Genomic DNA, 144,179 nt, shown 5'->3' with positions numbered 1-144,179 from the left:
CACTTGGTCTTTAATGAGTGATTTTTTTGTCGGTGTTAGTCCTTTCTTTTGGTAGAAATTACACCGACGTATATTTTGGGGTCGAAATTGTAACGCCAATTTTTTGTGGCCAATATATAAGTAACATTATGTAATTTATATAAATATATGATAATATGACTTTTATGCGGTGAAACTAGTGCATACTTGTTAATGTTTACGCATTTTATGTACATTTTATTGATTATTACGTTTCGTTTAATTACATCTTAATGCTTTTGTGAAGTGAAACATGTCTGAGGTTGCAAAAATTGAAGGCTGTGTTAGGTACTTCACGTTTAAAAAGACGGTTAAGGTTATGATAACACCGACCGACTCTCTTGATGATTTGAAGGCACAACTTAACACTTATTTTGAGCATCTTGGTGAAAATCAATATACACGTCACTTGTTTGGTCAAATGTCATGCATAGACCTAGGAGAAGATAGAGATGAATACACATGAAAAACGACAAGCTATATGCCTTGGCTTATTGAAAGCGATAGCGATGTCGGATTTATGTTTCGGAATATGGTGGAAAATAATATATTATATATGTATGTTCGTTCCATATGCAATTGCGTTGAATGTAAGTAGGGATTTAATTTAATGATATGTAATGAGTTGTAATGTGTTGTTTAATTATAGACACTATTTAACGTTTTGATGAATTTCAAACTTAATCCCAACAACATAATCTTTTAATTCTTGTTTTATCATTTAATTTTCCAAGACCAATCTATGTTTAAATCAAACTCTTACTTTAGTATTCAAAGCAAATTTAGTGGTTGAGTGGTCTTGATATCGTCTTTGTGGGTTGATATTTTATTTTTGATAAAATATATACGAAGATAGACAAAATAAGTAGGAATCGCTTCAATTACCACTTTAGAAAAAGTAATTCTCCCAACAAAAGACAACTATTTTGTTTTCCACGAAGCTAATTTAGACAACCTTCTCGATGATATAGTTATAATCCAACCTCCTTGCAGCTCTCCTAAAAAGAGGAGCACTTAGGTGCTTACCAAAAGTATTAACATATCTGAAGCCGGATAATTGAGCCAAAGAATTTCAAGTAAGATTCATTTAATTAAACGGTCGATCTCTCCGAATAAATATTTTCATATGCACACTGTTTGGGAGGAATCGAATCATGAATCAAAATTGTTAATGGTCTCAGGTATCTACCACTTATGTCACATTGTGTTGGAAGATATGAATGTACTTGAACATTGATCTCACGGTGAGTGGATTTTTGGAGCAAGGATTTTCATATAAAAGAACTCCGAAAATCACGTCATATCAAAATTAAATATTCAATCCTTCAAAAAAAATTAAATATTCAATGTTTTTGGATTTATTTTGGTGAAAATGTCTCATAAGATCAATTCTTTATTCAAAATCAAATCAAACTAAATATAAATTTTAACACTTATTTTATTGTTTATTAATTTGATATATTGCATAGTTTTTTTATTTTTTATTTAATATATTTTTTTTTAGTATTTCACTTTTTTTTTTTTTGAGGTGACAAATTTTTTTTTAAAGGTTTTTGAGGTGACACTTTTTTTTATTCTCCAACAAAAAAGTGGCATCGAAGCCTTCAACACGGCACGCACAATGAAACCATTTGAACGGGTTGACTGCCAAGTCTACGGGTCTGCTATTATTGTATGGACACATATTTAGTTCAATGGGTTTTCTTTATTTAAACGGCCAATTGATCCCATTCATTATCTTACAAAATTAAACGTGAAGAAGAAAAATGAAGAACTTAGTATTAGTATGTGTGTTTCTGTTGGTTTTGGTTTTCGTGGAAGGGTGTTGGAAGCAAGAGAGAGAAACTCTTGTTGCTCTCAATTCCCGTTTGGGATATGATGTGTATTGGGCACCCAACACTAACACTGATTGTTGTGAATGGGAAGGAGTTGAATGTAACACCACCACTGGAAGAGTCACCAAACTCAATCTTCATGGGTCCTCTAATAAATCAATTAACTATTCGGATTTTGCAATCTTCAAAGATTTGAAGACTCTCGACCTGTCATATACTGACATATCCAATTGTACAAGAACTAATCAAGGTTATTTCTCATACAAAGTAAAAATCAATAGATTTTGAACATAATAATCATAATTTTCATTTACATATATATTATTGTGCAGGGTTGAACAATTTGGAAGTTCTTGATTTGAGTGAAAATTATTTCGAGAATGCTATCGGCATTCTGTCTTGCTTGGATGGACTTTCTTCTCTTAAATCTCTGTCGTTGGCTGATATCAGCTATTCGTTTTCATTTCACGGTGAGGCCAGGCCAGTTTTAGTTTTCTTTCTTAAAAAAATATAAATAATTAAAGAAATCAATAATTTTTAATTGCTTTAGCAAATTAATTTCATAACACTAATACATATTTGTACTGTATCATAGATTTTCAGACAGTTTTGGAGACAATTTCATCAAAGTTGCTGCATCTGGAGATCCTTAAAATAGGTAACAATGATTTAACTAATGAAATCCTGCCATCACTTAGGGGATTTACATCTTTGAAGGAACTGTATTTGAATGACATTGGATTGGACTCAGATCTTCATTTTCAAGGTAAGTTATCTGGTTAACACTTTTCATCAGAGAGCTTATTGCCTGCTTGCCTCATATATTACAATTATTGAATACAAGGTAGGCTATCTAGTGCAGTAACATGCTTTACTAATGGCTTGTTCTCAATTATTTTATATCAGAAAATCATGGTTTTGGATTTGCATGGCCGTCCAGTTTACAAGTTCTTTCTTTGAGGGGAAACAGTTTAAGTAACAATATTCTTTCATACCTAAGTGGTCTTCCACGTCTCAGATCTCTTGACTTAGGTGGCAACAACTTGAATGGATCGCTAGATATTAGTGGTGAATATTAATTGCTATTTAGATTACATACTTTGAAACTCATAATTTATTTGATTATACTGCTGTTGTCGCTCGCTTGATAAATCTTTTGTTTGATATATCATCTTCAGTGTTTTTTTTTTTTTTTGAATAAATCTTGACAATGCTTTTGAAAATCATTTATCTGACACACATCTATTTAGATTAATTTATTTACATCAATTTTTTTTTTTTATTGTTCTTTTTTTTTTTTGACAAATCAATTTTTTATTGTTCTCAAAAGGAATATTTTAATACTTTTAATTTATCTGTTGAAATTATTAATTTATTATAATCATTCCTCTATTTACCTGTTGCAGGATTGTTGAATTTAGCCAGCTTGAAGATTCTCATTTTTAGTAATAATCAATTAGTCGATTTAGTTGGTCATAAAGGTATTTAAGCATTTCATTTTAAATATTCTAAATTGAATTACAACTCTGGTACCTTTGAATTTTATTGGGTACTGAAAGCCTGGAGTGTTAAAGAAATAATGGAAAAGATATATCACAATCACAATAATAATAATCCAAATATGTTTTAATTTATGACAATATTAGTTTATCTGCTCTTTTTTAATTTTATCCGATTAAAACAATTGGATTACGTTTTTCAGGGTCAAAAAATTTAAGCAGATTGGATATTCTTGATTTAGATTTCAATATGATAAATGGAAGCTATCTACAAGAGTGGTTACCGGCTTTCCCATCTATTAAGCATCTTACTTTGAGATATAACAAGTTTAAAGGGACAATTCTTGATGGAGGTAATAATTGCATCTTATCTTATCTACTTTATGTGATTGAAATGTCTTTAAACATTGATCCAATTAAAATTACACATTCATCTCTTATAATATTAATATTTAAAATTTTAGATTTGGTTTTGTTAACGAGTGCTCCGAGGACTCTTTAAACATTTTAATTCAAGAAAATATCAATTAAAAGGTCAATTGTTTCAATTTCCAATTAAATAAATACAATAATTTTCAGAAAACTTTACTATTGAAAGGTTTTAAAGATGTTTCGGACACTCGTTAACATTTCTCTTAAAATATCTCTAAAATTATTGATATTGTAATAATTGATTATATATTTATACTATAATGCTTCCTACTAATCAAATAATTACTCTATTTCTCGTAATTCTACTTGCTTTTCATTAATATATCCATCTCTCTTTTTGTGTGTAGGTTTCCGTGGTTTAAGTAATTTGGAATGGGGAATTAGTCACTTTAGTCCCTGAATGGGGAACGATTCGTCAATTTAGTCCCTGAATGCAGATAATATGCAAAACAGTCCCTGCATGGTCAATTTCAGGGACTAAAGTGACTAACAAAGTCTACATTCAGGGACTAAATTGACTAACGGAGTCTGCATTCAGGGACTAAATTGACTAACAAAGTCTACATTCAGGGACTATTTTGCAATTTATCTTCATTCAGGGACTAAATTGACGAATCGTTCCCCATTCAGGGACTAAAGTGACTAATTCCCCAATTTGGAATACTTAGCATTGGATGAAAGTTCTAACCTAAAAAATGAGTTTTTCAAAAGTATTGGGGACTTGCCTTCTTTAAAAGTTTTGTCCGTGTCAAGTTGTATGATAAATGGTACCCTTCCAATTGGAGGTAATTCTTTTAATCATTTCAATTATTAGAACAACTTTTACATTACGAATCACAACCTAAGATTTTTAATTTCCTTTTCTATTTGTTGAAATCTATTTCCATCAATATGCCCTTTTAAGTGAAAATTTTCTCAACTTTTATTTTTCAGATTGGTCTAAGCTTAAGAAGTTGGAAGAGTTAGATTTATCCAACAATGAATTTGTGGGGAAACTCCCCTCATCTTTTGTTAACATGACATCACTTAGGACTTTGACACTCACTAATAATCACTTTATTGGTAATATAGGTCCTAACCTTGCAAGTTTTACTTCACTTGAATATCTCAATTTTGAAGGAAACCAATTCGAATTCCCTATTTCATTCACACAATTTTCCAATCATTCAAACCTTAAGTTCATCTATGGTAATGGGAACAAAGTCATCCTTGATTCACACTCAACTTTGAAAACATGGGTTCCCAAATTTCAATTGCAAGTGCTTCAATTGTCTTCAATAACTCATGCCAAGGCCATTCCATTTCCAAATTTTATTCTTTACCAATACAATCTAACTTCTGTGGATTTGACTGGTTGGAATCTAAGAGGAGAGTTTCCAAATTGGTTATTAGAAAACAACACAAAAATGGAAAATCTTATTCTTCGGAATTGTTCCTTTGTAGGAAATTTCCATCTTCCATCCCATCCTCCTCTGAACTTGGCAACAATTGATGTATCTGACAATGCAATAACAGGTCAAATGTTGAGTAATAATATCAGTTCAATTTTTCCTAATTTGGTTCATCTAAACATGTCTAGAAATGAAATTCACGGTTCAATTCCTCATGAGCTAAGCCACTTGAGCTATATAAGGGTTTTGGATCTGTCTGATAATAAATTGTCTGGAGAACTACCAAATAATTTATCTGGAGATGGGAGTCAACTCATTCATTTGACATATTTGTTGTTGGGTGGAAATAGCCTTTCTGGTAGCATCCCAAGTAACCTTTTTTACTTAAAAAACCTTAAATGTTTGGACATAAGTAATAATAATTTCATTGGTAAAATTCCAAGCCAAATAAAAAATAGTCCAAACTTGATTGAGCTTTCCATGTGCAGTAATCATTTCAAAGGATCTATTCCATCAGAGGTTGCAGAACTTGAATTTATTGCTTTTCTAGATCTTTCACATAACAATTTGTCAGGTTGTGTTCCTTCTTTTGTAAACAGACCTTAGCAACAATGAGATATCAAATGGAATTCATGAACTAATACATGCCCTTCGTAATACCATGTTGAACTTTCTCTTTCTGAAAGGTAATAACTTCACAGGGAATATACCAAAGCAATTATGCCACCTTAAAGATTTAGATATACTAGACCTTTCTTACAATAATTTTGTAGGAGAAATACCCAACTGTTTGGGTAAAATGTCTTTTGAGAATAAGGATCCAGATGCAACAAAATTCAATAATGCCTATGCTGGTATAGATGTACATGCTGATGCTGTATATAATAGAGTTGGGAAAGAGAAAGCAAACTTTACTTCAAAGAGAAGATTAGAAACTTATACAACAAGTATTCTTATTTATATGTCTGGAATTGATTTATCTCATAATAAGTTAAATGGTAGCATCCCATCTGAGTTAGGAAACTTGACAAGAATTCGAGCTTTGAACTTGTCCAACAATTTTTTAACTGGGAAAATACCTACCACATTCTCCAATTTGGTACAAGTTGAGAGTTTAGATCTTTCTTTCAACATGTTGAGTGGCCGAATTCCTCCTCAGCTAACTGAACTGACCTCCCTTGAAGTATTTAGCGTGGCAAACAACAATTTATCTGGTGCAACACCTGAAAGGAAGGGACAATTCATTACATTTGATGAAAGCAGTTATGAGGGTAATCAATTTCTCTGTGGGCCTCCACTGCCAAAAGGATGCAATCCAGGTGGAGAAGCACCTTCTACATTGCCAAATGCCTTGAACGAGGAAGGAGATGATGATAGTTGGGTGGACATGTATGTTTTCCGTGTGAGCTTTGTTGTGACATACACATCAATACTATTGGTAATCCCAACAGTTTTGTACATCAATCCTTATTGGAGGCAAGCATGGTTTTACTATATAGGATTGGTGTGTATGAATTGCTACTACTTCATGGAGGACAACTTGTACAAGTTTTTTTAATAGTGGAAATGTATTACATGTGAGGTTGTATGTCATGAATACCTATTTTGTTTATGCTATTTGTAATTCAATAAAGAAGTTACATTGGTGTGCTTGTATGAAAATGACTTAATATGGTTTTTGTGTGTTGTACAAAATATTATTTCTTTTACTATGTGATTATTTTAGATATTTGTCGAGTATTGGAAATGCATCATCAAGTGAAAGTTTGGAGAGAAAGCACCTCCATGACACTTGAACTATAGACGAATTATAGTAATGAAAGGTTAAACAAGTTCCAATAATAGAGGCACCCAATGGTTCACGATGTATGCTGAAGTCCTGTTATTATCGAGCCTGAACCGACTTGATCGACTCGAAGCTATCAAAACCAGCTATCCCGTTCAAATTCCTGATTTGATGTGGTTGAAAAATTGGTAACTTTTTTAAACCGTCTCGATTCTAGTATTTCTCACACACCGTGTTCCACTTTTGTCTGAAATTTCGCTCCTTTAGATGAATTTGATGGCAAAACCCCCTAAAACACCTGGTTTATCTATTGCCAATAACTATTCTTTAAAATACTTGGAATAATGACATGATTATTGTTTGTAAAGTTTATCTAAACTGATTAAGTGTGAAAACTGGAAAAAGTTTATCGAAGCTATCATTTCTTTTATGTACTTGTCTTTTAGTTCATAAGCTGAGTTTAAGTGTGAAAAGTGGAAAAAGTTTAGCCAATTGCATGGTATCTAGTATCTGCATCAACAAGGAGAGTATTTCTGACTTTTAATTATTACTCTATTGATTCGAAGTGTGATCAATTCCTCTCTTGTTATGGTTTTGTTAGTTTTCCGTCTCATCTTAATTGAACCACAAGAAAGATTTTATAGTGATTTATGCACTGAATGCATTGTAATTTTTCCTAGTTTATTTTTGCGATTTTTGTGCGTTTTCCCTGGTTTTAATCTCTCATGTGGAAGTTTACCTTACAACTATTTGATGGACACAATGGGTATGCTGCTGCTATTTATTCTAAATAATATTTGAAGTGCAATTCCCCTAGATCTTAACAGAGATGATCAGTGAGCAGCTTTGCCTAGAGTTTTGGTTGCATACTTTGTAAAAACTGATGAAGTGCAATTTCTTAGTTTTTTTTAAGGGAATTTATATCTTAGTGATTACTAGTTAATGTTTAAACCATTTTTCCTGAACATTGTTAGCTTTTCTAGCCAACTTTACACCAACTCAGTGGTAAATAATAAGTTGGGATAAATTAAGTACTAAAATGACTCTTTCTTGCTGATATCAACGGTTTGTTCCACAATAGCACCATTGTTAGTGACTTCAAGTTTGTGAGGTATATCCGTTACTTTCACAGAGCTGCACTTTTGTTTCCTAAATATGCTCAAACGGTTCTCACTTTCCTTTCTAGTACATTTTCGAAATCTGACAGATGAAGTACATCAATGGTTACATGTCGTCTATACTGTTCATTATGTTCGGACACACTTTGATTCAGTGAGCTTATGCTGCCAAATTTCACTTCTTCGATATTTGACTCCTTGGCCACTAGTCTAGCAATAGAGTCCCTAGAGGCATTGTTAAGAAGATCAAAATAACATCAACAAAATCCCTCACTGCCTCAACATACAGAACATTGTTACTTTCTATCCACCATAACTCTCAAAGTAATTTTGCCAACTTGTTCGGCAGATTCAGTTGTGCTGTAAGCCATAGTATTACAAGCCATTTTTTTTGCCAACCTGTTTTACTTTGTTACTTTCTATTAACTTGTGCATAATTTTGTTGGCACAAATTTACAAACCAATTTTAGACGGATTACAAATAGTTTTCACACGCCAGAACTAATTTTTGGACGGATTACACCAGAAAAAATACCCCATTGCAAATTTAAACAATCTGTGTCACATTCAGACCTTACATTTTTAAGGCAAATTTAAAACAACCACAGAAACCAAATAGAATCATTTCTGCTTTCTTTTAAGACCCAACAGATTGCAAATGGAAAATCAAAATGGTTTACATAAGACATAACAAGATAGTATTTGAAGAAACAGTGTCGATATATCAACTTTGTAGAGCCCACGATTCATACAAAAGAAAATAACTAGTCAGTTCTCCTCCTTAATGGCTGTTATGAAGTGTTTGAGTCCATTTGTCAAAGGAGATGTTGAGGTCAATGAAGCTTTAAGTACACCGAGACCCTGCAACTTATGTAATCAAAGAACTCATTGTGATAATGTATGGAAGTGCAAATTAATTGCAATCAGTAACGACAGTAGTAGTCTTATACAGTGAATTATTACCTCATTCAGACCAATTCTGACGACCCTTTCCTCCACATCAAACATAGGAAAATTTGAACTATATGTGAAATAGCAGTGAAGGAGGACATTGGAGTCACAACCAAGTCGTCTATAACCCATCTATAGCATTATTGGGAGAGGAAGAGGAATTGAAGGGTATCATGTGTGAAAGAGCCAAACCGCAGGTGCACGGTCTATCGAAGTAATAGTAGTAAAAAAAAGTATCGTTCCGCTAGGGAGTTGTTCAATTTAACTAACTTTAAAAGAATGATTAGAGGAGAAGAAAAGAGATTATAAAATTGGAGGTTCAGCTGTTTGAAAATAAATAATAATAAAAAGAGCCTTGGGATTATTGGTTCATCGTAATAACGAATCCTTCACAAACAAACCTTAAACTTATAATTTTACTTTAGTCCTAATTTCTAAAGACAAGTTTCTCTTTGGCATATCAAAGCTTCTTTCGAAGTCAGTGAGTGTATTCCTCCAACAACCACACCTATTCTCATGGGTGATTGCCTTTGGAATCCTTGAAGATTGAAACTTTATGTGTCTCAAGGTTTGCTAGACTATTCTCATATTTCGCAATCCTTGTCTAAATTCACTTGTTCGAATATCAAAGCTCCGTGTTCGCTTTATGAATTGATATTTGAGATAATGAATTAACAATTATCAAACCCTCCGCGTTCGCTTCCACAGTTTGATAATGGTTAATTCATGTTAAAACGGTGAATTTAGATTAGAAATTAGGGTTACATATAATTAAGGTTTAAGGCTTGGTTTGATCCGGATTACGTCATTAGACTTATCCAACAATCCCAAGACAAAGAAGTCTACACACTCATGTTCATCGTAGACATGGGGAAGAAGAGAGAAAACATAAAATAAATTGCAAGAAAGTAAATAAAAAGATGAACTTTTATTAGAAAGACAATTATCACTTATTGTATTCCAAGAAAAGATGAATATTTGTGATAGAGTGCTACTCTATTTATAGCTTTACAATTGACTTAAAATCTAAGCAACTATAAGGGCTAATCGGTAACACTAAAACAGAGTGACTTGGCCTCGAAGCAAAAGCAGCAAAAGGTGTTATGGGAGGTCGCACGGCCGTGCCACATGTTGGCACGGGCCGTGCCAAGCTTCTGACTTGTGGGAGACATATTTTTGTCTCCGTATCTTCATATTTTTGTCTTGTATTTGCTCCAGACTCCTTTCTTTTGCTCCAAGGCTCCTTCCATTATATATTCATTCCTGAAATAAAATAAAACACAATTTGAAGTAAAAGATTCAAAAAGGAAATAAAATTGCAATAAAATAAATTCAAATCTAAATAAAACTAAACCAAATAATATATAAAAATAGACTAAATAAAGACTCATCAAACTCCCTCACACTTGAATCTTTGCTTATCCTCAAGCAAAAGGCATTAGACATAGTGGCAACAAAAGATTTGTTATATGGCAACACAATTGAAAACTCATGCCTCTCTTAAGGTTTTGTTTCAAGTACACTAATCACAATCTCAAACATTCCTCGTGAACCTATTCAACCCAACATCAAGTCTCAAGTGTGTGTGTGTGTGTGCAGTCCAACCCTTTTCTTGCTCCTGTATTAGACAAATATTATGAGGAACAGGTTCTAGCCTTAACACTAAAGTAACCGAGAAAAGTCCTTTCTTCATTTCATATAAGAGAGATGGGAATTTAGTTAGAATCAACAATTTAAGCACTTTGGGGCTGCAGATTGCTTAGGGGCTATCTATTCTCATAGGAAGTCAGCGAGGGGGTATCCTTTCCTCCTAGATTCAAAATCACCCTAAGTAGTGCTGCAATTTTTAATCATCTTTTGATGAATTTATTTCCTCTTTTGAGGGATTTAGAACTTTAGTTCGATTAGGGAGTCACCACCACAATTAGGAAGTTAGTGAGGGGGTATCCTTTCCTCCACATGTTAGAACTTTAATCATCTTTTGATGAATTTATTTCCTCTTTTGAGGGATTTAGAACTTTAGTTCGATTAGGGAGTCACCACCACAATTAGGAAGTTAGTGAAGTTGGTGCCATTCTCCCGCCCCATTTTAGTTTAACACATTATAGATACAACAATAAAGCACAATTTTTTCCAGACAAACTTATACTACTTTTACTCTGAAGACTTTTAAGGGTCTAAGTTACCATTAAAGCTAGAATGTGTTCCTTAAAATACCTACTCATACACTTACTCAAAGATTGCAACTGAGTGCTTTTCTCATTGGGGAATTGTTCACAATACAAACAAGATGTGGGTATAGCAATAACACAAAAAACACAAGAAATCGCTTTCATGTACAAGAAACAACCTTTAAAGAAGAGACAAAACAAAAAAATTTATGCCATAATTTACATTAAAAACAAGCTACATAATCATGCCTTTCGCTATAAAAACAAAACAAAAGAATAAAGTTCAAGGGAGTTTGGAAACACTACGACTCTAGACACTTTATTATGCTCCCCCCACACTTAGGAGAAGCATTGTCCTCAATGATTCAAAGAAAAGAAAAATTAAAGAGAAGGAGAAGAAGAAGTAGAAGAAGAAGAAGAAGGAGTAGAAGAAAGATTTAAAAGGGATGCGGAAAGCTCACAATTTGCCTAAGAATGCAGAAAAACTGATTTTTTTGAGACTGCAAGCTGGCACGGCTGTGCCACCCTTAGCACGAGCCGTGCCATCATTTTGTAAATTTGTGGAAATTTTGAGGTTTCTGACTGGCACGGCCGTGCCAGCCATGGCACGGGCCGTGCCAACCTTCTGGATGTCGAATTTCAATTCTGCTTCTTTTCTCCAAGTCATAGTTGGATAATTACCTACAAAACAAATGGAAATAACAGGAAAAACAATTAAATGCGTGGGTTGTCTCCCACAAAGCGCTCTTTTACCGTCACTAGCTTGACAAAAGTGAAACTATAATTCCTTAAGGAGGATGTGTGAGAGCCAAGATGGTCTCTTCCTCAACAACTTCACCTGCATTATAAATCTTTAACCTTTGGCCATTAACTTTGAATGATCCAGTCTTTTCAGAAGAAAGTTTAACCGTCCCATAGGGGTAGACATTGCAAACCTTGAACGGACCAGACCACCTTGATCTTAACTTTCCTGGAAAAAGCTTTAATCTAGAGTTAAAGAGCAGCACAAGGTCACCGCTCTTGAAGTTCCTTTTGAGGATATGCTTGTCATGCCAATTTTTAGTTCTTTCCTTGTAAATACGGGCATTCTCATAAGCATCTATCCTAAGTTCTTCTAACTCACTTAATTGAAGTTTTCTTTTTCGACCAGCTAAGTTTGGGTTCAAGTTAAGATTCCTTATTACCCAATAAGCCTTGTGCTCAAGTTCAACCGGAAGGTGACAAGATTTCCCATAAATTAATTTAAAAGGGGTCATACCAATAGGAGATTTGTAGGCCGTCCGATAGGCCCAAAGAGCATCGTCAAGCTTACTTGACCAATCCTTCTTAGAATTAGAAACTGTTTTTTCAAGAATGGCTTTTATTTGTCTATTTGAGACCTCAACTTGTCCACTAGTTTGGGGGTGATAGGGTGTTGCAATTTTGTGTCTCACTCCATATTTTTGTAAAAGTTTTTCAAAATGTTTAGATATGAAGTGAGACCCTCCATCGCTTATTACAACCCTTGGCACTCCAAACCTTGGAAAGATAATTTTTTTGAAAAATTTCATGACTACATGTGCATCATTAGTGGGGGAGGCAATGGCCTCAACCCATTTGGACACATAGTCAACTGCCACCAATATGTATTGATTTCCAAAAGAAGATGGGAAAGGTCCCATGAAGTCAACACCCCAAACATCGAAAATTTCAACTTCAAGAATGTTGTTTAAAGGCATTTCATTTCTTTTAGTAATGTTACCGGTGCGTTGACATTTGTAACGTTTAGAAACGAAGCTATGCACATCTTTGAAAAGTGATGGCCACTAGAAACCAGATTGAAGAATTTTTAAAGAAGTCTTTTGAGTACTGGCGTGGCCACCATAGGAAGAGAAGTGGCAATGGTCTAGAATACTACTTACCTCATTTTCATGAATGCATCTTCTGAAGATCCCATCCGATCCTCTTTTGAAGAGATAAGGTTCATCCCAATAGTAGTGCTTGAGATCATGGAAGAACTTCTTCTTTTGTTGGTAGCTCAATCCAGGTGGTAGTACTCCTGCTGCAAGAAAATTAACAAAATCTGCATACCAAGGTGCGTTAGTTTGTGCCAATAAGAAGAGTTGGTCATCCGGGAAGTAATCATCCAAAGGCAACTCATCCTCATTGGTTTCCCTAAGGCGGGGCAAATGATCAGCTACAACATTTTCAGTACCCTTTTTATCTTTTATTTCAAGGTCAAATTCTTGGAGGAGCAAAATCCATCGGATCAACCTCGGTTTGGCATCTTTTTTGTTCAACAAATATTTTAGTGCAGAGTGATCTGTGTAAATAATGATTTTTGATCCTACCAAGTATGGCCAAAATTTATCAATGGCATAAACTACTGCTAACAGTTCTTTCTCTGTTGTAGCATAATTTACCTGTGCCCCATCAAGGGTCTTACTTGCATAGTATATAGCATGCATCTTTTTGTCTTTTCTTTGACCCAATACCGCCCCAACTGCATAGTCACTTGCATCACACATTATCTCAAAAGGTAAGTTCCAATCCGGTGGTTGTATGATTGGAGCAGTGACCAAAGCTTCCTTTAACCTGCAAAATGCTTTTAGGCATGCATCATCAAACACAAAATCTGCATCTTTAAGGAGCAAGCTTGTTAGTAGTTTAGTAATTGAAGAAAAATCTTTAATGAATCGGCGGTAAAACCCCGCATGTCCTAGGAAACTTCTTACTTCTTTGACCGAGGTAGGAGGTAACATTTTTTCAATAATTTCAATTTTTGCTTTATCTACCTCTATACCCCGTTCAGAGACTAAGTGTCCTAGGACAATTCCTTCTCTTACCATGAAGTGACACTTTTCCCAATTCTACACTAAGTTCACCTGTTCACATCTTTCCAAAACTTTTTCCAGGTTAGTCAAACAATTATCAAAACTAGATCCATGCACAGAAAAATCATCCATAAAAACTTCCATTATATTTTCAACAAAATCACAAAAAATAGACATCATGCATCTTTGAAAAGTAGCGGGAGCATTGCAAAGACCAAAAGGCATTCTCCTATAGGCAAAAGTGCCAAAGGGGCATGTGAAAGTGGTTTTCTCTTGGTCATTACGGTTAATAGGTATTTGGAAGAATCCAGAATAACCATCTAAGTAACAAAAATGTGAATGCTTAGCTAACCTTTCTAACATTTGGTCTATAAAAGGGAGTGGGAAGTGATCCTTACGGGTTGCTTTGTTAAGCTTCCTATAGTCAATACACATCCTCCAACCAGTGACGGTTAACTGTGAGACCACCCTTTTTAGGCACTACTTGAACGGGGCTAACCCATTTAGAATTAGAAATTGGATAAATAACACCTGCATCTAAGAGTTTTAAGACTTCTTTTTTCACAACTTCTTTCATGTTAGGATTTCACCTTCTTCGGTGTTCAACGGAGGGCTTATAGTCCCCCTCAAGTAGTATCTTATGTGAACACAATGAGGGTTTTATTCCTTTAATGTCATCAATGGTATAACCTATAGCCTTAGGGTACTTCTTGAGGACATAAAGCAATTTTTCAGTTTCTACCTCATTTAATCTTGAATTTACAATGACAGGAAAAGCTTAGTTAGGGCCCAAGAATTCATACCTCAAGTTTGGTGGAAGCGGCTTGAGCTCCACCTTAGGTGCCTCTTTCGGTAGAGGGGCTGGTTCCCCCTTCATTAGTTCTTCCACGCCCAAACCTTCCATGGGAGGATCTTCATTCAACAATTCCTCGTAAGCTTTGGCATCTCCTTCTAGCTTTGTACCTGCATCATTAACCAAGCATACCTCCAAACCATCATGAGTAGTTGATGCTAAGGAGCATTCTTTCACACAACGGTCGATTATATCTAACATGCAACAAGAGTCTTTAATGGAGGGACTTTTCATTAGTTTAGCAAGTTCAAATTCAACAGTTTCCTTACCAACATTAAATGCCAACTTACCATGCTTAACATCAATTATGGCTCCTGCGGTTGAAAGGAAGGGAATTCCCAAAAGAATTGGTACTTGCTTGTCTTCCTCCATCTCCATCACAACAAAATCGGTGGGGACATACACCTCTCCTACTTTGACCGGGACATCCTCTATGATTCCAGTTGGGTACTTAACGGAATGGTCTGCTAATTGTAGGGTCATCCTTGTTGACTTAAGTTCCCCTATTCCCAACCTTTCATAAAGATATAACGACATCTGATAGAACAAACCGCAAGTGCACAGTCTATCGAAGTAGTAATAAAAAGAGTATCGTTCCGCTAGGGAGTTATGAATTCAATTAACTTTTAATAATGATTAGATGAAAGTTTGAAAGGTTAAAAAGTTGGGTTTTTAATTACAAAAAAATAACAAAAATAAAATAAAAGAGCCTTGAGATTATTGGTTCATCCTAATGACAAGTCCTTTGCAAACCAAAACCTTAACTTATAATTTCATGTTTTATACCCAATTTCTAAAGACCGATTTCCCTTTAGCCCCTCACCTTTCCGATCGAGTCCGGTGAGAGTTTACCTCTAGCAACCAAGCCTATTTCACTGACTTGATTACTAAAAGAAGTTTATAAGGATTGAAACTACACATGTCTCAAGAATTGCAAAGACTATTTCACTGCCTTTGCAATTCTTGTCTAAATTCACTTGTTCCAATATCAAAGCTCCGCTTTCGCATTATGAATTGATATTTGAGATGATGGATTAACAATTATCAAACCCTACACTTTCGTTTCCACTGTTTGATAATGGTTAATTCATGTTAAAACGGTGAATTTAGATTAGAAATTAGAGTTACATGAAATTAAGGTTAAAGCTTGGTTTGATTAGGATTATGTCATTAGACTTATCCAACAATCCCAAGACAAGAGAAGTCTACTCACTAATGTTCATTGTAGACATAGAGAAGAATGAGAAGAAGAAGAATATAAAATAACAATTAAAGTAAAAGTGAACTTTTATTCCAAGAACAAAAGATGAATTGTTGTGATAGCTAGCTACTCTATTTATAGTTTACATTCGACTTAAAATCTAAGCAACTACAAGGGCTTTTTGGTAAAACTAAAACAGAGTAGCTTAAGTCCTAAGCAAAAGCAGCAAAAGGCAAATTGGGGGTGTGTCAAGCTTCTATTGGTTGGCTTCATATTCTTGTATCAAATCTTCATATTTAGATGAAGGATCTTCAAATTCTTTACACAAGATATTTTTGTATGAGATCTTCATATTTTTGGCATGAATTCTTGCATAATATATTTTTATATGAGATCTTCATATTTTTGGCATGAATCAGCTCCAATTCTCCTTTCTTTTGCTCCAAGACTCCATCTTTCAAATATTTGTTCCTAAAATATAAAAATATGCAATTGAAGTAAAATATTCAAAAAGGAAATAATATTAACATAAAATAAAACTAAATCTAAATAAAACTAAACTAAATAATATATAAAAACTAACTAAATAATGACTCATCAAACTCCCCCACACTTGAATCTTTGCTTTTCCTCAAGCAAAAGTCAATAGACATAGTAGCAACAAAAAGATTTGACATATGCCATCACAATTGAAAACTCGTGTCTCTCTTAAGGTTTTATTTCAAAGTACACTAATCACAATCTCAAGCATTCCTTATGAACCTATTCAACCCGACAACAAGTCTCAAGTGAGTGTGTGTGTGCAGTCCAACCCTTTTCTTGCTCCTGTATAAGACAAATATTATGAGGAACAGGTTCTAGCCTTAATACTAAAGTAACCGAGAAAAGTCCTTTCTTCATTTCATATAAGAGAGATGGGAATTTAGTTAGAATTAAATTAACAAATTAGGCACAAGGGGCTGCAGGATGCTTAGGGGCTATCTATCCTAGTAGGAAGTATTTTTGGAGAGGGTGTCCCTCCCCCCTAGATTCAAAATCACCCTAAGTAGAGCTGCAAAAATTTTAATCATCTCCGCGTAGGAAGTCTTTTTGGAGATGGTGTCCTTTCCCCCTAGCTTTGATGAATTTATTTCCTCATTTGAGGGATTTGGAACTTAAGTTCAATTAGGGAGTCACCACCACAATTAGGAAGTTAGAGAGAGGGTATCCTTTCCTCCATATGTTGGTGCCATTCTCCCGCCCCATTTTAGTTTAACACATTATAAATACAACAATAAAACACAATATTTCCCACACAAACTTATACTACTTTTACTCTAAAGACTTTTAAGGATCTAAGTTACCATTAAAGCTAGAACGTGTTCCTTAAAATACCTACTCATACACTTACTCAAAGATTGCAACTGTGTGCTTTTCTCATTGGAGAATTTTCACAATAAAACAAGATGTGGGTATAGCAAGAACGCAAACAACAAGAAATCACTTTCATGTACAAGAAACATCCTTTTAAGAAGAGACAAAACAAAAAATTTTATGCCATAGTTTCCATTAAAAACAAGCTACTTAATCATGCCATTCGCCATAAAAACAAAACAAAAGAATAAAGTTCAAGGGAGTTTGGAACACTACGACTCTAGACACTTTATTAGGCTGCCCCACACTTAGGAGAAGCATTGTCCTCAATGATTCAAAAAGCAAAATTAAAAGAAAAGAGAAGGAGAAGAAGAAGAAGAAGAAGGAGTAGAAGAAGAAGAGTAGAGGAAGAGGAAATCTCACAATTTTATTGAGGTCCATAGGGTGGACTTTGGAGGTGAAGGTGTTGCATCATATTTTGGAGCATTTGATTGTTTTCTTCATTTATTCGGTTGCCCCTTTGGACATCATTTCTTAGCCCCGATAATTCAACACCTTGCCTTTGTTTCTCGGTGCTTATCCTCTCAACCTCAGTTTGCATCCATGCCCATCTTTCATTGTCATTTAGCTTCTTGGTCGTGGTGCTCTTCCTCATGGTGCAAGTTAGCACCTTCTCCCTCATCTAGATTTTGCTCCTCATGTACCTGGTCATCATCAACATACAACAAATTTGCTTCCATCTCGGTGTTAGTCCGAGATGGGTTAGGAAATAGTAACCAAATATGCACATTGAGTTTGAGTGAATAGTGCATGGGCGGACGATGTTTTATGAAATTCATAGCTATAAGGGTCTCTATGTTAAGCCTATTGTTTCCCTCAATTGGATTTGTCCCCTCATTTGCAAAGCCTAATGCATCACAAAAGTGCTGAAGAGACATGTCATAATCAATATTCATTAGCCGGAAACAAACTCTATGGTTAACATTATCAAAATTCAACATATCCTTAGTAAAAACAATTGAACTTAGAAACTCATAGGTGAAAATTTCATAACCTCTTATAGGTCTCAGCATATCAATCCATATCCTAGGTTTCCTAGCAACCTATACACATCATCTCTAATGCCTAGCACATTCAAACTATGAGAATCAGTATATCTAGAAGGATGCAAGGGTTTAGAGATTAGAACTTTATACCTATCCCTTTGCTTGATGTCCTTGAATTTGATTCCATGATTCTTTTCTTGTGCTTGCCTCTTTGATGGAGGTCCTCCTGAAGAGCTTGCTGATTCTTTTCCACTTCTCCTTGAAGCCATTGACCTTGACCTTTGGTTGACTTTGTGTGGTTTTGATGAAAGTTAGGGTGTGGAAAGATTTTTGGTTGAAAAGGTTGGTTTGGGTGGATTTTTGGAGAGAGTTATAGAGGAAGGATGAAAGAATGTATTTTGTTTGAATAAGGAAAAAAAAATGAAAAAAAGATTTTTTTTTAAGGTAAAATTTTTTTTTTTTTTTGCTGAAAGGTTGGCACGGGCCGTGCCAAGCTTCTGGAAAAGAGAAATTTTTTTTTTCAAATTTTTTTTTCTGGGTGGGTTTGGTTTCTGGTCAACGGTTTTCTTTCACTTTTTCACATCATATTAGGACAAATACCTACAAAACAAATTAAAATAACACAAAACAAAAATAAAAGCAATAAAATTCATGGGTTGCCTCCCACGAAGCGCTCGTTTAGAGTCATTAGCTTGACGGTTAAAAAGTGGTTTATCTATCCTATACCCAATCTTTCAGAAAGAGACAATGACATCAAACTAACATTCTCTCCCAAATCACACATGACTTTTTCTATAGTTTCAGATCCTATGACACAAGGTAGGGAAAAGCTTCCTAGATTCTTAAGTTTAGGTGGCAATTTGTTTGGTAGTATTTCAATAAATTTCCTAAACTGCTCATCTAACTTGGACTCATCAAACCCTTGTGTTAATGGAATTTCATGCTCATGAGATGGTGAAACAAGTGACTTTTCATTCTCTCCTATGGCTTTCTCACTTTGAGGCTCATCACTCCCTATCTCTCCTTCATTGTTCTTAACTTTCACAATGGGGTCCTCTAATTGTTTACCATCCCTAAGGGTAATAACATTTATATGGTTGTTGGGGTTGGTTTCAGTTTGGTCTAGGAGGACTTCGGAGGATTGAGAGGAAGTAGCCACCTGTTGGGGCACTTGAGAAGTCTGAGTCTCAAGCATCTGACTGTGAGTAACTATGGAGTCTACTTTTGATGTAAGTTTGGCAAGAGAGTCCTTCAAAAATTCAGTTTGATTTTTAAGCTCTTGGAGCTGCTCGGATTGATTTATACAATAATTTTCTAAAAAAATTTCAAGCTGGATTTTTGAGGGACTTTTTGGTTGTTTGCATAACTGGGTGGTGTTGTTTGTTGTAAAAAAGATTTTGAGGGTTTTGAAAAAAAATTTGACCTTTCCTAAACCCTTGATTATATTGAGCATAGTTTACATGCTCAGGACTTCTATCAACACTACCTAGTTGGCAATCAATGCCAATATGGCCAAATACACCACAAATTTCACAAGGAGGTGATACAGGGGCAGGTGTGACAACCTTAGCAGCTAGATGATCAAGGGAAGAAATTTCATACATACCTACCTCTTTCTTAGAGGGTGAAGGAGAAACATTAGTGGTGTCCCTTCCGTAGGTCCACTGATAGTGGTTTTGTGCCATGTCCTCGATCAAAGCATATGCTTCTGTGTATGTTTTGTTCATCAAAGCTCCACCTGCAGCTGCATCAACATAAATTTTTGTGGGATACAAAAGACCATTATAAAAAATGTGAATAATAAGTCACTTCTCTAAATCATGATGGGGACAAAGTCTAAGCATTTCTTTGAAACGCTCCCACGCATCGTGAAGAGATTCTCCATCTTTTTGAGTGAATTGTGTGATTCGATTTCTTAATTGAACAGTTTTAGAATACAGAAAGAATCGGGCAAGAAAAGTTTGCTTTAATTGATGCCATGAATTGATAGAACCAAACTCCAATGAATGAAACCAAGCACTAGCTCTACCCCCTAAGGAAAAAGGAAAGAGGTGCAGCCTTACGGCCTCTTAGTTTGCATTCAAGGTTCCACTGAGTCTTAAAAAAGTTGAAATATGAAAATTCGGATCCTCAGTGGGTGATCAGAAAAATTGATTTTGCTGCACTAAGTGAATAAGTGCAGGTTCTATTTCAAAATTGTCCTCAACCGTTGGGTAAACAATAGCATCGAATGGCTCATCTGAAGATGGGATTGCATACTCTTTGAGAGTGCGTTCCTCAGTCATATCTTTATTATTTTATGCTTCCCAAGAAGTTAAAGGCAAAAGAAGAAATAGAAAAAGAAAAAGAAAAAAATAAAATAAAATAAAGAAATTTTTTTTCAGTCTAATCTTTAAAAAAAATTAATCAAATTGCAATAACTCCCCCGCAACGGCACCAAAAACTTGATAGGACAAACCGCAAGTGCACGGTCTATCGAAGTAGTAATAAAAAGAGTATCGTTCCGCTAGGAAGTTATGAATTCAATTAACTTTTAATAATGATTAGATGAAAGTTTGAAAGGTTAAAAAGTTGGGGTTTTAATTACAAGAAAATAACAAAAATAAAATAAAAGAGCCTTGAGATTATTGGTTCATCCTAATGACAAGTCCTTCGCAAACAAAAACCTTAACTTATAATTTCATGTTTTATACCCAATTTCTAAAGACCGGTTTCCCTTTAGCCCCTCACCTTTCCGATCGAGTCCGGTGAGAGTTTACCTCTAGCAACCAAGCTTATTTCGCTGACTTGATTACTAAAAGAAGCTTATAAGGATTGAAACTACACATGTCTCAAGAATTGCAAAGACTATTTCACTGCCTTTGCAATTCTTGTCTAAATTCACTTGTTCCAATATCAAATCTCCGCTTTCGCATTATGAATTGATATTTGAGATGATGGATTAACAATTATCAAACCCTCCACTTTCGTTTCCACAGTTTGATAATGGTTAATTCATGTTAAAACGGTGAATTTAGATTAGAAATCAGAGTTACATGAAATTAAAGTTAAAGCTTGGTTTGATTAGGATTATGTCATTAGACTTATCCAACAATCCCAAGACAAGAGAAGTCTACTCACTAACGTTCATTGTAGGCATAGAGAAGAAGGAGAAGAAGAAGAATATAAAATAACAATTAAAGTAAAAGTGAACTTTTATTCCAAGAACAAAAGATGAATTGTTGTGATAGCTAGCTACTCTATTTATAGTTTACATTCGACTTAAAATGTAAGCAACTACAAGGGCTTTTTGGTAAAACTAAAACAGAGTAGCTTAAGTCCTAAGCAAAAGCAGCAAATGGTAAATTGGGGGTGTGTCAAGCTTCTATTGGTTGACTTCATATTTTGGCATGAATTCTTGCATAATATATTTTTATATGAGATCTTCATATTTTTGGCATGAATCAGCTCCAATTCTCCTTTCTTTTGCTCCAAGACTCCATCTTTCAAATATTTGTTCCTAAAATATAAAAATATGCAATTGAAGTAAAATATTCAAAAAGGAAATAATATTAAAATAAAATAAAACTAAATCTAAATAAAACTAAACTAAATAATTATAAAAACTAACTAAATAATGACTCATCAACATCAAACTCACACTAGCTCCTAAATCGCACATTGCCTTTTTCACTATTTCAGATCCTATTACACAAGGTATAGAAAAGCTTCCTGGATCTTTAAGCTTAGGTGGCAATTTATTTTGGATGATGGCACTACATTCTTCTGTAAGGTTAACTGTCTCACTCTCCTCAATTTTCCTTTTTTTTTATAAAGAATTTCTTTCAAAAATTTAGCATTGGTGGGCATTTGTGTTAGGACTTCGGTGAAGGGCACATCAATGTAGATTTTATTCATCATTTCAATGAACTTCTTAAATTGCTCATCTAGCTTATATTTAGCAAACCTTTGTGGGAAAGGAATTTTTGGTTCAAAAGGAGGTGGTGTAGTTCCCTCACCTCGTGGTTTTTTTGCTCTCTATCCTATTTTCCTCTCCTTGTGGTTTTTCAACCTCTTTCTCAACCCCACTAGGCTTGTCCTTTTTTACGGGGTCCTCTAGTTGCCTACCACTCCTAAGTGTGACAACATTCATTTTATCTGTTTTAGGTTGGCTAACTTTTTGGATAACTTGGGAGAGCTGAATTTCTAAGATTTTGTTGTGAGAGGAGATGGAGTCTACTTTTGATGTAAGCGTGGCAAGAGAGACGTTCAAAAGTCTAGTTTGATCCTTAAGCTCTCGGAGCTGTTCGGATTGATTAAAAAGATAATTTTCCATTAAAAGTTCAAGATTAGACTTTTGAATGACTCTTTGAACATTCGCATAACTAGGTGGGGCTGTTCCTTGATTGTTTTGAATAAAATTTATTCATTCAACACTACCTAGTTTGCATTCACCACATGTTTCACAAGAAGGAGGCGTAGAAGTAGAAGTGATAGCACTAACATTTAGTTTTTCAAAGTTGTGGGTTAGTGCATCGATCTTAGCAGCAAGATAATCATAGTTAGAGACTTCATACATACCTGCCCTCCTTTTGGAGGGTGAAGAATCTGCAATGGCTTCCTCATCGGTCCACTGAAAGAGATTTAGAGCCATGTCTTCAATCAGAGCATAAGTTGTTTTGAAATCTTTGTTCATTAGAGAACCACCTGCAGCTGCATCAACAGAGGTTTTAGTAACACATGATAAACCATTGTAAAAAGTATGGATAATTAACCATTTTTCCAAGCCATGGTGGGGACAAAGTCTAAGCATTTCATTGAAACGCTCCCACGCATCATAAAGAGACTCCCCTTCTTTTTGAGTGAATTGATAAAGCTTTGCCCTTAGTCGGGTGATTTTAGATGGGGGAAAGAAGCGGATGAGGAATTCTCGCTTCATTTGATCCCATGAGGTGATGGAACCAACTCTTAGGGAATGGAACCAAGAGAGAGCTTTATCTTTTAGAGAAAAAGGGAAAAGATGCAGTCTTATGGCTTCTTGGTTTGCCTTATATGTCACAGTGAGTCGCCAGAAAGTTGAGATGTGAAGATTGGGATCCTCGTCGGGGGATCCCGCAAAATAATTTTGCTGCACCAACTTAAGTTAGGCATGCTTGATTTCAAAGTTTTCACCCTCAACCGTTTGATACACAATAATAGCACATGGCTCTTCCGTTGAAGGAATCACATACTCTTTGAGAGCACGTTCTTCAGCCATGTCGTTATTACTTTTGTGCTTTCCAAGAAGTTAACGGTGAAGAAATAAAAGAAAAGATAAAAAAGGAAAAAGAAAAGAAAAGAAAAGAAAAGAAAAGAAAAAGAAAGAAAATTCTAATCAAAAAGAAAAAGTTAATTAAATTAGTTAACTCCCCGGCAACGACGCCAAAAACTTGATAGAGTCAAACCGCAAGTGCACGGTCTATCGAAATAATAGTAGTAAAAAAAGTATCGTTCCTCTAGGGAGTTGTTCAATTTAACTAACTTTATAAGAATGATTAGAGGAGAAGAAAAGAGATTATAAAATTGGAGGTTCAGGTGTTTGAAAATAAATAATAATAAAAAGAGCCTTGGGATTATTGGTTCATCGTAATAACGAATCCTTAACAAACAAACCTTAAACTTATAATTCTACGTTAGTCCTAATTTCTAAAGACAAGTTTCTCTTTGGCATATCAAAGCTTCTTTCGAAGTCAGTGAGTGTATTCCTCCAACAACCACACCTATTCTCATGGGTGATTGCCTTTGGAATCCTTGAAGATCGAAACTTTATGTGTCTCAAGGTTTGCTAGACTATTCTCATGTTTCGCAATGCTTGTCTAAATTCACTTGTTCGAATATCAAAGCTCCGCGTTCGCTTTATGAATTGATATTTGAGATAATGAATTAACAATTATCAAACCCTCCGCGTTCGCTTCCACAGTTTGATAATGGTTAATTCTTGTTAAAACGGTGAATTTAGATTAGAAATTAAGGTTACATATAATTAAGGTTTAAGGATTGGTTTGATCCGGATTACGTCATTAGACTTATCCAACAATCCCAAGACAAAGAAGTCTACTCACTCATGTTCATCGTAGACATGGGGAAGAAGAGAGAAAGCATAAAATAAATTGCAACAAAGTAAATAAAAAGATGAACTTTTATTAGAAAGACAATTGTCACTTATTGTATTCCAAGAAAAGATGAATATTTGTGATGGAGTGCTACTCTATTTATAGCTTTACAATTGACTTAAAACCTAAGCAACTATAAGGGCTAATCGGTAAAACTAAAACAGAGTGACTTGGCCTCTAAGCAAAAGGTGTTCTGGGAGGTGGCACGGCCGTGCCACATGTTGGCACGGGCCGTGCCAAGCTTCTGACTTGTGGGAGACATATTTTTGTCTCCGTATCTTCGTATTTTTGTCCTGTATTTTCTCCAGACTCCTTTCGTTTGCTCCAAGGCTCCTTCCATCATATATTCGTTCCTGAAATAAAATAAAACACAATTTGAAGTAAAAGATTCAAAAAGGAAATAAAATTGCAATAAAATAAATTCAAATCTAAATAAAACTAAACCAAATAATATATAAAAATAGACTAAATAAAGACTCATCAATGTGAAGTTTGCCAAACTGCCAGGCTTCACAAAATGTAAATTGGTCACTAGGGGATGTCTTTACATTGCAATCTTTCAACACCTTTTCTTGTACTCTATTGTTGGGATGTCCAAGTTTCATATGCCAATTTCCTTTGAGACTCATGTAGACACATGGATCTTTATTGTTTAAGGGTTCTTTATTGGTCGAGAGTTGGTATAGGCCATCTGATGAGTCATAGATAGTATTATTTACTGCCTTATTTAGTTTAGTTTTATTTTAGATTTGATTTTATTTTATTGCATTTTATTTTAGTTTAGAATATTTTACTGCAAATTGTCTTTTATTTTATTTTAGGAATAAATATATGGTGGAAGGTGCCTTGGAGCAAAAGAAAGAGGACTGGAACAAATACAGCGCAAGAATACGAAGATACGGGACAAAAATATGTTCCCCCAAAGTCAGAAGCTTGGCACGGCCCGTGCCAACATGTGGCACGGCCGTGCCCGTCCCTAGGATACTCTTTTGCTGCTTTTCTTCAAGCCCAAGTTACCCTGTTGCAGCTTTACCGTTTTATCCTTCTAGTTGCTTAGTTTCCAAGTCAGATGTAAAGCTATAAATAGAGTAGCTCTCCACCATAAACAATCATGCTTTACTTTGTTTATTTCAATTGCTATTTTAATAAAAGTCTTTATTTTCCCTTTTACTTTCTTTGCAATTTATTTTACCGTATTTCTCTCTTCTTCCTCCACGTCTACGATGAACATGAGTGAGTAGACTTCTTAGTCTTAGGATTATTGGGGAGTCTAATGACTCAATCCTAAACAAAACATGTCTAAACCCTAATTTCTATGTAACCCTAATTTCTAATCTAGATTCACCGTCTTAATGTGGATTAACAATTATCAAACTATGGAAGCGAAAACGGAGGGTTTGATAATCGTTAATCCATCATCCCAAACATCAATTCATAAAGCGAGAGCGGAGTCTTGATGTTGGAACTAGTGAATCTAGACAATAATTACAAAACAGTGAAATAGTCTTTGCAATTATTGAGACAAAGAGTAGTTTCAATCCTCTATGCATCTTCTAGTAATCATGTCAGTGAAATAGGCTTGGTTGCTAGAAGTAAACTCTCACCGGACTTTCATCGGAAAGGTGAGGGGCTAAGGGAAACCGGTCTTTAGAAATTAGTGTGTAAATCATGAAATTAGATGTTTAGGTTTTGTCTAGTGAAGGATTAGTTATTAAGATGAACCAATGATCCTAAGGACCTTTATTATTATTGTTTTTACCTTCAGCAATCAAACTCTTTCTTATCAACTTTCTCTCCTCTAATAATTCATTAAAAGTTAATTAAGTTGAACAACTCCCTAGCGGAACGATAACTCTACTTACTACTATTACTTCGATAGGCCGTGCACTTGCGGTTTGGCCTTATCAAGTTTTTGGCGCCGTTGCCGGGGAGTTAACTAATTTAATTAGCTTTTTCTTAGTGATTAGAATTCTCTCTTCTTCTCTTTCTTTTTCTGTTTTTATTTTTATTTTTCTGTTATCACTAACTTCTTGGGTTCTCAATTTTTTATGCGAAAAACCAGAAATCGAGTTGTAATAATCAACGAGATCGAAAGGTATTTGCATAGACGAAAGAGAGACGCACGAAATAACACCGCCATGGCCAATCGCACTCTCAAAGAGTATGCAACGCCGTCTACGGCTGAGCCACAAGCTGTTATTGTGTACCCAACGGTTGAGGATGACAATTTTGAAATTAAGCCTGCCCTACTTAACTTGGTGCAGCAAAACCAATTCTCGGGATCCCTCACTGAGGATCCCAATCTTCACATCTCTGTTTTCCTACGAATTAGTGGAACCATGAAGGAGAACCAAGAGGCCGTAAGACTTCATCTCTTTCCCTTTTCCTTAAGGGATAGAGCTAGCGCTTGGTTCCATTCCCTCGAAGTCGGTTCCATTACTTCATGGGATCAGATGAGGCAAGCATTCCTTGCCCGTTTCTTTCCACCATCTAAAACCGCTAAACTTAGAGACCAAATCACACGGTTCAACCAAAAAGATGGGGAATCTCTCTATGAGGCATGGGAGCGTTTCAAAGAAATGCTAAGACTTTGTCCCCACCATGGCCTAGAGAAGTGGCTTATAGTCCACACTTTTTATAATGGCTTGCCTTATACCACTAAGATGTCTGTTGATGCAGCTGCAGGTGGAGCACTTATGAACAAGAATTACACGGAGGCGTATGCCTTGATCGAAGACATGGCTCAAAATCACTACAAGTGGACCGACGAGAGAGCCATCACTAGTTCTTCACCCTCCAAAAGGGAGGCAGGTATACACGAAGTCTCTAACTATGACCACCTTGCTTCTAAAATTGATACACTAACTGAAAAACTTGAAAAACTCAATGTTAGTGCTATCAATTCTGCTTCTACTCCTTCTTGTGAAATTTGTGGTATAACTGGTCATGCTGGTGTTGATTGCCAACTAGGTAGTGCTATTAACGGTGTTGAGCAAATGAATTATGCTCAATACAACCAAGGGATGAGACAAAATCAAAATTTTTATAAAAACCAAAATCCCTATGGACAAGTAGCACCACCCGGTTATGCAAACAACCAAAGATTCACTCAAAAATCCAATTTGGAAATTTTGTTGGAAAATCCTATTGCCAACCAAAACAAACAACTTCAAGAACTTAAAAACCAAACTGGATTTCTGAATGATTCTCTTTCCAAGCTCAATACCAAGGTTGATTCTATTGCTACTCACTCTAAAATGCTTGAAACACAAATCGCCCAAATAGCCCAACAAGTGGCTACATCTTCCCAAACACCGGGAGTCTTTCCTGGTCAAACCGAAGCCAATCCCAAAGCCCAAGTTAATGTCATATCTTTTGGGGGTAGTAAGTTAGGCGAAACTTTTGCTAAGGTTAAAAACATTGGGAAAGAAAATGTCAAGCCCTTAGGTGATAAAGTCGTGATAGAAGAAGCAAAATCACTTGAAGAAAATAAAACTCCATCCCCCTTAAATCCTGATAAGCTTAAACTAGAGGGTAAGTTTGAAAAATTTGTTAACATACTCAGGAAAATTTGCATTAAACTTCCCTTTGCTAAAGCCTTGTCTAGGATGCCTCTATATGCCAAGTTTTTAAAGGAAATTTTTTCAAAGAAAAGAGCTATAGAGCATAATGAGACAATAGCCTTGGCTAAGGAAACTAGTGCAATCATCCAAGAAGCAGCCCCTAAGCTTAGAGATCCAGGTAGCTTTGCCATACCATGTGAAATCGGGAATGAAACCATAAACAAAGCCTTATGTGACTTAGGAGCTAGTGTTAGTTTGCTGCCTTTGTCTCTTCTTAAAAGGATAGGGATAGGAGAATTGAAACCTACCGAGATGGAATTGAAAATTGCTGATCGTTCTACCATGAAACTTGTAGGATTTGTCGAGGACATACCCGTTAAGATAGAAGGGATATACATCCCCACTGATTTTGTAGTCGTTGACATTGAAGAGGACGATGACGTCCCTATAATCCTAGGTAGACCTTTCCTCGCAACTGCAGGAGCTCTCATTGATGTTAAACTTGGTAGGATAGTCTTTCAAGTGAGTGATAAGATGGTAGGATTTGAGTTGGAAAACGTTATGAAAGGTCCCGCTCTTTACTCTTGTTGCATGCTTAACGATCATGTTGTGAAAGAACGTTTTATAGCGTCATCTACACAATATGATATCTTTGATCCATTCTAAGGACTCTTTCTAACCGTCAAGCTAATGACATTAAAAGAGCGGTTCGTGGGAGGCAACCCACGCATTTAACTGCTTTTGTTTTGTTTTTCTTTGTTTTAAGATGTTTTGTAGGTAATTGTCCAAGTTGATTCGAAAAAACTGAAAAATTTTGAAGCCCCCAGGTCCAGAAGGCTGGCACGGCCCGTGCTGAGATGGCACGGCCGTGCCATGGTTTGTGAATAAAAGTTGAAGTCCAAGGTCAGAATGTTGGCACGGCCCGTGCCAAAGGGTGGCACGGCCGTGCCCGACTTCTAGCATCCCATATACCAATTTTTCTCCTTCTTCTCCATTCATTCTCAAACCACAAACTTCTTTCATCTTCTAACCCTCTCTCTAAACCTCCATAACTCTTAAACTCCAAACCTTCATAGCTTCATCAAAACCCAACCAAATTACTCAATTCTTTCACCAATCAATCACAAATCTCATCCAAAACAAAACCCTCCCATCAAAAACATCTTTCATCCATTCAAAACCATAATTCACCAAAACCCTAATCTTTCAAAACCTAACCCAAACACCACAAAACCTTAACCAATCTCCACATCCAAACCAACAAACCTTCCTTAAACATCAACCCCAACCCTAAACCAATCCTTTCCACCAAAAATTCTCCCAAACCCTAAACCTTCAAAACCAATTCCAACAAGGGTCAATGGCTTCAAGAAGAAGTGGTAAAGAACCAGCAAGCTCTCAAGGAGGACCTCCCCCAAAGAAGCAAGCACAAGTGAAGAATCATGGAATAAACTTCAAGAACAACAAGCAACGGGACAGGTATAAAATTCTAATCTCTAAACACTTGCATCCTTCTCGTTATCCTGATCCCAACACTTTAGATGTGCTAGAGCTGTTTGATGATGTTTCTAGGATGATAGGAAAGTTAGGTTAGACTGATTTGCTGAAACCTATGCGGGGTTATGAAAACTTCACTTATGAATTTTTAAGCTCAATTGTTTTCACTAAAGATAAGTTGAATTTTGATAACCCTAACCATAGAGTTGTTTTTCGGTTGATGAATATTGATTATGACATGTCACTTCAGCACTTTTGTGAGGCCTTAGGTTTTGCAAATGAAGGATATATTCATGATCATTGGGATCCTAGCCTGAAACCGGATAACTATGACCCAGCTGCCTTTTGGACACGTATCACCGGCGTTTCCAACTATGTTCCTAGAGCCAACAAAGCTAGCAACATCCACAATCCCGTACTTAGGTACCTCCAAAGGGTAATGGCTTGCACTATTTGGGGTAGAACCGAGCTAGGAAACACTAGAACCGATGAATTGTTCATGCTATGGGCAATGCTCCACAACCACCCCGTCAATACTTGTTTTTATTTGAATGATTACCTAGACTTTGTCGGTACTAGACCGGCCGGTAGAGGAGACATAGTGGTGGGTGGCATCATTACATATATAGCTAGGTGTTTTGGAGTAGGTGAAGATGAGGGGATCAAACCAATTGAGGGAAATAATAGGCTTAACATAGAAACCCATATTGCTATGAACTTCATCAAACATCGTCCACCGCTCCATTACCAACTTAAGCTAAATGTGCCAATCGTGTTTTTATTGCCTAACCCATCTCGGACTACCATCGAGGTGGAAGAAAATTGGTTGTATGTTAATGATGTGCAGGTTCTTGGTGAGCAAGATGATGAAGAGGGAGAAGGTGCTAACTTGCACCATGATGAGGGAGAAGGTGCTAACTTGCACCAAGAGGGGCACCATGGCCATGAAGCCGGTGAGCTTAATGAAAATCAAAGATGGACATGGATTCATAATGAAATCGAGAGGATGAGCACCGAGCAACAAAGGCAAGGTGTTGAGATCTCCGGCCTTCGCAATGAAGTTCAAAGGGGCAACCGTGTCAATGATGAAAATAATGAGATGCTCCGTCGGATGATGCAACACCTCCAACTTCAAGGTCCTCCTTACGGACCTCAATAAACAAATGTGAGCTTTCCTCTTCCTCTCTTCTTCTTCTTCCTATCTCTCTCATTCTCCTCCTTCTACTTCTTTCTTTCTTCTTCTTCTTCTCTTTTAATTTCTTTTTCTTTGAATCATTGAGGACAATGCTTCCCCTAAGTGTGTGTGTGTGGGGGGGGGGGGGGGGGGGGGGGGGGGCTAATAAAGTGTCTAGAGTCGTAGTGTTCCCAAACTCCCTTGAACTTTATTCTTTTGTTTTGTTTTTATAGCAAGAGGCATAACTAAGTAGCTTGTTTTTAATGTAAATATGGCATGAAAATTTTTGTTTTGTCTCTTCCTTAGGTTGCTTCTTGTACATGAAAGTAGTTTCTAGTGTTTCTTGTGTTCTTGCTATACCCATATCTTGTTTTAATGTGAAAATTCTCCAATGAGAAAAGCACCCGGTTGCAATCCTTGAGTAAATGTATGAATAGGTATTTTAAGGAACACGTTCTATCTTTAGTGTTAACTTAGACCCTTTAAAGTCTTAAGAGTAAAAGTAGTATAAGTTTGTGTGGGAAAATTAACCAAATTGTTCTTAATTGTTATATTCTCTTTAATTTGTTAATGTTAAATGGTGCAGGAGAATGGCACCAACATGTGGGGGAAAGGACAATTACATCCTAACTTCCTAATTGTGGTGGTGACTCCTTAATTTGAACTTAAAGTGAAACTAATTCATCAATGCTAGGGGGAAAGGACAATTACATCCAAAAAGACTTCCTACGCGGAGATGAAACAAATAAATAATTTTGCAGCACTGCTTAGGGTGATTTTGAATCTAGGGGGAAAGGACAATTACATCCGAGAAGACTTCATATGAGGATAGATAGCCCCTAAGCATCTGCAGCCCCTTGTGCTTAATTGTTAAATTAATTCAATCTTAACTTTAATTCCCATCACTCTTATATGAAATGAAGAAAGGACTTTTCTCGGTTACTTTAGCACTAAGGATAGAACCTATTCCTCATAATATCTGTCTTATACAGGAGCAAGAAAAGGGTTGGACTGCACACACACACACTCACTTGAGACTTGATGTTGGTTAGAATAGGTTCATGAGAAGTATTTGAAATTGTAATTAGTGTACTTGAAGCAAAGCCTTTCTTTTGAGACATTTGTTCTTAATATTGCCATAATCAAATCTTTTGTTGCTGCTATGTTTGCTGCCTTTTGCTTGAGGACAAGCAAAGATTCAAGTGTGGGGGAGTTTGATGAGTCATAGATAGTATTATTTACTGCCTTATTTAGTTTAGTTTTATTTTAGATTTGATTTTATTTTATTGCATTTTATTTTAGTTTAGAATATTTTACTGCAAATTGTCTTTTATTTTATTTTAGGAATAAATATATGGTGGAAGGTGCCTTGGAGCAAAAGAAAGAGGACTGGAACAAATACAGCGCAAGAATACGAAGATACGGGACAAAAATATGTTCCCCCAAAGTCAGAAGCTTGGCACGGCCCGTGCCAACATGTGGCACGGCCGTGCCCGTCCCCAGGATACTCTTTTGCTGCTTTTCTTCAAGCCCAAGTTACCCTGTTGCAGCTTTACCGTTTTATCCTTCTAGTTGCTTAGTTTCTAAGTCAGATGTAAAGCTATAAATAGAGTAGCTCTCCACCATAAACAATCATGCTTTACTTTGTTTATTTCAATTGCTATTTTAATAAAAGTCTTTATTTTCCCCTTTACTTTCTTTGCAATTTATTTTACCGTATTTCTCTCTTCTTCCTCCATGTCTACGATGAACATGAGTGAGTAGACTTCTTAGTCTTAGGATTATTGGGGAGTCTAATGACTCAATCCTAAACAAAACATGTCTAAACCCTAATTTCTATGTAACCCTAATTTCTAATCTAGATTCACCGTCTTAACGTGGATTAACAATTATCAAACTGTGGAAGCGAAAGCGGAGGGTTTGATAATCGTTAATCCATCATCCCAAACATCAATTCATAAAGCGAGAGCGGAGTCTTGATGTTGGAACAAGTGAATCTACACAATAATTGCAAAACAGTGAAATAGTCTTTGCAATTATTGAGACAAAGAGTAGTTTCAATCCTCTATGCATCTTCTAGTAATCATGTCAGTGAAATAGGCTTGGTTGCTAGAAGTAAACTCTCACCGGACTTTCATCGGAAAGGTGAGGGGCTAAGGGAAACCGGTCTTTAGAAATTAGTGTGTAAATCATGAAATTAGATGTTTAGGTTTTGTCTAGTGAAGGATTAGTTATTAAGATGAACCAATGATCCTAAGGCCCTTTATTATTATTGTTTTTACCTTCAGCAATCAAACTCTTTCTTATCAACTTTCTCTCCTCTAATCATTCATTAAAAGTTAATTAAGTTGAACAACTCCCTAGCGGAACGATAACTCTACTTACTACTATTACTTCGATAGGCCGTGCACTTGCGGTTTGGCCTTATCACCATCCTTAAGCCTCTTGTTAGAAATGCTTTCCTTGTTAGTTTGTCCTTCACATAACAACAATTATCATCAAATTCAACAATATCATTATTGTCAGCTGTCAGCTTGGATACACTTAACAATTTTTTGGTGATTTAAGGCACATAATTCAGATTGACATCATTTAACGTAGTATATCCATAAGCCAATATTTTTTAGTTTTTCACCATTACTTTGGTGTGTGACATGATTGCTAGCTCCACTATCAAAATATAACACATAGTCTTGACCATAATCAGGTGAAGCTATGAAGGCACTATGTGTTCCTTGTTTTACAATCTCATCATAGTTATTTGAGCGTGTATAGAACTTATCAAATCGATAGAAGCATTGTACAATAGTGTGACCAATTTTATTGCATACTTGGTGTATAGGTTTAGGCATCTTTCCTCTTCCTCTACCTCCTCTCATGGCTCTAAAGTTGGAACCTCTCAGATTGCCTCGTGTTCCATGTTTATTTCCTCTATACTCAGCCTTGCTTGCAAAATTTGCAGAGGGATTGATTGTAAGACCATTCAGGTTGTTAAGTTGATCTATTCTGCTTTCAAAAGCCAGTAGTGGGATTGAAATCCAACCCAACTGAGATCAATTTGATCAGTAAGCTTAACTACAACTGGATTATATTCAACATCTAGTCCATTCAGAATTTGAATCATCAAGTCAGAGTTTGAAATAGGTGACCCTGCAAGTTTCAACTTTTCTGTAAGAGTTTTCATTTTCATGAGATATTGCTCCATTATCATGTCCCCTTTACGAGTATTGCAAAATTCTGATTTGATCTGGTAGATTGTCCTTGACTTTGTATGGGTTCTTGCATGCTTTTGGACTTCATCCCAAATTTCCTTTGATGTTTCACAGTGTAGGAATTGTGTGGCTATGTTTGTTGTCGTTTACCCATCCTATGAGTGCTTTATCTCGAGCATGCTTTTGTCCCCAACATGTAGATATCAAGTTTGCAGCCTATGCTCAATGGAAAGACCAATGACTTCCATAGTGGATAGTTGTCACTGTCTAACTTGACAGAAACTATTGTGGGAAGGTCATTTTTCTGGTTTGTGTTGGCAGCGAATGAAATGGTTGGATCGAAGAGAGCTTTCAAGCTTAAAGTTATGATGTCAAGTTAGAAAATGATGAATAATGTAGTATCAATTGGATAATATTAGTCTTTAAATCAATATGATTATTTTTGTTTGTCTAAAAAGTAAAAATATATCAAAACCTCCCCTTCCTTAAAAAAAATTAAAAATATAAAAACCTCCCCCATTTACTTCCGAGATGCTCTAAGATAAAGATAAATAAAAAAGAGTGGTGTGGGTCGTTTGTTTGTTTCCGCAATGGATGGAAGTCTTCAACACGGTGCATGTACAGTAAAACCAATTGAACTTTCCAATAATAGTCCAAAAAGAAAACAATCGAGTTGACTACAAAGTCTACCCATGCTAGTCAAGTCATTCTATATATTTTAAGGATCCGTTTGGTAAGCATGATATGATAGAGACATGATATGATTTGAAAATGGATAAATATATCATATGATAGTGATATGAAAGACATTTATTTTTGTCATGCATTTGGTGCAAAATTGTTATCGACATGATAAAAAATTAACAACGCTGCATAATAATCATCTATGCCGCCCGTCTCCTTCGTCATTGTCATTGAGCACCATTGCCCAGCCTCCACACGAACCACCTCACCCTAAACTCCCGACTTCACCGTCACCAGTTGTTATACCCTAATTTTGGACCTAAAAATACTAATTCAATTCTCCTTTTCTTGCATTATAAGTCATTTGAACTGCCTCTGATCAATTGCATCTTTCTCTGCATTTTATTTCAATATTATTTGCAAAATTCACATGAAAGGGCATTTTAGTCATTTCCTATGTCAAAATTTCCTTCAGTCTTTAAAAATTTGTTTGGGTTCTCTCAAATAGTTTGAATAAGTCCTTATTGCAATTCTATGTCAAAATCCATTTCAAAAAATTACATTTGAAGTCATTTTGAGTCAGTTTTGCCCCTAGGGGCATTTTAGTCTTTTTCATGTGTCAAAACCCTGTTTAAACTCTTAAAATTGTCTCTGAGTCTTCTAATTCTGTTTGAAATAAGTTCTTGCTTTAATTCTCCGTAAAAATCCATTTTAAAATTTGCATCTGAGTCATTTTTAGTCGTTTTAGCCCCAGGGGCATTTTGGTCATTTCACACGAAATTTCGGCAGAGAGAGGTTACTTTAAAGTACCTCATTAAATCCATTGGTTCGTTTTAGTCCGTTTTGTCAATTTTAATCGTTTCACTTTACGTTGTTTCCAAATTACATTTTTTACCAATTTTATTATTAATTATTTTTTAGTCCTTTGTGTCATTTTGCATTTTAGTCCTCAATTTTTAAATAATTGCAGTTCAGTCCAAAAGCTAGTTACAGTCCAGTACACATGTCAGTTTGTCATTGGTCCAGTCAGTTACAAGTCCTAGTCCACGTGGCAGTGTCCTATTGGTCCAGATATTCTAGTCATCAGCTATAAAAGCCAATTCACCAGTCAAAGTCAGCACCACCATTCACTTGCTGCCAAATCACCACAAACAATTTTCATTTTTCTCTCTCTATTTCTCACGGATCAAACACCAAAAAAAACCCAGAAAGAACTCAAGAACACGATGAACAAGTTCATCACCTTCAAACCCTAACCACTTCTCCAGAATCACAATACACACAAATCCTTTCAAATTCATGCCAATTTCCATCAATTCGGTCATAAACAAACTGAATTCAGCAAGGATTTCACCAAATCAGTCCCAATTCAACAAATATTGAAGGTTCTCAGTGACTCTTTCCAAGAATCATCATCATCGAACCGTTCTCTCGCAATTCAAGCATAACTGCGATCACGAGAGAGAGATTGAGGAAGAGAAGAAGAGGATCGAAGAAACCAGCATAAAATCACAGTGAAATCTGAAACCCTAGGGCTTCAAATCAAGAACCGAAGCATCAACGTAAAGGCACAAAGAAGAGAAGCAGATCAAGAATCGAAAGGTTCACAGAAGTCAAAAGAAGAAGAACCTCCGAAGAGTTCATCCTCTCTTTCGTTCAGGTACCAAATCTTTCTTCCCGTCCTTTCTTCGCTTTTTTCTTCGCGAATCATAGTAGCTTGTTTCGTATACATGCTTTTTCTTCGCAAATCAACGTAGATAGGAGCGTTATAGGAGATCTTTCTTCAAAACGTCGTTTAAAAAGAGTTAAAAGCAAAAGAACATCAACGTCGTGTTTAGTTTTTCTCCGATCTACGTTGATTCGTAAGTCTTTTGGAGAAACTAGCCTCAGAATCGAAGAGAGGAGGGGAAGAGCCTCAAGTGCGTGTAATTAAGTTTCAGTTTGGGGCTCCGACGCGGCGGCGCCACCACCGGCCACCGCGTCGGAGAAATGAAGGAGATGACCGGTGTTAGGTCGGAGAAGAGAGAGTTTGCAGACTCTCTCTCTCTAAAAACATTGTAGAGAGAGAATTGAGTGAGAATTATGAGGGTTCCTTCTAAGTTTTTGCTTATGTATGCCTGGCCAATCACACGCGCGCGCGTGCACCTTGGTAGCGTGGTCCCCTGCGTTCTGAGTCGTTGGATCCAGGGTTTTCCTCCCTGGATCAATCCAACGCTCCAGGATCTCCCCTGTGATCCAAGATCCACCTTTAGTTTGGGCCTGGTTTTTGTTCCTTTGCAGATTTTCGTTTTTACCTGTTTCTTGCCATGTTGTACCTTATTTTTGATAATGACACCTCTGTTGAACTTGAAATTTTTAAAAAAAGGTTCCATTAAAGTTCATAGAGTTTTCTTGATGGTTTTGTGATGTTTTTTGATAGTTTTATACTGGAAAAATTGATAGGGAATATTGATGCTACTTCTTGTTTCATTTCTTGAATTTCATGTTAAAAATTGGTAAAAATTGGCTTAATTTTGTTTCTAATTTTTGATTTACACTTGTGATTCATAATATGTGATTTTGTGAGGAATTTACCACAGCTTGAATGTGTTTTTTTTTTCTGGTCATGTGCATATATTGTTTACTTGCTTGCTTCACAAGCAATGTTGGTAAATAAATAGTGCAAAAAATGTCTAAATTCACTTGAAAATGTAGGGTTCATCATATGGCTTTAATTCTCATTTTAAGAACAGAATATATACCTTTAAAAATGTATAAGATCATGAGAATTGTGAGCTATGTGATGCTTACATCCCATGGGTGAATTTTTAGTTATATTTTGCACTTGTCTTGGTTTATTTTGTGTTAGATTCTATGCCTCTATTATAGTATTTTTCTTGCCTTATTTTTCTTCATATTATCATGTGCTACTAACCATTTTCTTGTGTCTCACGTTTCATACATCATGAGCATTTCATCTCCCATCTCACATCTTCATCCTTTTATTTTTTTCCACACTTTAAAATTCATACCAAGTTTAGAATGTAAAGACCTAGGAATTTTGTAATATTGTTCTTATGCCTTTCAATTTCTTGCAAGACCATAGAATGTATCTAGGATATGATGTAATAAGGACAATGGACTCTAATGATGTACACCGACACAAGCACCGACACATGCACACACCTCACTTTAGATGTATGGCTAGAATATGCATGTTTAGATGTATGTTTAGGATTGTATGTTAAGATGAATGTTTAGGCTTTATAATTAGAAAAATCAATTTTCCAAAAAATATGAACAACTTCACTCAAATCATTTTCTTAAGAAACCTTGGGATCAAAATCCCATTGAATTTTCCTTTTATTTTCTTAATCAAACTTTAATGGATTTTAATCATACTTAGACCATATTTTGCAAATGACTAATTCCACCTCACATTTTTTACAATCTCATGCCCTTGAGGCCTCTCCTTCTCATTCTTCAAAATCCAATTTTCAAACTTAAAATCAACCAACAAAAACAAAAACATTTTTGGAAGAGAACTACGGTGGATTTGATCCCTTAAACGGGTACGTAGGCAAGGAACAAAATTCCTTCAATTCAAATAAAACAAAAATTCAAACACTTTCTTCTCCCTCCAATTCTTCACTTAGAATACTTTTAGGCTTCATATTTTCTTTCAAAATAGCATTTAAAAATAAAGCGCGCGCGTAGAAATTAAAGACGGTTCCTATAGGATACTATAGTCGTTATGGGTGCCTAACACCTTCCCGTAGCGAAAACAACTCCCGGACCTCGATTCTCAAGGGTTTTGCTTACTTTTTCCCTTCCCAAGAAAAAATAAGATATCACCGGTTAAAAAGGCTCAAACGTAATCAATGTTTGACACCCGAAAACCAAGATAAAACACCAGTGGCGGAGCCAGACAAAAAAGTTTGGGGTGGCAGCTATTTCGCTATCAAAATAAACTAAATAATATAATAAAGTCGTTCATTACATACCTAAAGATGCGCTCTACGCTTTCCGAGTGACTTGAAATCATCAATAATAGATTAGGAACTAATACATGCGCTAATGTTAGAAGTCCTATACGCACACGCACACTTACAATCAGCAGAAGTCCTATATTTTTCTCACCAAATGCTAGAATTTAAAATGATTTAAGCCTAATAAAATCTCATTATGAAACACAATTAACATAACGAGCTCCAACATAAGCTGGCCACCACTTTCAATCAAAAGAATATTGCTATAATTAAGTTCACATGTTTTCACAATATATAAACAAATAATGTTAAAACTGATTAAGATTAACCCTGAACTATGATTTCACAATATATAAACAAATAATGTTAAAACTGATATTATAAGTTTAAAGCTCAGCCTCGCTTCTAAAATTTCTGCAGGTTATATGAGTGAAGTCACATTCCTCTTTTTTTTACCTCATCATAGCTCAACAAAATCAACAAAATATTACTGATTATTGATTAACTAGTCTTGTAAAACTACCATCAACAAAATAAAATTCAATTTCACATTACCTTACAATTTACAAGAATTAGGGTTTGTGGAGAGAGATGGAGATAGCTCTTTAAAACAACATAGAAGATGGAGGAGGAGGAGGAGTAGGTGAGTGGTCGCGGCGGCTGACCGACGGTGGTGTGGTGGTTGTCTGTGGATTGGATCGTGATTTGCTTTCGTAGGGGAGAAGAAGAGAACGCGATTTGCTTTGTTAGGGGAGAAGAAGAGAACACGTTTCTCTGTTATCACTTGAGGTAAGAGAAAATTGATGACAAAATGAAATTGAGTTGGAAAATATTAGTTTTAATGAAGGGCAAAATAGTAATTTCCATAAAAGGATGGGGTGGCGGTGGCTCCCCCTTGCCACCCCCCAGTTCCGCCTCTGACCGTCACCAACTTGGAATTGGAATAGGATTCGAATTGGAATATAATTGATTGGGGAAAAAAAAAGTTCAAACTGCTATCGAAGAACTGATTGGGAAGCACCTCACAATTGGAATTGGATGAAGCAGTTGAAATTGGAATAGAATTATATGATTGGAGTTGGAATTGGAGTATAAGAGGAGTGCTAACAACACTCTCTTTTGAACATTCTCTCTAGCACTCACTCTTTTATTGGGTGAAATCAATGTAGGACCTACACTTTGAAAATGGAACCCACATAAAGTGGTGGGACATACATTGATTTCACCCAATAAAGGATTGAGTCCTAGAGAGAGTGCTCAAAAGAGAGTGTTGCTAGCATTCCTCGGAGTATAATTATGCAGTTAGAATTGGACGAAGCATTTTTCTCTCCAATTAGTTGGAATTGGAAAATAATTGAACGACGAGGTCTTGTGAAAATTATCGATTGGAGAAATAATAGTAAAAAAATTGAAAAAGAACAAACAGGTACGCGCGTTAGATAGCTATGCTACCTGGTTGCTAACCCACCAAAAACTAAGGGTAACTATAAGTATAACAAAGGAGAAGTAGGATATGATTAGAAATAAGTTTAAGTTATCCTTTCCTATTGATGCACCAAACAATAAATTGAATCAAGATATGATAGTTTTATCATACCTTGTCTTCCTATCTTGTGCACCAAATGAGTCCTAAGTTCTACTAGTATCTCACACTCCAATTTTAGATAGTTGTTAATTCTAAAGAGAACCCTGTAATTAGTTTTAAATTATACCAAGCTTAAAAATATTCTATCTAACTCCAACGAAATCAAATTGATAACATTATAGGTTTAAATTTGTGAAATGATTCGTCACTTAGTAACAACAAAAGAAATTTTACTCATGGAGCCTCATAGGGGTTTAGCAAAGGACAATATGAATAAGAGTGGCTTGAAAAAAGATCAAGGTCATGTGTAAAATAATACGACTGATAAGTAAGGAACGGCCACAAGTCCGAACAAAAATGACATTCAAACATGGAACACACATATAAAAAGAACTATAATAGAACAGTGAAATATATTTGACTCAGTCTCACCGGTTATGCTATATAGAAAAGAAGTAGTGATTTTTGTGAGTATCTTCTTCAGCAAGCCTCAATAGTTATCGTGTCATTTATCTCCCTTCACTTATGTGTCACGGGCTAATGATCATTGTCATTTTATATATTAAAAAAATAAAAAAATTATATTTAATTTTTCTATTTAAAATAAAAATAAAATTAATGCACAATTTCAAAATCATATTTCGTTATTGAGTTTATTAACATGTGGCTTGCAAAAATGAAAATCCTTTTAACCAAATGTGTGTGGATATGTGATGCTTATCTAAAATATGAGCTATCTTTCCTTTAAAAAGTTAAATATTTAATAAATTAGGAAAACAAAATAGAATGACTTGACTAGAATAATAACAAAGCAATGGATAGAAGTCTTCAACACGGCGCGTACAATAGAAACAGCCGAGTTGACTGCCAAGTCTTCAAGTCAAGTCATTCTATCCTTACTGATCTAATATCAAACAATGAATTATATCCTCAAATTTCAGATAAGCATCCCCTATATGGACGGACATTTGTAAAAGAAAAAATATTTGTAAAAAAATAATAATATATGGACGGACATGTTATTCTTTATTCAATCCCACCGTCTTAGAACAATTTGATCGGAAGAATATCATAATCAAATATTTAGTCACGAAGAAAGAAAACAAATCTTGAACTAGCGGAAAGACGGGCACTATCATGCCTGTCTGTCCGCTCTTTCTACTGCGCTAACGCTTGCGATTATTTTATTATGTTTGTTTGTATAATTTTGATTATTATTTTTAAATTTTAAAATATTAATGGAAATTATTGATATATTGATTTATAAACAAAATATTGTCAAGACATATAACAAAATTATTTTTGAACTCAACATAATTTAGTTTGCCTACATATAAAATTAAGATAAAATAATGATCATTTATTGTTTATTCTAATAGTAATTAGTAACATCATAACATAAATGTATAAATGACATGTTATGTACAAGAAACATTATTATGATTACGATAAAAGAATATCTTTAAAAACTACATTTTTCGTAAAGTCTTCATCTTCTTCTTCTATTTTCCCTTCTTTAATGAGAACTTTTGTTGAAGTTTGAGAAACTCTTCTTGATAAAGCTACATATAATTGACCATGGCTCAAAAAATACCATAGAAAATAGATTCCGGCATTGGGAATGATCTGCCCTTGTGACTTATTTATGGTAATAGCAAAACTTAGTCTAACGGGAAACTGTTTTCTACTAAGCACAAAGGGAAGTCCTGAACTCACATTTAGTTTTAATTTAATTTTGGGCAAGAATGCTCATGGCTGAAAAAATACTGTAGAAGATAGATTCCGACATTGGGAATGGTATGCCCTTGTGACTTATTTATGTTAATAGCAAAACTTAGTCTAACGGAAAACTGTTTTCTACTAAGCACAAAGGGAAGTCCTAAACTCACATTTATTTTTAATTTAATTTTGGGAAAGAATGCTCTTTTTCCAACATTGCTTCCTGTTAGGATTTCCATATCCAACATATTCTTGAATAAACCACGACATAGCAATCGTGTCCCATTACACAGGCCATATCTAGGGTCTATGTTTCGCAACAACATCAAAGGTGCACCTATTTTTACCTTTATAATATGTGGTGGGATACTTCCATGAGCAATTGAGTTTAGGAATTCATGTTGATATAAGTTATGAGTATTCCCTTCAACCTCGTCAAATGACAACAAATTATGTTCTTCTCATTGATAATTAATATTTAGTATAGTCCTAATCTTTTTTTAGAGGATTTAAAGTTCAATCTTTTAACATTATTTTTTGCTCAAATTTGTTACTAATCTTTTTTTTAGAGGATTTAAAGTTCAATCTTTAACATTATATTTTGCTCACGTTTGTTACTGATTTTTTTTCCAGAAGATTTAAAGTCCAATCTTTAACATTATTTTTTGCTCACATTTGCTACTAATTTTTTTTTAGAGTAATATTATTATTTTTTGCTCACGTATGTTACTAATCTTTTTTCAGAGAATTTAAAGTCCAATCTTTAACATTATTTTTTGCTCACGTTTGTTACTAATCTTTTTTTAGAGGATTTAAAGTCCAATCTTTAACATTATTTTTTGCTCACGTTTGTTACTAATATTTTTTTAGAGGATTTAAAATCCAATCTTTAACATTATATTTTGCTCACGTTTGGTACTAAATTTTTTTTCAGAAGATTTAAAGTCTAATCTTTAACATTATTTTTTGCTCACGTTAGTTACTAATCTTTTTTTAGAGTATTTAAAGTCCAATATTTATCATTATTATTTTTTGATTACGTTTGTTACTAACCTTTGAAGGTGAGAAAAACACAAGACGGGGGGTTGAATTGTGTTAGCTTTTTCTTCGTTTGCTCCTAAGCTGAAACTCGCTGGCCAGAAGCAAAAAGCGACTGCTTCTGAAGTGATGTCCAGAACTAACTTGCAGCGGATAAAAACAGATAGAGAGAGAGAGAAGAAAGACACAAAGCAATTATACAGGTTCCTTCCACAAACCGGAAGTAGTCCTGTCCCCCTTGCACTTCCAAGGAGAGTTCACTTTAATGTAATATCTGATTACAATTGCTGACTGCTAAACTTAGCAAGAGACTTCAAATTGCTCAAGCACAACTGCAAGAGACTTCCTATGCTCCTGAACACAATCAAGAGACTTCTATTGCTCAAGCACAACTGCAAGAGACTTCTAATCAAATAGAATTACAAAGAAAAATGTTTGAGGTTTGAACACTTGATATACAATCAGTGGTGTGCACAATACAAATCATATACAAGCTCTTAAGACTCTAGAATTTCTAAGATATGAACTTTAAAACAGAAATTCTAAGTGAACTTTGAATGCAGAACAATTTCAGCAGAGTTTTGGCACTAGTAAATTGTTGTTAAGTCTGATTGTTCTACACACCAAACTCTAAGTCTTCACTCCTTTATATAGAGGTGTGAAAGAAACGTTGTGAAATTGCCAGCACATCAAAAAGAGTTGTTTGAAGCTTGATCAATCACCAATGATCTTTTGCATGATATGGTAGTTGTCCTATGAAGGATCAATTTGAAATGCATTCCCATGATGAAGGAACATCGTTGCAGGCAGAGCTGTTTTTCTTGTCTTGTAGCAGGGACAAAACAGAGTAGTGGTGGTAGTGGTTTTACACTTCGTACAATTGTACTTTTGTCAACTCTTTTTGAAGATAAGCATTTAATGCCTTCAAATCCACTCAAGATGATCGTTGCTTTATATTTACAGTCTTCTGCAATGCTTAGACGAGTTTAAATCCATTGAACAACCCTTGAAGCTTTAAGTCTTGCATCTTCTAATGAACTTCAGCTTCTGGTAATCTTCAGCTTCTGATGAACTTGCTTCTGATAATCTTTAGCTTCTGATGACGTCATCACTTCAGGAGCACTTTGTCTTCAGGAGCACTTTTCTTCAAACGCTTTAAGCTTCCTTTTTGTTGATTCCTTAGCTCTCTTTTGTTCATCCAGAACCAATTTAAGATGTCAAATTTTGTCTATGGTCCTGTACACTTGAACAAATATTAGCTAGTCCAATTGACAATTTTTAATACCTTGTTATCATCAAAACTCTCAAGGTTCATTGTTAAACACATTTTGTTTCAACAATCTCCCCCTTTTTAATGATGACAAACAATAGTATTTAGAATGTGCAATTGTTGTTAATCTAATTAACAAGTTGACTAAGGGTTTGAGGTTTGCAAGCTCCCCCTGAGTGTAATAGTACTTAAGGTGAGTTTTGTAAGCTCCCCCTGAGTTCTATCCATGTTAATTAAATTCATCATTTAAAAACGAAATAACACTCAGAATATTCTCACATTAATAGACTAAGAGATAAGAAGTTGGTCCTATTAATTTAAAATGTTTAAAAATTCAAATTAATGGGGCTCAGAGCCTATAAATACTATACATACTACAGGGCTTGTAACAATTAAAATTTCACATCAAATTCAACCCATCATGGTTGTGTTTGGTAACACGAATAAGCTGGCTTATTGATTGTTGGACTAACTTATAAGTTTGTTTTGATATAATAAGATGTGTTGGGTAAAAAGCTTTTTCCACTAGCTTATAGCGTTTTTTGAGAAGCTATTTCAAGTAGCTTTTGAGCTTATAGCTGGTAGTTTTTTTATATTTTCTTCCAATTTTAACGCTATTAATTCAATTTAATTATTTTTTAATAAAACAACATGTTCGTGGCTTAAAAGATAACTGCCAAGTTCATATCTTATTTTTTAATAAAACAACTGTCATGTTTTCTACTTTGAAAAAAAAAACTCTCATGCTTTATTTTATTTTTTAACTAGTAATAGATCCGTGCGGTTACGCACGGGTCACGTAACATTGTGGTAATCAGATAAAACCTAATTACTTTGTTAGTACTATCAAATGTTTTTTTAATATATAAAAAAATGTTAAAAATTTGAATCGCGTATGTGGTGGATTTTATTATCTTATGTACACGAAAACAAATTTTTATATATGCATATAAGAAAGTCAATAAAATAATTTTTTCAAAACTCATGATTATTTTCAAAATATCAACATCAATGTAGTGTTTCTATTAAATAAATTTTTATTTTATATGAAAAACACCGTTCAATGTTTTCATTGTACTCGTTGTAGATTTTATGTGATTTATTTGCAGGAATAATTTTTTATGTTAATATATGATAAAGTTGATATGATCAAATCGTAGAAACTAACTAATATTGTCAAAATATAAACATTAATATAGTGTTTCTATTGAATATCTTTTTATTTTACATGCAAAACACCGTTCAATATTTGCACCGCACCTGTTGCAGATTTTATGTGTTTATATATGCATAAATAAATTTTTATGTACATCGATGTAATGTTTCTATTAAATAACTTTTTATGTACATCGATGTAATGTTTCTATTAAATAACTTTTTATTTTATATTTAAAACACCGATAAATATTTGCACCGCACTCGTTGAAGATTTTATATACTTATATATGCAGAAGATTTTTTTTTAACAATATGTAATAGTCAATATGATAAAATTTAGAAAACTCGTGACTATTTTTAAAATATCAACATCACTATAATGTTTCTCCAAAATACCGTTAAATATTTACACCGCACTCATTGTAAACTTTATGTGCTTATATCTCCAAAATCAAATTTTATGTATACCGATATGATAAAGTTGATATGCTTAAATTTTGAAAACTAATGATTATTTAAAAAAATTTAACATTATTGTATCATTTCTATTAATTTTTTAAATATGCAAATTATTAAGATTAAGAGATTAAAATAGATGAGAACAAAATGACGATATAGAGAATTAGTTAGGCTAGAAAGATAAACAAAAATATATATAATAATTTTTTCAAAATGAATAAATTTGTATTTTATTTTGTAAAAATGACGATTAAACCCATAAAATTAAGAAAATTGTGAGGATAATTATGAAATTTTACACGAGTAAGATTTTCTAATTTTCTTATTATAGTATTAGTAGTAGTAGTAGATTAGTAGTAAAAGTAAATATTTAAATTTGTTGTGTGGAATTGAAAAAAATATTTGTCTGTAATTATCATGATAATATATTGGCTTTTAAGAAGGACAATTATGAAATTTTGTTGGATTTTGATTTTGATATATATTTTTTTAATAAATATATTGTTTTTTTAATATTTTTTATATACTGTTAGTAGATTAAAAAAAACAAATAATATTTAAAATTTTAAAGTATTCCAAAGACTTATTAATTTTGCAACAAAAATACAAGTATTGGTGGAAATTTGTTATATCAACTTCTCCATGGAAGTACAAATTAGGAACAATTTTTTTTTTGTAGAGAAAAAATTGGCTACACCTTTTTATTTTTAATTAAAAAAAACAAATAGTGTTTTAAAAGTATTCCAAAAACTTATTTATAGGTTGAATTTGATGTGAAATTTTAATTGTTACAAGCCCTATAGTGTAAATTAATTAAGATTGTATACCTAAATATAATTAAATAAAAATTAAAAGTTACCTTATTAAAATTGATTTCTTTTATAGAAAAATTGACTCATTTATTTGACATTTAATGTTACATTTGTATATTACATTCTGATTGGTTGATATCTTGAAAGGGTAAATATCCCCTAAACAAGAGAGGGTAATCTAGGCCTCACCCACAAATTATCGTTATTAAAGTCTTAGTTCTTCACGAACTATATTGCAATTTTTTTTAATAAAGATGGTCTAAGAAAAACACAATTTTTACAATACTTCTGCGGTATTTTAATACTCAATCTCTTTGTAATATAATCTTATGTGATCTTCAAGAAAAAAAATATGGTTTTTAAGTTCTTCAAGAACTATATATATATATATATATATATATATATATATATATATATATATATATATATATAACAAATATAATAAATTATTTTTGCATTTCTACAGGGAAATTATTCTTATGATCCTACAGGGTTGTTGATGACAAATCATCTTACGTTATTCTTAACATATTTTTCATTCATTTTTATTTATTTTTGATAAAAAAAATATAGGTGTTTTAGAACAATTGCCTATGCTTTTCAGGACATTTTATAATGTTTTCATTTGAAGCCAAGTAATTCTAGTTTCCCCGAAACATAGCAATTCTAGGGTGTTTTGATGTAAATCGGCAAAACAAAACATCTTGAAGACTTGTGACGATTTGGGAAGACAATGAATGAAGACTAAAGTGTCCTTGGAAGACATTAACAAGAGATATATTTTGTTCCCAAGTCCCAAAACATCTTATATGGAAGAAAACACCAAAATGACAAAGAAACAAACAATTACGTGCGAGAAAAAAGCATTGATACCCCCCCCCCCCCCCCCGAGCATAGTCCATTCTCCCTGGGCATGCACCATGTGTCCTGGGCATTAACCATGCACCCAGGGCATGAAAAAAAATGCACTTATGCACCCCAGACGCCTAAGCCATGTGCCTCTGGCATGCTGATTGCGGGTAAAACATTTTTTTTTTTACTTTTAAGTGACGAAATCCTAGCCAGACGCCTAAGCCATGTGCCTCTGGCATGCTGATTGCGGGTAAAACATTTTTTTTTTACTTTTAAGTGACGAAATCATAGTTTTTAGGCTCAAACAAACGTGGAAATCAAGCCTATAAATACAACTCCTCTCCATCATAAATTTTTATTCAGAATAAAGCGGTTGAAGATGAAGGCAGTCACTAGGAGCTTCAAGGGAGAAGTCTATCCTCACTCTAAGTCTTTATTACAGTATGGTTCTAAGATGAACCTCTTTTTTATTTGTTGGATTATTTAATTTAAGTTCTTTATTCAAATATTTTACGAATCCTATTTAATTTTATTATTCCAATTATTTATTTCTTCTGAAGCGAACTAAAACTAAAATAACAATACTTAAGAAACTGACATACCTAATATTGGTGAAAACCTACCCGAATTAGGAAGTAACTAAGATAATGAATATGATAATTAGGGAAAAAGTAGTAACAACAGAGAATTAAATTAGCATAATAAGTTTATTCTTCTTTCATCACTGGTAAGGTAGACAAGATAGGGTTTCTCGTTTATAAAAGTACTGAGAGGGAGAATATGTAAGATGAACTTCTAAGATTCATAGATGAGATAACATTTAGGACCATTGAAAATATATGAACTCTAATTTAAGTCTATGCTTTAATTACTTCGGAGAGTAAGATCTCAGACAAATATTCCTTACGAAGGTGTACAAATCTTATATGATTGACAATCCTATACCGTAGCGCATATAACCTTAGTGTGATCAATAGGTGCAACCCGACAATTGGAGGGGAATAAAACCATGACCTCTGAGAGAGTAGGACCCCACACGTACAAACCAGTGTGATCAATAAGTGCAACTCAACATCTGGTAAGATAATAAAACCCCACGAACTCATCACTTTTATGAGAGACATTTAACCCATCCTTGAATAATGTTTGACCATTAATTAATTCAACAAATGAATTGAGGAGATTCGAAGAATCATAACCTCCACTAATCTTCATCAATTAAAACAGGTTACTACTAGACTCTTGATCTAGGCACACAGATTAAATTGCAAAACCCCCATTTATATTTTATTTTGTTGTTTTTATTTATTGTTTTATTACTCTTTATTACTTGGTAAAAAATTTAAAACACTTGTTTATATCCGACCATCAGATGCATCAATATTGAATTATTTATGAATGGTATGGTATGCGGTCGTTTGGTTCAGCAATGGATGGAAGTCTTCAACACGGCACGTACAATAAATGATAAGCTTTTCCCTCTTTAGATATTTTCATTTTTTGGGTTCAAGAAAGCAATGGATGGAAGTCTTCAACACGGCGCGTACAATAGAAACAACCGAGTTGACTGTCGATGAGTACGCCGGTTGGTGTTGCATCTTCTGGTGTCTCTGTAGGTCGGCTGAGACCTTGCAGAGGTCTTTGCTGGAGAGGAACTATTTGAGTTGGTTCCTCCCTGGGTGTATCCACAGGCGAAGGTGAGGATGTCATGCCATCCTGTTGAGGGATGCACACTTCACTTCGTAACTGGGATTTGGCACCGTTGGCAGCCATGGTATATTTTTTGGAAATCTTTGGTTTTTAGGAGTATAAAAACGGGGGAGCTTATGTATTTCCCACGGACGGCGCCACTGATCGTACCTGACTAGAAGGTGACTGTCGGTGCTTTAAATGCGGTGGTAGGATGTGTTGGAATGCTTCTTGGAGCGGATGGGGGGTGTGTACCTGCAGGCACTCCGACGCTCAAGTCAGTAGAGATTCAGAGAGTGAAGGTTTTAGAGGGAGAGAGAGTTCTACCTTGGGGACTGCATTGAGTCCCCTATTTATAGAGGTGGAGGGCTGCAGAGCCGTTGTGGAGGCACTCCTGGCTCTGGCGGTTACGAAATCGTGGGAAGTGTAACCGCCAGAGAGTTTATTGCGGGAACGTGCAGAATATGCAAAGAGACGTTGGGGTTCATTTGAACCGGTCTCGTTTGCTTCGTGCACCCCCTCGCGGAGAGAGGGTATGATGCAAGCAATGATGCCAAATGTGGAGTTTGGGCTTTGGATTGTATTGGGCCTAAGTAATGGGCCAAAGATCCTTTTGGCCGGTCCGGAACAAGAGGTATGTTTAAAAAAATAATAATAAATGCATCTAGTAATTTGAAAAAGAATTTATATTTAGTGATAAATTTTTAGTCAAAAAGGTGCTTAGATATAAAAACGGATGGAGTATCTTTTTAAGAATTTAATTAGGTGTTGCCACCTTATGTTTAACATCACATAATTTTGTTTGATTTGTCCTCGTGAGCTTAACTCAGTTGCTTGGACAATGCAAAAAAATATGCAAAGGTCCGGGTTCAAACCCCGGCCACTACCAAAAAAAGAGAATTTTGTTTGATCCCCCTTCACTTATGTGTGTGATGCTTATCTAAAGTCATATAAAAACCCCACAACTTACTTCGAAGATGCTCTTAGATATTTGCATTTTTTTGTGTAACAAAAAAAAAAAGATATTTGCATTTTTTGGTTCAACAAAGCAATGGTTGGAAGTCTTCGACACGGCGCGTACAATAAATGATAAGTCGAGTTGACTGCCAAGTCTACTCTAGCTAGCCAAGTCAAGTCATTTTATCCTTACTCATCTAATTTATCAAACGAATCAATTATATCCTCAAATTTCATATATGGACGGATAAACATTTAGTTTATTGGAATGACATTCTTTATTTAAACACCCAATTAATCCCATTGTCTTACAACAAAACGTGAAGAAGAAATATGAAGAGCTTAGTAGGTGCCGTGTTTTTGTTACTTTTCGTTTTTTCACTTCAAGTGATGTATTGTGAAGGGTGTTGGAAGCAAGAGAGAGAAGCTCTTATAGCTATGAAGTCCAATTTGATAAATCCTAATGGTGGCACTTTTTTTCATATGGGAAATGCTCCGTTTTGGACAGCCAACACCGATTGTTGTGAATGGGAAGGAGTTGAATGCAACATCACCACTGGAAGAGTCACCAAACTCAAACTTCAATATGCCTATACCACTGGATCACTTAACTATTCAGATTTTGCAATCTTCAAAAATTTGAAAACTCTCGACCTGACACTTAGTACTATATCCAATTGTACAGGAACTGATCAAGGTTATTTCTCATACAAAGTAAAAATCATTAGATTTTGAACATAATAACCATAATTTTCATTTACATATTGTTGTGCAGGGTTGAACAATTTGGAAGTTCTTGTTTTGAGTTACACTCTTTTCAATAATGCTATCGGCATTCTGTCTTGTTTGGATGGACTTTCTTCTCTTAAATCTCTATCGTTAGCTGATACGAGCGTTATGGTTTCATTTCAGGGTGAGGCCAGGCCGGTTTTAGTTTTCTTTCTTAATAAAATATAAATAATTTAAGAAATCAATAATTTTTAAATTTTAATTGCTTCAGCAAATTAATTTCATAACACTGATACATATTTGGACTGTACCATAGATTTTCAGACTCTTTTGGAGACAATTCCATCAAAGCTGCTGCATCTAGAGGTCCTTGACATAAATTACAACAATTTGAGTAATGAAATCCTGCCTTCACTAAGGGGATTCACATCTTTGAAGGAATTGTATTTGAGTCGCAATGGATTGAACTCAGATATTCATATACAAGGTATGCTATATAGAAGTGATTAACAGTTTCCATTTTATTAAGATATGTAGCTAACTGGTGCACTAACACACTCTACTAATTTAACATGTAGGATTATGCGCCTCATTGAAGAACCTCGAAATCCTTGACATCTCCGGGAACAACTTCAATGACACTGATATTGCATCTGCTCTTAGTGGCCTTTCTTCCCTCAAGAGTTTAAGTTTACAAGGGAGTGAACTTACTATGAGATCAATTCATAGTATGTCATACTTTTCATATTAATTACTATTAATTTTTTTCTTTGTTCTTTTTGTTTTAAAAACACATGGACCTCTAATCATGTATGCTTATGTATTGCTAGATATATCAAAACTGAGGTCTTTGGAGATCCTTGACTTGGGTGACAACGGTTTAAGTAACAATAATATTTCTTCCATAAATGGTCCTCCACGTCTCAGATCTCTTGGCTTGAGTTACAACAACTTGGAAGGATCGTTAGATATTAGTGGTGAGTATTGTTACAGTTCTTGCTGTTGCTATTGGCATTATCTTTGGCTTGATATCATCTTGACAAAAAAAAAAAAACATGTGTAACTTTAAATATAGCTAGAAGCACAAAAGATAACTTGTGATTAATTTACTGTAGGATCATTTTAATACTTTTAATTTATTGGGTTAATTAAGTAAATGGTCCTTATAAATATTCAGAATTTTGTTTTTAGTCCCTACAAAAGAAAAATCACACTTTTTAGTCCCTATAAAAAAATTTATCAGCATTTTTAGTCCCTATAAAATTTTTCCATCAGCATTTTAGTCCCTGTCAAAAATTTCCATCAACATATTTGGTCCCTAAAATGCTTAAGGAAAATGTCATAGGAACTAAAAAGTGTGATTTTATTTTGTAGTGACTAAAAACAAAACAGTGAATATTTATAGGGACTAAAAACTTAATTAACCCTAATTTATTTGTTGAAAATATTAATTTATTATTTCTTCAATTTAACCCCTGCAGGATTATCTACTTTAACAAGCTTGAAGATTCTCGATTTTAGTAATAATAAATTAGTCGATTTAGATGTTCATAAAGGTATTTAAGCATTCAATTTTAATACTCTCCCAATTATTATATTTTTCTTAAAACTAATTGTCATTTTACAATATCAATGTACATTTATTATTTTTTTTCACTATTATACCCTTATTTATTAAATTTCATTCAACTTAACTATTCTACTAACTACAATTAATAAGGATATTTTAGTAAATGCTACTGATCGTACCTGATCAGAAGGTTGCTGCTGGTGCTTCTTTAATGCAGTGGTTGAAGGTGGTGGAAATGCGTCTCAATTGAGTGCTGGAACTGCGGGGGTGTGTACCTGCAGACACTCCAGCACTCAAGTCAGTAAAGGTCAAGAATGGGGGTTTAGAAGTGAGAGAGATTTTACCTTGGAGGCTCCGAAAAGCCTCCTTTATATAGAGGTGGGTGAATGCAGAGTCGTTGTAATGGCACACATGTATCCGTCGGTTACGAAATCATAGAAAATGTAACCGCCGGTGAGATATTCGCGGGAACGTGGGTAAAGAGACGTTACAATTCGTTTGAATTGGTCTCTGTTGCTCCGTGCACCCCCTCGCAGGGAAGGGGTGTGTTGCGAGTAAACTGCCAAATATGGTATTTGGGCTTGATTTGTTATTGGGCCTAAGCAATTAGGCCTAGGCCTCTGACCGGTCCAGAACAACTACTAATTTTACCTTTGAAATAAACACAATTAATCATTTCCTTAATAGTCGTGCACAAACCTTAAACGACTAATATTGTGAGACATATGAAGTAAATATTTTAAAGTTACACTCTGGTACCCCTTGAATTGATTGGGCGGAAGTCTATGCCTAGACTGATTAAAAAATAAAAATGAGGTTATGCTAACAAGTACTTTTAAGACAATTGTTTAGGATTTAAAAGAGGAAATTATTTGTAAATCTTACGTATAAAATGTTCATTTTTAAAGTTTCAATACATTAAATTTATACTTTTCAAAAAAAAGTACTCTTTGGACTTCTAAACAAGTGTCACCAAGACACTTATTAGCATTTTTCATAAAAATAACTATGTGTATAACTTATAAGGGTGCCCAAAATTCAACCATAATTCAATCATTTGTATGTATTCATGTTACAATTGTGTACTAGACTATTATGTCGTAATAGATATATCACAATCACAACAACAACAATAATCCAAATGTTTTTAAATTTCTAACAATATCTGTTTATCTTCTTGTGTAACTTAAATTGAGACTTATTTGCTTTTAGTCAAACAAACTTATGTTTTTCAGGGTCAAAAAATTTAAGCAGATTGGAGATTCTTGACTTAGATTGGAATATGATAAATGGAAGCAATCTACAAGAGTGGTTACCGGCTTTCCCATCTATTAGGAATCTTACTTTGAGATATAACGAGTTTAAAGGGACAATTCTTGATGGAGGTAATAATGCATCTTATCTAATTTATGTGATTGATTATTATGCACCAACGATGTAAACTATCTTCAAACATTGATCCAATTAATTTACACATTCATATCCTATAAGGTTAGTTTTTAAAATATCTCCAAATATATCGATATTGTAATATATGATTGGATGCACCTCAAAAAATATTTATACTAATGGTTACAGATCAAATCATTACTCTATTTTTGGTAAGGAAAATGTTAACAAGTGCCTCCGAAATACTCTTTAAGCACTTTAAATGATAAGTTTTTAATGAAAAGTTGTGTATTGAATGCATTGGAAATTGTAATAGTTGACTTTAAAAGGTGTAATTACTAAATTTGGGATGCTTAAAGAGTATCTCGGAGATACTCGTTAACAAGACTATTTAAGTAATTCCATTTTTTTTCATTAATATGTCCATCTCTCTTTTTGTGTAGGTTTTCGTGGTTTAAGAAATTTGGAATACTTAACATTGGATGGAAGTTCTAACATACAAAATGAGTTTTTCAAAAGTATTGGGGATTTGTCTTCTTTAAAAGTTTTGTCAATGTCTGATTGTAGGATAAACGGTACCCTTCCAAATGGAGGTAATTATTATAATAATTTTAATTAGGTTTAAATATGTTTTTAGTCCTTATAAATATATCAACTTTTGTATTAGTCCTTCTAAAATTTTCCTTCAACTTTTAGTCCATATAAAATTTTTAATCACTACTTTTGCTCCTTATCTTTGAGTCAATTTTTGTATTTTTTAGTGAAATTGTGCAAAAATGTGAAGAATATTGTAAAAATCACTAAAAAAAATATAATTTTTTTAACAAAATATAAATTAAATATGAATTTTTAACCCCCAAAAATATAAAAATTCATATTTAATTCATGTTTTGTTAAAAAATTCTAATTTTTTTTTTTGGAAAGATTCTACATATGAGTTTACTTTAAAAGAGAGACCAAAAACGAAGATGAAAAACTTTTGGAGAACTAAAAGTTGAAGAAAATTTTTAGAGGGACTAAAAAAAGTTATATTTATAGAGACCCAAAACATATTTAACCCTTTCAAGTTATGAATCACACCCTAAGGTTTTTAATTTCTTTTTCTTTTTGTTGAAGTGTATTTTCTTCAATATGCCTTGTTTAAGTGAAATTTTTGTCAAACTTTTATTTGTCAGATTGGTCTAAGCTTAAGAAGTTGGAAGAGTTAGATCTATCACACAATGAATTTTTGGGGAAACTCCCATCATCTTTTGTCAACATGACATCACTTAGGACTTTCAACCTTACTAATAATCACTTTATTGGTAATATTGGTCCTATCCTTGCAAGTTTTACTTCACTTGAATATCTAAGTTTTGAAGGAAACCAATTTGAATTCCCTATGTCATTCACACAATTTTCCAATCATTCAAACCTTAAGTTCATCTATGGTAATGGGAACAAAGTCATCCTTGACTCACAAACAACTATGAAAACATGGGTCCCTAAATTTCAATTGCAAGTGCTTCAATTATCTTCAACAACTAAAGCAGATTCCATTCCACTTCCGAACTTTCTTTTTTACCAATACAATTTGACTAATGTAGATTTCACTGGTTGTAAACTGAGAGGAGAGTTCCCAAATTGGTTATTACAAAACAACACAAAAATGGAAGATCTTATTCTTGGGAATTGTTTATTTGTAGGAGATTTCAAGCTTCCTTCTCATCCATATTTGAACATGGTGAGAATTGATGTATCTAACAATGCAATAACAGGTCAAATGTGGAGCAATAATATCAGTTCAATTTTTCCAAATTTGGGTGATCTAGACATGTCAAGAAATGCAATCCATGGTTCAATTCCTTATGAGCTAAGTCAGTTAAGCTCTTTACATACTTTGGATTTGTCTAACAATCATCTGTATGGAGAAATACCATATGGCTTTTTTGGAGATGGGAGTAAACTCGGTTCATTACAACACTTGTTGTTGGACGGAAATAGCCTTTCTGGTAACATCCCAAGTAACCTTTTTAACTTATCAAAGATCCAAAATGTTGACATAAGTAATAATCATTTCATTGGAAAAATTCCAAGCCAAATAATTAGTCCATTGTTTGAGCTTTCAATGTCCAATAATCATTTTGAAGGATCTATCCCATCATGGTTGGCAGAAGTTGGAATTATTTTTCTAGATCTTTCCCAAAATAATTTGACAGGCTGTGTTCCATCTTTTTCTGGTTCTTTTATCAAATCTATGCATTTGAGCAACAACAAATTAAATTGTTTGCCCAAAAACATGTCCAGAGAATCTGCTTTAGTGACACTAGACCTTAGCAACAATGAATTAACCAATGGATTTCTTGATTTTATACATGACCTCAGCTATACAGAATTGGAAATCCTCCTTCTCAAAGGGAATCACTTTATAGGCAATATACCAAAGCAATTATGCCTTCTAACAAAACTAAACATACTAGACCTTTCTTATAACAATTTTGTTGGGGAAATACCTAGTTGTTTGGGTAAAATGCCTTTTGAGAATAAGGATCCAGATGCAACAAAATTCACTGAAACCCATTATGGTGTAGAACATAAGTATAGTAGATTTGGGCAAGAGAGAGCAAACTTTACTTCAAAGAAAAGAACAGAAACTTATACAACAAGTATCCTTGTTTATATGTCTGGAATTGACTTGTCTCACAATAAATTGAATGGGAGTGTTCCAGCTCAGCTTGGAAACTTGACAAGAATTCGAGCATTGAACTTGTCCAACAATTATTTCACTGGAAAAATTCCAGCAACATTCTCCGAGTTGGTACAAGTTGAGAGTTTAGATCTTTCTTTCAACATGTTGAGTGGCCGAATTCCTCCTCAGCTAACTGGACTGCACTCCCTTGAAGTATTCAGTGTGGCACACAACAATTTATCTGGTGCAACACCTGAAAGGAAAGGACAGTTCATTACATTTGATGGAAGCAGCTATGAGGGTAATCAATTTCTCTGTGGGCCTCCACTGCCAAAAAATTGCAATCCAGGCGGACAAACACCAGCTACATTACCAAATGGCTTGAAGAAGGATGGAGAAAATGAAAGATGGGTGGACATGTATGTTTTCCGTGTGAGCTTTGTGGTGGCATACACATCAATACTGCTGGTAATTCCAACAGTTCTGTACATCAATCCTTATTGGAGGCAAGCATGGTTTTACTATATAGGATTGGTGTGTATGAATTGCTACTACTTCATCGTGGATAACTTGTACAAGTTTTTTTATTAGTGGCAATGCATTACAAGTGAGGTTGTATGTGATGAATATCTATTTTGTTTACGCTATATCTAATTCAATAAAGAAGTTACTTTGGTTTAGTGTATGAAAATGATTTAAAGTTTTACTATCAACTCCATTTAAAATAGTTTAAGTGTGAAAACTTGAAAGAGTTTAGCCAATGGCATATGGTATCAACAAGGAGAGTATTTCTGACTTTTATTACTCTATTGATTTGAAGTGTGATCAATTCCTCTCTTGTTATGGTTTTGTTTGTTGCCGTCTCATCTTAATTGAAGCGCAAGAAAGATTTTATAGCGATATATGCACTGAATGCATTGTAATTTTTCCTAGTTTTTGCGATTTTTGTGCGTTTTCCCTGGTTTCAATCTCTCACGTGGAAGTTTTACTTACAGCTATTTGATGGAAACAATAGGCATGCTGTTGCTATTTATTCTAAATAATATTTCAAGTGCAATTCCTCTAGATCTTGACAGAGATGATCAGTGAGGAGCGTTGCCTAGAGCTTTGGTTGCATACTTAGTAAAAACTGATAAGAGCGCAATTTCTCAGCGATTGCTGGTTAATGTTCTAAACCATTTTTCCTGAACATTGTTAGCTTCTTTAGCCAACTTTACACAAACTCGGTGGCATGTAATAAGTAGGGATAGAATTAAGCACTCAAGTTACTAATTATCTTATATATCTTACTGCGGTCGGTTATATACAGAAAACTAATTATGGAGAAACGAAAATATACTGTTGAGAAATTCAAAATAGAGCATTAAAAAGGCTTAAATATGATTTTCGTCCCTGTAATATAGGCGCGTTTTGATTTTCGTCCCTGTCAAAAAAAAAGTGTGAATTACGTCCCTGTAAAAAAAAAATTTGTTTGAAAATGGTCCCGGGGCCCACTGTTCAGCTGAGTTGGCAAGGGTTTGGCCACGTGGCAGTTGCTGACTGTGCAACTTTTGCCACGTGGCGCTGACGTGACGTGCCACATAATTAAAAAATAAAAAATAAAATTAAAATTCTGAAAATTATTTATTTAAATTTAAAAAATCTGAAAATAAATTTAAAAATCATAAAAAATTTCCAAAAAAAATCTGAAAATAATAAAAAATTTCTAAAAAATCCGAAAATAAATTTAAAAATCTGAAAATTATAAAAAATTTCCGAAAAATCTGAAAAAAAATTAAAAATCATAAAAAAATTTCGAAAAATAGATTTTTTAATTTGAAAATTATATATTAAATTTTTTTCGAAAAACATAATTTCAGAAAAATATAATATATATTCTGAAATTAATATATTATATTCAGTTTTTTCGAAAAATTTCAGAATATATATATTAATTTTAGAAAAAATCAGAAAATATATATCATAATTTCAGAAAAAATTTCCGAAAAAAAATTTATTTAAATATTTCGGAAAAAATTTATAATTTTTAAAAAAATTTCGATAATTTATAATTTATTTTTTCGGAATTTTTAATTTTTAAAAATTTTTCGGAATTTTTAAATTTTTGAAATTTTTTAAAATTTTCGAAGTTTTTTAAATTTTCGATTTTTAAATTTTTGAAATCTTTTTATGAGTTTTAAATTTATTTTCAGATTTTTTGGAAATTTTTTATTTTTTTCAGAATTTTTTCGGTAATTTTTTATGATTTTAAAAATTATTTTCATATTTTTTAATTTTAAAAACAATTTTCAGAATTTTTAAAATATTTTTTTAAATTTAATATTATGTGGGACGCCACGTCACTGCCACGTGGCAAAAGTTGCACAGTCAGCAACTGCCACGTGGCGAATGCCATGCCACATCAACGCTACAGTGGGCCCAGGGACCATTTTCAAACAAATTTTTTTTACAGGGACGTAATTCAAACTTTTTTTTTTACAGGGACGAAAATCAAAACACGTCTATATTACAGGGACGAAATTCATATTTAAGCCCATTAAAAAATTACTAGTATTTGATTGAATAGTTTCGATAAGAAACGACAGATCCAGTCTAATATATGTAAAACAATATTTTGCAGAGTTGGTGATTTGTATATAGGAAAATAATTGGTCTATCTCTATCTTAATTAAACAAAGAAGAGGTTGAGGTCAATGTAGCTTAATGTTGAGACCCTGCAACATGTAATTAAACAAACTATTTTAATAAAGAAAAATCAATTGCGATTACTGATCAGTAACACATGTTGAAAGTCTTATGCAATGAATTACCTCGTTTGGACTAATTCTAACGACCCTTTCCTCTACCCCAAACAGAAGAACATTTTGAACTATTTAAATGTGAAATAGCAGTGAAGAACGACATTGGAGTCGCAACCAAATCATCCGTCACCTTGTATATTGATGGTCCTTTGACCTTAAACATCTTTAAAGGGGAAGGTAAAAACAAAGTCAATAAAATATATGCCTTCTTTGCAATACTTTCACAGACATTTGCCTACCCTCTTTGGGTGTTTCTTCTCCACCCTTAAACTCTTGTTGGTTTAACTTGTCTAATTCATTACATAAATGTTTCTTCTTAAAGGTGAACTGTCAAAGGGGTCTTTGAGACCATTGACAACTTGAGAATATCAATTACCTGCAAAAATTAAAAATATTGAAATATTTTGAGAGAAAAAAAAAAGTCAACTGACAAACTTAATATATAGAGGATGCCTCTTTTTATTGCTGAAATACACAGTTTGTTCCACAATAGCACCAATGTTAGTGACTTCAAGTCAGGGGTGGGAACAGGCCAGGCTGTCCGACAGGGGCCTATGGCCTAGCCTATTTAAAGTCTAACTCGGCCCAGCTCGTTTATTAACAAGGTCAGGCTCAAGCTTTTTATAAAGCCTATTTAATTAAATAGGCCAGGCTAAGGCTTACAAAAAAGCCTATTAAGCCCGTCGGGCCGGCCTATTAAGCTTTGTATGCATAATATATCTTCCATTATTGATATCGTTGAAGTTTTTTTCTCATAAACTCAAGCCTTCATATGATTGGTTATTTAGTAGTAGATATATTGGTGTGATTAGACCTTTGTAAGATTTCATTATTTAGTAGCACATATATTCATGTGCTTTAGGCCTTCGTAAATTTTGGCCTATTTAGTAGTAGGCTTACATGTGTTGCTAGACTTTAGTGTAAAATAGGCTTTTAAATAGGCTTTCGGGCTTCATCAGGCCTTTAAATAGGTCAGGCCAGGCCTCGAAATTGAGCCCATGACGGGTAATAGGCCAGGCTCAGGCCTATAATTTTTGAAGTAGGCCAGGCTTGGGCCTTACAAAGCCCGGCCCGGCCTAGCCTATTTCCACCCCTACTTCAAGTTTGTGAAGTAAATTTACAACTATTCCAAAATCACGAGGTATCATAGAAAGTTCACCGTCAGAAATGATAAATGTTGTGGTGGTGGGGAAATACCCTGCCCATTACTTTTCCTATATATGCTCAAACGGTTCTTACATTTCTTTGTAGTACGTTTCAATTCCGACAGATGAAGTGCTGCAAAGCTTCAGTGTTATCTATATTCAGTTTGAGCTTGTTGAAATAAGCTTCTCATAGAGTTTCCTGGCTGCATTAGCATTTTTTTGCAGGTATGTGACCATGTATATTGATTCAGCGAGCTTATGCTGCCAAATTTCACTGCTTCAATATTTGACGTCGTGGCCACAATAGCAATAGTCCCTCACTGCCTCTTTGCCAACTTGTTAACAGATTCAGTTGCGTTGTAAGCCATAGTATTGAAATTGCAGAACTATAATATTCAACCTTTTTCAATTTATACTATTAAAGCATTTTCTATAAAATATGGACGATTTCTTGCTTCTTTAATTATTAGAGGACATAATGGTAATTCAAAGAAAAATGTGTTACTTCAAGGTGTTCTAGTTTCTAGACTAAAGAAACGGAAAAAATCGACACTACATTTAGTGGCCGAATTACAGACTAATTTTAATCATTTGGTAAACCACTGCTCTCTAATATGCAATGACCAATATAGATTAACATTAGATACTGATTTTGTAGCATCTGATACAGAGACTGATTTTTTGACCGAATTCAGATACCAAAAGAGAAAGTGATTTTATTTGATATTTACCTAAATCAATCCCTAACTAATATCTACACTTTGAAAAAAAATGGTTATTCTTTTAGCTGTTAAATTGAACATATAGATTAACATCAATCACAACGAAATGTATTAATACATCAAATTCATTAATTAACTTTCTTTTAAAAAATCAAATCAAGAATGAATACATCATGTTAGAATCTGAGTTCGATTGTTAGGTTGAACAATTTTTTTTGCCACACTTTAGCCTTAGTATCTTTGAAGCTGATATGATACTGCATGATAAAAGGGTGAGGGTGTAACAACAAAATTATGACACTGCAGCCAATCTTATAAATGGCATGTTTAAGATCTGCAGTTGGAAAATTTTCTGCACAAGTTAATGCAATTCAGTTTGTTATAATCTGATTTTAGTGTTTGACTAATTAACCACATTATGCGGTGATTTAGAGCGCTTTCAAGAAAAATGTTTTGCAGCCAAATTCATTTATGTATCAGCAGATCAATCAAATAAATGTAAACAACAGAAGAAATATTTAGTTTTGGTGAGTGACATCCTTGAAAGTTTGAAAGGGAGTTGAAGCCTTGAAGCACAATAGTGTGGCTAAATTGGCTTCCGATACGAGGTGAGGTAACTTTTACATAGAGCATAGTATATAAACACCTTGCTGGAAACTGTGAATTGTACACCAGTAAAAATATCATTTTGGCATAGATTTACAAACCAATTTTGGACGGGTTAAAAATAGATTTCGCACGAACTTCAGATAGAACTGATATTTGGACGGACTACACTGGTAAAATACCCTGATGGAAATTTAAAAATTTTGTTTCAAATTCAGACCCAACGTTTTTAAAAAAAATTTGAAACAAACACACAAACCAAATATCATAAAGTTAATCACGGAGAAATGAAAAACAACATACTGTTGAGAAATTCAAAATTGTTTTCTTAAAACATAACCAAATAGTATTTAAAGGAACAGTGTCGATATATCAACTAGTCATTTCTCCTCATTAATGATTGTTATGAAGTGTTTGAGTCCATTTGTCAAAGCAGATGTTGAGGTCAACGAAGCTTTAAGTATACCGAGACCCTGCAACATATGTAATCAAAGAACTCATTGTGATAATGTATGGAAATGCCAATTAATTGCAATCAATAACGACAATAAAAGACTTATGCAGTGAATTATTACCTCCACATCAAACATAGGAACATTTGAACTATTTAGATGTGAAATAGCAGTGAAGGATGACATTGGAGTCACAACCAAGTCATCTGTTACCATGTAAATCAACAGATCTATGACAAATTCTCCACAACTTGATGATGTTGAAGCATAGTACTTCGGATCAACCAAATTTAAAGTTACACACATTTCACCTGACTAGGAAAAACAATTTGAATGGGTGTAGTACTAAGAGTGGGAGTATACTTAACGAACTGTGAATCCAAGCAAGTATGACAATAATAGACAGGTAAGTTAGCTTTGGCGATGGGTAAAGTCTGATTGCTGAGCTCAAATTGTGCTGCAATGGTCGGCTTACTTAATTTATCTTTGAGTTCATGCGACATTAAATATATATTTGGATTCAACTCAGTCATACTTTTGTATAAATTATCAATGCAGCCTAAAGAAGAGAAACCTTGAAGCATATGTAACATTCCTCCCAAGGGGAAAGTGAGAAAACTAAAAACAAAGTCAATAAAACCAAATCCTGATTCAATGAACAAAATCTCTTCAGTTGATTTTCTTCTCATTCCTATGGATCTTTCCGATTGGTATATTTTTTGATTTTCACAGTCATCTGGCTGCTCCCGTCCCAAGCAACCTCTCCAATCTTAAACTCGAATTGGTCTCTTTTGTCGAATTCGTCAAGGAAATGTTTCTTCTCAAAGATGAAGTCTGTCAAAGGGGTCTTTGAGACCAATGACAACTTTAGAATATCAATTACCTACAAGAATAAAATAAATAAAAAATTAAATATTTAAAGACAGAAAATAATCAATAGCATATATGCTATACAAGATGAGAATTCTATATATATATATATATATATATAGAGAGAGAGAGAGAGAGAGAGAGAGAGAGAGAGAGAGAGAGAGAGAATGCCTCTTTCTTCAAAAACAAATGTCAATGATTTCATGCTTTTGAAATAGATGTACAATTGTTTCAAAAATATTAGGCATCATACAAAGATCGTCAGAAATGATAATTACAGCAGTTTCCTTAGCAAAGCTGTTTTTTAAACTCAAACATTCTGGTAATTTATCCACCATAACTCACAAGGTAATTTTGCCAACTTGTTCAGCAGATTCAGTTGCACTACCATATTGCAATTGCAGAACTATAATATTACAAACGTTGACTTTTTGGATTCATTATAGTTCATAATATGGATGATTCCTTGCTTCTTTAATTTTATTTTTTAAAAGATTTCTTGGTTCTGTAATTTATTATTAGTGGACATAATGACAATTAAGAATTTTTTTGCTAGACTATGACTATGGAAAGGAAAATAAATTCCCACAACGGAAAGAATGCAACAGTTTTTTTTTTCTTTTCTTTGTTAGCAGAGAGAGTGTAACAGTTAGCCAAACAAAAGTCTTGGTCATTGTAATGCTTCATTAAACATCTCTGTCTCTCTATATACATTATTGTGGTTTGTCTAAATTGTTCAAATTTGAACATGATAAAAAAATTCATATTATTATTCTTTTATTTTATTTTTATTGTACATGTATTCTAAGGTGCAATTTACCGGTATGTTACTTCACCAATGTCCCTAATTTCTAACTAATCTAGGTGGCTCTTTCTCTTCTTTTTTACTTCGTATAAATTGTTAATTATTTGGTTTTAGGACTGCATTATGTGCTTTTCTTTGTGTTTATTTTATTTTATTTTGTTTCAGTTATTTTCAGTCAATCAGTGGTTCTTACGTTATAGGAGCAAGTAGTTGTTATTTGTTGAAGTGTTGACAACGTGTAGTGTTCAGTTTTATTTTTTTTTAAATTACTTAAGAGTGTGTTTGTATGGGGTAATGTTTTGAGGGAATTGAAATACTTTGAGGTGAATTCCATTGGTTGGATAATAATTTGAAGAATGTTCAAAATGATAGAAATTTATAAAGTATTTTGCTTTAAAGAAATTTCAAATGACACCTAAAAGTTAAGAATTTCAAATTTCTTCATTATTATAATTTTTCAAATTTTGCATTTTGGACCTCAAATTTTCCAAAATTTTGAAATTGACCCTAATTAATTTTCAAAAAATTGCAAATTGACCCCTCAAATTTTCAAAAAATTATAATTTGACCCATCAAAATTTTTGAAATTTACAAATTGACCTCGAATTTCAAATTTCAAATTTGACCCAAAAAAATATATTTAAAAGTTGCCCAAAAATGATGACAATGAATTTTTTTATTACTCCATCCAAACAAAAGTATTGAGAAATGAAAGTAATTTAATTGAATCATTTAAATTGCCTAGAATTCTAAATTCTTCAAAATTTCTCAATTACCTCATCCAAACACACTCTAAGTGTATTGCTTCTGCTATAATGAAAAACTGAATTCCTATTCCTACTCAACCTGCAACTTCCTTTCCTATTCTTCTATGTTTTTCATCTTTCTATCATAAAACCAACAAATTTGTATCCGAGCTATCATCAAGGGACCTGTGAATATGGAAACTGAAACAAGTTTCTCTCAAGTTGCTCCTCCTATCATCCATGGGGACAACTATGACCTTTGGGTTGTAAGGATGGAGTCTTACCTGGAGGCTATGGATCTTTGTGAGGCCGTGGAAGAGGATTACGAAGAATATGTAGGGGATGAATGGATTTCGAGGCATGCAAGTGCTGAACTTAATGAGGGAATTTGTATTAATTGTAGAAAATGAAATAGTTTGAGACAATCAAAGATTACTCTAACAGATTGCTTTCCATTGCAAACAAGGTTAGGTTACTTGCACTCAATTCGCTGATTCAAGAATCGTTGAAAATATTCTGGTTACAGTTCCTGAGAGATATGAAGCATCAACAACCACCTTGACTTTATTCTTTGAAACTATCAAAGGTTGTTGGCTCTAATATGTGGTTGCTTTCAATTTTTGTTTGCCTCACCTTGGACGCCAATTGTTTTGAATTCGGACAAAATCACACCAATGAAACAGAGATGTGTGGATCAAATAAGGAAGTGGTAATCAATGGACAAAATAGTCTCAAGCAACAACAACAAAATAGGCCTAAGTCCTAGTGTAGAACAACACCACAAGCATAATCAAAGCAATAAAGATAAGCAATGAAAGAAAGGAACAAACACACTAAAGATTGTTAACCCAATTCGGTCAATATGACATACTCTGGGGAGATAACAGCTCTCCAATCCACTAAGATGAAAGTGTTTCAACGGGGTTACAAGATATTAGCTTGCAAGCTCACAAAGAACAAAACTTAAACTATACTCATTTCTCAAGTCACCCACACTCTTAATGAATCCCATGAGAAAACAGAATAGGAAACTTTTTGATCCTTCCAATGGTAAAATCTCACTACCCAAGGTGTTTATAATGTTTTCCAACCCAAGAGAAGCTCACTACAAAGGCACTCAACCCTAAAGCCTCCCCCTTTGTATTTCCAAGTTTCTCTCTCTAAGCCACACCCAAAACCTTGAAGAATGAAGCCTTAAATAGTGTTCAGACCCGTGCCACGTTTCCTCCCATTGTGCGACAATGGAGTAGATATAATTGTACAATATTATACCTTATATCCGTCTAAATCGTATCACGTTCCTCCTGCATCGTGCCATGATTTTTTCAGTGAAAACCCAGACCTGAACCATTCAATCGTACCACGTTGCCCCGCAAATGTGCCACAATTTTTCCAGAACTTCAATATCCAATTATTGAGTCAATTTTCAATATATTTCTTCTATTCTTTCTTATCTTTGTTTCTTTGAATATATTCGTGGTGTTGTTTAACACTTAGATCTAAGTCTATTTGTTGTTGTTGTTGTTGTTGTTGTTGTTGAGGTTGCTTTACTCATTGATTACTACTTCATTTGCTCCACACATCTAAGTTTATTGGTGTGATTATTTGTTAGAACTCACAATAAAAAGAAATTACTGTTGTTTTTAGCAAAAGGCAAAGTTGATTAATCATCTATTAGATAAAGTTAAATTGCTATCATTTTGGTGGTTAAAAGAAGAAGAAAAAAAAATCCTAATTCATCTTTTAATCTTAATCACTCATTATTGTATATATGGCTTTAGCACCCTATAGCAGGATCTATTTTTGTTCTATTTGATAATGTAATATTTATTTTTCCCTGTCATTCCCATCAAAGAACACCTTTTCTATTACTAGTAACAGTATGTGAAATTCTTTTGTCCTCGTCAAAAAAGAAAAAGTATGTGAAATTCTTTTGTCCTCGTCAAAAAAGAAAAAGAAACGCGATTTCTCTAAAGCATGCATATTTTGATATTAATTTATGATTGTGAGAGAGACGACATATGAGGTCGTGACAATATTTGTTTGATATTAATTTATGATTGTGAGAAGACATATGAGGTCGTGTCACTATTCGAGTTACTTTACTAATAGATGGAAATCCATGAACGTAGCATAGAAAATTAAGTCACCAAAGATGACTACCAAGTCAAGAAATACGTATAGGCATCACAAACTAAGCACCATTTGAGTTTCTAAGCATATTTGTTTTGATACATATTCCCGGCAACTGCAATTACATAGAAGCATCACAAAGTAACTTCCTTGAGGTGGTTACAACTTACACAGTTTCCCCTTGGAGTGGAAGCAAGATACTTTTGCTTTTCCATTGCAATTTACTATTAAAAAATATACAGTCTAATTCGGAAAAGAGATACCGAAAAAAAAAATTGAATTAAATATATCTTACTTAATTACACTACAAGAAAATATCATATTAGCTACCATAATATCCCTACCAATTATTTTAGTGGTTATTTCCAAGGTAAAAAAGTGAAGTTTATCCACTTCATATATAATAATATTGTTCCTATATTTCCTATTTTAATGGGTTTTAATCTACTAACCTAAATATAAAAATTCTTGTCCGTTTTTTTTACCATTTTACCCTTGTGGGGGTATTTTGGTAAATTGGTAAATGCTGCCTCTCCCCCTATATATGTGTTGACAGAGCAAAAAAAAAAAAAAGCTGAACGAACGAGAGAGAGAGAGGGTCGAGGGAGAGAAAGGGTCTCGCCGTCGCGTTATTCTCTCCCACTGAACGCGTTTCTCCCCTTCGTCCTTCAACTCACCACCGCCGTTCACCAATTTTCCGGCGTCGATCTGGTCGCCGTTCTCGCTAAACTAGCAAAACGCGTTCTCCACAAAAATGATAGAACAACAACCGATTGCCTTTTCTTCATCATTCAAGGTATTTTTTTCTTCTTCTGATCAATCTGATATCATGCATGTTTAGGTTTTTCATCTTTTCATCAATCTTCATGAGGATGTTTCAAATTTCTTAAATTTGATTCATTACCCCCAATTTGCATTTCATCTTGATTATTAGATTGTGAATTTTGGTTGGGTCTGGTGGATTTTGGAAGAAAGTTAGGATTTTTATTGATTTAGGTGAAAGAATCTGTGGAGAATCAATCAATTTGGTCATTTTCCTTCCTCTGTTTGGTCATTTATGTGTTTGTTCATCCTTAATTTGCAGGATCATTGTAGCTTTTTTCACAGTATTTGAAAACGTGGTTATTGGATGGTGAGAGCTTGAGTTTTTTTGGTCATTTGTATATTGTTCAATTTTGATTAATAAGATTTGTACAAAAAAATTAATGTTGGAACTTTATGAAGGTTGCCCATGTATGGAGAATTGAAGCTTGCCCTGTTCATATACATGTGGTATCCCAAAACTAAGGTAAGAAAAACATAACATGTTTGAGAGAATGTCTATTTGGACACTTTACAATATAGTACTCTTTTTCTCAACACTTTTATTGCATGTTTAATTTCTTTTTCATTTACCAAGGAAAGTGAAAGTTGTGTTTATTCTTCAGTTAAATAATGAGATAAATGTTGCTTGATGCAGGGGACATGATATGTTTATAATAAAGTGTTGAGACCATATGTATCTAAGAATGAAATTGACTTTGACAAGAAGTTTCAAGAGTGGAGAGTTAGAGAATGGGATTTGGCAATTTTTTCCTGGCAAAATTGCACCGAGTTGGGGCAAACTGCATTTTTTTCAAGTTATTGATCACTTGGCTGCTCAATCCAAGAGATTATCAGGCAAATTCTCCAAGAAGGTGAGTTGCAGCAACCTCTAAACCTTTTCTAAATTGACTAATGACTCAAGGTGACCTATGAGATTAGGTGTGTCTCCGTGTCCGACACTTCACACGCGTTGGTGTTCGACACCAAACCGACACCAACACATATATTTGTTAGCATTATCAACAACTCCTCTAACTTTGCATATATTTTTTTTTTCATTCTTTCAATGTCAACAGACATGCTAACTCTTACGTGATATCTTGATAATTTTAAAGGTAAAGACTTAAGAGGTATTAAGAAAATGGGATAACAACCATGTTGTGATAAGGTTGGTTTGAAGAGAGGACCATGGGCTATTGAAGAAGATCACAAGCTTGTGAACTTTATCCTTAATAATTGGGATTCAGTGTTGGAGAATGGTTCCTAAACTTGCAGGTAAATATTTTAATTAAAAGTTGTTTTTTTTCACATGCTTTTTATTTGATAGATAAGTTTCATTGAAAAGGTGTTTCTAACATGGTGCATATTTTTTAAGGTCTTCTAAGATATGGAAAGTGTTCTAGATTGAGATGGATTAATTATTTGAGGCCAGACCTTAAGAGAAGTGGCTTTACTAAAATGGAAGAGGATCAAATTATACAACTACATGCCCGTCTTGGTAACAGGTACAATATGCTTTCTAAAATTTCATTAGGTCTGCCTAAGCATAACATAAGGTTTGCATATATGAGGCCCCTAAGTAATTCACAATAGTCTCATAAAATTTTATACCTCAACTCATCTTGGGCTGAAAAAATGTTGAATGCATCGTTTTAAATTACAATTGCGGTTATACTGCAGTAAATTATAGATAAATGCAAAGATGCAACCACGATTGCAGTTGCGGACACCTCTCAAACCGTTACTTTGTGGTCGTAGTTGGAGTTGTGACCACAATTCAAAAATTGTTTTTGGTTATTAGTGTGTATCATTTTTGGTCATATGTTTGATTGAAGAAACTCTTCAACTATCAAGTTAATTTCAATTTTAAGTTAATTTATAGAATCCCTATCAAATTTCTGTGTTTTCTATTTTTTTCCGCCTATCTAATGTATCATAGCAAGTATGCAAGAGAGATTTTTAAGTATTTAAGATGGAACATTTTGGTTGTTTCTTTCAATCTGTGTCCGTATATCATTCATCGTTTTCCTTAACCATGTTTCAGGAAAGTTGTTTTTTTCCTCTGAAAATACTGAAGTTGATTTATGCAACAGTGATGGTGAAGGTCTGAACTCTGAAGGAGAAACTTTAAATAGAAATTGGTGAGTTTTTCTTCAATATCCTGCATAAAACTCCCCTTCACTTTCTTTGTGCAGTGTTAGCTTCTTTTAAACTTTATGTTTGATACATTTATGTAGGGTATTGGGTTGCATAGGTTATTGTTGCTAAGATTCATCCAGATGCTGCTTTGGACAAAGTTTATCTTCTTGGATGTGGTGTTCCAACCGGTAAACTCTTGAACTTTATCCGCTTGAATTGTTAGTTTTTGTGTTGATGATAATTGTGACGAACTTCTGATATAGTGCCGGGCCGCGCATCGTGTCATGGTGAAGAAGCACATTTGAAATGTTTGCGGCGGAAAAGCCAGGGTAAAAAACTTTTCTTTCACTTCTCTTTTCTAACATTTGTAACTTTGAGATGTGAAATTAGTTTAGAAATATATAATCATTTGAAGGTAAAATGCCTTTTTGGTTGCAAACTTTTGAGTAATGTAGATTGATCACTATTGCATTTTGTTAACTCTTTTCTCCTAATCTGTTTATTATTTATGGGCCCTTATATATATGGGATGAAGACGACGACAACAACAATGAATGCAGCAAAGGTAAGAAGAATTGGATGAAACAGTGACCATAATGTTGGTGAAGTTGGTGGAATTGAAATTGGTCAGGGTCTCTGGACAAAGGTTAAACAAATGGCTGCATTCGCCCTCGGTACAATTCAGTGTACTGGAACTGAAAGTCTCTTGGACAAAGTAAGGGTTGTACAAGCTGATACAGTGAGCTTGATTCAAGGGGGATTCTGGGAGTACTACATCAGAGGCAAGCTGCAAAGCAGTTAGGCTTAGCTGCAATATCTTGGTTGAAAGGTTGAAGCCTCTCAAGGAAAAGCTGCAGGAAGAAATGGGCTCTATTAAGTGGAAGACACTTATTCTTCAGGTAGCTACATTATTGTTATGTTAACGGGGTTATATTCAAATATTGATGGATTTCTCTTCAGAAAGAAGTTTTGAGAACATCCTAATCATGAGTGTAACATGAAGGAAATAGTACTTTATCTGTTTTCTCTCTTTACGATCCATATGAAAAAACTATTTATGTTTAAATTTCACTGTTGTCTGCAGTAAATTATAGAAACTTGTATTTTTCATTTCATATTGATGCATCTATCATGGTATTTATAATTGTGCATGAGGTATATCTTTGTATTTGTAATTGTGCATGAAATACACTGCCTCAACCTTTACCTGTTAAAGGTCTAATGGTATGTGTGCGTAAAGTGGCACTTAGCATGTTCACAATTTATGGGAGAATAATCCAACCGTTTTAAAGTGGAAAATACTGAGGGACTAAATGTGCAATGGAGTTGAGGGGAAATAATTATTTTTCTTCTTTTGCTGACTATTTATCAATCTGCAGGCATACATGCAATCTGTGAACTTATCAGTGTCTTCATTTTACGTACCCAGCAATAACTCGATGATGTGCTTTAATTATGGTGCTGCAATAAGTGAGGTAACATGTTTTTCTATGCACATCTCAAACCTTAATGGTATAAGTTCATTCAAAGCTACTTTTATTGAATGTAAAGTACTTAAATTGTCACACCAGTCGTATTACTGAAGTAACTGAGCTGAATTATCGTATGCCATCATTCTAAATAATGGAAATTATTTCTCAGGTGGAAATAGATCTTCTGACTGGAATAAAGAGTATTATTTCATATTGTTATTTACGTGCAGTGTAGTATTGGCTATGAGTAAAGAGTATTGCTCTGTCTTTGACGGCAAGATACGGGTAACTCATGATCTTATTTCATAATTTGATATTGGGCAAATATTTGAACATTTTTTGTTGATGTTTGAAGTATTTATTGATCAAATGTTGTGTTTACTAGAAGCTTGAAGATTGCTGAGGCTCTTGAAGTACAAATGGACGTACAAAAGAAGCTTTATAAACAAATTGAGGTAGCACTTTACAAATTATGATTTATGATATATACTCATTCTTATCTAGATTACAGTTGATGCATAAGAACACATGTTAATCAATTTGGAACTTGATTTCATCAGGTGCAAAAACATTTACAGTTTAGAATTGAAGCTCAAGGAAAGTACTTGCAATCGGTACTAATGAAGGCACATGAAGCACTTTCAAGATATAGTTCTTCTTCGACAACGGGTGTAGAACATGCTAAATCATTTTATTCCTTTTCAAACATTTATCGTTTTTTTCAAGTACTATTGGTAGGATTGATTTTCATGTGATACTAAAGTTTTAGGTTCTAAATCATCAAAATCTGCGCATTTTGATTTTTTTAGCTTCTGTGATGGTGTTGAGCATAACTTTAGCATGGTTTAGTTTTCCCCTTTCTCTCTTCTCTCTGTATTTTATCACCAATTCGTATCAATGCATTTCAGTTGATAGTGATGTCTTCATGCCGAGACCTCTCTGGCTTTTTTGAGAAAGAGATGAGAATTGAAGTTAGTTAGCAGAAGATTTGATTTGTTATATTCATTTTGAGCACGGTTTTCTGTCTTTGAACATTCATCACTTCCCAGGAAAATTTCACTCATTTTTTGGGCACAATGTGATTTGAGTTACAGGACGTATCAGAGAGGAAGATAAGGTTTACAACAAATCTTTCAGTCAAAGATCTGATGGAGAAGATTTAAGATTCTGTGACAAAAATGGAATTTAGAGTTCAAAAGAGAAATGGGAAAGTTAGTACTATTGCTGATATTTAGAAAAGCTACTTCTATTTTCTACAAACTTGCATGGAAAAACTCATTTTCCATATGTTTTCAATTGCAAAGACATTGTGGCACAAGATATAGTGAAACATATGGATATAAACAACCCGAGCCTTTTAACAAGGCATGTATCTGTTTTACACTTTCTCTGTTTCAGGCAAAATAAAAGCCAAAACTGTAATAAAAAGAACATTATTCGGTAATTGAATTCACAAGTTTTTTCTCTGCTTTCCTTTTGATTTTATCATTCCAGCTCGATGATTGTTCATATGCTGAACAATGTATTTTTTATGTCAATTTAGGATTTGGTATGTTATGGATCATGGCATTTTATATTTATAAGCATGTAATATCTATGTTTGCAATCAGTTCACTTTTAAGCGTTAACAAATGTGATTGCCAACAAAATTATCCGAAAAAAAAAGCAATCCATCCCGTGCGAAGCACGGGTTGACAACTAGTTTTTAAATAAAATTTAAAATAATATTTTTCTTTTGGTCAAGTAACCTCTAGGCTAGAGATCACACAATTTAATCGTGGAGAAGTGAAGTGTCCGGGGTTCGAACCCAGATTCTTGCATATAATATGCAATATCCCTACCAACTGAGTTAAGCTCACAGGGATAATTTAAAATAATATTATTAAAGAATAAAATAGTATATAAAATAGTTTAAATGAAAGGTAAAATATGTAATAAAAAAGTCAGCTCAAACTCATATATTTTATGCATCATAGAATATCTAATAATAAACTCCATCATAAAATATTTGCAACAAACCAAAGTTGTATGACATAAAATTGCATTAGTATCAAAATAACCAAAAAGTGCAACATATTAATTTGTAACTCTAGTATGTTTTGATTTTTAATATATAGGATACAATATGTATGTTTTGGAAATATAACTTTCTTCTATACCCTATGAAAATAAAGATAAAAAATATTAACATTATTGGGTAAGTGAGTTTTTTGGGGTTGAATCTGGTTTTACCCTCAGAAATGGGATACTTGACAGACAAATCAGAAGAGACATTACTGCAGACATAGTCTTGCAAATGGGATGGAGGATTTGATATTCTAGAGGAGTGTCTGAGAATGGGAGGTGGTGCAGGAGATGATGGTTCATCATGGGAAGGTTCAGGGTCAATGAAGGTGGCAGGAAGGGAAGGTGAAGTATGAACAGGTGGGTTACTTGTGGTGCAAGAATTTGAGGCAAAATAGTCCCAAGAGGTGGTAATGGAAGAGGAATTTGAAGGATAGGGTAAAATGTGTTCATGATAAACAACATTTCTGGAAACATAAATTTCTCTAGAGTTGAGATCTAAAAGGGTTGATCCTTTGAATCCAACAGAGTAACCTAAAAATATGGATTTTCTGGCTCTTGGGGACAATTTAGTTCTATGTGCTTGAAGAGTGGTAGAGTAACAAAGAGATCCAAAAACTTTGAAGGATTCAAGATCAGGTAACTTGTTATGAAGTAATTGGTATGATGATTTATTGTGTAGGTTAGGAGAAGGAACTCTATTAATGATGAAAGTTGCATGCAGGAGAGCATAAGACCAGTAACATGAAGGAAGTTTGGATTGGTAAAGTAAGGCTCTGCCTACATTAAGAATGTGTTGGTGTTTCCTCTCAACCCTACCATTTTGTTGTGGTGTTTCAACACATGACCTATGATGAACAATTCCTTTGGAAGCATAAAAGGAAGAGAGCAAAAATTCAGGTCCATTGTCAGTTCTGATGGTTTTAGGAGTGATTTGAAACTAGTTTTCAATGAGACAAATGAAATTTTTGACATGTTGAGAGACTTCAGACTTGGATTTTAAAAGGACAATCCAAACAAATCTACTATAATCATCTAAGATGGTGAGAAAGTATCTATGGTTATTAACAGAAGTGATGGACAAAGGTCCCCAAATATCAAAGTGTAGAAGTTGAAATTTGCTAGTTGCAGCAGATAAACTTGAGGAAAAGGGCAGTTTTCTTTGTTTGGCAAATTGACATATATCACAAGTTGCATGAGAATCAAAGGTAAGACCATGATAAAGGTGAGACATAGATGAAAGCCTCTTATTTGAAACATGACCTAATTTGAAATGCCATAAGGCAGAAGCAGGAATAGTGTGATTGACATCAACATTATTGACATTGACTTTATTGGTTAAAAAAGAATCAAAAAATCCTAAATCTAATCTATAGAGACCTTCAAATTGATTACCCAAACCAATCATCCTCTGGGATTGAAGATCCTGTAAGAAACATTTCTTGTCATGAAATTTGGCATAACAATTCAGGGACTCACAAACTTTAGAGATGGAAATCAAGTTTAAATTGAACAAGGGAGAAAACAAGACATTATCAAGATAAAACTGAGGTGAAAAATGAATGGTACCAGCATGTTCAACTAACACTGATGTGCCATTAGGTAAATTCACAGGTTTAGGTAAGATTTTGTGATATGAAGTGAACCAGTGTGTGGAAGAAACAATGTGTTCATTGGCTCCTGAATCTAAGAGCCATATATCAGACTTTGAAGTTATGGAACATGAGAATATAGAGGATATACCTGAAACAGAGGTGGAAATGACATTATTAGCACTAGAAGGAGAAACAGATGATGAAGGAAGCAAGTTCACTTGTTGAAGCAGGCTAAGAAGCTGATCATATTTCTATTGAGAAATACTAGCATTGGATGAAGTAGCATCATTACTATTTCCTGGTGGTGCTTCAACATTTTCATTGCTACATGAAGCATTAACAGAAGGTGCTGGCTTCTGAAAATTGGGAGGATATCCATGCTTGGCATAGCAGTAATCAACTGTGTGATTACTTCTTCCACAGAAACTGCAATGTCTGGGAGGTTTTGAACCATTAGAGATACCTTTACCCCTCCCTTGAGACTTGTTGCGTGAATCAAAAGCATTAACCAAGGAGAGTGATTCAGTTGCAGAAGAAGCTATAGAGTGATTGTTGCTTTCTTCCTGAACCACCAAAGAATACACCTTGTTAATTGACGGAAGAGGATCCATCATCAAGACTTGAGTCTTAACAACAGCAAACTGATCATTAAGTCCAGTAAGAAACTGAATGACTTGATCTTCAAGTCTGAAATTACGAGCTTCTCTCATAGCAGCACAACGGCAAGGATGTGGACAAGTGCAATGTGGCATAGGTCTGTGAGAATTCAATTCTTCCCACAAAGCACGCATTTCAGTGAAATACTCCAATACAGACTTAGATCCTTGCTTCAAGTTGTTGATTGTTGTGCGAAGAGTAGCGATACGTATTCTATCAGCTTTAGAGAAACGTTCTTTGAGGTCAAGCCAAGCATCAATGGCGGTTTCACGAAAAACCAAGGTTTGCGCAATCTGAGGCGAAACAGAGTTGATAATCCATGATTGAATAAGATGATTGCATCGTTCCCAGGCACTACGATTCAAATCATCCTCATCAGGAACTTCCATAGAAGCATCAACAAACTTCAATTTGTTCTTCGCGCCAAAAGCTCGAATCATGGAACGGCTCCATGCGAGGTAGTTGGATCCATCCAAGAGCGGTGTAACGATAACGGAATTCGGTCCTTCACTTGGATGTACATAGAAAACGGATTCAGTATCAGTTTGATTATTGTTACGAGGCATGGCGAAGAACAGAGTAACAAGACGAGACGAGATGAAGAAGAAACGAGTTGATTCAAGTACGAATCAGCAAGAATTCAAGAAGAAAAACGAAGAATCTGAAGAAAATCAAGGAAGATTCATGAAGAATCCATGGCGGATCGAAGAAGATGATGAAGAAAGTTGTTGTAACTAACTTTGTAACAAACTTTCTTCATGGATATGAGAGAGCATGAAAGGCTCTGATACCATGTTATGGAAATGTGAAAAACTGAAATTCATTTCTCTTGAATGTAATAACAGAGTACAAGAAGTATTTATAGGAATACAAAGCTTCTATGTACATGCTAAAGTAACTTGCTTATCAAGTTATTATTAACTTCACTATTATTACTTGCAATGCAAGCTATGTCTCTAGCTATATTACTATCATCTTCCTTATTCTCTAACAGAACCAAACTAAGTAGCCGATATATCAGCTACACCATGGATTAGTATGCATGCATGCGTATGTGCGTTTGATTTGTAATCACAAAAATAACCACAATCACCACAAATCAATTCAACAATAAAAAATTTATGATGAATTTCCTTCTTTGAATGATTGTTCAGGTGTGTGAATGTGTGTCATCACCATTTGTTCCAACAAAATCATCATATTTCACTTTGTATCCACATAGAACGAACCGGGTCAGTCAATATCAATCACAAACCTTTTAGTGTGTGTGATGTCTACTCGAGTGTCATGAACTCGTGACACTTGATGGCGCGAGACATGCCTTCTAGTGTCGGATGTTTTTATTTGGTCAAATAATTATTATTAAATATTCTCATTTTTTTATTTAATTTGTTTTGATATCTCTGCATATTGTATTCTAATCTTTTATTTAATTTGTTTTGATATCTCTGCATATTGTATTCTAATCATTTTGATAATAATCTATAATTTTAAATATTATACTATCCTCTACTCCTTAAGAAAAAATTATGTTCCCAACTTTTTGTCCTTACTATATATTCATCATTGAAAGTGAGAGACCTCACAACTGTTCTGGGCACAGTGTCATATTCCACATAGTGACGCGCTTATGAATAAACAATTCTATTTGCTACATTAAAATGTGTGAAATGAAATTATGTGGAAGGAGATGTGTAGCTTCTTTCTGATGTGGACAACAAAATAAATATAAACAAAGGTAACAATGGGTATAATGTCTCATAAGTCCTAGCTCAACTGGTAAAAATGCCGAAATTGTTAGGCCGGACGTCATGACCGAGGTTCGAACCCCGGTACCTCCACTTTGTGTGTGTGAGTTTATGATGGCTCTGTCATCTCGTCTATCTACCAAAAAAAAACAATGGGTATAATAATATGACCGTGTTACATGATTGGGAATTCATGATTTGTTACAACTTCTAATATAACTAAACCATGGGTGGGAATTCATGAAAAAATTAAGTTAATTACAACTTCTAATGACATTTGTTACATGATTTTAATTGTTTTTAACCTTCCGGTTTATATGAACGAGACTCTAGTAATTTGTAGTTCGATAAATAGGTAAGTAAAATTTTGTCAAAAATTGTTTCTACAAGAAATCGGATCTTCCAAACAATTCGTCATTAACCACTTGATTTCAATCATTCATTATAAGATTTTAATTCTCTTTTATTGAATTAGTTAATTAGAAAATTAATTAGGAGTTAATTAGTCAATTATTTGGTGCAAATATACATTATAAATACGATAATTATGCGCGTAATTATATTTTATAAATTAAAATTATTTCTTATGAGAATTTACCAAATGAATAATTGGTATGGTCTCTTTCTCTCTTATGAGTATGATCTATGAGACCGTCCTACGATAAACGAAATGAATATATATTTTTCAATTATTTTTTTTATAGATAAATAAAATGGCAAAACCATCATAAACTTACACATAAGTGGAGGTGTCGAGGTTTAACCCCGATCACAATGTTCTACCTAACAACTTCGGCATTTTTTCTATTGAATTAAGAGTTATGAGACTCATTTTCAATTTTCTTGTTATATGGATTTATAAAAATATTCAACGCGGTAAGCCACTTGAACTTCTGAGAAGCAGCCAAGTTGACTACTAAGTCAATGCATGCTATCCTTTTACAAAGAAATAGATAAACATTGCATACTTATTTAATTCAAAGGCCAATCTCATTCTCTTACAAAACGTGAAAAAGAAAACGAAGAGCTTAATTTGTGTGTTTTTGTTACTTTTCATTTTGTTACTTGAAGTGATGTATTGTGAAGGGTGTTGGAAGCAAGAGAGAGAAGCACTTATTGCTCTGAATTCCCATTTGGGAAATGCTATGTCTTGGCCAGCCAACATTTATACTGATTGTTGTGAATGGGAAGAAGTTGAATGCAACACCACCACTGGAAGAGTCACCAAACTCACACTTCAATCTCTTATTGGACCTTGGCAGCTTAATTACTCGGACTTTGCAATCTTCAAAGATTTGAAGACTCTCGACCTGTCAAGTTCTGGAATATCCAGTTGTACAAGAGCTGATCCAGGTTATTTTTCTCATACAAATTATATATTTTGATCATTAATTTTTTCAATTACTAGTTGCATGTTAGAATCACGGTGAGATAATGCAAAATTGGTTGTAAGTGTTGGACTTTGGAGCTTCAATAAAATCAAGGTGTCTCTTTGATTTTGTTAAACTCACCATCCAAACATACACTAAGCCACAGGGTTATTAGTACTTCAAACTAAGTTAAATACTGATTGTTTAATTCTCATTATTAATTATATCAATTACTAATTGCATGTTTAGATTTAGGGTCATGCAACCTAAAAAGAGCAACTTTGCATTGGAAAACATAATATTTCAACTTTCAAGAAGTTGAGTGCACGGTTTTTAATATGTATGTTTCCATAATGAGTTCCTTAACATGTGCCCTTGAGGGTACAAGTTAGCATTTGCCTAAGATTTACTACTGTCAAAATCACGACGAGCCACTGAGATTTTGGCAAAAGCTATTCTAGAGTTTCAACAAAATCATGCATGGCTTTGTGATTTTGTCAAACTCATCGTCAATTAAAATAACTAAGCCTATAATTAAAATAAGTCTATGTTTGGTTCCACTGTGTAATAGAAATATTAGGGAACTAATTTCTCCAATTTTTTCGTCTACTCCCCTCCCCCCAAAAGCTCTCCCCTTTAAACTCGCAAACAAAGAACAGAGTTGGTTAGAATTTGTTAGTAGGTACTTTTATATCAATCAATATGAATTTTAAGGAATTTATTTCTAGCAAACTCTCAAGTCTATTTTTTGTACCAGATGAATCTTCATCTCTTTAATCATGTGATTACTAACACGTGGATTCTTCATTTTCACTTCCCAATGCATTCTCACTGTGCTTTAACAAAGCTAGAAATTGGAGCTTCTCATCCAACTCAAGTTCACCATGTGATTTTTGAAAAATCCAAACATCTCCTGAGTAGAAGTGAATCTATTTTGGCATAGTACCAAGTAGTAACCATCAATTTTATTTACAATTACATATAATGCAGGGTTGAAAAATCTGGAAGTCATAAACTTTGGCGATAATGAAAGTTTGGACAATGCTACCAACATTCTTTCTTGTTTGGAAGGACTTTCATCTCTCAAGTCTCTATCATTCTCTGGAAACTTATTCGATACAACTTCATCCCACAGTGAGACCAAATATAATTTTCTTTCTTAATGGCAAACAAATTTTTTTATATGCTTCAGCAAATGAATCATCTAGTTCTGATGTATATTTGTACTATAGTTTTTCAGACAGTTTTGGAGACACTTTCATCAAAGTTGCTGCATCTTGAGGTCCTTGACATTGGTTACAACAATTTGACTAACGAAGTCCTGCCATCGCTCAGGGGATTCAGATCTTTGAAGGAACTGTATTTGCCTAGCATTGGATTAGACTCGGATCTTCACATTCAAGGTACGCTATAAAGTGCTAATTAATACTTTCATTTTATTAAGATAATTAACTATCCTAAGTAAAGTAGATAGTTCAATTCGTAAGACGAGACTTTTGTTCCTCAGCAACATCACTTTTGTTCCTCCAAGAACATACTTCACTATGATCCAAATTTATAACATTAACTAGATATATGTTGCATAAGGTAGAAATCGTCTTTATGACTCCAAATTTGCAAAGACGAGGCTATGATCCCCTAAGCATTCTTTTTTTTGGTTTCTCGTACATAGAGTACCCCCTCCTGTCTCATTTATAATTAAAATGTCACTTTTTAGATTCATTGAATAACTAATGTATCTGGTCAGTAATACAGACTAGATTGTCACGACCCAAAAACAATCATTGTGACCGGCGCACGAACTAGATCATTCTAGCCGGCAAGCCTATTAAACAAACTTGACAACTAAATAAATAAATAAAAATTCACTGAAATTTCGACAGAGTTTCCTCTGTATTTTCAACATTTCCAAGATGTAAATCCTGTTTTAAAAACCTGTTCTATCAGCCAGAATCTCCAAATAACGTTTTTATTTTCATACTACTTGTACAACTCAAAATAAAACATCATAACATCCAAATAGCTGCAGATACATCAATACTAACTATATTCTCCAATCCTATTTCAGCCTCAATGATATTGATTCAAAATTCGATTTGAAATCATAAAAGAAAACACTTCGAAGGAAAAATTAAACTAAAGGCATCAACACCATAATAATTCCAAAAGTTCTTACTTGATCTAGAACATCATCAGCAACACTAAGACAATCATTCAAAGAAATAAGATAAATCAACTGACTCATAATATATCATATCAAAGTTAAGTCCTAATTTTGATTATCATCCCTTAGTCTCTAATCCTTCTCACTATTTAAATATCCTTAGTCACAAATCATATCCACGCTATTTGATCACATCAAATCTCTAAACTTAAATCTTAATAAGAAATTTTACATGGCCTTATGCATATAGATTCCATCTTATCGAGAAATTAACATAAATTTAATACGCTATTCCTCATTTCCAACTATTGGTAAAATGCCCCTGAAATATTTCTTCGTAGCTAACTCATTCTAAACATAATTTTTATGTTAATATGCATATGCTAAGTTAGTATTCATGTTGGAGGGTCCTTAGAATTTTTCCTTGGTTCCATAATTTTATTTTTGTTCTCTTTCAAATATTATTCGAATAACTCTTGACTTAAAATTTCATATCATTAATTATACATTTCATTCGTTACTATGAGCCGTACCTCATAGGCTACATTAACTCTCGTTGTAGCAAACGGATTACTATGACCCGTACGCCATAGGCTACATTATCTCTCGTTGTAGCAAACGGATTACTATGACCCGTACGTCATAGGCTACATTATCTCTCGTTGTAGCAACGGATTACTATGACCCGTACGTCATAGGCTACATTATCTCTCGTTGTAGCAAACGGATTACTATGACCCGTACGTCATAGGCTACATTATCTCTCGTTGTAGCAAACGGATTTTTCTTATTTTCTTTCTTTCTTTTTCTATGAGCATGATACTCATTTCAATTTTTCTTATCATTTCCATTTTTCTGTGACTTTCTATAATTCACTGTGAACATATTACTCATAGATTGCATTTCAAATTTTCTTTCAAATCATTTCTATAATTTTTATACATCAATTGTCTTGATAGAATTTCCCTCCAACATTTATACTAGCATAAACATACTTATTAACATAAAAGAGATTTTTGGATACACTAATAAGGATACCTAATTCAGAAATAATCATTCTACTATCTCACATTTATTTTGTTTCAAATGTACCATTCATATGACATAATAGTCATGCTATAATTATGCCAACTTATTCTAATAATTCATAGATATTCCATCAATCACCATCTTAATCCAATTCCAAACAAGTTCTTAAATTATCTATACACATATCATATAACTTTATATGTTCTTTTTATTACTAATCATCCATATACTTCTTTAAATCCATGAACTATCAATGTCAATACACAAGTAACGATATCATTACTAATAAACTCTAATAAATCATCTAATCTACCCATTAATACTCACATAGGACATTATACACATTTCGGCTACAAATTCGATAAAATGAGTATTAAAATTCTTAACCAAGCTAAAGCCATTTATTTCCATAAAAGCTTCATTTACACTATCAAAGAATTGTGTCAAAGCTATAAAATCTAACAAATTTACTTTCCAGAGTTCTAGCCGAAATTGTGCAGACATACACTAAAACTTATTAAATTATCCTTCCTCCAATTTCAACACCACCATAAACATATTTAACATCATAAGAGCTATTTTTAGAGTATACTAGCAAGGGGAATTAACCTAATGTTATATCATCGCTAATTATGTCCTAATGTATCAAAATCATATATTATCATTCTAAAGGCATAATTAAAATACCCAAAGGGAAGTTTTACTAACTAAAGGAACTCACAATCTTGTGGAGATTCCTCTAGAACACTTTGTGGCAAAATCTCCAACTCCAAGCCACTAGCTAAATTCCTTCTTCCTCCAATTACTCCAATGCTTTAAAACATCATGGGTAACTCAAGAACCTTACTTCCAAATGATTTCAATGAAGTTAGAGTACAAATTGATGATTTGGAAATTTAGAAAGGAAGGGGCGGTTGGCTTCTAAAATGGAGGGAGAATGAGTTTTTTTTATGCTTAACACTCACAATAACACTACTAAGAACAGTTGGGCATGGCTATTGTAGTGATTCTTGAGGATTTGAATGGTTTGGAGAAGATGAAGAAATATGGTGTTGTGTGTGAAAGGAAAAGAAATTGTGTTGGATATTAGAGAGAAAAAGACATAGAATTGTGTAGAAAGTGGTAGTGTTTTTCCACTCAAATATCTCTAAATGGTGAGATTACCATTTTAACCTTGATTCAAAAAAAAAATCTCATGGGATATTACATAGATAATCCCAAGACCAGAAGAAACTTCGTTGAATCGCTAGAAAGAAAGCATGATAGTTTAGGAGGGGTTTGATTCTTAAAAGTCGGATAGAGGTACGACTAAGTTATAATGGCAAATTAATCTTCTTGAAGCATTTATTGAATTCCTTTGTAGATTCAACTCTGGTCATAATTCTATCCCTATGGAGTAAAGAAAATGAATTTTCCCCAAGTAAAACATGAAAACTAACATAACTACTAGCTATTAGCTTCTGTTTTTAATTTTATTGCAGGAATGTTGGTTGCTACACACCTAACACGATATATTAATTGAACGTGCAGGACTATGCGCCACATTGAAGAATATTGAGATCCTTGACATCTCCTACAACAACTTCAACGACTCTGATATTGCATCTGCTCTTAGTGGCCTTTCTTCTCTCAAGAGTTTAAATTTACAAGGGAGCAAACTTACTCCAAGATCAATTCATAGTATGTGTTTCTTTACATTTTAAATATAAACCTTTTGAAAAACATGTGTAACTCTAATCATTTACGTTTATATATTTCAAGATATATCAAAATTGAGGACTTTGGAGATCCTTGCCTTGGCCGGGAACAATTTGAACTTATGGCCTCTAGGTTGGTTATTATCATTTGGTCATTTATGGTCTTAAGTTCATGATTGTTAATGAGTACGATTAATTACACACGTTCTCAATTTTATCAGAGAATCATGGATTTGCGTGGCCGGCAAGTTTACAAGATCTTGTATTGAGGGCAAACAGTTTAAGTAACAATATTATTCCATCCCTAAATAGTCTTCCACATCTCAAATCACTTGACTTAAGTGTCAACAACTTGAAAGGATCACTTGATATTAGTGGTAAGTATTGATATGTAGATTAAATTTCAAACTTATTGCAAAAATATATATTACATTTCAAACACATCTTTTGCTTGATATGCTGTCCTTGCATGTGATCATCATGGCAATATCATTTGAAAATCATATATAATATTCCTGCATCAATTGTAGATAGAATTAGACAAACCAAAGATAACTATTGAAAGGAGAATTTTTTCTTTTCAAACAGATATAAGTGCAAATTTTTTATACCATTTTTTTACTCCGTTCTTGGAAGGAGAATTTTAATACTTCTGATTTATGCATTGAAGTTATTATTAATCAGTCTGTTATTTACGTCTTGCAGGATTGTCGACTTTAACTAGCTTAAAGATTCTCGATTTTAGTGATAACAAATTAGTTGATTTCGTTGTTCGTGAAGGTATTTAAGCATTTAGTTTTAAATATTGTATTGTTACAGCTCCATTAATATTAGGAAAAACCCAACTCGCACATTTGATATCTAGGACTCTTAATAAGAGTTTATAAAGAGGAGGCACTCCTCACATTACAAACCGGCTTTTCAATAATGAGTTAGACCTAAATTTCAACATAATATCAAAGCCTATTATCGATTAAGCCACTACCCACCATTTAATTACACGCACCAAGCCCAATTACTCTTCGAATTTAATGTGTATCGGCAGCCAATTGCACTTTTTACCAAATAAAAATAGTTGCATGCATTCAACTTACATTTAGAAGGGCACTCCATAAATAAGGTATACTGTAATCACAATAATACCCAAAATGTGTTCTAATTTTTAACGATATCAAGTTGAGACATATATGATTAAAACAAAATGTCGAGTTCTTAGTCAAACAAACTTACCATTTTCAGGGTCAAAAAATCTAAGCAGATTGGATATTCTTGCGTTAGATTTGAATATGATAAATGGAAGCAATCTGCAAGAGTCGTTACAGGCTTTCCCATCTATTAGGAATCTTACTTTGAGACAAAACCAATTTAAAGGAACAATTCTCGCTGGAGGTAATAATGCATCCTATCTTGTCTAATTTATGTGATTAATTATTATGTACTAACAACGCAAATTAGCGTTACACATTCATCCAATTAAACAACTCTAATGCTACTTTAGTATATTAATTTCTGAAACATCTAAAATAAATATCGATATTGTAATATGTGATTGGATGCATGAGCGAATGAATTTTATACAAATGGTTCAAACAAATTAAATCACTACTTTATCATTTGCAATTCTATTTCCTTTTAGTTACTATATCCATGTCCCTTTTTGCGTGTAGGTTTTCGTGGCTTAAGGAACTTGGAATACTTGGCATTGGACCACAGTTCTAATTTACAAAATGAGTTTTTCAAAAGTATTGGGGACTTGCCTTCTTTGAAAGTTTTGTCTGTGCTAGAATGTGGGATAAACGGTACCCTTCCAATTGGAGGTAATTGTTTTTATCTTTTCAGTTATTAGAACAAATTTTACAGTACGCATCAAAACCAATTTTTTTTTTCCTTTTTGATTATTTGAAATGTATTTCCAAATAAACTGAAATTTTTGTCAACATTTCATTTTTCAGATTGGTAGAAGCTTAAGAAGTTGGAAGAGTTAGATCTATCCTACAATGAATTTGTCGGGCAACTCCCCTCATCTTTTGTCAACATGACTTCCCTTCGGACTTTGACACTTACTAATAATCACTTTATTGGTAATATTGGTCCTAACCTTGCAAGTTTTACTTCACTTGAATATCTAAATTTTGAAGGAAACCAATTCGAATTCCCTATTTCATTCACAATATTTTCTAATCATTCAAACCTTAAGTTCATCTATGGCAATGGGAACAAAGTCATCCTTGACTCACACTTAACTATGAAAACATGGATTCCCAAATTTCAATTGCAAGTGCTCCAATTGTCTTCAATAACTCATGCCAAGTCCATTCCACTTCCAAACTTTCTTCTTTATCAATACAATTTGACTTATGTGGATTTCACAAATTGTAAATTAAGAGGAGAGTTCCCAAATTGGTTATTAGAAAACAACACAAAACTGGAAATGTTTATTGTTCAAAATTGTTCCTTTCTGGGAGATTTCCATCTCCCATCTCGTCCTCATCTCAACATGGTAAGAGTTGATGTTTCTAACAATGCAATAACGGGTCAAATGTTGAGCAATAATATTAGTTCAATTTTTCCAAATTTGGTTCATTTGAACATGTCTAGAAATGCAATCCATGGATCAATTCCTTATGAGCTAAGTCACTTAAGCTCTTTAAATGCATTGGATATGTCTGATAATCAATTGTCTGGAGAAATACCACATAACATATCTGGAGATGGGAGTCAACTCTCATTCTTGAGATTCTCTAACAATAATCTCCATGGATCTATACCTCTTATGTTGTCGGTGTTCAGTCCTTTGCGGTCCTTGTTGTTGGATGGTAATAGTTGATAGATGATTGGCAAGTGCACCAATAACTATGGAAGTAGTAAAAATATCGTTCCCACGAGGACTGTTTTTAACTTCAATTATTCAATTTCGTTATAAAAGTAGGATGTATAAAAGTTTATTTTGTTTTGCCACTAGGCAGTAGATTTGGTTTGATTTTAAGAAATCAAATAAAAAAAGTAAAGATTTGATTAAGAAAATAGGAGAGAGATGAGATCAGGTCTTCGAATCCTCTATGTTTCCCCTAATTGGTTACTGCACCTATTATTACTAATGATTCTCTAGTTTCACGATAGTTAACAAATTAGCCCTAATCAATCCCTTGAGTTAGGACCCTCTTTTTAAACTACAGCCCCTAATTCCTTAGGTGGTCTAATAATCATCAAAGGTTTAAGCACGTTAACCTAATATCACTAACAAACGATTATCCATTCCTAGACTAACCATGTTTATTAGAACAATTCAATTTAGGTCTAAGTCGAAAGCTATGGTCAGTAGTCATTCGATCTCACAAAATCATGTTTATATTTGATCAGGATATAAAAAGCAGTAAGAACAATTGAATTGAATGAAAACTAGAATATCGTTAATAAGTAATAGAGTTTCACAGCAACATATGATCAATTAGGGTTACATAGGTTCATCTCCGACCTAATCTCTAAGAGATTTAGCTACTCATAATTGAGTTTACAAATAGCATAATCAATGAAAGAATTAAAACATACATAAACTGGGTTAGAGATGATGAAATCCTCTCCGCTGCAGCCTTCTGGGTGTTAAAATCGCACTTTCGTTCTCCAAAATCGTAACCCTTGTTCTTCAGATTGAGTGCAGTATTTATAGAAGTCATGGGCCTGACCCGTCAAAATCGCGCCGCGCCATGTATATAGGCGTGCCGCGATTTCCCTCAAACAGGGAGGATGTAATTTTGCTTCAAAAATCGCAGCACGGCTTGAAATTGGCGTGGCGCGATTTCCTTCGAACAGACTTCAATATTTAAGCTTTTTGCACTCCAGAACAGTATAAATTGCATGAGAACTCTATCAAAATGTCACAATAAGTCCCTAATATTACGTAATGACAGAATGTCATCACAACCCCAAACTTAAACCATTCCTTGTCCTCAAGGAATTTGCTTGCAACAGTGACAAATGACAGTAAAATAACAGTTACCTGACAAAACGATAGTACCCAAAAGTTCATTCTCCTTCTAGCTAAAGATGAGCTAGTTTGACTTGTTCGCATCCACCAATTCACAACTCCACGCATCAAATTGAAACAGGGTTCTACCAGTCGACATGCAGGTCTACATATTACCATACGCTTGAAAAGTTTCTAAATATCAATCCAAGTCAATATCATTACACACTTTTGAGGTCTTTAGGGTTATAACGGGGCTTAGGTGAAAGGTGGGATATATTTGGATAAGTAGGCTACAAAAAATTTGAGTTAGGCATTCCTACGGAAGTTAAAGCACAAAATTCATTCCTTCATTCATTCACCTTGTGGAAATACAATCAATGCAAAGGTACTAGAGAACATTTTTAACATTTAGGGACACTCGAGTTTGAAGTTACTTGGATTTTAGATGTTTTGTCCCTTTTTCATCATTCAATTTTTTTTTTTAATACACCATTTTTGTGTGTATTTTGCATGACAATTTCATATTTCTTTCATTTTTGTTCTCTTATTCTCTAGTACCCCTACCCCAAACTTAGTTGGTTGCAAATTCCAATAGCAACCCCAAACTTAATCTTTAGCAACATTCTACAATGCCTTAACTCAGAAATTCATTAAGGGACAAGTCCTAAAAGTCTCTAGGCTTGTAATGTAGTTTGTCACCGAACAAAAAGTTCTAATCCTACCGGCTCACAATTGGTTAAGAAAGGATAAATTCAATTAATATCAGGGTAGGCTTCAAAAAGGCTCACAGGACCAAGCACTTTTGCCTCAGTGTGTAATTGACAAAGACCAATCAATAATAGAGAAACAATGCAAGTTCTAGAAATGTAGTTGCATGGAAAACTAATCTAAATATAAGTAAATTGAAAAACAAGATTTGGCAATGAACCTTATGGCTGAGATTTCTGGGAGTATGTGACTACCTAGCAACGTCGTACACTTCGCCTTTGAATCAAGTCACCCCTCCTTTAGAACTTTTTGGAATATCGTTTCATCAAACAACTGTTACTAAACTGGAATAGGTCACATGAAACAAAACAAATTCATTAATAATAAACAAGTGCAGGAGCAATTACAATAGGGAAATAAGTTCAATGGACTTTGACATTAAAAAGAAAATAAAAAAAAAATACATCAAAAGAAAAATAACTGAAAATAAAATACAAAGCAGAAAATGCTAATCCATCAGTAGATCAGCCCATGTCCTGATCATCATCCGAGTGTCCAGCCCCCAGTGTCCTCAATCCTTCAAAGATGCCATCCCCTTGATTTTGCTCGGTGGTATTGAAATCATCAGTGATTTCCCTCCTCATGCGCAGCCCATACTCTTCTTGATGTGTAAAATATTTCTCCATGCGCTCACGGGAGCCTCCAAACCTCTCATAAGACCCACTAATCGGACCCATATGCAATTGAGCCTCCGCAGCAAACGCAGCTGAGAACCTAGGACGGTTCACCCACAGCTGGTCCGAAGTCTCATTCATCCAATTAGCTTGCACATGCATGAATTCCTCAAGCTTTGGGTGAAGAGGAGCATAACCTCCTTGGCTACTACTCCCTCCTTGCTCCATTTGTTGTTGCCTCGCTGCCTCCCTCTCTCTCTCCTTCATATAGCCTTCATATTTCTTGACAAACCCATCCATGACCGAGTCGGTGATCGGCTTCATATTGCTTGTGTTGAGATCACTATCATAAGCCGGCACCAACTGTTGCTCACACAACCAATTAATTAAGCTTCCATGTCCCAATTGTGTGGTGTTCCCGGTTGCTAGATCATGAAGACTATTGGCCAAGAGGCGGCCAATATCTATAGGGTGCCCCTTGATGATGGCATAGGCAGCAAGCACCCTCTTGAGAGGAATTTCAGAAGTGTAAGATGCACTCTCAAGAGTCTGGACCACATATGATACCCACGCCTTGGGTACCGGCAGCATCTCCGCATAAGTAAGCATCCGGGACTTTTTCCAAGTCGACCCAGGCCTACACATGGTGGTGATGATCTCATCAAAGGTATCCTCCGTAATAGCAAATCTCTCCCTCCTCAATTTTTCAACCCAACACTCCTCCGGTGCTTGAACATTCAGCCATGCGTTGAGAGCATCCGGGCTGAAATCAATGTACTTTCCTCGAACAAAAGATTGAAAGGGTGTATCGGACACCCTTGCATTTGCAAAGAATTCGACGATCACCGTCTTATTGTTTGCCTCGTCGATCATCTCATTCAATCTCGTCCACCCCCTCCTTCTTAATTCAGACTCAAAGAAAGGATATTTCACTAGTTTTGTGAAATCAAACTTCCTTTCCCCTATAACTTCGAAACTCTTCATGGATTGATGGAACTCTTGAGCTTGGTCATTGATGAAATGGATGGCGTTTTCGGGTGGTTCGGATGCGGCACGAGGACGTTTGGATTTGCTTGTGGATGGCTTGGGGTTGGTGGCTTTCTTTGAGCGGGTGTTTCTTTGGTTGGAGGCCATTTGTGGTTTGGGAAGATGGTGAATGGAAAGTTTTGTGAAGTTTGGGAAAGTTTTGAATGATTGTGGTTTGATGGTGGTTTGGATTTATGAATTTGTGATTGGAATGTTGGTTTGATGATGGTTAGGAAGTGAATATTGAGATGAAGATGAAGAGAATTCGTGAATGGAAGTTTAGGGAAGTTTTGGTAGAGAAAGGTAGGAAGAATGGAATGAAAATGATGATGAACAGTGAAGGATTTTATAGGCCTGTTTGGGCAAAATCGCGGCACGCCAAAATGCAAGGCGCGGCGCGATTTTGGGTTGTAACGGCTAGAAACGGCTAGTTTTGCAGCGGTTGGTAGGTGGTGGGTTTATAACGGCTAGTTTTTGCAACGGTTGGGAAGCTTTGAAGCAAAATCGCGCTGCGGCCAAATACAAGGCGCGACGCGATTTTATTAAAACAGGGGGTTAGGCTATCTGCTCTTGAAAATCGCGCTGCGGCCATATATAGGCGCGGCACGATTTTGGTCAAACAGGGAGCATTCTTTGCTTCCTCAGGCCAAACATTTTGTTTTCTTGAAAAATGCCTGAGTTCCTTGAATTTTTGAAAAACTTTTGAGGAGAGAATCATGCAAGGCATCAGTACCTTGCATGATTTTCTTGGCAAGAGGTATCTTTGAACAAATTTTTAAAACTTTCCTGCCTTGTATTAAAAGAAAAGAAAAATATTTTTGTGTTTTTATTTTTTAAAGCAATAAAATCATACCTGAAAAATAAATAGTGGGTTGCCTCCCACTCAGCGCTTCTTTACCGTCACTAGCTTGACTGATAACTATCCCTAAGGATCATTTGATGTGGCTCCCTCTTCATTGTTTGGGAGTCCTCCTTTACGGTACCGTTTCAGCTTTTGTTCCTTACCCTTGAAAGTTCCTTGTGCACCAGACTTCCTTAGGCCCACAGCTTCATCAACAGGCTTGTTTCTTGCCAACCCTTCGTCACAGTACCTCCTAATTCTTTCTAAAGTATCAGAGAGAGTTGAAAGCATACACCATTGAAAAGCAGCCGGCCCGTTACGCATCCCATAGGGAATCCTCTTATAAGCCAATTTACCACCTGGACCAGTGGTAGTAGTCTTTATTTCATTGTTACCAGTCGTCAATCCCCCATACTTGTTGTCACGGATGTCTCCTGATGATTGTTGTTTCATCTGTTCTTTGCTTACTTCCAGTTGCTTAACGCCCTCTATCATTCCAACATCTTCAATCACTTCTTGTCTATCTATAGATTCCACACTTTCCACCTCCTTAGATTGAATAGGTTGAGATTCAAGGGTTTTATCTTCGACTGTTTCTTCCACAACGTCAATCCGGTAACACTTGGGATTCTCATCTTGGTGCTTCATTGCCTCAAAGATATTGAAGACTACCTGCTCCTTATGAAACCTCAACATTAGCTCTCCACGTTCAACATCAATCAAAGCACGACCAGTTGCAAGGAAAGGTCTTCCTAGGATGAGTGGCATGTCTTCATCTTCAGCCATGTCTAGGACAACAAAATCTGCTGGAAATACCAAGTCATTAACCTTGACTAGCACATCTTCAAGTACACCGAAAGGATAAGAGATTGACCGATCAGCTAAAGTAATGGTCATTCTTGTTGGTTTTGGTTCCCCACACTTAAGCTTCTTCATCATTGAAAGAGGCATCAGATTTATACTTGCTCCCAAGTCACATAAAGCTCTTCAAATGTCTACCGGTCCAATGGAACAAGGGATAGTGAAAGCACCAGGATCCTTCAACTTAGGTGGCAGCTTCTTTTGAAGAATAGCACTACAATTTTCAGAAAGTGCTATGTTCTCATCATCCTTAGGCTTCCTTCGTTTAGTCAACAAGTCTTTCATGAACTTAGCATATAACGGCATTTGATCAAGAGCTTCGCCGAAAGGAATATTCACCTGAAGTTGTGAGAAAAGTTGCATGAACTTCTTGAATTGGCCTTCATCCTTTTCTTTCTTCTTTGAAAGGTGAGGGTATGGAAGCTTCACATATGATGGAATAACCTGTGGTTTGTCTCCATCTTTCAAAATTTGACTCTTCGACTTCCTCAAGATTGAATCTTCATCAATTAACTTCTCACTTTTTTCTCCCTCTATTTTTTTCTTCCTTTCGTTTTCAACTACTCCATGATCATTTTCTTTTTCAACTCCACCCTCATCATTTTTTTCAACTACATCATCCTCCTCTACCTCAACTACATCATCAACCTTCTTTGGAGCTTTTGGAACTAAAGGTGTCAAAACCTTTTTGCTCCTCAATTCAATAGCATTACAAGACTCATTCTTAGGGTTATCTTTAGTGTTACCTGAGAATCCGCCTTTACTTTGTTCAGCCAATTGCTTAGCTAATTGCCCCAGTTGAGTTTCAAGCAGCTTCCTAGAAGCTTCATTGTTCTTTCTTTCAGCTTCTTGACTCTTCTTCATCTCTTCAAAGTTGCCTTGAGTCATCTTCATGAAGTTCATCATAGTTTCCTCAAGAGCTGATGGCTTCCTTTGTTGTTGTTGAGGAGGAGTGAGCATCTGAGAGTTCAAAGCATTGTTATTTGAGTAGCTTAGATTGGGATGCTTGTTGATGCCTGAATTGTAGTATTGATTCTGCCTTTGATAACCTCCCATGAAGTTAGCTTCTTCATTTGACCCTTCTGGAACACATTCACCGTTGGGATGTTCTTCACCACATAAGTCACACTTGATTGCAGCTACTTGTTGTTGTTTATGGGCCAAAGTGAAGCCTTGAAACTCCTTAGTTAGAGCTTCGATTTGTTTGTTCATAGCTGCTTGGTTCGCAAGGATAGCAGTTTGTTCACTCACCCCAAACACTCCTCTTTCTTTCTTCTTAGCTTCAGCACGATACTCATTTCCAGCCATGTTTTCTATCAAAGCTTGGACTTCATGATCAGTTTTGCTCTTGAGACTACCTCCCGCGGAAGCATCTAAGAACATTCGAGTGTTTGGTGTTACCCCCTCAGTGAAGATTTGGAGGTATTGCTTCTCGGTGAATTCATGATTAGGGCATCTCTTGAGAAGCAAATTGAATCACTCCCAAGCATCATACAATAATTCACCTTCTCCTTGCTTGAAGTTAGAGATCTCCATCTTCTTGTCCCAATACTTAGACATAGGGAAGTATTTCTCCAAGAACTTCAGCTCTAACTCTTCCCATGTTTGGACAGTCCCGTTTGGAATTGTTAGCAACCAATCTTTTGCTCTTCCCGTCAAGGTGAAAGGAAATAGCCTTAGCTTCTTTTGTGCTTCAGTCACGGTGGCTGGTTGCACACAAAACTCGCAGGTTTCAGCAAAACGGCTCAAGTGTTCATGAGGACTCATAGCTTCAGTCCCATCGAATTGCTTGTCCCTCAAACCGTTGAGGACAGTTGTCTTGATGTCGAAAGCTACAGGGTTAGCTGGTTGAAAAGTGTGGGTCAGTTGACCGCGATGAGTGGCTAACCCGTAGTCTCCTAGCTTAGGTCTCGGTGGTACAACTCCTTCTCCTTCCATAGTTGCAGATTTAGGAGAAGATATTGTTTCAGATTCACTTGAGAGTTGCTCCGGTACTTGTTCTCGAACACCAGGTGGAACGGATTGAGCTAACCTTTGCGATCGGACAGCTTTCCGAAGTGCTCTAGCAGTCCTTTCAATTTCCGGATCGTACTCTAAGTCGTCCGAGCTCTGTTTACCTCGCATAAACAGCAAAATACCTTAGTAGCACTGCACAACGCAAAGTAATCAAGTGAATATGAAAACAGAAAAATAAAAAATTAAAAACAGAAAAATTAAATTGCAAAAACCCTAAATTATAACGTAATTGCCTTGTTGAAATAATTCAACAGTCCCCGGCAACGGCGCCAAAAACTTGATAGATGTTTGGCAAGTGCACCAATAACTATCGAAGTAGTAAAAATATCGTTCCCACGAGGACTGTTTTTAACTTCAATTATTCAATTTCGTTATAAAAGTAGGATGTATAAAAGTTTATTTTGTTTTGCCACTAGGCAGTAGATTTGGTTTGATTTTAAGAAATCAAATAAAAAAAGTAAAGATTTGATTAAGAAAATAGGAGAGAGATGAGATCAGGTCTTCGAATCCTCTATGTTTCCCCTAATTGGTTACTGCACCTATTATTACTAATGATTCTCTAGTTTCACGATAGTTAACAAATTAGCCCTAATCAATCCCTTGAGTTAGGACCCTCTTTTTAAACTACAGCCCCTAATTCCTTAGGTGGTCTAATAATCATCAAAGGTTTAAGCACGTTAACCTAATATCACTAACAAACGATTATCCATTCCTAGACTAACCATGTTTATTAGAACAATTCAATTTAGGTCTAAGTCGAAAGCTATGGTCAGTAGTCATTCGATCTCACAAAATCATGTTTATATTTGATCAGGATATAAAAAGCAGTAAGAACAATTGAATTGAATGAAAACTAGAATATCGTTAATAAGTAATAGAGTTTCACAGCAACATATGATCAATTAGGGTTACATAGGTTCATCTCCGACCTAATCTCTAAGAGATTTAGCTACTCATAATTGAGTTTACAAATAGCATAATCAATGAAAGAATTAAAACATACATAAACTGGGTTAGAGATGATGAAATCCTCTCCGCTGCAGCCTTCTGGGTGTTAAAATCGCACTTTCGTTCTCCAAAATCGTAACCCTTGTTCTTCAGATTGAGTGCAGTATTTATAGAAGTCATGGGCCTGACCCGTCAAAATCGCGCCGCGCCATGTATATAGGCGTGCCGCGATTTCCCTCAAACAGGGAGGATGTAATTTTGCTTCAAAAATCGCAGCACGGCTTGAAATTGGCGTGGCGCGATTTCCTTCGAACAGACTTCAATATTTAAGCTTTTTGCACTCCAGAACAGTATAAATTGCATGAGAACTCTATCAAAATGTCACAATAAGTCCCTAATATTACGTAATGACAGAATGTCATCAATAGTCTTTCCGGTAGCATACCAAGTAACTTTTTCAACTCATCCAACATCAAAAATTTGGACATAAGTAATAATAAAATCACTGGAAAAATTCCAAGCCACATAAAAAATAGTATAGGATTGATTGAGCTTTCAATGTCGAATAATTATTTTGAAGGATCTATTCCATCAGAGATGACAGAACTTGAAATGCTTACTTATCTAGATCTTTCACAGAACAATTTGGTAGGTTGTGTTCCTTCTTTTGTAAACTCTTCTGCCACCTTTATCCATTTGAGCAACAACAATTTCAGTTGTTTGTCGAAAAACATGTTCGGAGAAAGGTCTTCCCTAGTTACACTAGACCTCAGCAACAATGAAATAACAAATGGAATTCATGATCTAATGCACGACCTCAGTTATACTAGATTGAACATTCTGGTTTTGAAAGGTAATTACTTTTCCGGAAATATACCAAAGCAATTATGTCACCTTACAGATTTAAATATACTTGACCTATCTTATAACAATTTTGTTGGGGAAATACCTAGTTGTTTGGGTAAAATGCCTTTTGAGAATAAGGATCCAGATGCATCAAGGGATCAATTCAATGGTGTCATTCATAGTAGATGGACTTATTATAATCGATTTGGGAATGAAAAAGCGAATTTTACTTCAAAGAAAAGATCAGAAACTTATGCAACAAGTATCTTGATTTATATGTCTGGAATTGACTTATCTCATAATAAACTGAATGGCAGTATTCCATATGAGCTTGGAAACTTGACAAGAATAAAATCATTGAACTTGTGCATCAACGATTTCACTGGGAAAATTCCAGCTACATTCTCCAATTTGGTACAAGTTGAGAGTTTAGATCTTTCTTTCAACATGTTGAGTGGCCAAATTCCTCCTCAGCTAAGTGGATTGACCTCCCTTGAAGTATTCAGTGTGGCACACAACAATTTATCTGGTGCAACACCTGAAAGGAAAGGGCAGTTTATTACATTTGATGAAAGCAGCTACGAGGGTAATCAATTTCTTTGTGGACCTCCACTGCCAAAAAGTTGCAGTCCAGGCGGACAAACACCAGCTACATTACCAGATGGCTTGAACAAGGATGGAGATGATGATAGTTGGGTGGACATGTATGTTTTTCGTGTGAGCTTTGTTGTGGCATACACATCAATACTGTTGGTAATTCCAACAGTTCTGTACATCAATCCTTATTGGAGGCAAGCATGGTTTTACTATATAGGATTGGTGTGTATGAATTGCTACTACTTCATCGTGGACAACTTGTACAAGTTTTTTTAATTGTGGAAATGTATTATATGTGAGGTTGTATGCCTTGGGTTTCTGTTTTGTTTGTGGTATGTGTAATATGGAATTTTACATCCAAATATTGTATTTAAAATAATTTTGTTTTTGTGTGCAAACTATGACCTATTATTGTTTTTAGATGCTTCGTGAAAAATGAATAGTGGTAATGCTTCATTAGAGGAATGTTTTGAAAAAGAGTATATGACTAATAATAATCTGAAACTTACATTGTAACAACATCTACATTATGTACCCAAAAAAACTACACTACAGTTTTGGTGGGTATCAGCTTAAGTAAATTTATTCATGAAATAAACTACTACTAATCTGGATTCCAATTATGGGATGGATGAAGAATGAAGAATCCAATTATAGGATGACAATGGTTGTGTACTATATTCAAGTCATTTCATATAGCACAAACAAAACATTGAAAGCAGTGGTGGATAGGATTGATCCTCCATGTAAACTGTCACCATGTACATTAATGATCCTCTTGCAAATGAGAATTTAGTAGGTGATTCAGGATCAACCAATTTTCAAATAGATATGATATAGTAGATATTGACAACATTGGAGTCTCGCACGAGTCCTCTGTCACCACATATTTATCTTTAAAGTCTAAATATACCCATCCTATGTCGTCAATATGTGGTGAAAGATTGAAAAGATTAAACTACAGAAAGCTTGATGTACTCTGTACTATACATGTTTTTACATAACTACAGTCTTGATTAAATTGAAATGAAAAGGTAATTTGCGTGCAGCACTACAGAAATGAGACAGTACTAAGGTAGTACTTTCCTTAAGAAGGGTCCTGAAATTGACAAAGCTTTTAAATGGGGACATGAAATGTAATTTTCTTTCTCTCCTCTAATTAGTATTAATCTTTATTTGCCGTTACATCAACTCTTCATTGTGGAACTTCATGGTTGAAGTTGAATAAGGCTTCCCTTTAGCGTGTTAGTAAGATTACATGTGCCAATATAACTTGAGACCCATTGATTGCTACACTACAGGGCTGGTAGAAGACTACCTCGACTCATCTTTGATTTCTATCAATAATAAAGTTACATGTTCCTGTTTTCTTATTTCGGTTTCGAAATTAATTTGATTTGGTTTTATGGTAATTCTCACATATAGTTCTAATTCTAAGATCAATATCAGTACAATATTCTACACTATTATAGCAATCATTCCAAAATATAGCACACAAAATAATTGAGAAACGATCAGATATTCAAAATATTTTCCACAAAAGATTAACAAAATAATTGATTGAGTAGTCTCCCAAACACATCAACACTGCTCTAAATCTGTGACGGCTACTGTTCTAAATCATTCATTTCTCCACTTTAATGGTTCTTATAAATTGCTTGAGACCACATGTCAAAGCAGATGTTGAGATCAATATGATGCTTTCAGTATGCTGAGACCCTATAATATTTAATCAAAAAGTGTAACTCCATAATAAAAGGAAAACAAAAATTACTATGAATGAAAACTCTTATGTCTAGTGAAAATTCTTAGTTACTTACCTCTTTCACCCCTATTTTGAGGACTTTTTCCTCCAAATCAAATAGAGGGACTCAAAAAAGCAATAGTTCCTTGCCTGCTTAGCCACTAGTCTTGCAATAGTTCCTAAAGGCAATGTTAAGAAACTCAAAAGAGCATCAACAAAATCCTTTCCTGCCTCAGCATACACAACTTTGTTCCTTTCTCTGTCCACCATAACTCTTAGCCGAATATGGTTAACTTGTTCAATGGATCAAGTATAATTATCTGCCATTGTAACAAATATTGGCAATTCACCTAGAGAAGTAATAACAATGCAACTTTGTTTTGTTTTTTTCAATAACAATACAAGTACAACTATGCTGAAACTTGCTTATAAAACGTTTGCTTTTAAAGAGATCTAAATTGGTTCAGATGTCAGACCAAGAAATACCATGATCAGAAGTCGAAGTTTTTACGTGGCCTATTCTGGTATAACATTAAGCCATTAAAGTTGCCTTCATCAGTGTCACATTAAGCAATAACTTTGGTTAAAGTCTTTACCCATGGAAGTTATAAGTAACTGATAAGAAATATGTTAAGACTTGGGAAATGGACATCCACCAAAATATTCATAACAATTAAAGCTAGTATTTTGAAAAGATAAAATGACACTTATCTTTACAAACATAATGACCCTCGGTTCTTAGCCACTTGCAGCAAGTTAGCGTTGACCTACTGAAACACGAAGCCTGCCACTGCCAGCCTAACCAAGCATTCCATAACCCGATAACACAAAAATAGAAAAAAATAAGTAGAAAACAATAACATAAAAATATAATAAGGAGAAAACATGAGAATATGGATATGCGATTTATTAATATATTTAATAGAAATCATATCCAAAGTACACTGAAAAGAGGTGACTAATGTTAGCCATCACAATTAGAAATAAAGAATGCAAAGCATTGAACTAGGAAAGTAAATAATTTCAGGACATGTCAAATCTGGTAAAACAGAAACTACCTAAACAGCTCTCTTCTGCAACTCCGAATTGCATCCGATTGGCTTTGGCTAACTTCCTATCTGCCTTTGCATACTTCTCTTTTATCTTCCTAAGTCTACGACCACCTCTTTTCTTCTTTTTAGGCTCAGCATCAGGCACCGGAAGTGGTTTGGGTCGCTTAGCAGGAGAAGGCTCTTGCCACTTTTCAATTTTAGTGCGGATCTCATCTTTAAGAGTTGTTCCAGTTTTCCCCGATGGGTCCCCATGTATTAAGTCTACTCGTGCAGCAAGGGTAGATTTTGCAGCTAAGAGTCTGTAAGCTCGCATCCTTAGAGGTGGAGGTGTAGTCTGAATAAGTTGAGTTTGCTCTAGGTAACAATCATGGAATCGAGATGTTGCAGAAGAGAAGCCAGCAGGGTTTATTTGTTTGGATCCGAGAAGTTGAACATTGCAGGCAGGCATGTTTGCAAGAGAAGATAAGCCACCAGCTGTTACAATGAGTTTAGCTCCTACTACACTGCCAACAACAGCAGAAAGATTAGGGGAAACGTAACTCATTCTACTTTCTACCAAATCAACAATCTTATTCTTCAGTGAATCAAGAGCAATAGCGTGATCGCAAGCATCGATTATCTTGTTAAGTACTTCGTTTGGAAGTAGCTTCCCCGATGTAGTTGAAGATGTAAGTGATACAACCATTATAATGGATGAAGGTAAGAGCCCTTGTAAATCAAAGAGAGATGGATCAGTTTGATTTCCTATCTTCTTAACGACACGAGCACAATCGACAGGATGATGTACTATCGACTCAAGTTCTGGAAATTTCAAGCAATATTTGCTGCGAATAAAATTGTGTACGAGAACAATTTCATAATCAATTTCAGCTGACAAAAGATTGCACTCCATGATTAATTTGTATCCTTCTCCGACGACATCTGAATCGGCTTCCACGGCTTTCTGTAGTTTTAGTAGGATATCAGTATATCGCTGACGGTTTCTGTACAACTTGAACAAATCATCATCATTAGAGTTTAGGTCACCAACAAAATCAAAATCCGCATCATCATCGAGTTCAAGTGAGTTGAGGTCGGTAAAGAAGGTGTAATCGGGTGTAGCCATGAGTAGAGGAGAGTAGAACCGATGGAATCAAAAGGAAGAAAAAATGAGTGAAAAGGGTGTGTAAATTATACCACTATATTCTTTTTGAAAGGTTTATTTGATTTACTAGTCCTTTTTATACCACTATATTGGCCTTTTTTTTTATTAGTTTGTTGCGTTTTTCTTTGAACCAATCACTTATAAATTATAATTCCAATTTTGTCCTTTTTATTATTTAACTTTTTCACTCCACTTATTCTATTTTCTATTAATATTTCCAACAATCTGAAAGCAAATTTGGTTCGTCCATGCCCTCGTTACATTGGATGGTTGTATGAGAGTTCAAAATTTGGCTTGAATATTTGGCGAACAAAATTTGACTCGTGGTTGGATGCACACTTGGGAAACAATTGTGATTTTATGCATTTCGGTCGAAAAATAAATCGAGGTTTAGCCAGATGGTTCCGGAACTTTGAAAATCATCTATATATGTATTTTTACAGAGGTGTCTGCAAAAAACCAGACCAAAATTCGATTTCTAGGTCGATATTTTGGTTTCTTGAGTTTTTGCCTCGTTAACAGTTCATATTTAATCCGTCCGATTGTCGGAAAATTCTAATTTGTTGTAGGAAATTTTTTTTTATGTCCTAAACATGCCTGCAAAAAATCGTGAAAAAATTCAACATCTAGATCACTTTTCCTAACTACAATTGGGGGTAAACCCGTATTTTCCTTGTGTTTCTGGCAACTTCTTTTCTGGGAAAATCAATTTCTATTTTTCTTTTATCAAATGTCGGCCTTTTTATAAGCATTTACTTGATGTTATTAGGGTTTGATTTATAGATGAATTGTCGAAGTCTTTTACTTCACGAGAATGCCTATTATTTTGTTAATGCCATTATTTTGTCGATGAAATATGATTATGAATTTTGATGGGAAAGAGTTGGAGCAACACATTTTGGAAGGAAAAAAATATTTAACCTCAACGATGAAGGTTTGAACATATATCATAACTTAGTCTCTAAGCTACATTACTACTATATAATAAAGGGTTAATTATTTCCTTCAAAAAAAAAAGGGGTTAATTATTGAAATTGACCCTGTAATATATGTGAAGTCTAAAAAATGACCCTTAAAAATAAAAAGCACATGTTCTAACCCTATAATTTGATATTCTTATTATTTTTTACCCTGCATTATAGTTGAAGTCCAAAAAAACTACTATTATTTCAAAGATGTTTCGATTTACTATTATTTTTCAACCAAAACATGCAAAATTGCAAATTTGTTCCAAGTAAGCGTCATGGGTCAAATTCTGTTCTTTAATTTTGAAGCCATGGTTAGAACATCATAAGAACCTTCACTATGAAATTTTAGAGATTTTAAACGAGATACAAATTAATTATGAATGGTTTGAGAAATTCATAATTATGGTGAATAAAAATTCATAATAAATTTGACCCTAGTCGGAAAAATATAATTTTATTGTGTAAAGATATGTTTTAACATACTAAAGATGCCTGGAAAAAAAAATCATGAAAAAATTCAATCTCTATAACTTTTTTGGACCACGTGTATATTATAGAGTAAAAACTAAGAAGAATTTCAAATTATAGAGTTAGAATATCTATTTTTTATTTTACAATGTCATCTTTCAAACATCACGTATTTTACAGGGTCAATTTAAACAATTAACCATATAATAAATCTTTTGTTGTGCTATTTAGACACAAGGTTTTCATTATATGTCTCTCTTTTCTCTCTTATTCAACATGGTATCTAGAGCTTTTGAGAGACATCCCTAATCTATGTTTACCCGGTGGACCTACTGTCTTTCGGTGAGAATTTTTTTCGACAAACCATGTTTCAACTCCGATTTTCCACTTCTCCACTACCGTGTCAATTTTCGACATTTGATTTCATCACAGACCATCGGTGCCGCTGCTGCCGACGCTCATTATGGTGACTTTTTCGGCAAACGAACCTACCATCAGAACCACAACCTCCAGTTCGTTCAAACCCTAAAATTCTGCCGCCAGATTGTCTCTCACGCGCGTCATCTTTCACCGATGCAAGGATCTATTTATCCGCCACAACCACCGTGTGTGGCAGCACGTCAGAACCCTGACCAGGCTCCAGTGTGGACCGTCGGACTCAGATTTCCCTCAAAGCTCCGGATCTTCCCTCATATTCTAGTTTTGAGCAACTTGTATACGCGTTCTTGTTCATACATCCATGTATCCTTGCCTTGTGCATGTTTTTCTCTCTCATCAAACCTGGTTGTCTGTGTTAGTTACAACCATTTCTTTTTGTAAAAGAAATGGTTTATTCTAACTACTCCCTCGGGTCCTATATATAAGAAACAGTTGACATTTTAGGTTCATTGTGTAAGTGATGTATCTAGTCTATATTTATAACGAGATACATTAATTATTCAATGAACCTAAAAAGTCAATTGTTTCTTATAATAAGGATCGGAGGGAGTATATGATAGATATAAGTATAAGTAGTACTATCCAATAGTAAGGAAAAGAGTGTAAGTGGTACTAAATCTAGAGATGATGTAAACGTGGTAAACTTAAGGGTAAAGTTACTCTTTTACGTAAATTCATCTCTCAATAGTAAATAAGTATGGATAATACTGGTAAAATAACATTTAATATTGCATTAAACTTCAAAAGTGTCAGTTAAAGAAAAAGAAAAAGGGTTTTGTTAACCGGTGTCCTCCGGGGCACCGGTTAAGGAATTCAAAATTATTATATAACTTTTTAATAAAATCTTTCCTCTTTTAATTGCTTAACCAATGCCCCCGGGGCACTAGTTAACATTCTCCAAAGAAAAAAATTCATAAAAAGAGACACTTAAAAATAAACGGACTATTGCTTTTAATTAATTCCACCGAGTTTTTTCCGTGTCCATTGGATAGCCCCACACCGATTGTTATCTCTACTTTTTTAATTAAGCATACAAAATGATCAAGTGTTTCGTTTGGCTAACCAAGGATTTTAATGGTTACATATCTCATGTGTGTGATTTAATGGTTACACTTTTAGTTTCACTTTTCAAAGTCGTCTAGAAACTAGTAGAAAACATTGATGCCGTAGTAAATATTAACTTCACTTTTCATAGAAGAAAGAAAACGTCAATTAAAAACAAAATCTCTTTATTATAAGGACATTTTGGATAGTTGTTTTAGGATCTCTCTGTATTTTGTGTCTTCTTCCATTGATATACTATGGCTTCCATTCAGACTGAATCAGTTGAACAAGTTGATAATGTTCGCTTGAGAGTTTTGGTGGACAAAGAAAAGAACAAAGTTGTGTATGCTGAGGCTGGGAAGGTTTTCGTTGATGCTCTCTTCAGCTTCTTAACATTGCCTTTAGGGACTATTGCTAGACTCGTTGCTAAGGACTCAAATATTGAAGCAGTGAAATTTGGCAGCATTAGCTCACTGTATCAAAGTGTGTTAAATCTTGATCAACAATATTTGTGCTCACTTACTTGCAAGGAAATGCTACTGCAACCTAGAAACTCCATGGAAGATTACTGCCGACAGCTGGAAACTGAATATAGACGACACAGAACCCTTGCAGTACTTTGTTTGCCAGAATTGGAATTGTAGAAAAAAGGTAACAGGATGCCTTTTGAGCATTTTTACAAATAAAAAATGCTATTGTGGGAAAGTAATGAACAGCGAAGTATTCCCTACAGGTTTAAATCCAGAAAATGGTTTTGTAAAGGAAAATGCTACTTTTATCATTTGTGACGATCTTTGTGTTATGCCTAATGTTTTTGGAGCAAGTTTAGATATACTTCAAAAGCTTGGAGTCGAGACTATTGATGCTATTGAGGAACAAGCTGTTGACATCAACAAGAAAGAGGCATGTCTTTTCAGCTTCTATGTCATCTATATATATATATATATATATAATACTCCCTCCGTTTCAAAATGAGTGTCGTTTTAGGTGTTTACACACATATTAAGAAATGCAATGATTAAGAGAAAGAGAATGGTTATTTTACCAAATTATCCTTATTAACTATTGGTTAGTTTTAAAAGTAATATTTTGGAAGTAATGTGCAGAGTATTAATTGGAGGGTACAATTGAAAAGAAAAAGTTATTATTGCATTGGAAACCGAAAGCGACACTCATTTTGAAACAATTTTTTTTTGCTAAAGCGACACTCATTTTGAAACAGAGGGAGTATTTCTCATCTTTGAATATTCGATTATTTTCTCTAATTTATTATTTCTTATTCGATTTGTATAGGTAGTTGATCTTCTCAAGTTATCATTAATCTCAAAGACCCCTTTGACGAATTTTATTTTACAGAAGAGCCAATCTGTTCATAATTTGAATGTAAGAAGCAATATTGAGTTTCCGATTGGAGAGCTGCTACCATCCGATGAGGACAGACAAATGTCTGTGAAAGTGACTAAGAAAATCAAATGAACAAATTCTGTTTGTTGAAGCAGGCGATGATTTATTGACTTTGTTTTTAGTCTTATAACTTTCCCCTTAGGAGGAGTGTTGCATATGCTTCAAGGATTCTCTTCTTTAAGCTGCATTGATAACTTATACAAGAGCTTTTCTGATTTGAGTCTAGACATATATTTAATGTCAGAGGGACTCAAAGACAAACTATGCAAGCCTCTCATTGCCCCACAATTTGAACTCAAGAACCAGATATTACCAATTGGCGCAGCTTTCTTACCTGTGAATTATTGTCATACTTACTATGATTACACAAGAATGAGGTATACCGACCTTACAAAAGAAATGTTGTATTCTAACTATAATAGAATTCATGAAGAAAAGTATGTACCATTTAAAGTGGTTGATCCCAAGTCTTCTAATGCAAAATCATCATATGCCAAAGGACCGTCAATGTATATTGGTGGCAGACGACTTGTGTGTGAGTCCAATGTCGTCCATTTCTACTATGTCACTTCTAAAAAAATCAAAAGTCCCTCTATCTGATTTGGAGGAAAGAGTTATCAAAATTGGTATCAAGGAGGTATGCACATGTTCATCTTGTAACTGTTCTCTATTTGCCAACACTACACTTACTTTTGGTTACATGTTACAGGGTCTCAACATACTTAAAGCTTCATTGGTATCAACATCTGCTTTGACAAATGGTCTCAACCAATTTATAAGAACTGTTAAGGTGGAGAAATGACTAAATATTTTACCTATCAAGTTTAGATTACTCTCTTCTCCATAATAGGGTTATTCTGTGCTAAAGATGTACCAACCTAATTAATCAACTTCCTTTTGTTGATCATAAGGACATACAGGTCTCAACTTCTGCCTTTTCTGCTCCTGAAGATGGGGCTAGACCAGAATCTAACTTTGAGGCATTAGGCATAAATAATGCTCCAAGTTTGAGTGTTCATATTCCGGATTGTTCTAGTGGTACTCAAGTTTTGCAGGTTCCAAGAGCTACTTTGGTGGAAGAATTGCCCCTGCCCCCTAAAATACAGGTATCACTAATTTTTATTTACTTAAATCTTTGTTGATAGGTTTATTGTTGAACCGAATTCTCTTTTTGATGGAGCCACACATCAATATTTCAAAAAAGTTTAGTTTGTGACTTGGTACATAATACTCCAATATGTGGATATATGTCAAACCCATGTTGAATTTTTGCTTCCTAAACTATTTTTCATTTCTTTCATGGATTTTTAAATTCATTATGTTTTTTGAGATTAGGCGTGTCTTCATGTCTTACATGTATCGGTATACAACACTTGCATTCACACAAGTCCGACAGTTCAAACAATGTCTCATTTTTTTCCTTTACTTCACACTTTATATATTCTTTAGACACATTCAATGAGATTCAACGATGTGTATAAGCAACGATACTATGAGATTTAAAGATGTATAGAAGCAACGATGAACACTAACAAAGGTTGAAAACACATTAAATACTACATGTGTATAATATGATTAACAATATAGGTAGTTTTGGAATAATGTTTGTCTTTTATTTAGTGTCAGTGTTGCTATTGTTATATATTTGTAGTGTTGATATGTCAGTATCTATATCTTTTTGGTATTTGAATATTAATCAATAACTGTTGTTCAGTTTCTGAAGTGCAGCTTCTGAACAGCAGCTTCTGAACAACAGCTTCTGAAGTGCAGCCTCTGAACATCAGCTAGCTTCTGAAGTGTAGCTTCTGATGTCTAGCTTCTGAAGTGTAGCTTCTGATGTATAGCCTCTGATGTCTTCAGAAGCTGGGTCTACTAAAAAACTTTGGTTAGCTTGTTAACCAAGGGAGTTAGTTTGTTAGAGTAGTTTGTTACAACGTCTAGTTGTATATATACTCACTCATATGTTGTAAATATTAGAGAATGTGTCTGAATCAATAAAAATTTCCATTAGTTTTCTCTCTTTCAGTTTTACAAATAATTCTGTTATTTCTCATCTTGCTTAAAACAGCTAATTCTTCATAAGCACTTTTACTGCGCAAAGAACATTGTGATTGTTCTAACAATTGGCATCGAGAGCCTGGTTGAATCTTGGGAAACACGAGTGAAAGTGAGGGGAATCATCATCGGGAACCAAAGAGTGAGGTGTGTGTATTGATTTCTCTGTTTTCTGAGATTTAGCAAGATGAACACAAATGGTTTTGGATCGAACATCTTGATTCTTGATGACAAGAATTGGGAACGATGGAGCGCTTTGATGAGATCGTTGTTTGGCGCGCAAGATGTGAGTGATCTTGTTCAGAATGGGTTTGAAGAACCTTCTGCAAATGATACTGATGTGCAGAGAGCTGCGTTCAGAGAAAACAAGAAGAAAGATTGCAAGACTATGTTCTACATTCAACAGAATGTTGATAATCAACACTTTGAGAAGATAGCCAAAGCAACAAGATCAAAGGAAGCATGGGACATTCTTGAGAATTATCACAATGGGGGTGAAAAGGTGAAACAGGTCAAGCTGCAATCATATAGAAGGAAGTATGAAATGATGCAGATGGAAGAAGACCAGAAGGTGAGTGATTATTTCTCAAAGATGATTGAAATCGTGAATTTGATGAAGAACTGTGGTGAAAACATTTCTGATCAGATGGTAGTTGAAAAGGTACTGAGATCTTTAAGCCCAAAATTTGACTTCATAGTAGTAGCAATCCAAGAAGCAAAGGATGTGAAAACTATGAAGATTGAAGAGTTGCAGAGTTCACTTGAAGCACATGAACTTCTGGGGATTGATAGAAGTTCTGAAAGATCATCTCAGCAAGCCCTTCAAGCTTAAACAACAAAGAAAGAAGGAAATCATAAAAACTCCAAGAAAGGGAAGGGTAAATCAAACTGGTCCAACAATTCAAAATCCAAGACTTATAACAAAACTGAATCTTTTAAAAGAGGAGGTTTTGGAAAAAATCAGAACAAGAAGAAGGATTTTGACAAGAGTAAGGTTCAGTGTTATAATTGTGACAAGTATGGACATTTTGCTGATGAATGTTGGTTCAAGAAAGATCAGAATACTGAAGAAGCCAATATTGCTCATGGAGGTGACCCTGATGCAGTGTTGTTAATGGCTGCCACATGTGAAGACAGGATGAAAGGTGAAGAGTGGTACCTTGACTCTGGGTGTTCTAATCATATGACAGCTCATAGAGAGTGGTTAACTAATTTTGATGCTAGCAAGAAAACTAGTATCAAATTGGCTGACAATAGGAAGCTTGCATCAGAAGGTAGTGGTAACATAGTGATGAGGAGGAATTTTGGTGGTAAAGTCATAATTGAAGATGTGTTCTATATCCCAGATATGAAGTGTAATCTGATGAGCATAGGTCAATTAGTGGAGAAAGGATTCTCAGTTTCAATGGAGGGTGAATCTTTGAAACTGTTTGATCCAAAGAAGAATCTGGTGTTGAAATCTACTTTGTAAAAGAACAGAACCTATAGATGCAACATATCAAGCAACAGGATGATGTGTATGTCTGCAACTGTCATTGAAGATGCTGAAGCATAGTGGCATTTGAAGTATGGGCACCTAAACTTTAGAAGTCTTAGTGAATTGAGTTCTAAAGATTTAGTGAATGGCTTGCCAAAGTTGAATGCCAAGAAATCCATATGTGAAATATGTGTGAAGAGCAAGCAAAGTAGATTGCCATTTGTATCTGATGCACCTAAAAGAGCAAGTGAAGCACTGCTAGTTGTTCATTCAGATATTTGTGTCCCACTTGAGGTACCTACTCTTGGTGGTAGTAAGTACTTCATTACCTTTATTGATGAATTCACAAGAATGATTTGGTTGTTTACTATTAAGCTTAAGAATGAAGCTTTGGAAACATTCAAAAAATTCAATGTCTTAGTAGAAAAGGAAAGTGATAAATCTATTAAGATTTTAAGGACAGATGGTGGAGGTGAGTATACCTCAAAGGATTTTGAAGCTTTCTGCACAAGTCAAGGAATTGTTCATGAAGTAACTGCTCCATATACTCCTCAGCATAATGAACTGGCAGAAAGACGAAACAAGACTCTGCTAAACATGACCAGAAGCATGCTTAAGTAGAAGAATTTGCCACACAAGTTTTGGGGTTAAGCAGTAACTACTGCTGCTTACATTCTAAACAAGTGTCCCACTAAGAAGCTAAATCTGAAGGTGCCAGAAGAAGCTTGGTGTGGAAGGAAGCCCAGTGTTAAACACTTAAAAATGTTTGGTTCCTTGTGTTATAAGCATGTACCAGATGCTAGAAGAAGCAAGCTAGAAGATAAAAGTGAAATTATGATACTCATAGGGTATCATCCTACTGGTGCATACAAACTGTACAATCCTGTGAATCAGAAGGTTCATTTCAGCAGAGATGTGATAGTGAATGAAGCTGAGAAGTGGAAATGGAAAATGAACCTGAGTACAACAGTGAATTCCAGCAAAGCTACATATACCATGATTCAAGTGATGAATCAGAAGGTGAAGATGATCATGAAGTGACTGCAGATGATCAAGAGGAAATGATAACACCAGCAAGACCTCAAAGGAACAGAAATCCACCTGCCAGATTGACTGATTGTGAAGTAACCTCTGATAATGCAGTGAATGATGAAGGTGATTTCATTCACTTTGAACTATTAGCAGATGCTGAACCAGTTAATTACAAAGAAGCTTTGAAGACTGATGTTTGGAAAAGAGCTATGGCTGAAGAACTGCAGTCAATTGAGAAGAATCAAACCTGGGAGCTAGTTGACTTGCCAGACAAGAAAAAGAAAATTGATGTCAAATGGGTATTCAAAGTGAAGTTGAACCCTGGTGGACAAGTCTCTAAGCACAAAGCAAGATTAGTGGCTAGAGGTTTTCTTCAGAAGCAAGGCATAGACTATAATGAAGTGTTTGCTCCAGTTGCTAGAATTGAAACTGTGAGGTTAGTCACTGCTATTGCTTGTAAGAATGAGTGGTCACTCTACCATTTAGATGTAAAGTCAACATTTCTAAATGGCCCACTGGAAGAGATAGTGTATGTATAACAACCACCAGGTTTTGAAATTGCTGGGAAAGAAAATATGGTGTATAAACTGCACAAAGCTCTATATGGATTAAAACAGGCTCCTAGAGCATGGAATAAGAAGATTGATCAGGTTTTAACCCAAATAGGCTTTGAAAGGTGTTTAGTTGAGTTTGGTGTATATGTTCAGAAACTTTCTGATGGAGGAACTGTTATAATCTGTCTGTATGTTGATGATTTACTTATCACTGGTACCTCAACATCAGAAATTGAGAAAACTAAGAAGAAACTGAAGTAGGAGTTTGAAATGACTGATCTGGGTGAACTTTCATTCTTCTTAGGAATGAAATTTGTGAAATTGAAAGATGGGATGGTGATGTATCAGCAGAAATACATTGGTGAATTGCTTGATAAGTTTGAAATGAAAAACTGCAATACAGTTTCAAATCCATCAGAAACAAACTCAAAGCTGGATGAATGCATTGAAGAGGAGAAAGTGAATTCCACAATGTTCAGGCAAATTGTGGGATCTCTGAGGTATTTGTGTAATAGCAGACCAGACATATGCTACTCAGTGAGTGTGATCAGCAGGTTCATGCATGATCCAAGGAAATCTCATCTGATAGCAGCAAAGAGGATTCTCAGATACATAATTTTTTGAATGCCCGACGTAATTTTCTTCATCTCATATGACTTTTGTGCTCCTGGATTTTATGGAATGAATGAAATAATCAGTTGTTTAAAAATCAAGAATGCACTAGTTATCAGTTACTAGAAAAAGTTAAATATTATTCTTTGTGGTGGCTGAAAGCAAAACATGTTACTTTTGTTTTCGGTACCCAAATGTGGTGGTCGAATCCCCTTGTGTTTGGGTCTTGGCTAACACTGTTCTCTTGTTACTCTCTGGACAACTTATATTTTTAGTAGTCTTTTTGGCACACCTTGTGCTGAAGGGATTACTGTGGTTTTGTGAATATATTTCATTTTGACTTGTTAAAAAAAAAGTTATAATCTTTGTTAAAGAAACTTATTTATTTCATATAAGATTTTGAATGCAGAATAAATTATGAAGAAATTAAAATATATTGATGAGAAATTCAAAATAATGTTACATAAACCATAACCAAATGTTAAAAAAAACCAAACAGTGTCAAATATCGATAGCTCAACAACTTTAGCGAATTTGACAGAACATAAAAATGTACAAAATTATATATTAATTCATAAATAAGATGCAAGCTAACTATTTCAAAACTATATATTGATGCAATCTCCGGCAACAACGGCATTTGATAAACAAGGATTTCACTATCATTCTCACAGCAGAAAGCATGTCAGTTTTTATCAAAATTAAATATTGAATCAACAAAGAATGTGATATAGGTTTGACCGTTCAAGTTTGAACTATTATATCTAACTCCAAAGAAATCAAAAAGAAACCTCATATTTAATTTTAAATCATACAAAGTTCCTTAAAATATTATATCTAACTCCAAAGAAATCAAATAGATAACATTATGAGTTTAAACTTGTGAGATGATTAGTAACAACAAAGGATAATAATGATAAGAATGGCTTGAAAAGGCTCAAGGTACCAAACAAGTGCCTCGTGTGTAAAATAATATGATTGATAGTCCGTAAAGAACGACCGTAAGTCTGAACCAAAAATGACATTCAAACATGGAACTTCGGGGGTGATTTTTATGAGTATATTCTTCAGCAAACCCCAATAGTTATCGTGCTACTGAACTTCGGGGGTAAGCTAACCTTTTAATGTAATTGTCTGAAAATGACTTTATGAGACTAAAACAATTTAAAATGGAAATGTTATCTAATTTATGCAAAATTTACAATAAACAGTTGTTAGAATTAGCAATAATTCAAGCAAGTTATTGTTTCGACAAAATCCTAAAGTATTAGAAAGGAAAATAGCAGAGAAAATAAACTAATGGTTGACTCCCATTCAACTCATGTTTTATGTCTCAAGCCTGACAGATAAGTCTACGTTGCATCCTAGATATTCACGTCCTCCAAGAGGAGTACTTCACTTCTATTTCCTTAATAGATTTTTAGTTTTTTCACATTCACTTTGTTTGTGTCCTTGCTTGTTGGATCTTCCAATTCGACTGCTCCATTATGAAACTCAATGATGGCTTTGAAGGGTCTTGTCCATTTAGATCGAAGTTTTCCTGAAAAATAGTTTAAATCTAGAATTAAATAAGAGCACTAGTTGACATGGACAAAATTCTTTTATAAGAAGATGTTTATCATGATAGTATTTCTTTGTTCGCTCCTTGTAGATCACTGTATTTCCATACGTTTTTAGCCTCAATTCCTCCGGTTCAGGTAGATGGATTACCCTCCTTTTTCCTGCTGCCTCTACATCAAAATTGAGAAATTTTGTAGCCCGTTATGCTTTTCAATAGACCAATTGATAAGGTGACAACTTGAGGTGTGTCTTGAAAGCTGTCCTATATTCCTATAATGCATCATTTAATTTTGTAACCCGTTATGCTTTTCACATTTCTTAAGAAAAGTTGTTAATGTAATTAAAGTATCTATTTTATGTATTAATATTACCAAATTGTCATTTCTTTGTATGTGTATTTAATTTGACTTTTCATATTTCAAGACAAATTTGTACTCCCTCCGTCCTAGTTTGACTGAGTCAGTTGACCATTTCACACAGATTACGAAAAGTGTATAAATAAAAGAAAGAGAAAAATGGTTTTGAGTGTCTTTGTCAAGTATTGATGCATTCTTCTTTATCATAAATGTAAAGTAAAATATATTGAATTGAGAGTGATGAAAGTAGTATTAGTTAGTGTTATAACTTGAAAAAAGTAATTAATGTTGTATTGAAAAGTGAAATGAGTCAATATTCTTGGGAAGGTATGTTTAAAAAAATAATAATAAATGCATCTAGTAATTTGAAAAAGAATTTATATTTTGTGATAAATTTTTAGTCAAAAAATGCTTAGATATAAAAATGGATGGAGTATCTTTTTTAGAATTAAATTAGGTGTTGCCACCTTATGTTTAACATCAAAGAATTTTGGTTGATTTGTCCTCGTGAGCTTAGCTCAATTGGTTGAACAATGCATAAAAATATGCTAGATCCGTGGTTCAAACCCCGGCCACTAAAACTAAAAAAAGAGAATTTTGTTTGATCCCCCTTCAGTTATGTGTGTGATGCTTATCTAAAAACCCCACAACTTACTTCGAAGATGCTCTTAGATATTTGCATTTTTTGGTTCAACAAAGCAATGGATGGATGGAAGTATTCAACACGGCGCGTACAATAAATGATAAGTCAAGTTGACTGCTAAGTCTACTCTAGCTAGCCAAGTCAAGTCATTTTATCCTTACTCATCTAATTTATCAAACGAATCAATTATATCCTCAAATTTCATATATGGACGGATAAACATTTAGTTTATTGGAATGACATTCTTTATGTAAACACCCAATTAATCCCATTGTCTTACAACAAAACGTGAAGAAGAAATATGAAGAGCTTAGTAGGTGCCGTGTTTTTGTTACTTTTCGTTTTTTCATTTGAAGTGATGTATTGTGAAGGGTGTTGGAAACAAGAGAGAGAAGCTCTTATTGCTATGAATTTCCGTTTGGGAAATACTCTGGCTTGGAAATACAACATTAGCAGTAACAGTGATTGCTGTGAATGGGAAGGAATTGAATGCAACATCACCACTGGAAGAGTCACCAAACTCACATTTGTACCACCCAACCATTGGGATATGTTTGTTTCTGACCCAATCCCTCCAATTGGACAACTTAACTATTCAGATTTTGCAATCTTCAAAGATTTGAAGACTCTCGACCTATCAGCGTCTGGAATATCCAATTGTACAAGAACTCATCAAGGTTATTTCTCAAACAAAGTAAAAATCAATAGATTTTGAACATAATAACCATAATTTTCATTTACATATATATTATTGTGCAGGGTTGAACAATTTGGAAGTTCTTGTTTTGAGTGCAAATTATTTTGAGAATGCTATCGGCATTCTGTCCTGTGTGGATGGACTTTCTTCTGTTAAATCTCTATCGTTAGCTTATATCAGCAATTCGGTTTCATTTCACGGTGAGGCCAGGCCAGTTTTAGTTTTCTTTCTTAAAAAAATATAAATAATTTAAGAAATCAATAGTTTTAATTGCTTCAGCAAATTAATTTCATAACTAATACATATTTGTATTGTACCATAGATTTTCAGATAGTTTTGGAGACAATTCCATCAAAGTTGCTAAATCTGGAGGTCCTTGACATAAGTTACAACAATTTGAGTAATGAAATCCTTCCTTCACTAAGGGGAGTCACATCTTTGAAGGAACTCCATTTGAATTTGATTGGATTGGAGTCAGATCTTCATATACAAGGTATGCTATATAGAAATGATTAACGGTTTCCATTTTATTAAGATAGGTAGCTAACTGGTGCACTAACACACTCTACTAATTTAACATGTAGGATTATGCGCCTCATTGAAGAATCTTGAGATCCTTGACATCTCCATCAACAACTTCAGTGACACTGATATTGCATCTGCTCTTAGTGGACTTGCTTCCCTCAAGAGTTTAAGTTTACAAGAGAGTGAACTTACTATGAAATCAATTCATAGTATGTCATACTTTTCATATTAATTGTTAATATATTTTTTTGTCGTTTTTAAAAACATATGGACCTCTAATCATGTAAACTTATGTATTGCTAGATATATCAAAACTGAGGTCTTTGGAGATCCTTGACTTATCTTGGAACAATTTAGGCAAGAGTATATTTTCATCCCTAAATGTTCTTCCACGTCTCAAATCTCTTGACTTAAGTTCAAACAACTTGACCGGATCACTTGATATTAGTGGTGAGTGTTGATATTTAGATTTATATTTGAAACACATATTTTTTTGCTTGATATACTCTGTCCTTGGATATGATCATCATGGCAATGTCTTTTCAATATTCCTGCGTCAATTCTAGATATAAATTTTTTTATAAGATAACTTTTGATTGATTGGTAAGTGCAATATTTTCCTATTCAAAAAAATGTAAGTTCAAATTTTTTATACCATTTTTTTACTCTGTTCTTGGAAGGAGAATTTTAATACCTCGGATTTATACGTTGAAATTATTACTCCCTCCGTCCCTATATTTAAACACCTTTTGCATTTTTCACATTTCTTAAGAAAAGTTGTTAGTGCAATTGATGTGTCTATTTTATGTGTTAATATTACCAAATTGTCCTTTGTTTGTATGTGTATTAAATTTAATTTTTCATATTTCAAGACAATTTAGTAGTATTAATTAAGGGTATGTTTAGAACAAAAATAATAAACGCATCTAGTAATTTGAAAAGAGATTTACAGAGACAAAAATAAAATCAAACCGGAGCTTAGATATATAGATTGTGAGAATATTAATCAGTCCGTTATTTATATTTTGCATGATTGTTGACTTTACCCAGCTTAAAGATTCTCGATTTTAGTGATAACAAATTAGTAAATTTCGTTGTTCGTGAAGGTATTTAAGCAATTGATTTTAAATATTGTATGAGTTGTAACTCCATGAAAAACCCAACTGTTTGATAGATAGAAGTTCTATCTATCATAGAACTTTGAATAAGAATTTATAAAGAGGAGTCTAGAAGTCCTAACTTATCTGACAAATGTCGAAATTGCAAGGTCGGACGTCGTGACCTGAGATCTCACAGTTGTGTGTGAGTTTAATTCCAGTAGATTACCACTTCATCTAAGACTAAAAATAAAGAAAAATAATTTATAAATAGGAGACATTCACCTTATTGCCCAGTTTTTTAATGATGGGTTAGGCTTAAATATGAATATGGTATAATAGCTTATTATCGATCAGCCACCCACCATTTATTTACACTCACCAAGCCCTATTACTCTTTGAATTTAATGTGTATCGGCAGTCAATTGCACTTTTTAAAAAATAAAAATAGCTGAATGCATTCAACTTACATTTAGAAGGGTACTCAATAAATAATTTACAAAATGAGTTTTTCAAAAAGTATTGGGGACTTGCCTTCTTTAAAAGTTTTGTTTGTGGGAGGATGTGGGACAAACGGTATCCTCCGATTGGAGGTAATTGTATTTATCATTTCAGTTACTAGAACAACTTTAACAATATGCATCACAACCATTTTTTTTCCTTTTTTATTATTTGAAATGTATTTCGAAATAAACTGAAATTTTTGTCAACATTTCATTTTTCAGTTTGGTATAAGCTTAAGAAGTTGGAAGAGTTAGATCTATCCTACAATGAATTTGTCGGGCAACTCCCCTCATCTTTTGCCAACATGACTTCCGTTCGGACTTTGACACTTAATAATAATCACTTTATTGGTAATATTGGTCCTATCCTTGCAAGTTTTACTTCACTTGAATATCTAAATTTTGAAGGAAACCAATTTGAATTCCCTATTTCATTCACACAATTTTCCAATCATTCAAACCTTAAGTTCATCTATGGTAATGGGAACAAAGTAATCCATGACTCACACACAACTATGAAAACATGGGTCCCCAAATTTCAATTGCAAGTGCTTCAATTGTCTTCAACAACTAAGGCAAATTCCATTCCACTTCCAAACTTTCTATTTTACCAATACAATTTGACTTATGTGGATTTCACTGGTTGTAAACTAAGCGGAGAGTTCCCAAATTGGTTATTAGAAAACAACACAAAAATGGAAGATCTTACTCTCGAGAGTTGTTCATTTATAGGAGATTTCCAGCTTCCTTCTCGTCCCAATCTCAACATGGTAAGAATTGATATATCCAACAATGCAATAAAAGGTCAAATGTTCAGCAATAATATCAGTTCAGTTTTTCCAAATTTGATTCATCTAAATATGTCTAGAAATGCAATTCATGGTACAATTCCCTATGAGCTAGGTCACTTGAGCTTTTTAAATGCATTGGACATGTCAGATAATCAATTATCTGGAGAAATACCATATAACTTAACTAGGGATGGAAATGATCTCACATATTTAAGATTTTCAAACAACAATCTTCATGGACTCATACCTCCTATGTTGTCGATGCTCCCTCTTGTATCATTATTGTTGGACGATAATAACCTTTCTGGTAACATCCCAAGTAACTTTTTTAACTCATATGTCATCCAGCATGTGGACTTAAGTAATAATAATTTAACTGGGAAAATTCCAAGCCAAATGTCAAATTGTACAAATTTGATTGAGCTCTCAATGTCCAACAATAATTTTGAAGGATCTATACCATCAGAGCTGGCAGGACTTAGAAGTATTACTTATCTGGATCTTTCCCAAAATAATTTGACGGGTTGTGTTCCATCTTTTGTAAGTAATTTTACCATCTCTATCCATTTGAGCAACAACAAATTAAGTTGTTTGTCCAAAAACATGTTCAGAGAAAGGTCTTCCTTAGTGACATTAGACCTTAGCAACAATGAAATAACAAATGGATTACATGATTTAATTCATGACATTCATTATACAGGATTGAAAATCCTCCTTTTGAAGGGAAATCACTTTAAAGGGAATATGCCGAAGCAATTATGCCACCTAGTAGATTTAAATATACTAGACCTTTCTTATAATAATTTTGCTGGGGAAATACCTAGTTGTTTGGGTAAAATGCCATTTGAGAATAAAGATCCAGAGATATCAAGGGATCAATTCAATGGTATGAGTCCAAGTGGATATAATAGCAGTGAACGATTAGACAAAGAGAAAGCAACCTTTACTTCAAAGAAAAGGTCCGAAACTTATACAACAAATGTGCTTATTTATATGTCTGGAATTGACTTGTCACACAATAGACTAAACGGAAGTATTCCATCTGATCTTGGAAACTTGACAAGAATTCGAGCATTGAACTTGTCCAACAATTATTTCACTGGAAAAATTCCAGCAACATTCTCTGATTTGGTACAAGTGGAGAGTTTAGACCTTTCTTTTAACATGTTGAGTGGACAAATTCCTCCTCGGATAAGTCGATTGAACTTCCTTGAAGTATTCAGTGTGGCACACAACAATTTATTAGGTGCAACACCTGAATGGAAAGGACAATTTAGTACATTTGATGAAAGCAGCTACGAGGGTAATCAATTTCTTTGTGGACAACCACTGCCAAAAAGTTGCAATCCAAGTGGACAACCACCTGGTTCATTACCAGATGGCTTGAACAAGGATGGAGATGATGATAGTTGGGTGGACATGTATGTTTTCCGTGTGAGCTTTGTTGTGGCATACACATCAATAGTGTTGGTAATTCCAATTGTTCTGTACATCAATCCTTATTGGAGGCAGGCATGGTTTTACTATATAGGATTGGTGTGTATGAATTGCTACTACTTCATCAAGGACAATTTGTGTAAGTTTTTTTAATTTTAGAAATGTATTACATGTGAGGTTGTATGCCTTGGGTTTCTGTTTTGTTTGTGGTATGTGTAATATGGAATTTTACATCCATATATTGTATTTAAAATAATTTTGTTTGTTTACAAACTAAGACGTATTATTGTTTTTAGATGCTTCGTGAAAAATGAATAGTGGTTATGCTTCATTAGGGGAATGTTTTGAAAAAGAGTTTATGACTAATAATCTGAAACTTACACTGTAACAACATCTACATTATGTACCCAAAAAAACTACACTACAAATTTGGTGGGTACCGGATTAAGTAAATTTGTTCATGAAAAAAACTACTACTAATCTGGATTCCAATTATGGGATGGATGAAGAATGAAGAACTCAATTATAGGATGACAATGCTTATGTACTATATTCAAGACATTTCATATAGCACAAACAAAACATAGAAAGCAGTGGTGGGTAGATATTGACAACATTGGAGTCTCGCACGGGTCCTCTGTCACCACATATTTATCTTTAAAGTCTAAATATACCCATCCTATGATAGATTGAAAAGATAAAACTACACAAAGTTTGATGTACGTACTTTGTACTACACATGTTTTTACATAATTACAATCTTGAAAAGGTAATTCATGCAGCATAACAGAAAGCTCTACGAAATATGAGACGGTACTAAGATAGTACTTTCCTTAAGAAGGGTCCTGAAATTGACAAAGCTTTTAAATGGGGACATGAAATGTAATTTTCTTTCTCTCCTCTAATTAGTATTAATCTTTATTTTCCGTTACATCAACTCTTCATTGTGGAACTTCATCCTTGAAGTTGAATAAGGCTTCCTTTTAGCGTGTTAGTAAGGTTACATGTGCCAATATAACTCGACACCCATTGATTGCTACACTACAGGTCTAGTAGAAGCTACCTCTACTCATCTTTGATTTCTATCCATAATATGGTTATATGTTCTTGTTTTCTTATTTCGGTTTTGATATTAATTTATCAGAACATATGGATGGATTAAGGATGCAAAACCCTATTATAGGACGAACTAGCTAGTGGGAGTAAAGTGTAGTTAGTGATTATTGGAAGCCAACATAATATTCTACACAAAAAATAATGGAGAAACGATCGTTCACATATTCAAAATATTTTCCACAAAATGATTAACAAAATAATTGATTGAGTAGTCTCCCTAACACATCAGCACTGCTCTAAATCAGTGACGGCTACTGTTCTAAATCATTCATTTCTCCATCTTAATGGTTCTTATAAATTGCTTGAGACCACATGTCAAAGCAGATGTTGAGATCAATGATGCTTTCAATATGCTGAGACCCTATAATATTTAATCAAAAAGTCATATGTCTAGAGAAAATGCGTAGTTGTTTGAGGACTCTCCTTCAAATCAGATAGAGGGACATTTATTCTTTTAATATGTGACATTACAGATATGGACGACATGGGAGACACAAACAACTCGTCTGTCACCATGTATATTGATGGTCCTTTGACATATGATGATTTGGCAACACTAGACTTAGGATCAACCAATTTAATTGGTACAAACTTTTCCGGAAAACCCACATTATATATATCGTGAGAATACACCACCTCTTTTGTAAGATTGATAGCATGCGTCGATAGTTGACTGTAGTAAGTATGACAGTAATTTATAGGTAAGGTAGCTGCGCCAATTGGTAATATTTGGTTGCTGAGATCAAATTTTGCTGCAATGAGAGGCATAGTTAATTTTCTTTGAGTCCTTCAGACATGAAATAAATTTCTGGACTCAAATCAGACGCGCTCTTGTATAAGTTATCAATGCAGCTGAAAGAAGAAAACCCTTGAAGCATATGCAACACATGAATTGATATGACATAAATGAAAAAACTAATTTAAAAGGTTTTAAAAAAATAAAAGTTTAAAAAAACTCCAAGGAAAATTGATATGAAACACTGAATTTTATGATTTATCCCCAACTGCAATTAACTATTGTTCGCAACAAAAGTTAACTGCAGTTCGTCTCGTCAACGGTAGTTAATTACCGTTGTTCTAGCGGTAGTTAACTACCGTTGCTATGAGTTATTTAGTGCATGTTGTAATCTCCACCAAATATTGGTATGATGACATGTACAATTGTTTTTACACATATAATTTGCACATAAACATTTTTTGGACGCCCATCCAAAAATGTGACACAATGACATTTTTGGAGGTCAAATATGGTGTAAGGACCAGAAGTGCAAAAAAATACATACAGAGTGGCAAGTTTGTTCGATTTTAGAAAGAGAGGATCAATTCTGTGAGTTGGGTAAAATAATTTTATGCTGAAATTTTTTTCTACTCTCTAATTTCTCTTTAATTCCACTCGAATTGAAAAAAAAAAGTATTGGTCATTATATTTATGAGTTAAAAAACTGGGTGAGTAAAAATAATTAATCAAATACTCATTTGGTTAAAATTAGTGAGGAATTAATTTGAACATTTTTAGTGGATAAAGTCTAAATTCAAAATCAAAACATGGGATGGAAGGAGGGGCTAATTTGGCTATAAAAAGATTACGTCAGCATTTCCTTTCAAATGTGGGCATATGTATAATGCCACTTTAACTTCCCACTAGCTTAGTGCAAGAAAAACACTATAGTTGACTTCCAAGTCAAGTGGAGTTATATTATCCTTTATTTAAACAACCAATTAATCCAATTGTCTTGCAACAAAACGTGAAGAAAAAGATGAAGAGCTTAGTAGGTGTATTTTTTATGGTATTCGTTTTTTTTACTTGAAGCAATGTGTTGTGAAGGGTGTTGGAAGCAAGAGAGAGAATCTCTTATTGCTCTCAATTCCCAATTGGGAAATCCTCTGTCTTGGCTAGACAACACTAACGCTGATTGTTGTCAATGGTATGGAGTTGAGTGCAACCCCACCACAAGAAGAGTGACCAAACTCAAACTTCGATCACATATTATTGAACCTTGGCATCTTAATTATTCGGATTTTCTAATCTTTGAAGATTTAAAGACTCTCGACATGTCATCTATTCGAATATCCGATTGTATAAGAACTGATCAAGGTTACTTCTCATAAAAATTGTATATTTCTGATCATTGATTTTCTCAATTACGTACTAACTAAAAATGAATTTATTTTTGATAAAGTAACCATCATTTTTATTTACTTTTCATCCAGGGTTGAAAAATCTTGAAGTCCTGGACTTGAGCCATAATGATGGTTTGAATAATGCTACCAGCATTCTATCTTGTTTGGATGGTCTTTCATCTCTCAAGTCTCTATTGTTGCTCGAGAACCTGTTCGATACGACGTCATCCCAAGGTGCATGAGGCAATCAATAATTTTTATTTGATTCAACAAAATAATTAACTAGCACTAATACATTATATATACCATATATAGTTTTTCAGACAGTTTTTAAGACACTCATCAAAGTTGCTGCATCTGGAGATCCTTGACATTTGTTACAACAATTTGACTAATGAAATCCTGCCATCACTCATGGGATTCAGATCCCTGAAGGAACTTTATTTACCTGGCATTGGATTGGACTCAGATCTTCATTTCAAAGGTAAGCAAGAACGCGAATTGAAACTTTCCATTTAATTAAGATGGGGTTTTCTAAACTAATAGGTAGTTCGGTTGGTGAATAAAGAGACACCGACCCAATGATTACGTGGTTATAAAATGGTGTAAATTAACATAACCACCACTACTTTATTAACATTTGCCTGAATCGGTGGTTATAAATTTTATCGTAGGAATGTTCATTATTGCATATCAGCAACACGATGTATTAATTTAACGTGTAGGATTATGCGCCACATTGAAGAATCTTGAAATCCTTGACATCTCCGGGAACACCTTAAATGACACTGATATTGCATCTGCTCTTAGTGGACTTCCTTTGCTCAAGAGTTTAAATTTAAAAGAGAGTGAAATTACTCCGAGATCAATTCATAGTATGTTAGACTTTGCATATTTATCATAATTTTTTTTTTTTTTGGTGATCCTTGACTTGACTGCGAACAATTTGAGCTATGGCCTGCAGGTGTGTTCTCATCGTTTGATAATTTCTGGTTCCGAGTTCCTTGTTAGTTGTTTCTAGTGAAGATATAATGACATGTTCTCACAATTTTATTTTTATCAGAGAATCATGGATTTGCATGGCCGTCCAATTTACAAGATCTTGTGTTGATGGAAAACAGTTTAAGTAACAATATTATTTCATCCCTAACTGTCTTCCACGTCTAAAATCTCTTGACTTAAGTTACAACAACTTGAATGGATCGCTAGATATCACTTGTGAGTATTGCTATTTAGATATAATTAGACAAAAGATAACCTGTACTATAAATGCAATTTTGTAACACCATTTTTTTACTCTGTTCTTGAAAGGAGTATTTTAAATAACTCTAAATTAATCAGTTCTTATTGATCTCTTGCAGGATTGTCGACTTTAATCAGTTTGAAGATTCTTGATTTTAGTAATAATCAACTAGTCGATTTCGTTGTTCATAAAGGTATTTAAGCATCAGATTTTAATGTTAGCTACATGAATTGAAGTTACAATTAGAAGGGTACCCAAGATTAATTCTACCATATTTTAGTCATTTGTATTCATTTTACAATTGAATGCTATTATAGTGATAGATATGGTATTATCACAATTACATTAATATTTGAAGTGTTGGTATATTTTAAAATCAAGATACTTTGAGAGAGAGTGAGGCAATAATAAGAACCACAGACCAAACCAAACCATGCGATTGAGTATTAAAATGATCCGAATACATACAAACTAAATACGGTTTCGGTTTGGATTGATTCGATTTACGATTTTTCTATTTGATTAGTTCGATTTTGAACATCTCTAATTTGAGATGTACACATATATTTTTTTTATTCAATTATTAGATCAACGTACACATCACAGTCCAATGTTTTTGATTTGTTTTCTTACTGGTCCTTTTTTATTTGTTGAAATGTATTTTTAACAATAAGCCTCGTGTAAAGTGGAGTTTTTTTTTTTCAACAGATCATTTTTCATACTGGTCTAGGCTTAAGAAGTTGGAAAAGTTAGATCTATCTTACACCGAATTTCGGGGGCAACTCCCCTCGTTTTTTGTCAACATGACATCACTTTGGACTTTGGTACTTATTGAGAATCACTTTATTGGAAATATTGGTCCTAATCTTGCAAGTTTTACATCACTTGAATATCTTAATTTTCAAGTAAACCAATTTGAATTCCCTATTTCATTCACACAATTTTCCAATCATTCCAACCTTAAGTTCATTTATGGTAATGCGAACAAAGTCATCCTTGACTCACACTCAACTACGAAAACATGGGTTCCCAAATTTCAATTGGAAGTGCTTCAATTGTCTTCGATAACTGAGGCCAATTCCATTCCACTTCCAAACTTTCTTCATTACCAGAACAATTTGGCATATGTGGATTTCCCTAATTGGTTATTAGAAAACAACACAAAAATGGAAGCTATTATTCTTGACAATTGTTCCTTTATAGGTGATTTCCATCTTCCATCTCGCCCTCATCTCAGCATGGTAGAAGTTGATGTTTCTAACATCAGTTCAATTTTTCCAAACTTGGTATATCTAGACATGTCTAGAAATGTAATTCACGGTTCAATTCCTTATGAGTTAAGCTACTTGAGCTCTTTACAAGATTTGGATCTTTCTAATAATAAATTATCCGGAGGAATACCATGTAACTTATCTGGCGATTGGAGCAGTCTCAGATTCTTGAGATTTTCAAACAATAATCTTCAGGGATCCATACCTCCTACGTTGTCAATTTTTAGTCCTCTGGAGCACTTATTGTTGGATGGTAATAGCCTTTCTGGTAACATCCCCATTAACTTCTTTAACTCATCAAACTTCTACCATTTGGACATAAGTAATAACAATTTCATTGGAAAAATTCCAAGCCAAATAAAAAGCAGTGCAGGTTTGATTGAGCTTTCAATGTCCAATAATCATTTTGAAGGATCTATTCCATCAGAGTTGGCAGAACTTGAACGCCTTACTTATCTAAATCTTTCACAAAATAATTTGGTGGGCTGTGTTCCTTCTTTTGTAAACTCTTCTCCCCTCTTTATCCATTTGAGAAACAACAAATTAAGTTGTTTGTCCAAAAACATGTTCGGAGAAAGGGCTTCCCCAGTAACACTAGACCTCAGCAACAATGAAATACAAATGGGTTTCATGAGTTAATACATGACCTCCATTATACAGGATTGAACATTCTCCTTTTGAAAGGTAATCACCTTAAAGGTAATATACCAAAGCAATTATGCGTCCTAACAGATTTAAATATACTAGACCTTTCTTATAATAATTTTGTTGGGGAAATACCTAGTTGCTTGGGTAAAATGCCTTTTGAGAATAAGAATCAAGATGCATTAAGGGATAAATTCAATGGTTATGACGATGAAGAAACGTATGGTCGATATGGGGAAGAGAAAGAAAACTTTACTTCAAAGAAAATATCAGAAACTTATACAACAAACATCCTTATTTATATGTCTGGAATTGACTTATCTCAAAATAAGTTAAATGGAAGTATCCCATATGAGCTTGGAAACTTGACAAGAATTCGATCATTGAACTTGTCCCACAATTATTTCACGGGGAAAATTCCAGCTACATTCTCAAATTTGCTACAGGTTGAGAGTTTAGATCTTTCTTTCAACATGTTGAGTGGCCAAATTCCTCCGCAGCTAAGTGGACTGACCTCCCTTGAAGTATTCAGCGTGGCACACAACAATTTATCAGGTGCAATCCAAGTGAACAAGCACCTGCTACATTACCAAATGGTTTGAACAATGATGGAGATAATGATAGTTGGGTGGACATGTATGTTTTCCGTGTGAGCTTTGTGGTGGCATACATATCAATACTGTTGGTAATTCCAACTGTTCTGTACATCAATCCTTATTGGAGGCATGCATGGTTTTACTATATAGGATTGATGTGTATGAATTGCTACTACTTCGAGGACAACATGTACAAGTTTTTTTAATAATGGAAATGTATTACATGCGAGGTTGTATGTCATGAATATCTATTTTGTTTATGCTATATCTAATTCAATAAAGAAGTTACTTTGGTTTAGTGTATGAAAATGATTTAAAGTTTTACTGTCAAATCCATTTAAAATAGTTTAAGTGTGAAAACTGGAAAGAGTTTAGCTAATTGCATATGGTATCTTGTATCTGCATCAACAAGGAGAGTGTTTCTGAATTTTATTAATCTATTGATTGGAAGTGTGATCAATTCGATTAATTCCTCTCTTGTTATGGTTTTGTTTGTTTTCTGTCTCGTCTTAATTGTACCACAAGAAAGATTTTATAGCGATTTATGCACTGAATGCATTGTTATTTTTCCTAGTTTTTGCGATTTTTTGTGCGTTAACAGAGATGATCAGAGCAGCGTTGCCTAGAGCTTTAGTTATTTTTTTCTTTTGAGGGGAATTTATTTCTTAGTGATTGCTGGTTAATGTTCTAAACCAATTTTCCTGAACATTGTTAGCTTCTCTAGCCAACTTCACACCAACTCAATGGCATATAATAAGTAGGGATAGAATTAAGCACTAAAATTACTAATTATCTTATATATCTTACTGCGATCGGTTATATACAGAAAATTAATTACGGAGGAAGGAAAATATACTGTTGAGAAATTCAAAATAAATAGAGCATAAAAAATATTACTAGTATATATTTGATTAAATAGTTACGATAAGAAACAACAGATCCAGTCTAATATATGTATAACAATATTTTGTTGATCCCATGATTTGTATATAGGAAAATAATTGATCTATCTATATCTTAATTAAACAAAGAAGAGGTTGAGGTCAATGAAGCTTAATGCTGAGACCTTGCAACATCTAATTAAACAAACTAATTTAATAATGAAAAATCAATTGCGATAACTGATCGGTAACAAATGTTGAAAGTCTTATGCAGTGAATTACCTCATTTGAACTAATTCTAACGACCCTTTCCTCTTCATCAAACAGAGGAACATTATGAAATAGCAGTGAGTCGCAACCAAGTCACCCGTCACCTTGTATATTGATGTTCCTTTGACCTTAAACATCTTTCTTGAGTCAACTCAGTCATGCTTTGGTATAAATTATCAATGCAGCATAAGAAGAGAATCCTTGAAGCATATGCAACACTCTTAATCCAACAAATAAAATCTCTCTAGTTGATTTTCTTTGCAATGCTTTCACTAATATTTGGCTATCCTCTTCGGTTGTTTCTTCTCCACCCTTAAACCTTAGTTGGTTTAACTTGTCTATTTCATTACATAAATGTTTCTTCTTAAAGGTGAACTCTGTCAAAGGGGTCTTTGAGACCAATAACAACTTGAGAATATCAATTACCTAAAAATGGAAAAATTTTATGAGGAAAAAATAATCAACTGACCAAATTAATGATATAAATGATGAGAGTTATATATTGAGAGGATGACCCTTTCTTGCTGGTATCAACAGTTTGTTCCACAATAGCACCATTGTCAGTGACTTCAAGTTTGTGAAGTAAATTTACAACTGTTTCAGAAATGATAAATCAGATTCTGAAATCACTTTTGTTTCCTAAATATGCATGCTCAAACGGTTCTCACTTTTATTTCTAGGAAATTTTTTAAATCTGACAGATGAAGTACAGCAATGGTTCCATGTCGTCTATATTGTTCATTATGTTCGGACACGCTTTGATTCAGTGAGCTTATGCTGCCAAATTTCACTGCTTCGATATTTGACTCCTTGGCCACTAGTCTAGCAATAGAGTCCCTAGAGGCATTGTTAAGAAGATCAAAAGAACATTAACAAAATCCCTCACTACCTCAGAATACAGAACATTGCTACTTTCTATCCACCATAACTCTCAAGGTAATTTTGCCAACTTGTTCGGCAGATTCAGTTGTGCTGTAAGCCATAGTATTGCAAGCCAATTTTTTTGCCAACTTGTTTTATTTTGTTACTTTCTATTAAATTGTGCATAATTTTGTTGGCACAGATTTACAAACCAATTTTAGACGGATTACAAATAGTTTTCACACGACAGAACTAATTTTTGGACGGATTACACCAGAAAAAATACCCCATTGCAAATTTAAACAATCTGTGTCACATTCAGACCTTACATTCTTAAGGCAAATTTAAAACAACCACACAAACCAAATAGAGTCATTTCTGCTTTCTTTTAAGACCCAACAGATTGCAAATAGAAAATCAAAATGGTTTACATAAGACATAACAAGATAGTATTCAAAGAAACGGTGTTGATATATCAACTTTGTAGAGCCCACGATTCATACAAAAGAAAATAACTAGTCAGTTCTCCTCCTTAATGGCTGTTATGAAGTGTTTGAGTCCATTTGTCAAAGCAGATGTTGAGGTCAATGAAGCTTTAAGTATACCGAGACCCTGCAACTTATGTAATCAAAGAACTCATTGTGATAATGTATGGAAGTGCAAATTAATTGCAATCAGTAATGACAGTAGTAGTCTTATACAGTGAATTATTACCTCATTCAGACCAATTCTAACGACCCTTTCCTCCACATCAAACATAGGAATATTTGAACTATTTAGATGTGAAATAGCAGTGAAGGATGACATTGGAGTCACAACCAAGTCGTCTATAACCCATCTATAGCATTATTGGGAGAGGAAGATGAATTGAAGGGTAGCATGTGAAGTTTGCCAAACTGCCAGGCTTCACAAAATGTAAATTGGTCACTAGGGGATGTCTTTACAATGCAATCTTTAACCACCTTTTCTTGTACTCTATTGTTGGGATGTCCAAGTTTCCTATGCCAATTTTCTTTGAGACACATGTAGACACATGGATCTTTATTGTTTGAGGGTTCTTTATTGGTCGAGAGTTGGTATAGGCCATCCTTAAGCCCCTTGTTAGAAATGCCTTCCTTGTCAGTTTGTCCTTCACATAACAACAATTATCATCAAATTCAACAATAGCATTATTGTCAGCTGTCAGCTTGGATACACTTAACAAGTTTTTGGTGATTATTTAAGGCACATATAATACATTATTCAGATTGACATCATTTAACGTAGTATATCCATAAGCCAATATTTTTGAGTTTTTCACCATTACTTTGGTGTGTGACATGATTGCTAGCTCCACTATCAAAATATAACACATAGTCTTGACCATAATCGGGTGAAGCTATGAAGGCACTATGTGTTCCTTGTTTTACAATCTCATCATAGTTATTTGAGTGTGTATAGAACTTATCAAATCGATAGAAGCGTTGCACAACAGTGTGACCAATTTTATTCCATACTTGGCGTATAGGTTTAGGCATCTTTCCTCTTCCTCTACCTCCTCTCATTGCTCTAAAGTTGGAACCTCTCAGATTGCCTCGTGTTCCATGTTTATTTCCTCTATACTTAGCCTTGCTTGCAAAATTTGCAAGGGATTGATTGTAAGACCACTCAGGTTGTTAAGTTGATCTATTCTGCTTTCAAAAGCCAGTAGTTGGGATTGAAATCCAACCCAACTGAGATCAATTTGATCAGTAAGCTTAACTACAACTGGATTATATTCAACATCTAGTCCATTCAGAATTTGAATCATCAAGTCAGAGTTTGAAATAGGCGACCCTGCAAGTTTCAACTTTTCTGTAAGAGTTTCCATTTTCATGAGATATTGCTCCATTATCATGTCCCCTTTACCAGTATTGTAAAATTCTGATTTGATCTGGTAGATTGTGCTTGACATTGTATGGGTTCATGCAAGCTTTTGGACTTAATCCCAAATTTCCTTTGATGTTTCACAGTGTAGGAACTGTGTGGCTATGTTTGTTGTCGTTTAGCCATCGTATGAGTGCTTTATCTCGAGCAATCCAATCATCATAGTCAAGATTGTCTTTCTTTGTTGTTTCACCTGATGTGATGAACAGATCTAGGCATGCTTTTGTCCCCAACATGTAGACATCAAGTTTGCAGCCTCTGATCAATGGAGAGACCAATGATTTCCATAGTGGATAATTGTCACTGTCTAACTTGACAGAAACTATTGTGGGAAGGTCATTTTTCTGGTTTGTGTTGGCAGAGGATGAAATGGTTGGATCGAAGAGAGCTTTCAAGCTTAAAGCTATGATGTCAAGTTAGAAAATGATGAATAATGTAGTATCAATTCCATTGTAGCAATTGTGCTTATATATACATAATAGTTTACGATCATGGTCCTATAAATTGAGCTAACCATAATAACAATAAGTGTACAATGCCTATATACAGAATGAAATGATGATGTTTACCTTCCGAGTAGGGATGTTTATATTTAAATAAACCGATATAAAAACCGAAAACCAAGCAACATGAAATATAATTTTTCGATGTTTTTGGATTATTATTGTGAAAGTGTATCAGATCAAATTCTTTTTTCAAAATCAAACCAAACCAAATATAATTACAAATATAAATTTTATCAATTCTTTTTTTGTAATTAATTTGAAATATTGTACTATTCTATTATTTGTCACTTTTATTTTCAAGGTGGCACTTGTTTCACACTTTATAAATAATTTTATTCCTTAATGTTAATTTTTTTAGTATATTATATTTTATATTTTGTATCCCGTGACGTTGTTAGCAGTGGCATTATAATGTGATAAATTTTTAAGTGCTCTGAAGTAAAATTTATTTAACATTTAAATATAGTAAATTTTTATAATTGCAGTTTGGATCAACCAAAAAGCTATACAATGTTTTTTAATAAAAAAAGATATACAATTTAAATAGCTATTAATTGGATAATATTAGTCTTTAAACCAATATGATTATTTTTGTTTGTCTAAAAAGTAAAAATATATCAAAACCTCCCCTTCCTTAAAAAAAAATAATATCAAAACCTCCCCCATTTACTTCCGAGATGCTCTAAGATAAAGATAAGATAAAGATAAATAATAAAGAGTGGTGTGGGTCGTTTGTTTCCGCAATGGATGGAAGTCTTCAACACGGTGCATGTACAGTAAAACCACTTGAACTTTCCAATAATAGTCCAAAAAGAAAACAATCGAGTTGACTACAAAATCTACCCATGCTAGTCAAGCCATTCTATATATTTTAAGGATCCGTTTGGTACGAATGATATAATAGAGACATGATATGATTTGAAAATGGATAAAGATATCATATGATAGTGATATGAAAGACATTTATCTTGTCATGCATTTGGTGCACACTTGTTATCGACATGATAAAAAATTAACAACGCTGCATAATATTCATTTATGCCGCCCGTCTCCTTCGTCATTGTCTTTGAGCACTGTTGCCCAGCCTCCATAGGAACCACCTCACCCTAAACTCCCGACTTCACCGTCACCAACTTGGAATTGGAATAGGATTCGAATTGGAATATAATTGATTGGGGAAAAAAGTTCAAACTGCTATCGAATAACTGATCGTGAAGCACCTCACAATTGGAATTGGATGAAGCAGTTGAAATTGGAATAGAATTATACGATTGGAGTTGGAATTGGAGTATAATTATGCAGTTGGAATTGGACGAAGCATTTTTCTCTCCAATTAGTTGGAATTGGAAAATAATTGAACGACGAGGTCTTGTGAAAATAATCGATTGGAAAAATAATAGTAAAAAAATTGAAAAAGAACAAAGAGGTACGCGCGTTAGATAGCTATGCTACCTGGTTGCTAACCCACCAAAAACTAAGGGTAACTATAACTAGGTGTAATATCCCGCCTGTCAGCATCGGTATATTACCCATGATCGTGTCAGAGGAATTAAAATCATGGAAAAGTAAGTTAATGGAAAATATTTTATGAGATGTCAGTTTTTTTACGGAAAAGTATCAGAGTCGTTTTTAACACGCTTGAGGAAAGGGCATAATTGTAATTTCACGAAAAGATTATTTATATGATTTTGGTGGAAAATATCTCATTTCCCTTATCCTTTTCTCTCTCTAAGTTGGAAAGAATTCTCCTCCTTCTCTCTTCTCTTCTTCCACGCCACTTTTTCTTCTCCCACCATCCTTCAAGCTTGCAAACTTCTTCCTTCTTGGAATCTTAGGTTGGAGATGGACCTTTCATCATGGTTTTCTTCTTCTTCCTCTCTCTCAAGAACAACTAGAAGCTTGTGATTTGTTTGTTCTCTCTCTCTCTCTCTCTCTCTCTCTCTCTCTCTCTCTCTCTCTATAATGGATTCAAATCTAGGGTTTGGTTTTGGGATCAAGAAGCTTTATGTTGGGTATATTTCATGGGATTGGAAAGTAAGCAAGGAACAACTATGGAATGGATGGAAGCTTTGGAGCCACCTTGGAAGCAAGAGTTAGGGTTTGTTGTTGGTAAGTACAAAGATGATTCGAGATAAAGTTTCTTCATGTTCAAGGTGTCTTTGTTTGCAAGAAAGAATAACAAGTTTGAATGGTATGAACAAAGGAAGCAAGAGGAAAAAAAAGCTAGGGTTTTGGCTTGATTGGGCTTGGAACTTAGTGATGCTTCAAGAACTTGATTAGGTGAGTTCCATAGACAGTTTTCCCACCCTTTCGGATCATGATTATGCCATGTTAGATTATTATGAAAACTATGAAAAAGTCTAGGGTTTTGTAAGATGTTAGTTGCCCCTTTTTCTTGCTATGCATACTAAGCATGTTTATACTTGCCAAATGAATGTTTTATAAGTATCCTATGATCAAATAAGTTCTGATATGCTTAGAGATACTTGGTTTGAAGTTTTTGGGTCAAAAATACCATTTTTGAGTGTTCTGGACTGTCATAACTCGCCACAGCGAGTTAGAAGGCAGAACAGGGGGTCCTGCTCGCCTCCTACTCGCCATGGTGAGCAGCTGCTCGCCTCCCACATGATTCTACTCGCCATGGCGAGCAAGTGGTGCCTCCTGGCACTGCTTGCTCGTTCTGGCAGATTCGATGATTTTCGTTCCGGATCTTTTGTGCAGTCATTTATAAAAGTAAACCCCTTAAACCAAGGTCCAAAATGATAATCATTTAAAGCAAGTTTCTTAAGATAAAGAGGCAAGTATTAAGCATGTTAGTAAGGCATGGCATACGAGAGAATCATGTCATGAATCGGGTAGCAAATTATTCATTACGCAAGGGAAAGAACTAGAGCCTCGACATAGATAGTCGAGAACTAGCATGTTAGTAAGAATCCCTAGAATGATAAGACGCGAAGTATAGACTCTTCGCACGTGATTAAGAGTGATATAGCAAGCATGTTAAGTTGTGGTTTGATTTGTTAATCTCTCCACCAAGATTAGGAATGTACAAGCAAGATCAAGTAAGACTTTACCATTAATCGGATCGATCAAGGTTCCGAGGTAAACATGTAAGCATGAATAGGTTAATCCTACATGAATGACAAGACCATGATTAATATGTAATGTAGGTGACATGTCTCTTGCTATCCACGCCAGTGGGATACAAGGGGTTCTCGTAACGAGAACGATTCAAGCCGTAAGGGACCCGCACGACGCCGAGGGAGTTCGATGTATGTACATCGGTCATGATGGGATTGTTCTCGGGGTTACTCCACCCGGGGATCTCTGTAAAATGAATCAAGATAATAATTGTTTGTTCAACGCTAACATAATGAATGAATGAATGAACTTATGTACGACCATGCATGTTATGTTTATGAATATGTTCATGATTATGTAAGAATGATTCCATGCACAATTATGTTCAAGAACAAGAGCACTGGATGCTATAAGACAGGTGTAAGACATGGAATAGAGCAAGTAAAGATTATGATACCGGTGACGATCTTAGGTTTCCCCTAATCGTTCGGTTTAGACTCGTGTCATGATATGTTTTGTTTAAGCCTCGATACGTAGAGTATAATCTTGGCATGCGGTTTTAGATTCCCCCTCGACCGCCATGACACGTATAGGAAGAGAAACCTATAACAAGTAGAATGAACCTATGATGGGTCTAGCATGCATTACCGTCTAGGAAAGCATGACCACACACGTATAATCAACCGTCAGGTTGTAATGTAGACACGTGGTGACCGTAGGTTTCCCCTGAGGTTACCTATAGCCTAGGATTTAGGGGAACTCACTGAGACATTATGTCTCATCCCAATCCTTATTTGTTTCAGATATCAGGTTGGACGTCAAGGTAGTAGTCATATGGATTTTTCAGCAAGAGCTCTTTCGTACCCGCAGCATGGAGAATATGGATATTAAGGATGTATTTACCTATTTTAGATAAGATATGATGTATTGATAATGTACGAACACGTTTTGTTGTATATAAATTCATTCGAAGTTTTTATGTTGTATATTTTAATGTATCCAGTACTAAACATAACGCACGTGCTAGACTTTCTAGATACATCTAGTATGAGTGTTACTAGGGGTGTAACGGTTCGGTTTGGATTGATTTTCAGTCAAAAAAATGTCTGAACCGATGAAACCTTCACCGGTTTTGATTGGTTTGGTTTTCACTGTTTTTCAAAAAAGAAACCGAACCAAACTAATCGGTTTGGTTTGGTTTGGATTGGTTCAGTTGATCGGTTTATTTAAAAATACAATTAAAAAAATTCATATTCTCACAAAATATTTCATAGAACTTTGCATAATTGTATTTCATATTTCTTGGGTCATGTTATCTTGTGCCCTTAGGGCACAAGTTAAGGAATCCAAAATTAGAACTTTTTCATAGAAAAGAACAAAATTTTACTTTAAAAAGTTGAATAGAATGCACAACTTTTAAGACATTTATTTCTATTTTAAATTCGTGCCCTTGGGGCACATGTTAACATTTGTCTTTGTTTTTTTTCATGTTCTCTATTTTTCAAAGAACTTTTTATATAACTAACCAAGAGATGAATGATCTCAGCGGTGACATGTGGCGATGAACAATGAGTTTGGGGTGGTTGACGGCTAAGGTTTCTTTTTTTAATAGAAATGAAAGAGTCTGACGGATGAGATGAAGATGACGATGAGAGAACGTGAATAGATTAAAAAGTATTTTATGTTGGACTTTAATTTTGGGTATAACCATAAGTTTGTGTGAGGTAGGATAATATTAGTAAAATAAGGAGTGTGGTTATAATCGGATTGGTTCATCGGTTTCACGGACCTCGAAATGAAAAACCATAAACCAAACCAAACTATATCAGTTTCGATTGGTTCGGATCGGTTTCAAACCGAACTAGAGAAGATCAGATATTTTTTCGGTTTGGTTCGGTTTGGATTTTCGGTTTCGTTGGTTTTATCCGAACCACTTACACCCCTAACTATAACAAAGGAGAAGTAGGATATGATTAGAAATAAGTTTAAGTTATCCTTTCCTATTGATGCACCAAACAATAAATTGAATCAAGATATGATAGTTTTATCATACCTTGTCTTTCTATCTTGTGCACCAAATGAGTCCTAAGTTCTACTAGTATCTCACACTCCAATTTTAGATAGTTGTTAATTCTAAAGAGAACCCCATACTTAGTTTTAAATTATACCAAGTTCTTAAAAATATTCTATCTAACTCCAACGAAATCAAATTGATAACATTATAGGTTTAAATTTGTGAAATGATTCGTCAGTTAGTAACAACAAAAGAAATTTTACTCATGGAGCCTCATAGGGGTTTAGCAAAGGACAATATGAATAAGAGTGGCTTGAAAAAAGCTCAAGGTACCAAACAAATGTCTCATGTGTAATAATACGACTGATAAGTAAAGAACGGCCACAAGTCTGAACAAAAATGACATTCAAACATGGAACACACATATAAAAACAACTATAATAGAACAGTGAAATATATTTGACTGAGTCTCACCGGTTATGCTATATAGAAAAGAAGTGGTGATTTTTGTGAGTATCTTCTTCAGCAAGCCTCAATAGTTATCGTGTCATTTATCTCCCTTCACTTATGTGTCACGGGCTAATGATCATTGTCATTTTATATATTAAAATAATAAAAAATTTATATTTAATTTTTCTATTTAAAATAAAAATAAAATTAATGCACGATTTCAAAATCATATTTCGTTATTGAGTTTATTAACACGTGGCTTGCAAAAATGAAAATCCTTTTAACCAAATGTGTGGGGATATGTGATGCTTATCTAAAATATGAGCTATCTCTCCTTTAAAAAGTTAAATATTTAATAAATTAGGAAAACAAAATAGAATGACTTGACTAGAATAATAGACTTGCTAGTCCACTCGATTGTAAACTTCTTCTCTACTAAGCTTTTGGAATTAAGAGTTTAATGAGATGCATAATATAACAAGATAATCATAAAATTTTACATATCCTGCTAGTTAAAAACATATCAAAACCCCCAACTTACTTCAGAGCAATGGATGGAAGTCTTCAACACGGCGCGTACAATAGAAACAACCGAGTTGACTGCAAAGTCTTCAAGTCAAGTCATTCTATCCTTACTGATCTAATTTATCAAACAATGAATTATATCCTCAAATTTCAGATAAGCATCCCCTATATGGACGGACATTTGTAAACGAAAAAATATTTGTAAAAAAATAAGACTGGGACACTGGTTAAGGAAACAAATATAGTAATTTTTAAATTTAAAGTTGTGTAAGCAATGCATTAAAAGCGGTTTTTTCTATATTACCCTCTCTTGTTTAGAGGGTATTTACCCCCTCATGATATCAACCAATCAAAATGTAATATACATTGGCAACATTAAATATCAAATAAATGAGTCAATTTTTTCTAAAATAAATCATAAGGTAACTTTTAATACTTTTAATTTTTATTTAATTATAGACAAGATTACACTAGAGGTCTTTATCTTATTTATTTGTAACATGTTGGTCCTTTATCTTTATTTTTTTCCGTTTATGTCTTTTATCTCTCATAAAAGCACATATACATCCTTTTTCTCATTTTTTAATAAAAAATACATAATTTTATTTTTTAAAATATATTTTTAAAAAAATCCAGAAATGTGATGAAGATGTTCATCATCATCATCTTCTTCCTTTGAATCTTTATCATCTTCATTGAATCAAAAAAATTTCTACACCATTATATTTCCAAATATCATGAATTAACGTTATGCATGTTCACCTCAAATCTTCTTTTAAACACAAAAATCAAAACCCTATAGAGAATGCATGTTCACCTCAAATCTTCTTTTAAACACAAAAATCAAAACCCTATAGAGAAAGAGATTTAGTTTCATCACAAAAAAAGAAAAAGATTTAGTTATATAAATTGTCGCACCGTATATTATTATTATTATTATTATTATTATTATTATTATTATTATTATTATTATTATTATTATTATTATTATTATTTTCTAACTAAATATTCAAACACAGCATAAAAATAACCCCGAAATTGAGAGCAGTTTTGCACATCAATTTTGTTGTTTCCAGAACAATCTTAACTTTCGTAAAGCCTAGCCCTTCTGCCAGTGACTAAACCTCCACCATCTGCCTTGCAACATTTGTGTAATTAAGGTTTTTATTTTTGCGTTTAAAAGAAGATTTGAGGTGAATATATACGATATTTGGAGATATATTTTAGTAGAATTTTTGTTGATTTAAAGAAGATGATGAAGATTCAAAGGAAGAAGATGAAGATGATGAACATCTTCATCATATTTCTGGATTTTTCATTTTTAATAAAAATATATTTTTTTTTAAAAAATTATGTATTTTTTAATAAAAAAATGAGAAAAAAGATGTATATGTGCTTTTAAGAGAGATAAAGGACCTAAACGGGAAAAAATAAAGATAAAGGACCAAAGTGTTACGATTAAATAAGTTAAAGGACCCCTAATGTTATCTTGCCTTAATTATATTTAGGTGTTCAATCTTAATTAATTTACACTACATGACTGACTTAGAACAATTAAAATTTCACATCAAATTTCTTTCATCTGAATGTCCTTAAATTTATCAGTTACATTCATAAAATTTCTTCTTCCCATTTTGATTGATCAATTTTGTCGTTCCAAACTGCCGCAGTTTTCAATTTTTGTGAGACTCGTCGTCGTTCGTTTGATTCCAAATATCGTGAGAATTGCCGTTATTTCTAGAACCACGTCAGGTATGGTGACTTGATTTTCCTTTTTGATTTGATTTTTCTTGGTTGTGAGGTAGTTAATTATAGCAATTGAGTAGGTCATCCGTTGTACTTTGAGGACTGCTAACAGGTGTTGCTGCTGTGATGTTGTGGGAGTTTGTTAGCATTTTTTTTTTGGTTGCTGCTGAAATGGTTATGTCATGAGGATTTTGTTCTTTTGTTTGGACTTAAAAGCTTTGGCTAATAGTGAGATAAGTCTATGCGTGTTAGCAGATTTTATTAGGTTGGCTGCTTAAATAAGAAAAATCAAGTCACGATACCTGACACGGTTCTAGATATAACGACAATTTTCACTGTAATTGGAAACTGCGGCCGTTTGGAATGACAAAATTGAACAATCAAATTGGGAAGAAGAATGAAAAAGAAACAAGAATTGATCAATAGGGAAGAATAAAGAAGAAGAAATTTAAATGAAGGAGATGTTTTTGTTCTCACGTTCGGGGTTCTGAAATGGAAGAAATTTTATGAATGTAAGTGATGAATTTAAGGACATCTAGATGAAAGAAATTTGATGTAAAGTTTTATTTGTTAGAAGTCTTGTAGTGTAAATTAATTAAGATTGAACACCTTAATATAATCTATATAATATAAATTTACCACCTATTCCAAGGCCTCTTCTCTTCTTTTCTTGACAAGTGTCGCCATTTTTAAAGGTTTTAAGGTTTCATTCAAAGAGCGACATGTGGCGCTCTAATCTTCTTCTATTCTAATGTTTTATTTATGGAAATGTTATAATTCAATATTTTTTTTTTTGGAAGACCAATTAAATTGTGTTATTATATGTTATTTTTTTATGGAAATGTTACAATTCAATGTTTTTTTTGAAAGACCAATGATATTGTATTATTATATTATTTGTATAATCGTGTAATGTAGTGTTTAGTTATCATATTAAGGAATGAAATTTTAACGAGATTGTTTTATATAATATGATATTTCAGTTATAACATGAAAATCTATATTATATAAATTTAATAATAATTTCTCTAATACAAAGTATTATTGTAACATTGAAAGATTGATACCCTATCAAATTCTTTGAGTTTTGGCCAATCCATTTTTTTTATGAATTAAAGAAACTGATGAAATAAACTAACTTTTATTCTTATTTTTCATGATGGTAATGTAATAATAATATTGAGAGACAATTTTATTATTATATATTTTATAACTAATATCAAGGAGTGTTTTTTTATGAAGTAAATTAAAAAAAATGAAATTTAACCAGATTGTTTTAAATAATATCATATTTGAATTATAATATATTTTTTGTTTTGGCTGATTGGGAAAAAAAATACGATGCAATGAAATCAAAGTAGAAATTGTAGCATCATGGCTATTGGAGAAGATATTATTTCATTATGATGTGTATTTTTTTATTTGACTGGAAAAAAAAAGTTTTGGAATTAATTGGGATTGAATGGTATATTATTGAAACGGATCCTTAAACATATTCCTTGCTAATCACCATTAAGATCATATTAAAACATTCTAAAATAAACCTTAGACTTTTTTTTAAGGAAAAATAAACCTTAGACTTATTTATTTCAATTTGTGTGGTTTATTACGGGTTCCACTTTGGTGCCATTAATGGCACCAATGGCACCATCCAATTCCATCTCCACCACACACACACACATCACACACACATCCCCACGCGGACCCACACACATCAACGGCCAGGATCTCTGATATGGCACCAATGGCATCATTTCTAAGTCACTGAAGTATTTCCCGTTTATTACACCCCTTTCTTTACAATCCGAGCCAAAAAAAAAACTTTATATCTATTAATTTTTTTTCCGGCTACAGTCCTATTGATATCATTCAATCAAAACCAGAAAAAAAATTATTATATTTTGCTTAATAGCTAAGACATGAGCTCGAATTTGATTGGTCGAGTTAAGTGTGGTTGTTTTACATAATTGTCCTCTAAAATCTATTATAAATTAGACCTATTAACCAACACTTTCTTCACACCACAACTCCTTCTCTTTCTATTTCATTTCTTTCTCTTTGCGTCCTTTTCTTATCTCTCTACTAAATCGAAATGGCCCAAAGATTGACTTGATCTGTGATATATCCCTTCTAAAGAAAGCTTGAAAATCAGGGTTCGAGTCGTTCGCCTTTGGTTTGTGAGGGATATGAAAAAAGAACAACTTCCTTTCTCCTTAGAAATGATTCTAATGGACAATAATGTTGTTTAACTCAATTTTTTTGTTTATATTTTTATATCCTCTTTTCTATTATGTCTTATTTTTTTAGTCTTTTTTTTTTGTTTCAATTTTTTTATTTGCAATTATATTAGATCATTTCTGTTTTTTATCACTAAAAATGATATCAATCGAATTTGTTTCTGATATCTCCCATTCACATCAAGAAACTTGGAGTATCGATGGTCGAATCATGGTTGATTTATTTACATTTTTTTTTGTTTATATTCTTATATCTGCTTTTCTATTATATTTTTTTATCCATCTGTTTTTTTCGTTTATATTCTTATATCTTCATGATTCTTTGCACGTCTTTGATTTATAATTTATTCATTTACTTTTTCATGAAATATAAATATTTATTTTAGTTTGTTTTCTTCATTTATTTTCTATTGGGACTTATTGAGCTTAACTTTATTCTTTTTGTCTTAATGATATAGATATATTAGTCTTAAAAGATTATCCAAAAAAAGAAATGCAACAGTGGGAGAGCTGATCCAAAAAGAACAGGGGGCTTTGTATTATCGGACATATACTGGCGGATATACTAGCATATTTGATATTTTCAGTTAAAAATATTACATTTAAAATATTACATTTGCCCCAAATTTGAAATAACTATTGACATTCAACTAAAACCGGAAGATCTTCTTATATCACAATTAATGTAATTTCTAACTATTGACATAATTTATATATAATCAATGAAATTTGAAATATTACATTTGCCCCAAATTACATGTCGTTTTGCGAGGCAACTCAGAAAACATCTAAAGCTACTACAACATCATAAGATCAAGAATCATACGGTAGTTTACAAAGTATACTGACAACGGATAACTCGGATTCAATTGTCTTATACTCTCAACAACTCTCCAAGTTCTTTGCATGCAACATAATTTGTGCTATTGGAAATAGCGATTTAATTCCCATTAATTGACTTTCATTCAAATTGATTTGGTGAGATTCAAAAACAAAGAAATTAATTCCCATTTATTTAATTGATTTTTTATATCTTTAAAATGAGGTATTCAACCAACATATATAGTGTGTCATAAATGGTAGATATATTGGACTCCTTAATCATTTTGTTTAGGTTTTTTTTTCATCGGTGCGTATTAAAAACATTTGTTAGAGGAGATGAACCCCTTATATGAATCTTAGTATCTCGAGATGATTAATCTCCGCTGTAGTGCAAGAAAAATATCTTTGATTTGTTAAAAAAAAAATACCTTTGATTTATTCATTTAAAAATATGCGGCATTTAGGTTCAATTTATTCTACCATGATTAATTTTCAAACATGTAATTGCTCTATCTCTTAATCACTCTCATTGTTTTTTTTATCACTCATTATTTGATTGTTTCAACGCCTCGCTTGACGGCGATAGCACTAAGAGTTAGTTGAAAGCATTTACAAACCACTTTTTTTTTTGCTTGATTTTTGTGCGTGCTGGTATGTTATGTGAAACCTTTTAGGTCTTATCTATCTCGAGTAACTCCCTTTTTCCCAATTAAGGCTTATTAAAAATTCAATGTTTTTATAATATGGACTTGGAGCAAGACATGTTTTTGTATTATAATACGAGGGAAATGTAACTCAAACTTCTTTTAAGGAAAGGGAGTGTATCTTTTAACATAAGAGAGGAATGAACTATGGTTCAAGCTTCTCTTAAATGAGGTGAGAATAATTTGCTCTAACAAAATTTGTAGTAAATAGATGATAATATTCACACAATCTAAAAAGAGTTGTTCATCAAAAGAAGATAAACTTTTCTACAATTTAACAATATTTACAATTTAAAGAGTTTTTCGCAAAAAATCTAAAGAGTTGTAGATATTTAAATATGAAAAAAAATTCATAAATCTGCATAACTTTCATTAGAGGGTTGCTGTTTTTTTTTTCAAGAGAAAATATCTGAAAATGTGAAACTCCACGAATTGACAAATCAATATTTGAGTAGGCTTGGCCTCTTGGTGTTGTCTTACCAACATGGTATGCAAAATTGACATATAATTAAGTTTAATCACGTAGTAATCTTCAGCAGAAAAACGGGCAACCAAAAAGAGAGTTGTTAAAAGAAAGTGATCTTTTAGCACACTTAACAAACTGTGACTCAATTACTAGCTGAGTTGTTGTTATAGTTGTAGAGAGGATACGATACATTTATGAAGCTTTGCAATATTGGTCTGAAGGGTTGCATTAATTGGATTTTCTTTGTATATTTTAGGACAAATAAAATTAGATAGTGTTGAAGGGTTTTAGTTGAATGCATATATTTAATAATACAAGAGAGTGAAGAAGTGAGTAAACATATAAATGAAAATACAGTGGCCGCAATTTTCTTAGATTGAGAGAGCAGACCTTTAGAAGGGAAGATGAAGAAGCTTCCGGAGTAGTAAAACCCTGCCCAATTTTTTGGCGGTGGCCTGGGTTTGAACCGCGGATCTTGCATATATTATGCATTGTCCATACCAACTGGGTTAAGCTCACGAGGACAAACCCCGCCCAGTTTGTTTCAGAGTGTGCTGTTTTAGGTTGTTTATTTATGTTTTTTTTTTCTTTTATTATATCCATCTAATGGCTAATATTAAGTGAAGAAGAGAGAAGGAGATAAATTTTGAAGGAGAGGATCCAATTCCCTTTTTCTTTGTGTACTTTTTGTGTCTCTCTATTAAATCGAAATGGCCCCGAAGATTGACTTGACTTCTGATATATCCCCTTCTAAAGAAAATTGGACTATCAGGGTTCGAGTCGTTCGCCTTTGGTTTGTGAGGAATATGAAAAAAGGACCAACTTCCTTTCTCCTTAGAAATGGTTCTAATGTCTTTTTTTTTCAGTCTTTTTTTTGTTTCTATTTTTTTAACCGCAATTATATTAGATTATTTCTGATTTTGATCAATAAAAATGATGCCAATCAAATTCGTTTTCGATATCTCCCATTCGCATCAAGAAACTTGGAGTGTCGATGGTCGAATCATGGTTGATTTATTTACATTTTATTTTTTATAATCTAATATTAACTTTTCTATTATATTTATTTATCCATTTGTTTTTTTTTTGTTTTTACGATATTTTTATCCGCATTTAAATTTAATGAGCCGAATCCTGAGAGTTTATGATATCCTTTTTTTTAAGTAAGTTAGTTATATCACATATGTAATGGTATAAAATGTTTTTCTCCAAACCGTGATCTTTTATGAGATCCATTTTTTTTAAGTAAATTAATTGTATCACATATGTATGGTGTATAATGTTTTTATTATCTATATTAAAATTGCTTTTTTATTTGATAAGGTGATCGAATCAATGCGTCTGTTAGACGTACACTCATATACAAGTATGAGAAAGAGTTGAGCGAGGACCGTGTCTTCTCCATTGGGAATTTTGGTGTTGCCTCGAATGTGGGATCATATAAGACAACGAGACACCCTCATAAGATTAACTTTTAAACCCTAAACCCTAAGTCTGACGACGGTGGTTTCTTTTTCTTATATGGTTACGGTGGTACTGGAAAAACCTTTATATGAAAAACATTGTCGGCGGTTGTTTGAACGAAGGGATTAATTGTATTGAATGTTGCATCCATCGGTATAACGGATCTTCTATTACCAGGTGGAAGAACTGCGCACTCGATGCTGACAGTCCCTGTTGAGATTAATGAGGCATCATCGCTTACGATGGAAAAGGATAGTCCTAGGGCAGACCTGGTGCGTGCTGCAAAGTTGATAATTTGGGATGAGGCTCCAATGATGCACCGATGGTGTTTTGAGGCAGTTGACCGATCAATGCGTGATATCATGTCCAAGAATGATCCCCTAAACGAGTTTAGACCTTTTGGTGGAATGACAGTAGTTTTAGGTGGTGATTTCAGGCAAATATTGCATGTTGTCCAAAAAGGAACGAGGCAGGTAGGCATGGCAACAAAACCCATGTCCATGGGTACCCGCCCAAACCAACCCCGATTTGACGGGTTTTCGCCGATTTGACTGGGTTTGGGTATGGGTTTAGGTTTTCCCCAATTTCAATATACGGGTACGGGACGAGTAACGGTGATATATGTACCCACCCCGAACCCATACCCAAACCCTACCCGAATGTAGAAAGGTCGTATTTTTGTTTTTGTTGAAGGGGTTGATAATGATATACCATGTTATTTGGTTTGATAATTGTCATGATATAAGAACTTTCATTGATAGTTAAAGAGCAACTAAATTATTCGGTAAGAAAATGTTAAAATGAGCGCAAATTGTTGGATACTGCATTACAACATTGTAGCTTAAAAAAACTCTTTTTTTATTTAAAAAAATTGATTCACTACGGGGACGGGGATGGGGTGGGAATACCCGAACTCATTGGGGAAGGGGATGGGATTCATTTTCTCATCCCCGTTGGATATGGGTAGGGTAACGGGTAAGTATATGGGAGTAGGGGATGGGGATGGGGAAGGCAAAACTCATCCCCACCCCGCCCCATTGCCATGCCTAGAGGCAGGATATTGTTGATGCTCCAATCAATTCATCAAAGATATGGGCTTATTGTAATGTGTTGAGGCTTACTGTTAATATGGGATTGGGTGCATCTTCGGTACCTGTAGAGCAGAAAGAAATTGCTAATTTTGACAAGTGGTACTATCAATTGGAGACGACAACGACGCTTCGGATGGGAATGGTGAAATGAAGGTAGAAATTCCTGAAGATTTGCTCATATCGGACACAACAAATCTGTTGATGTCGCTTATAGACTTTGTGTATCCCGATTTGAATGATAACCTTGGTGACCCGCTATTTTTCCAAGAAAGGGGAATACTCGCACCAACGCTTGGTTCAGTTGAGCATGTTAATGAATATATGATGTCACTGATTCCAGGTGAAGAGAAAGTGTATTTAAGCTCTAATTCTGTTTGTCGATCGGGTGAAAATTTTGATGTCCAAAGCGATTGGTTCACAACGGTATTTCTTAATGGTATTAAGAGCTCTGGAATTCCAAATCACCGGT

General features: G+C 34.2%; 6 protein-coding genes, 4 non-coding genes and 3 pseudogenes across 32 annotated transcripts; 11 read left to right on the top strand and 2 right to left on the bottom strand.

The window, feature by feature from the left end:
* The first annotated feature begins 1,759 nt into the window (after positions 1 to 1,759).
* On the top strand, positions 1,760 to 6,837 carry LOC146907874 (cuscuta receptor 1-like; annotated as a pseudogene). The gene is made up of 9 exons (XR_015018403.1): positions 1,760 to 2,103; positions 2,186 to 2,323; positions 2,449 to 2,619; positions 2,760 to 2,921; positions 3,260 to 3,334; positions 3,556 to 3,705; positions 4,132 to 4,158; positions 4,447 to 4,569; positions 4,718 to 6,837. The product of XR_015018403.1 is annotated as a cuscuta receptor 1-like (transcript).
* Positions 6,838 to 20,282: 13,445 nt separating this feature from the next.
* Positions 20,283 to 20,389, top strand: LOC146907873 (small nucleolar RNA R71). The gene has a single exon (XR_015020848.1). It is a non-coding gene; the product is annotated as a small nucleolar RNA R71 (small nucleolar RNA).
* A 2,841-nt stretch (positions 20,390 to 23,230) lies between these two features.
* Positions 23,231 to 23,337, top strand: LOC146907872 (small nucleolar RNA R71). The gene has a single exon (XR_015020892.1). It is a non-coding gene; the product is annotated as a small nucleolar RNA R71 (small nucleolar RNA).
* A 3,762-nt stretch (positions 23,338 to 27,099) lies between these two features.
* Positions 27,100 to 27,206, bottom strand: LOC146907871 (small nucleolar RNA R71). Its single transcript, XR_015020747.1, has one exon. It is a non-coding gene; the product is annotated as a small nucleolar RNA R71 (small nucleolar RNA).
* Positions 27,207 to 50,489: 23,283 nt separating this feature from the next.
* On the top strand, positions 50,490 to 57,271 carry LOC146907870 (cuscuta receptor 1-like). 5 transcript variants are annotated; one of them, XM_085725141.1, is made up of 9 exons: positions 50,496 to 50,932; positions 51,011 to 51,148; positions 51,281 to 51,451; positions 51,543 to 51,692; positions 51,795 to 51,941; positions 52,446 to 52,520; positions 53,770 to 53,919; positions 54,367 to 54,516; positions 55,099 to 57,271. In XM_085725141.1, exons 1-9 carry the CDS (start codon positions 50,569 to 50,571, stop codon positions 57,180 to 57,182), a joined length of 3,429 nt encoding a protein of 1,142 aa, XP_085581267.1. In that variant the 5' UTR covers positions 50,496 to 50,568; the 3' UTR covers positions 57,183 to 57,271. The 5 variants fall into 5 exon arrangements, with proteins under 5 accessions (XP_085581269.1, XP_085581268.1, XP_085581271.1 ...); XM_085725144.1 differs by having other exon boundaries at positions 50,497 to 50,932; positions 55,681 to 57,271; XM_085725143.1 differs by lacking the exon at positions 54,367 to 54,516 and having other exon boundaries at positions 50,490 to 50,932.
* A 10,153-nt stretch (positions 57,272 to 67,424) lies between these two features.
* Positions 67,425 to 72,752, top strand: LOC146907869 (myb-related protein 315-like). 16 transcript variants are annotated; one of them, XR_015018396.1, is made up of 14 exons: positions 67,425 to 67,667; positions 67,956 to 68,003; positions 68,096 to 68,159; positions 68,331 to 68,547; positions 68,791 to 68,950; positions 69,051 to 69,180; positions 69,720 to 69,816; positions 69,913 to 70,002; positions 70,078 to 70,143; positions 70,350 to 70,713; positions 71,194 to 71,289; positions 71,517 to 71,571; positions 71,675 to 71,741; positions 71,847 to 72,752. XR_015018396.1 is itself a non-coding variant. In XM_085725155.1 (14 exons), exons 5-9 carry the CDS (start codon positions 68,932 to 68,934, stop codon positions 70,117 to 70,119), a joined length of 312 nt encoding a protein of 103 aa, XP_085581281.1. In that variant the 5' UTR covers positions 67,432 to 67,667; positions 67,956 to 68,003; positions 68,096 to 68,159; positions 68,331 to 68,547; positions 68,791 to 68,931; the 3' UTR covers positions 70,120 to 70,143; positions 70,350 to 70,713; positions 71,194 to 71,289; positions 71,517 to 71,571; positions 71,675 to 71,741; positions 71,847 to 72,752. The 16 variants fall into 16 exon arrangements, 8 of the variants coding, with proteins under 8 accessions (XP_085581281.1, XP_085581279.1, XP_085581280.1 ...); XR_015018394.1 differs by having other exon boundaries at positions 71,672 to 71,741; XR_015018395.1 differs by having other exon boundaries at positions 71,456 to 71,571.
* A 5,598-nt stretch (positions 72,753 to 78,350) lies between these two features.
* LOC146907863 (cuscuta receptor 1-like) lies at positions 78,351 to 117,988 on the top strand. 2 transcript variants are annotated; one of them, XM_085725139.1, is made up of 10 exons: positions 78,351 to 78,703; positions 79,711 to 79,854; positions 79,953 to 80,123; positions 83,444 to 83,593; positions 83,675 to 83,743; positions 83,832 to 83,987; positions 84,316 to 84,390; positions 84,850 to 84,999; positions 85,278 to 85,427; positions 115,690 to 117,988. In XM_085725139.1, exons 1-10 carry the CDS (start codon positions 78,424 to 78,426, stop codon positions 117,846 to 117,848), a joined length of 3,504 nt encoding a protein of 1,167 aa, XP_085581265.1. In that variant the 5' UTR covers positions 78,351 to 78,423; the 3' UTR covers positions 117,849 to 117,988. The 2 variants fall into 2 exon arrangements, with proteins under 2 accessions (XP_085581265.1, XP_085581266.1); XM_085725140.1 differs by lacking the exon at positions 115,690 to 117,988 and adding an exon at positions 85,563 to 85,815.
* On the top strand, positions 85,646 to 96,571 carry LOC146907867 (cuscuta receptor 1-like). The gene is made up of 2 exons (XM_085724915.1): positions 85,646 to 86,110; positions 95,066 to 96,571. Exons 1-2 carry the CDS (start codon positions 85,646 to 85,648, stop codon positions 96,368 to 96,370), a joined length of 1,770 nt encoding a protein of 589 aa, XP_085581041.1. The 3' UTR covers positions 96,371 to 96,571.
* LOC146907868 (small nucleolar RNA R71) lies at positions 93,126 to 93,232 on the top strand. The gene has a single exon (XR_015020971.1). It is a non-coding gene; the product is annotated as a small nucleolar RNA R71 (small nucleolar RNA).
* Positions 98,235 to 100,099, bottom strand: LOC146907866 (U4/U6 small nuclear ribonucleoprotein Prp31 homolog). Its single transcript, XM_085725149.1, has 2 exons — positions 98,897 to 100,099; positions 98,235 to 98,636 (listed from the first exon to the last, which is right to left on the bottom strand). Exons 1-2 carry the CDS (start codon positions 99,993 to 99,995, stop codon positions 98,518 to 98,520), a joined length of 1,218 nt encoding a protein of 405 aa, XP_085581275.1. The 5' UTR covers positions 99,996 to 100,099; the 3' UTR covers positions 98,235 to 98,517.
* Positions 103,084 to 105,500, top strand: LOC146907865 (uncharacterized; annotated as a pseudogene). The gene is made up of 4 exons (XR_015018402.1): positions 103,084 to 103,855; positions 104,246 to 104,993; positions 105,066 to 105,146; positions 105,268 to 105,500. The product of XR_015018402.1 is annotated as an uncharacterized LOC146907865 (transcript).
* LOC146907864 (receptor-like protein 13) lies at positions 112,825 to 114,015 on the top strand. Its single transcript, XM_085725151.1, has 3 exons — positions 112,825 to 113,322; positions 113,405 to 113,542; positions 113,665 to 114,015. The coding sequence occupies exons 1-3, from the start codon at positions 112,947 to 112,949 to the stop codon at positions 113,856 to 113,858; spliced, it is 708 nt and encodes a 235-aa protein (XP_085581277.1). The 5' UTR covers positions 112,825 to 112,946; the 3' UTR covers positions 113,859 to 114,015.
* Positions 117,989 to 120,569: 2,581 nt separating the features above from the next.
* On the top strand, positions 120,570 to 124,985 carry LOC146907862 (receptor-like protein 13; annotated as a pseudogene).
* The last annotated feature ends 19,194 nt before the right edge of the window (positions 124,986 to 144,179 follow it).

The sequence above is a fragment of the Medicago sativa genome, chromosome 7, assembly GCF_051527215.1.
Source record: "Medicago sativa cultivar Bolivia chromosome 7, Bolivia_mono, whole genome shotgun sequence".
In the NCBI taxonomy this organism is placed as follows: domain Eukaryota; kingdom Viridiplantae; phylum Streptophyta; class Magnoliopsida; order Fabales; family Fabaceae; genus Medicago; species Medicago sativa.
Note: the sequence above shows the minus strand (reverse complement) of the source record. Positions and strands in the feature narration are given on the sequence as shown.

Bases quoted from the DNA above. Each gene is read 5' to 3' on its own strand.
- LOC146907870 (XM_085725141.1), top strand. From the start codon at position 50,569: ATGAAGAGCTTAGTAGGTGCCGTGTTTTTGTTACTTTTCGTTTTTTCA. The intron at 51,149-51,280 runs GTGAGGCCAGGC...ACTGTACCATAG, and splicing joins CGTTATGGTTTCATTTCAGG to ATTTTCAGACTCTTTTGGAG. The intron at 51,452-51,542 runs GTATGCTATATA...TTTAACATGTAG, and splicing joins CTCAGATATTCATATACAAG to GATTATGCGCCTCATTGAAG.
- LOC146907869 (XM_085725155.1), top strand. The intron at 69,817-69,929 runs GTGAGTTTTTCT...TGGGTTGCATAG, and splicing joins GAAACTTTAAATAGAAATTG to GTTATTGTTGCTAAGATTCA. The intron at 70,003-70,077 runs GTAAACTCTTGA...CTTCTGATATAG, and splicing joins TGGATGTGGTGTTCCAACCG to TGCCGGGCCGCGCATCGTGT.
- LOC146907863 (XM_085725139.1), top strand. From the start codon at position 78,424: ATGTATTGTGAAGGGTGTTGGAAGCAAGAGAGAGAAGCACTTATTGCT. The intron at 83,594-83,674 runs GTATGTGTTTCT...ATATATTTCAAG, and splicing joins TACTCCAAGATCAATTCATA to ATATATCAAAATTGAGGACT. The intron at 84,391-84,849 runs GTATTTAAGCAT...TACCATTTTCAG, and splicing joins TGATTTCGTTGTTCGTGAAG to GGTCAAAAAATCTAAGCAGA.
- LOC146907867 (XM_085724915.1), top strand. From the start codon at position 85,646: ATGACTTCCCTTCGGACTTTGACACTTACTAATAATCACTTTATTGGT. The intron at 86,111-95,065 runs GTAAGAGTTGAT...ACGTAATGACAG, and splicing joins CTCGTCCTCATCTCAACATG to AATGTCATCAATAGTCTTTC.
- LOC146907866 (XM_085725149.1), bottom strand. From the start codon at position 99,995: ATGGCTACACCCGATTACACCTTCTTTACCGACCTCAACTCACTTGAA. The intron at 98,637-98,896 runs GTAGTTTCTGTT...ATGCTTGGTTAG, and splicing joins TGCAGAAGAGAGCTGTTTAG to GCTGGCAGTGGCAGGCTTCG.
- LOC146907864 (XM_085725151.1), top strand. From the start codon at position 112,947: ATGAAGAGCTTAGTAGGTGCCGTGTTTTTGTTACTTTTCGTTTTTTCA. The intron at 113,323-113,404 runs GTTATTTCTCAA...ATTATTGTGCAG, and splicing joins TTGTACAAGAACTCATCAAG to GGTTGAACAATTTGGAAGTT. The intron at 113,543-113,664 runs GTGAGGCCAGGC...ATTGTACCATAG, and splicing joins CAATTCGGTTTCATTTCACG to ATTTTCAGATAGTTTTGGAG.